Source organism: Lycium barbarum, chromosome 6 (genome assembly GCF_019175385.1).
Source record: "Lycium barbarum isolate Lr01 chromosome 6, ASM1917538v2, whole genome shotgun sequence".
In the NCBI taxonomy this organism is placed as follows: domain Eukaryota; kingdom Viridiplantae; phylum Streptophyta; class Magnoliopsida; order Solanales; family Solanaceae; genus Lycium; species Lycium barbarum.
Window position 1 is genome coordinate 72,795,281 of NC_083342.1, and position 144,179 is coordinate 72,939,459.

The window sequence follows — 144,179 nt, forward strand, 5'->3', positions numbered from 1 at the left end:
ATACCCTACACATACATATTTCATGAATTTCATCCATATCTACATACTGCAACACTCATAAATCATCCATAACACATGAAAGAGAAGTTTAAACCTCACCTTTATCCTTTGACTCCTCTATTCGGCTAGGGCTTACAACTTGCACCACGAATGCTTTGCTTGCCCCAAAAACTACTCCATGTTGTTAGGGACGTTCCACTTGGTTGAAATACTAGAAGAAAATAATTTTTCTTGGTCAATTTCTCTAAGGCTCTTGTTCGGTTGAGCCTTGGCCGAATGGCCTCTTATTTTCTCCTAGTTTTTCTTGAGTTGGAAGATGAATATTTGTCTTGCTTTGTAAGCTCTCATTTATATATATATACATAGCCTATGAAAGGGTGGACACATGCCCCACCTCCTGGCTCAAGGCAATTGGCCAAGCCATGGGTGGGACCCACAGACTTAAGCCACACGGCCAAAGTGGTCCCTTCAAGAACCTTCTTGAATTGTTTGTGAAATTTCCGTTTTGCCCCTAGCCTTCCACAATATTACCATGAATCACCTTGTAAATTTCCCTTTTTACCCTTAGACTTTCTCAATATTTCCATACTAATAAACAACTTGTATATTAAAATAACTTTGGAAAATAGTCTTGCCCTTAACTTACCACGACTATCTTGAAACATCCGAATACACCAAATACGGGATATAACATCCTCCCCCCCTTTAGAACATTCATCCTCGAATGTTCAACTGATTTTATGGGGTTTTATAACACTTCGGGGGGAATCTCTTTTATAGCTATCACATACAGTTCATTCGTCAATCAACATATCCGCTTTAGTAGTTTAGCTTACCTGTAGGCATGGGAAACAAATAGGGATACTTCTTCTTCATCTCATCCTCGACTTCCCAGATCATCTCCTCTCTGGTTCTGTTTCGTCCCAATACTTTAACGGAAGCCGCCCCTTCGGTACGCAATCTTTTCACCCGATGATCTAGTGGGGTTATAGGCTACTCCTTTATCCTCATGTCCGCCTCATGGTACACTTATTGTCAATTCATTTCTACTACTTTCAGGTATCCTTCTGGTGTGCCGATATATTTTGAACTCTGGCCCCGAGCTGACAAATTTTCCTCCTTTGGAGCCCGAAAATGCTGCGATTCCTTTTAAATCTAACATAATATGTTCTCCCCCCCCCCTTTTTAAAGGGCTCCTTATACGCTAATAGTCTTTGAGTGTCCTCGTCTACGGTAATTACCTACCACCCTTCACTTTCTTCTTAAGGCCGGGTTCCATCATCGTATAGTCTGGCCTGTCTATCTTCTTGCTACTTACACTCTCGTGTTTAACTAGAATACTTATAAGGGTATCCAATTCCGATGCCTTCTTTCTCGTCTTTCTTTCCAACTCTTTGCATAACATATCGAAAACTTCTTACCATGAGTTTTTCTTTCATTTTTTTTTGTCTATATCATCACTTTGTCAACATTCCCATACTTTTCCATCCACTATTAATCCTTTCGCCCATTTAGCTCACTTACTCGTAATTCTTCTTAACTACGCGCTTGTATTGCGGTTGTGCATCCATGTTGTCTCGAGCGCCCTGCTACTTTTTCTCTTAGCATAGAATCCTTACAGTCTACACTCTCTCTATCTTCGGTCATCGAACCTTTAACTATATTTATGATGTTGTGACCGAGTGATCTCCCATGCACGTTCCTTGCATTTCGTTCCATTTCCCCCAAGATCAAGTCTCTCATACCTCACATGAATTCCCATTCCATACCATAAATTTCCCAATCAACAGTGTCGACCCACCATCCTTGTTCTCTCTTCGATGCGCAATCGGGTTCCTACCGCTAACTTGTTAAGGTATCCTCCTTACTTCTATAGTTAAAGATTTCCAATTATTTTACTCCCAAACGTTCTCCTCTTTCTTCGACTAACCCGTTAGTATACCTTTCCTACTTTCATTCTTAATCCTTCTTTGGTTTCTTCCTCCTCGAGCATTTTTCTCCCCTTGTTATTTGTAGTATCGGCTCTGAAGTTCATAAAATATTCCTTTAAATGCGCAAATCCGTTCTATTCTTAAGTCATCCTTTCAGCAAAAAGCCCCTTCATGTCCGAGGCAACCACCTTAATTTTACCATACACTTATCCCGTTATGTACCTCTTACTCGATTACTGCCTTTCCATACCATAGCACCGGTTGCTGGGACACACATGCCCACCGATACAATCACATGTGGGATACCATACGCATTCATATATATGTATATATAATTGCTACCATCCCGCCTACAAAATACTTCCAAACGCTATTCAAGCTTATCCTAATTCCAGAGCTGGGATGCACTTTCTGTCTCTTCACCAGTCTAGCCTGCCTCGCCCTACGCGACCTCTTATGGTCTCCAACCATCCCGTATACTCTAGTTTCCCTTAGGCTACTCTAGCTTCTCATTTGTCTCTTATGTCTAAATCTATAGGATTTCTTACACACTTCTCAGGGGGTCACCCATCCCAATATTTCTCTCACCTTAGCACGCTTAACCTTGAAACTTCGATGAAATCCGGTGCATTAGTACTGATATAATCGCATCCACCTCTCCGCAGGACCTTCATTACATGATCTGGAGTAAGTCGAAGTCTTACAGATTCCAAGACATTCTCGTAACACGTCTTTCTCCTTTATAATTACTATTTTACCCTTTTCAATCTCCAATATTCACTTGTGTGTATAGCTACCTTTCGCCCTGGATTTCCAGATTCCTGATGGTAGGGAACACACCTTCGTCGCCGTTACTTATAAATACTCGGTTATCAGCCTGTTTGGATTTCCACTCACCATCCTTATATAATAATCTACAGCAAAACTGATTGTCGACTTTCTCTAAATCCTCTAACAGACCTTGCTCCTACTAAACCTTGAATGTTATCCATCTTAATCCTTCGGACTACTAACCGTCTTTCTCGCAATCGTTCTTCATGCCATGCCAAATCCATAACCCTTCTGAAACAACGCACTTCACTTGTTGTCTATTTACAATATTTCCTTCCCACGCTTCCTCTTGTTGGGCGTACCTAACTAAATGACCTGATTTTGAAAGATTTCTGGCAAAGCGTTCCTTTACAATTCTTACTATTTGGAATCTGCACGCAGCCGATACCAACAATGCCTCACAGGGCATACATATGTATACGACACATTTCAGCCACCCAGAGCTCCCAATATCAGGTATGAAAATATCAGAACTTACCCCTGTGACTTTCCATATCGTCACTCACCTTCATCCGTCGATACTATGCTTCTGTTGAAATCAAAAGTTAGTATAAGGAACCTCATTTTCTTATAACTTGGCTCTATTGCACGATCTAAGACAGAAAAAAGGTCAACAATCCCTAGATGCCCTGCAGCCTCCTGTTGATACCACTTTGTCACACCCTAATCTCGCTAGAGTGTGATGGGCACCCAACCCCATATTCGAAGCCGAGCGAACCCGCTGACTCTTATAACACACATAATCTCTTTGGACTCTTAAATCAAATAAAATGAAATACAAAGTAAGGCTTTCAGAACCATTCTTTTCATCGTGCTCAAGTCAAGTAAAATATGTCATCACATGAAACTTGTAACATGAAACATAATGACACATCGGCTGGTAGAGCCGCTTACAATACTGACATTCTATACCCACGACTTTGTCTACAAAGTCTCTAACATTAATCAAAAATCATAACATATGTGCTCTGACTCGGCAACACTCCGGAAGGAAGTGGAGCTCGCCAACAACGCTGAAACACCTTCTAGCAAAGTCTTCTACTCATCTGGGTGTACCTGCACGGCATGAAACGCAGCCCCCGAAAAAGGGGGGTCAGTACGGAATATGTACTGAGTAAGTAAAGCATGAAATACAGTAAAGCGGATCACAACTGAAACAGAGATTAACCAAAAACAAGTATGACTTTTGAAAACATTAATGCACTAGCCTTTTGAACTGAAAATCATGTATGTCATCATCATATATCATATATACATATAACGTGCCCCGGCCCTCTAGTAAGGGACGCGGTGAATAAAATCATCATATATGCATGTAACGTGCCCCGACCCTCTAGTGAGGGACGCGGTGAATAAATGCATGCATGTCATCACCATATATCATATATTTATAACGTCTCCTGGCCCTCAAGTGCGGGTCTCGGTGAATGGAGTCATCATATGCCGTCCTGGCCGCCATCCCCGTATCATCATATCATCATATACGTATAACGTGTCCCAGCCCGCAAGTGAGGGACTCGATGAACAATGCAGTGGAGTACGCACGAGAACGTGTCCTGGCCCGGGACTCAGTGAAACCTACATTGAGGCATGCACGAGCAGAATAGTGAGAAACTATATGCACATAAATCAATTTTTATGACTCAATAGATAAGTACAAAAAATGACACTTGAAGGATCATAAGCACGTTTCGAGGCAATCCGAGGTGGTATAAGAAAGTTATGGACATTATTCATTTCAGAAACCTTTACGAACGTTTCGAAAGCATCCGAGACCGTCTACGAAAGTTAGGAACATTAATTCTTGTAGAACTCTTTTAAAAACATATCAAAAAGCGAATAAGAATCATAAACAAGCTCGGAATCAAAGAGTAGAGTAACCCCAAGATGCATATCATACCTTATTTGGCTCTAGGACATGCCAAAAGAAAGAAAGGGTAAGCCTTACATACCTGTTCCACGTCCTATTAGCTATGCTTATTCGTCCAAGCTTGCTAGTCTACATTCAAGAGAATTTACACAATCATTAGACTCGTCGTTACACACTTGTCTTAGTCCTTCAAATAAATTCATTTATAATCTGCCGAAATTGCGACTGCATTTCCCCTGTAAATTCAACCAACCCCGAGAATTCAACTCGGCCAAATTATCAACAACAACCCGAGAATTCAACTCGGCCAAATTATCAACAACGATCTGAGAATTCAACTCGGCCAAATTATCGACAACAATACCAACAACCACATTAACAACATCAATAATCAATCCAAAATGCATTCTAGCGTTAGTAACTCCTTTTACATAATTCAACGACATTTCACTGATATTCAATTCAATCACAACAACCCAACTTACAATCTTCCAAACTCAAATCAACACATCTCTCATTTCCAAGTTCATGAATTATGTCTACACTCACACGTTGACAACATTATCTTCACAAACACGAGAACCCATGCTAGTGTCACATTAACTTCTTCAACAATCCCACCACGATTACAAATTCATTTTAAGCCATAAAACCTTCATTTTTTTTATTAGGGAATCCACAACAACAACAACCAAACTACTAATAAAATCAATTCATCCCATCTTACCAACACAACCCTTATTCGGCCATACCCTACACATACATATTTCATGAATTTCATCCATATCTACATACTGCAACACTCGCAAATCATCCATAACACATGAAATAGAAGGTTATACCTCACCTTTATCCTTTGACTCCTCTATTTTGCTAGGGCTTACAACTTGCACCACGAATGCTTTGCTTGCCCCAAAAACTACTCCATGTTGTTAGGGAAAATCCACTTGGTTGGAATACTAGAAGAAAATAATTTTTCTTGATCAATTTCTCTAAGGCTCTTGTTCGGTTGAGCCTTGGTCGAATGGCCTCTTATTTTCTCCAAGTTTTTCTTGAGTTGGAAGATGAATATTTGTCTTGCTTTGTAAGCTCTCATATATATATATATATATATATATATATATATATATATATATATATACATAGCCTATGAAAGGGTGGACACATGCCCCACCTCCTGGCTCAAGGCAATTGGCCAAGCCAATGGGTGGGACCCACACACTTAAGCCACACGGCCAAAGTGGTCCCTGCAAGAACCTTCTTGAAGTTTTTGTGAAATTCCTGTTTTGCCCCTAGCCTTCCATAATATTACCATGAATCACCTTGTGAATTTTCCTTTTTACCCTTAGCCTTTCTCAATATTTCCATACTAATAAACAACTTGTATATTAAAATAACTTTGGAAAATAGTCTTGCCCTTAACTGACCACGACTATCTTGAAACATCCGAATGCACCAAATACGTGATATAACAAACCAACTTTCCAACCAAATGACCAAAATGACCCCAAGACCCTCGGGAACTCAACCAAATCCACAACCAGCCTATATTCACGTTTCGAAATTAATGGAACCGAAAAAATTCCCAATATGTCACAATTACCCCCGATGATGCCTAACGTCAACCCAACACTTAAAGATTCTTTAACTTAGCTATTACACCTTCGGGAATTCATGTTATTCGCATGATGAGTAGACTAACAGAAGTCTAGGGTGTACATGAAGTCCCTATAAGTTAAGAAATGATATTTGATAATTCTAAATAAGATTCCAAAGACATTTTAGGCAAATGAAGTAAATTCGTCGGAGGAAGATAAGGTTGAGTCATGTTTGGGAGAATTTCACATCATTTGAGGTAAGTATTGCTAAGAATCACTTCCAGGAAGAGATATAGAGCCTTTGGATGGTTAACAATGTTTTATACAAGTTCCAAAAAGATTCCATAAGGATTGGAGGTCGAACGAATCAAAAGAACGCATTTTCGCGAAATCGGAAAAAACAGGGCCATATGCGACTGTATACTCAGTATACTGGACTGCATATGGGCAGAAAAATCCCCAAAATGAAATCCCTCACTGGCCATCCTCCTCTCCTTATGGAGGAGGGGAGATGTGGCCGCATCTCCACTATGCAGCGCCGCATCTCCACCGCAAGACAGTGCGGGGGTGCGAAATTGCCACCTTTTTAAATCCCAAATGACCCTAAGTTCATTTATAACTTTACCCATTTCTTTTCCCACCTCCCTAGAGACTTATAAGGAGTTATTTAAGGTTCCCAATCACTCTACCCTTTTCCATATCATCCAAAGAGAGAATCAACATCGAAACCTCAAGGTAAATCCATGGAGAGTGATGGTTCTTGCTTCCTATCAAGGTTGTGGTGAAATTGATCTTGGAAAGAGAGTTGATTAAGGTGAAACTCTAATACTTCAAGGTATGTTCTTCATCCTATCCTTATTTTTAAGTGATATAAAAGCTTAGTAACTCTTCTTAAGGAGGAAATCTAAAGTAGAGAAGCTATAGATGCTGAGGTGAAGAAGATGACTATGGATGAACTTGAAAAGAGGATTTTGGATTAATTTGATATGGAATTGAATATAATTCCTTGATTATGATATTATGGATGTTGTTTTTGTTGGTTGGGAGATGTTTTGTAAAATTGTGAAAGTTAATGAAATAGGGAAAATGCTGCCCAAATTCTGTTAGCACTTAGTTGCTCTAGTTTGGACTTAAGCATGTTTTTAATAACCTAACTTTAGTATGAATTCTCTTGAATGTAGAGTTGCGAGCTTTGGAGGAAAATTTTTAGTAATTAAGAAGACGTGAAGGTATGTAAGGCTAACCCTTTCTTTCAAAAGGCATGATTCCTATGTTATGATCCCATATATGCTATCCATGTTACCCATACTCCTAGAAATGCTAGAGGCCCTTAATTCTCAAGACTCTTATGATGACTCCATGTTTAGTGATACCAAAGCCTAAATTTCTAGATGTAATTCTTGAGTACATGCATGAAAGTTGGCCCCATCTTATGTCATTGTTCCTTCAAAGTGAGACAAGATAGTGATGATGATTGTGATGATGATCTCCATTCTAGAAAAGCCAAAGCTTGAAATTATTAATGTTCTAATGATGGTACTGAGCTTGTCATATGATTAATCATTGTATTCATTGTTGTTGATCCCATCTTATGATAGTTGTTCTTCCAAGGTGGGATATAGCCATGATGATGATTCCATAATAGAAATCGAAGGGTTACCGACCTTACGTCACTCCGATAGAGTAGCAACATATTATTTGGGCTCTCATGCATGCTATTGGCACTATTATAAATATATATATGCATCGGGCTGTACGTTCCTCGGCACTATTATAAGTATATATATGCATCGGGCCGTACGTTCCTTGGCACTAATATATATATATATATATATATATATATATATATATATATATATGGATCGGGTTGTATGTTCTTCGGTACTATTACAAATATATACACATGGATCGGGCTGTACGTTCCACAACAATATACTATAGATATGTATGGGCGATATTTTTAAAAGATAAGTTAAGCAGGCATGATATCCACCTTAAGAGGAAATCAGGTATACAGGTTATCTCTTTATCTCCTGTTTCTTATATCTTCATTATGTTGTTGTTCATGCTTTACATACTTAGTATATTATTCGTACTGATGTCCTTTTTTCTTGTGGACGCTGCGTTCATGCCCGCGGGTAGACAGAGAGACAGATCGGACCTGTAGGAGCTTTATCAGCAGATATTCAGGAGCACTCCACTACTTCGGAGTTGCAGCCTATTGGTATATTTTTTTTGTGTATATATTTTGGGCATGGCGGGGTCCTGTCCCGTCCTTATGATTTCCAGTACTCCAGATAGAGGCTCATAGACATGCGTGGATATTCAAAAGTTTCATGACCTCCCAAGTGTATATTATTTTGTAGCCTTGTGGGCTTGTGCATGTATATACGAGGCGAAGTTGATGATTACTAGGTGAATAGGGTTTCATTTTGAGAATTTGTGTCCGCTCAGTTTATGTAATTGCGGGGTAGACGTATGGTCCACCGAGATGAGCTTAGAAGTATGCTAGGTGGTGCTCAGTAGGCTAGCTCTGGGTACCCGTCATGGCCCTCTGGTTGGGTCGTGACATTAGGAAATTTTCCAACATAAGGTATTTGAACCACCTCAAAAATTATGCCAACCAAGCCCACTACACAATGAACCAAAACAAGCGAAGAGGTGGGTCCATAGGAGAAAAATAGGCAAAAACAAGATAACAACCAAAATGACCTAACGGGTTGTTACACATTGTGTCTAATCTAAAAGTTTTTGTTTTTTTGAGAAATGTTTGTGGGACCTATCGATTGCATTCAGAGGTATGGTTATATCGAATCAGAAAATTCCAGCAAAAGTAGTTCTTATTTTCAAGGATCAGTTGTGAGAGAAATTTGAGTATGGAAATATGGAAACTAGGTCTTTTAGCTAACTTAAAGGATGTTTTGATTGAAAAGGTGAGTGGGCAGTGATTTTTGCATACTTTTTACCGTGGAGTCTTCCGTGTGATTATAATAAAGATTCCTTGGTTAATGTCAGCTTCTGTACTCTCTCTTTCTTCGTTCGAGGATGCACGATTGTTTAATTGGTATTTGATGTAATGACCCATTTGGTCGTTGTTGTACTTTCTACCTATTTACCCTCATTGACCCTTCCTTGATAATTATTAGTACATTTTGACCTGCGGGGATGGATGGTACAATTCCCGAGATTATAGGGCGAGATTTATGATGACTTTTGTGAGATAAAGCCACAAAGTGAAAAATATTTGACCAGTAGTTGCCTTTTGAGTAAATGGACATGTTTCAAAAATTCATTGATTCCGAGAGGTCCGGATGGTCGATTTTGACTTGGTCGTATGTTTTGTTCGGTTCCCAAGGCACTTGGGAGAGCTTTGGGTTATTGGTTGGAAAGTTGGTTTTGGCTATTGGGTGCTAACCCGGTCAAATAGACCTCCGTTGGAAATTCTGAAACTGCGAGTGAATCTGTAGCATGTTTTTATGTATGCTTACATGTCTGTTTTGTACCTGGGAGGTCTCAAGTGATTGTTAGATTTCGGGATTGAGATAGTGAAAAACTAGGATTATTCTAATGTCTAGTGTCCGCTATAGCGGCACCAGATACGTCATAGCTGAACCGCTACGGTGAGTTCTTGGTCAGCTATAGCAGGGCGGTGATGTTTGAGAGGGATCGCCATAGCAAACGATGATTCGCTGTGGCGGATGTGCGAATGCGAGAGTGGGCCGTTGTGGCGGGCCCGCTGTAGCGAAATGATGCGGACCAGAACCTAATAAATGCTAAGTGAAACCCTTTTATTTCCCATTGATTCACTTCTTGTTCCTAAGCACTTTGGAGGCGAATTGAGGAGCTTTTTGGCTGATTCCTCTTAAGGGTAAGTTCCCTAAGCTTGAATTCTTTTTTTTACATTCCTTAAGCATGAATCCATGATAGAAAGTTCATAAAACTTAAGAAGAAAGATGGGTTTTGATGTTTCTTAATTAAATGAGCTCTAATCTTTCTAAATGAGATTTTTTGGTGGATTTGACTGATCTAAATATGGAATTTGATGATTTGTTAACTAATAGGCTTAAATCTTCCATATTATGGATGAAATTGAAGATTGAAAGTTAAGGTTTGTACCCAAATTGGGGGTTTTGTCTTGAACGATAAAATTGACCTATTCTTGAGTTATTTTAGTAATTGGATAGTGGAATTGAACTACTAGAACGTTGGGTTATAGATTTCACTTATGAAATATCCGTTTTACCTTTGTGGGCCTGTTTCCCCATTTTTCCATAGTTGTTTTTGATTAGAAAGATAGCCTAGCAATATGGGTATTGTTCTTCTAAGTTTTTAACTTAAAATTCAATTATGGTTAGAATTTAAGTATCTGGAGGCTCACTGAAAAGGCAATGCAAATGTGTGATTGTTCATGGCTCCCGCTCGGCTCCCAGGTAGGTTACGGCTTACCTTATGGTTAGACTTCGGTTAGCAAAGCATGTGTAGACTTAGTGATTGTTGGATAAATCATGTTACGTCTTCGAGTATGAAGTTAGGATGGATTACTTAGGTTGGTACTGTTGATAGATTGTGGCTTGTTGCCTTGTTGTGATCTATTGGCTTGTTTCTTCGCTTGTGATACTATACTTGACACTTAGTCGTCTTACCGTGATTGTGAAACTTCTATCCCTCACTTATTGGGTATTATCTTGGATAGAGAAAAGAACTTGACTTGTTACTGATATCGAGAGATGTGTCCACGTGTGGCATGATTGATTTGATATGTTGTCATCATTCATTGATATTATGTTGTGTACTCATTCTCATCTTTCATGGTACTCTGATATGAGCGGAGCTTTGTATTATTGTTGATTATGGCTTGTTGCCTTGTTGTGATCTATTAGCTTGTTGCCACATGTGTGATACTAGACTTGATATAAAGTGTCTTATTCATGGTTATGAACCCGTGTCTTACAGTTGTTGGTTATTGACTTGTAAAGAGAAAGGAATAAATATTGATCTTGATATTTGGATATGTGTCCATGTGTGGCACGATTGTCGTTGATATACTCTTGTTGGCATTGATATCATGCATACTCATATATTTGGATCGGGTTGCGCGCCGCAACATATATATATACTTATATTGGACCGGGTTTCACGTTTCGCAATATATATTGGATCGGGTTGCACGTTTCACAACATCTATTGGATTGGGTTTCACGTTTTGCAACATATATTGTACCGGGTTAGACGTTCCGCAACATATCTTTGATGGGGCTATACGCCGCAGCAGCTACATGAACTTCACGGGTCCCTCATGGGTCATAACTGTCGAGGCGTGGAGGTATTCCGCCCGTAGCATGTGTGTATCATTGCATTGCATTGCATCGCTCCTACATTCATATTTCATTCACTCATACATTTGATTCTGGTTAGGGTAATTTATTGTATTGTACGATGCGCGTGGACATTGACTTCCTGGTTGATTACTGATTTGAAATCTCTGCGTGCCTGATTAATACATACTTCGGGATTGATGGACTCGAGGTGTAGTGACTTTCTCCTAGGCTATGGCTTGAGGTTACAGAGTACTATTTTTTGTTGTATTGGTGTTTGTGGTTATTCCGAGGAATCGTGGAAAACTTAGCAGACTTGTGTTTAGGTGCTTCACCATAGGCTATGATTCGGCTATTTAATCTTTATGTACTATTGAGTTGTTATTCTTTGACAGTGTGGTGTTTATGGTGTTTATACTTGATTGTGAGCATGTCTGTTCTTCAGTCTCTTCTTTTATATATGTTAGCTAACTGTTGTAGGCCTATGATGCCTACTCAGTACGTGTTGTTTGTACTAATGCTACCTTGCTACACTTCTTTTCGGGGTGTAAAGTGTATGACAGGTTCTATTTTTGATCCTCGAGAGTATTTCCCAAGACGGTGTTGTTGGAGACTTAGGGTGAGCTATTGCCAGATCTGCAGCCCGAGGTTCCATTCTTCGTATACTTGTAACCTATTTCCAGAAAATATCCCTTTTGATGTTATGAGCCTTGTATGGTAACATTCAGATAGTTCTTGTTATATATTTAAACCTATGTGGTTATTTAGTAGTTCCTGTGCTGATTTAGACCAGATGCCTTGGGTAGAAAATGTATTCCATACTTATTCTTATTTAATTGATTTTGAGATTTATTATTACTTACATTGTACTTCCATATTGATAGATTGCATGTTGCGTAAGGAAAGGGTTCGCCAACTAAGGTGGGATATTGTAGGTGCCCGCACGACTCAACGATTTTAGGTCGTAACAATTTGCCGACACCCAAGTTCAGAAACTTGCTCTATACAATCCTATTTGCAATATAGAATTCCTTCTCCTGAGTTCAACTCTAGATTCATAAATAGTAATCAATTGGTGATCAAGCAATCAAATAATTCAGTGTTGGATTGAATAAATAAACTAATATGATATATCAAGAAACCAAAATCAGGATCCAAACAACAATAGTCATGAAAGAACTAAAACCCTAGAACATGAAGTTTAGGTCTACATAGACATGGAGGAAAAACAACAAATCATTCAAAAGAAATGTAAAAAAAAAAATAGAATGGAGAAGAAAAATATACCCTAATAACTCCGACCTCCACGGCAGCTCCTATAGCTCCCTCTAGGTCAAAATTTATGTAAAACCCGTATGGACTATTTAAATGTGTAGGAAAACGCTCAAATGAAATAACTGAGTCTAAAACAAATTGGGAAGAGTTTAGCTTAAAAAATAGGTTGAATATGTGGCACCTTGCAACGCGACAGATTGGTCGCATCAACCACAGCATCGCGTTCAAGACCGCGTTCACAATTCAATTGGTGAATTCGTTTATTGCAAAGATAACTTTCTCTCACTTTTTTGTCTTGAAATTGGGAGACACAATTAACGCATTTCATGTTCACATCGTTTTATTCCTACACATCCAAATGTAATATTTAGTACAAAGTAATATAATCAATACCAAAAAGATGATTAAAAGTACTAAATTGATGCAAATATATGCATTTTTTTGCCAAACATTAAATGCTGACCTGAAAGATATCGGTGATATGTTAAAGAGTCTTGTAGAGCAAGATGATAAGAAGAACCTGTGACACAAAGTCAAGAGGAAACTAATCGCAACTTGGAAGCTCAAGTGAGTCAACTAGTTGAAGCTTTAAATGCTCAACAAACTAATATTATGGATAGTAGCAGAGCAAAGCATGAATTAGAGGGAGAACTTGATATTCTACCGCAATAGTTTAGAGTAGAACACCAACAACGTGACCAATAAGGATTTGAGGAAGTCGATGTTGAAGAAGTAATACTAGAGTCAACCAAGGACATTGAAGATACAAATTTAGTTGACTCTAGTGTGATTGATGTTGAAGATGTTGAAAGTCTTGATGTTCATGTCTTTGAAGGCATTGGACCTCATTCCGAACACTTCTCAACATTGTCTTCGGAAGTTGAAATGGGAATGGATCCTTTTGAACATAAAAAGGAGTCAATGAGACAGGTAGATGAGCCTTATATTAATTTTTGAGGTCGCCTAAAGAAGGTGACACACCTCGAATGAAATCCAAAAAGTGGATAAGGAATTATTTGATTTTTGGCTCCCAACAATTTGTACCGCGCCAAGAGCACAATCAAAGCTTGGGGTCAAATTCATAAGTTCAACATGGAGGCTAAAAATGATTCAAGTCATGTCTAACATTAAATCAGGCATTTCAACTTTATTATTTTTTTTCTATTGTATTATTTTGTAGTGTTGTAGGAGTATGAGTATGGAAGCAAAGCCATTGAAGGATGTAAATGTAAGCCACATAGTTGTAAATAAGTATGGAGTGCGCACATAAAGGACCATGCCTTGGAGAAGTCTTAGTACCCCATGAGCTGATAATACATGTCAAGGTAGGGGTAAGGTCATCTTACATTCTACCCTTCCTAGACCCCACTTAGTGGGAATGCACTGGGTATGTTGTTGTTGTTGTTGTAAGGAGTAGTAAAAGAGATAGAAGAAAGATGTAATGACCAAATGTCGTTATTGCACTTTTGATCCATTTACCCCTATTGACCCTTCCCCGAGTCCTGTTAGTATGATTTTGACCCGCGAGAATGGGCGACATAGTTCCCGAGGTGATCAGGAAATTTCTAGTAGGATTTGAGGAATCTAGAGTCTAAAAGTAAAAAACCTTAGACCAATAGTTGACTTTTGGGTAAACGTACTCGTAATCAAATTCTGACAATTCCATTAGGTCTGAAATATGATTTATAACTTAGTGAAGTCATTGGTTTTGTTCCCGAAAGATTTGGATATGATTTGAGTCATTGGTGGAGGAACTAGTTAAGTTAAAGAGTTAGAGTTGACCATGGTCAACATCGGGTCAAGATGACCCCGTGTCGATGTTTAGGAAACTTCCAATTCTTTCATTCCTTCGTGCTACTTTATTCAAATTGGTATCTAGTCGATTTCAATTAGTATCTGAATTTCGTTGTCTTAATCACCCACGCAAGGTGGGAACTCATCCTTAAATTCTTATGCAAACGGTTTGTCTATGACGTGTTGTGGCATGGTACGAGATATGTTATCCTAATTCGGATACATGACCAACTCAGTTTCTTGCTATGGCTTGAGGATTCAGTTGTGTGGGGTCGCAGTTAGACTCATTTATTGTGGGGTTTTCTTGATAAATGGGAGAGATGGTACAGAGGGTCACATGATATCCATGTTTTCAGCATTGGGTTGCTTGGATGTCACAAAAGTGCATTTATGGCTTAACAAGAATGATTTGTTCAAGGTATGAGTGGTTTGGGAAAGGTTTCAACACCGTCAAGGTATTATGATGGTTTGCGTGACACAGGTGTACCAATGGCAGGTCAATGATTCATCAATGGCATGGTATTAGATGTCGATATGCGGGAACGAGTATAGGTTCGGTAAGGATCATCGGATTTGGCAAAAGTATAGCGATTGCGTGTAATAACGAAGAGAAGTTGAGAATAAGGACATGAAGGATGATTTTTGTGGGAAGCATGTAGCGAAGTAAGATTTCTTAGGGTATTTTGGTATGAGTACTTTTCGTGTTAATGGGACGTAGATGTATGGAAGAGGATTTTGATAGATCACTCTCCGGTATTAGGAAGGGAACAATTGGTATTTGACGTTCTCGTCAGTATAAGGTTGCAATTAGTACGAGAGTGGATTTCGTATTCGGTTTTGAGAAGTTAAGTTGGGCTTCGACGTGGCTATGTGCTAGCGGTTGTGGGTTCCTCCAGGGAAAAGATTATCAGTTCCAGATTAAAAAGCAATGTTACTTGTGACGAGTGGAGACTTAAGATATTGGGCAGCTGTGGTCCTGGTCCTTTTGTAAAGGGTATGTTCAACAGGTCTTCGTGTTTAGATGAATGATAAGGATATCGTGGAATCAAGGGTTAGTTAATTTGAGAGTTATTGTTATATCCCGTATTTTTGAACGGCGGATTATTTGCTGGGGTGGGGCCCACACACCGAGATTTTTTTTTTGGAACATCTGAAAAGTCATATGATCACATATGTAAAGTTAAACACAACTCATGAAGTACCCTTGGGCCAAATCAAAGTGGAAGCCCTCCAAACGAATATTTTTAAGAAAACGTTTTCGGGTGACCTGACTTTGAGGGGCACAAACGGTATTATAAGTTTGAAATTTGGAAAGATACCATGAAATAGAAGTTGTAGATAATTGAATTAGCTTTCTATCCATAAGTCGTGGGTTCCTAGGTGATGCCGGTACAAGGAGATATGAATGTTTTAAGGTCGAAAGGTCAGTGGGCTAGGCCCAACTCGGGATCAACCGAGTTGACCCAAAACAATAAAATGAAAATTTAGGCCCAATGTTTAAGGGGTGGCCGGACAAGTGAGGCCCAACCCATGGTTTTAATGAATATTTCCATGTGCTAATTAATTATAAATGGTCACTATCTAATAGAAGTTTCAAGAAACAAAGAAAGAAGAGAAAGAAGAAAAACTAAGAGCAAACATAAGAGCCATTTCGGGCTGGCCATAGAAAAATCACCCTCAAAAAAATCTTGACTCTAAAATTATTTTCTTGTTGAATTCCTACTAATTTAAGGTCCCTCTACAACTTGGTGTAGTTGTTTTGGAAGATTGAGCATTAGTTTCATCAATCTCACACTTTGGACAAGTGAAGAAGATTGGAGAAAAAGGTAGGAATTCATACCTTTTTATTATGTTATGAAGGTTTGTTTGTGTTGTAGTATATGGAAATGAGTAGAAACTATGGAAATATGGAAGTTTACAAAGTGTATATATATATATGTAGCCGTGAGTGTATGTATGTTGTATACATATATGAGTTGAATTTTATGTTGTATTCTAGTTGTGGTTATGGTGAAAATTATATTGGGAATGAAAGTTGAATGAATTTTGGTTGAAGTTGGAATGCAGAAGATTATGTCACTTTAGAATGATTTTGTGATACTATGGAAATGAAGTTGTTAAGATGTGAATTATGATTATGGTTGATGAAATTGGAAGATGGAAATATATTATGGATATGTAGGTTGAATATTAGAAGTTTTGGATGAATTATGACTTTGGTGGAAAGTTTGTATATTTTGTATATCTTGTGAATATTTTGTGGAAATGATATGAAATGCTTCCAAATTATATTGTGATAATCTAGATTAATAATGAATATGAAAACATTGAGATTGGTTTGGAAATGGGAAGTCGGAATGAAAGTTCTTGCATTATGTCGGAAAGAAGACTAGTTGTGTTATATTGTGTCCTATATTGATTGTTGTCGTTGTTGGTGTTGTTGTTGGGTTGTTGTTGATTGTTTTGCCGAATTAAATTCTCGGGGATGATATATGTATAGCGGAGATGCTGCCCAAATTTCTGTAGGCAATTATGAATAAAGATTGAATACTTAAAGATTGGAAATTGAGAATTGGTAAATGTGACCAATTGCAGATTTTGGGCGAAACGGGAATTGAATTTGGAAAGGCGTAAAGAGCATATAAGGTATGTAAAGCTATCCCGATTCTTCTTTTGGCATGTCCTAGGTGTACTAGGATCGGATTTGAGCCCCGGAATATATTCTGTCCATCGGAATCCGCGTTTGAAATTGTCACTTTTTCATTCAATAGAATTGAACCTTTTAGGTATGCTTTGTTGGAAGAATTAGGAAAACTTTCACAAATTGTTTAGAAAGTTATGAAATGTCCCTAGTACCTCTATAGGTGACCCCACAAGCTTAAAATACGTAATTTGAGCCCACCGCTTCGTTTGTCCCGAGGTGGGCCCACTATTTCCGATTTTACCCCTTTTGTATTTATGACTTGTCTTCGAGCTGCTTTAAAGGAAATGTCTTAACTACTCCTCTAACTATTATGTAAAGAATTGTTTTAAATACTCCGTTAAGTCTTATAAACTGTTTTGGATCTTGGAAACGATCTTAGCAAGATTATGCCTCCGTAACCCATTATGACATCCGAAGTTTACTTACTATGATTCCGTCCGATTTCATTGTTTTGACTTGTCACTCGATATGCCTCATTGAGTCTCTGGAAGTATACATGGTATTTTATTGCATTTAGTTTCTCACTACTCCATTCGTGGATGCCTCAATGTTTCCCACACTGAGCCCGGGCCAGGATATGTTCTCAAGCGTCTTCCACTGCATTGTTCGTCGTGCCTCGATGTGAAGGGGCAGGTATATATGTACATGGGTTGTGGAGTATGCTGTGCCATGTACACTATTCTGACATGATATGATATGATCTAATATGGCCATTTGATATGTTATGCTATGTTACGAGGTTATTCCCCTTTTCTGATCCTTATGTGTTGTGGCACCAGCGTCGGGGGGTGGCCACGTTCTGTCCCTTGGCAGGGGCTGGATATGATATGGCATATGTTTCCGTACACACTCTTCATGTTTTGAAAATATGCATTTGATACTCTGGATATCACACTCACTTTTCTGTACGTTCTGTTTCGGTTATGATTTTGTCCCGTAGTGGGACCAGGTATGACATACGTTTTCTGCAAATACTATTTATGCTTTATGATCAGCATCTTTGCTAATCTGGATATTCCGTTCATTTTCTGTATCGTCTGCTTCGATTATGACTTTGTTTACTACGTTCCATGCTTTACATACTCAGTACATATTTCGTACTGACCCCCTTTCTTCGGGGGCTGCGTTTTCATGCCGCGCAGGTACAAACTACAGATTTGCTGATCCGCATGTTTAGGACTATATTCTGCCATCTTGGAGTGCTCTATTGTTCGGAGCCTATGTTTGGTACAGTCCTTGCTATGGTACATTTGTATGTTGTTCAGGGGTATGACGGGGCCCTGTCCCGTCTTATGATTCTGATGTGTTCTGTAGAGGTCTGTAGACATGCATGTGGGTTCTGCATATGATTTGGGTTGGTATGATCTGTGACAGCCTGATCGGCTTCCTTGTGCTTTATCCGTTAATCTGTGATAATTAATAACGCCAATTGACTTTTACATTTAAATATTCTGCTTATATGCTGGTTTGGGTTATTGGGTACGTTCAGGTGTCCAGCACGGACACTAGTCGCGGCCTACGGGGTTGGGTCGTGACAAAAGTGGTATCAGAGCGGTTCGTCCTCGGAGTGTCTGTAGACCGTGTCTCGTAGAGTCTTGTTTATCGGTGTGTTGTGCACCACATCTATAAACAGGAGGCTACAGGACATTTAGGATGTTACCTTTCTTTGAATCTTAGATCGTGCGATAGAGCCAGCTGTAGGAAATGAATTCCTTTTTACTAACCTCTGATTTCAGCTGGAGAACGGTATCGACGTAAGACAGTGACTGATGATATTGGAAGCTACACAGTACACAGGTAAGCAATGGTATGAAAGACGTACGCTGGGTAAGGTATTTGAAGCACGATTGAAACATAAAGTTTAAAATCGTAATGAAAAGTAAACAGGAAAGTGCAATAGGTGCAGTTCGAGTTGGACATGTGAAGTAAGCCTCGGCATATTTATACTTTTTATTTGAAATTATCAGCCCTGTGTGGCTATGATGCGATATGATATGATATTTATATACGTATATGTGTTGGCCCTGTGAGGCATGGTTGGTATTTCCTGTGGGCAGGTTTTGGGATAGTAAGAAATACAGAGGAATCTCTGCCCAAATTTTCCTAGAAATACGAAGAGGAAGATGAGATATAAATTCTTAACATGTCTTGAAGGTCGATACCGATAGGGTGAATTCATGATGTTGGATTAAAGTTTGAGAGATACCCTCCGTGTCATTCGTAAGAAGTATTATCCGTATTTGGAAAATTTTATCTCGAGAAAGCATATATGAGTAGCAGATTTGCAATTTATTTAAACGAACCGGAATATGTTCCGACCCCATTTTGCTTTAGGACAGCATATGTGGAAGGGCAAAAAATGTCCAATGATTAAGTTTCCTCTAATTGGAAGAATACAAAGTGTATGACAGGCAGTGGAAATTGAGTGGTCCGTTTACGACTTAAAAATATACATATACACAAATATGGAGGTAATTATGTGAGTTAAGTGCTAAGAGATTCCGCGAAGTTCGTCGGATTCTAGTTTGTAACATTTTATCAGTTCTCATCGACTGGTTGGAGATGGGATCTGTGGAATAAAAACCTAAAACCGTGAGCTGTCTAAAAGTATATATATACACACGCATGGAGGTAAATATTGAGGATTTACAGGGGCGACACGGTAACTATATAGTTAGAAAAGTAAAAGAATCCCCTCTAAATCGGGATGGGACCCGCTACGAGAACGTTTTGAAAGTTGTTAAGACCCCGATTTGCCTTAAATTACGTGACCAAGGTCGCGCGGGGAAGTTGACGTGATTATACCGGCCTTAACGCACCTAAATGTATTAAAGTTTTAAGGTTAAGCGTGCTAGGGCCAGAGAAATTTTGGGATGGGTGACCCCCTGAGAAATGTACCAAAATTTTTGGCAAACATAGATATAAGAGACGAATAGGAAATTCGGGGTAACCTAAAGGGAATTAGGATGTGTGGAATGGTTAGAAACCTTATAGGGGTCACGTGAGCTGAGACGGATTAGATTGGTAAAAAGGAAGCAAAAGCAGCGCAGCTCTGGAATTAGAGTAAAATTTGAACAGGTGATTGAAGATGTATGGTGAAAGAAATGGTAGTGATATATGTACGTATGTGTAGGACCCCCTATTTACGACTATGTCGATCGATTGGTGAACCCTAATAGCCAGTGTTGTAATATATAGAAAGGATTAACTGGGCAGAATTTACGAGGAAAAGGGAAAGGTATGGTACAAATGTAACGAAATAGACCGATACTCATTTTGCTACTGGTTGAGTTTGGAAAATTCTAATACAACGATGTTTGGAAAGAAAAGAGAATAATTGAGTGGGGGGTAAGGAGATCAAATACCAGAAAACGTGAACCGTAAGAAACATAGTTAAGCAGAGTCTTTAAAAGAGTTGACGGGCAAAGCACGAATGTTAATTGCGAAAACGAACTAGAATGAAATAGTGCAGGGCAAAGGAAAACTTATGGCATGAAACGATGAATCATGTGAGTATCAAATAATTCGATTATTGAGGAAACAGAACGACAGATAAGGAATGGGTATGAAGGAAGAATGTGATTACTAAGAGATAAACTTCTACATTAATTATATTACTTGAGTGCTAGCTATCGGATAAGATTTTGTACTATATAATCGTGATTCTGTTAAGGTTTCGTACGAAGATAATCAAGTTATAGGTTAGAAAGAAAAGACATGGATATGGTAGAAGTATAACCCCAAAGAAAGGGAGCAAATGAAAGTAAAGTAAGCATAAATGAAAACAATTGAACATCAGAAGCCAAGTGGACTTCATTACAGGGTTGCCTCGCACTCCGCGGAAGTATGACTCTATTTGGATTATTGTGGATAGGCCGACAAAAAATCATCCCACTTTCTTCCCGTCAGAACCACTTACTCAGCGGAGGATTATGCCAGACTATATATTAAAAAAATAGTGCAACTCCACGGAGTTCCTACATCTATTACCACTGACGGAGGTGCCCATTTTATGGCAAATTTCTGGAGATCTTTTCAGGAAAGATTAGGGACTAAGGTGAGTCTGAGCATAACATTCGATCCCCAGAGCGACGGACAGGCCGAGTGCACTATATAAACGCTAGAAGATATGTTGCGAGCCTGTGTTATTGATTTCAGAGGCAGCTGGGATAGTCATCTGCCGTTGATTGAGTTTGCTTATAATAGCAGCTACCAGTCTAGCATCCAGATGGCTCTGTACGAGGCTTTGTTTGGCAGAGAATGCAGGTCACCGATCGGCTGGTTTGATATTGGCGAAACAGAACTAATAGGCCCAGGTATGATCCAACAGGCGGTTGATAAGATGAAACTTATCCGAGAGGGACTATTAGCAACTCAGAGTCGACAGAAGTCATACGCTGATAAACGACGTCGACTCTTGGAGTTCCAGGTCGGTGATTGTGTATTTTTGAGAGTATCGTCTATAAAAGGCGTGGTGCGATGCGACAAAAAGGGTAAGCTCCGTCTGCAATATATCGGACCTTATCAGATTATTCGAAAGATTGGGAATGTCGCCTATGAGCCAGATCTGCCATCTGATTTGAAAGCGATACATCCGGTATTTCATGTGTCCATGCTCTGCAAATGTGTTGGTGATCCCTCTAGAACATTTCCAGTGAATGATATTCAGGTGATGGAGAAATTTTCTTAAGAAGAGCAACCTGTAGCTATTCTGGATCGTCAGGTGAGGAGCCCGCGTACCGAAGATATACCCTCTGTTAAAGTCTTATGGCGAAACAATAATAAAGAAGGAACGACCTGGGGAGCAGAGGATGAAATGAAGAAAAAGTACCCTCACTTGTTCTCTACACCTACAGGTGATCTAAATCTCTAAACTTGTTATATTAATTGGTAAATAATTCATGTGTGCTACTCATAAGAAGAAACTCCCCCGGAGTGTTTGTAAAACCTATAAGGCTAATTTAACATTCGAGGACGAATGTTCTAAAGGGGGGGAGGATGTTATATCCCGTATTTTTGAACGTCGGATTATTTGCTGGGGTGGGGCCCACACACCGAGATTTTTTTTTTGGAACATCTGAAAAGTCATATGAATCACATATGTAAAGTTAAACACAACTCATGAAGTACCCTTGGGCCAAATCAAAGTGGAAGCCCTCCAAACGAATATTTTTAAGAAAACGTTTTCGGGTGACCTGACTTTAAGGGGCACCAACGGTATTATAAGTTTGAAATTTGGAAAGATACCATGAAATAGAAGTTGTAGATAATTGCATTAGCTTTCTATCCATAAGTCGTGGGTTCCTAGGTGATGTCGGTACAAGGAGATATTAACGTTTTAAGGTCGAAAGGTCAGTGGGCTAGGCCCAACTCGGGATCAACCGAGTTGACCCAAAACAATAAAATGAAAATTTAGGCCCAATGTTTAAGGGGTGGCCGGACAAGTGAGGCCCAACCCATGGTTTTAATGAATATTTCCATGTGCTAATTAATTATAAATGGTCACTATCTAATAGAAGTTTCAAGAAACAAAGAAAGAAGAGAAAGAAGAAAAACCAAGAGCAAACATAAGAGCCATTTCGGGCTGGCCATAGAAAAATCACCCTCAAAAAAATCTTGACTCTAAAATTATTTTCTTGTTGAATTCCTACTAATTCAAGGTCCCTCTACAACTTGGTGTAGTTGTTTTGGAAGATTGAGCATTAGTTTCATCAATCTCACACTTTGGACAAGTGAAGAAGATTGGAGAAAAAGGTAGGAATTCATACCTTTTTATTATGTTATGAAGGTTTGTTTGTGTTGTAGTATATGGAAATGAGTAGAAACTATGGAAATATGGAAGTTTACAAAGTGTATATATATATATGTAGCCGTGAGTGTATGTATGTTGTATACATATATGAGTTGAATTTTATGTTGTATTCTAGTTGTGGTTATGGTGAAAATTATATTGGGAATGAAAGTTGAATGAATTTTGGTTGAAGTTGGAATGTAGAAGATTATGTCACTTTAGAATGATTTTGTGATACTATGGAAATGAAGTTGTTAAGATGTGAATTATGATTATGGTTGATGAAATTGGAAGATGGAAATATATTATGGATATGTAGGTTGAATATTAGAAGTTTTGGATGAATTATGACTTTGGTGGAAAGTTTGTATATTTTGTATATCTTGTGAATATTTTGTGGAAATGATATGAAATGCTTCCAAATTATATTGTGATAATCTAGATTAATAATGAATATGAAAACATTGAGATTGGTTTGGAAATGGGAAGTCGGAATGAAAGTTCTTGCATTATGTCGGAAAGAAGACTAGTTGTGTTATATTGTGTCCTATATTGATTGTTGTCGTTGTTGGTGTTGTTGTTGGGTTGTTGTTGATTGTTTTGCCGAGTTAAATTCTCGGGGATGATATATGTATAGGGGAGATGCTGCCCAAATTTCTGTAGGCAATTATGAATAAAGATTGAATACTTAAAGATTGGAAATTGAGAATTGGTAAATGTGACCAATTGCAGATTTTGGGCGAAACGGGAATTGAATTTGGAAAGGCGTAAAGAGCATATAAGGTATGTAAAGCTATCCCGATTCTTCTTTTGGCATGTCCTAGGTGTACTAGGATCAGATTTGAGCCCCGGAATATATTCTGTCCATCGGAATCCGCGTTTGAAATTGTCATTTTTTCATTCAATAGAATTGAACCTTTTAGGTATGCTTTGCTGGAAGAATTAGGCAAACTTTCACAAATTGTTTAGAAAGTTATGAAATGTCCCTAGTACCTCTATAGGTGACCCCACAAGCTTAAAATACGTAATTTGAGCCCACCGCTTCGTTTGTCCCGAGGTGGGCCCACTATTTCCGATTTTACCCCTTTTGTATTTATGACTTGTCTTCGAGCTGCTTTAAAGGAAATGTCTTAACTACTCCTCTAACTATTATCTAAAGAATTGTTTTAAATACTCCGTTAAGTCTTATAAACTGTTTTGGATCTTGGAAACGATCTCAGCAAGATTATGCCTCCGTAACCCATTATGACATCCGAAGTTTACTTACTATGATTCCGTCCGATTTCATTGTTTTGACTTGTCACTCGATATGCCCCATTGAGTCTCTGGAAGTATACATGGTATTTTATTGCATTTAGTTTCTCACTACTCCATTCGTGGATGCCTCAATGTTTCCCACACTGAGCCCGGGCCAGGATATGTTCTCAAGCGTCTTCCACTGCATTGTTTGTCGTGCCTCGATGTGAGGGGGAAAGTATATATGTACATGGGTTGTGGAGTATACTGTGCCATGTACACTATTCTGACATGATATGATATGATCTGATATGGCCATTTGATATGTTATGCTATGTTACGGGGTTATCCCCCTTTTCTGATCCTTATGTGTTGTGGCACCAGCGTCGGGGGGTGGCCACGTTCTGTCTGCCGAGTCCCTTGGCAGGGGCCGGATATGATATGGCATATGTTTCTGTACACACTCTTCATGTTTTGAAAATATGCATTTGATACTCTGGATATCACACTCACTTTTCTGTACGTTCTGTTTCGGTTATGATTTTGTCCCGTAGTGGGACCAGGTATGACATACGTTTTCTGCAAATACTATTTATGCTTTATGATCAGCATCTTTGCTAATCTGGATATTCCGTTCATTTTCTGTATCGTCTGCTTCGATTATGACTTTGTTTACTACGTTCCATGCTTTACATACTCAGTACATATTTCGTACTGACCCCCTTTCTTCGGGGGCTGCGTTTTCATGCCGCGCAGGTACAGACTGCAGATTTGCTGATCCGCATGTTTAGGACTATATTTTGCCATCTTGGAGTGCTCTATTGTTCGGAGCCTATGTTTGGTACAGTCCTTGCTATGGTACATTTGTATGTTGTTCAGGGGTATGACGGGGCCCTGTCCCGTCTTATGATTCTGATGTGTTCTATAGAGGTCTGTAGACATACATGTGGGTTCTGCATATGATTTGGGTTGGTATGATCTGTGATAGCCTGATCGGCTTCCTTGTGCTTTATCCGTTAATCTGTGATAATTAATAACGCCAATTGACTTTTACATTTAAATATTCTGCTTATATGCTGTTTTGGGTTATTGGGTACGTTCAGGTGTCCAGCACGGACACTAGTCGCGGCCTACGGGGTTGAGTCGTGACAGTTATATTGCGGTCACACATGGTAGAATAGACATAACGGCTCAGTGTTGAGTTGGTATGATTGGTTATGTCGTGGTCCAATCGGAGCCAGTGGTTGACTCGTAAGGATGACTCTAGTGTTGGACAAGTGTCACGACCCAACCGGAGGGCCATGACGGGCACCCGAAGCTAACTTTACAAGCACCTCTTAACATACTCTCACAATCATATCTAGGTGAGCCACATGATTAACTCATAATTAATACGAACAAAAAAGGTACATCTATATAAACATCATTAACTATGCCCATATATACACATGCCAATAAGACTACCAAAAATGATATACAAAATATGAACCGTTAAGGCTATGGGATATCTAGCCATATACATCTGTCTACGAGCCTTTACATGGAGTATGTAATATCATAAAGATGGGACAGGACCCTACCATGCCCAAGTGTGTACACAAAAGAATAACACCAACTATACTGCAGCTCCGGATCAAATGGAGCCCTTCTAGGCAATCACTTATGAAGCGGCCTAGGGGTCTGGTCTGTCTCCCTGTCTACCTACGGGTATGAACGCAGCATCCACAAACAAAAGGACATCAGTACAAACAATGTACTGGGTATGTAAGGCATGAATAGCAACACAAAGAAAGCATGAAGATAATATAAGATAAAAAGAACAATTTATATCTCATAATACCTCTTAAGCCATCAATCATGCATACTTAACCTTACTCTAAGGAAAACATTTCATACATATACATATAATGATACCATACCCGACCATATAAGATCGGTATTGTCCATACCCGGCATAACAAGACTCGGTATTGTCCGTACCCAACCATAACAAGGATCGGTGTATATATAGACACACACCAACTTATGAATCTATTTTTACAAAATATAAACTTATGAGTCAACTTTTACATTTGAAAAATCTGAATGCCTTTTTGGATGATTTGGGATTTCATCTCATAAGATGAAATCTCTTGTCCAAGCGCCTACTAAGCCTCTGCACATATTGAAAAAAAAAAAAAAAAACTCCGCACATTATCTTCAAAAATTGTGATTCTTAAGTTAATAAAACATAACATAGTAACAAAAAACAAAATAAGTACATTAATAGTTTATGAAAATATAAGTACATTAATAGTTTATGAAAATATAAGTACATTAATAGTATGATATTATAAATATAAATAATACAATAGTAGTAAAGATATTATAAGAGGCAAATAAACAATGCAATAGTCAATAGGAAGTAGCCTTCCCAGACTTGAATTTAAAAAAGGCAACAGATTGACTGTTTCACCTATTGAGCATCAGTAAAAAGTGATTTAAATACATGCAGATTGAATTATAATTTTAAAACGTGCTAAACTTTATAACAGAATTGAAAAGACTTCTTACAATTAAGACTGCCCCTCCCCTGTCGATCAAAACATAGAGAACGATCCCAACACCCTCTCTCTATTTGTTATCCTCTTTCTCTTCCACTACGATGTTACTTCTCTGCTTCAAATTCGATTCAATAACCATTGAGGTATTCAAGAACTCCATCAAGGCAGCATCATCTCACATTATTAAGGTAATTTTTATTTTTTGGTACCACTTATTTAAAATGTTAGACTAGTGTTTAGATTTAGGGAGAATGCATTGAAAATGCTCAGTGTGATTAAAGAAAAATAAAAATATGGGTTTCAAAGTAGTTGTTATTCTTGTTATGGGTTTTTAAAAACTTATTAGTAGTGGTGTTGTAGGGTTTCAAATAAATTGAGAACATTGTTGTTATTGTTGTGACGTTCCAAATATGGATCTCTGCTTTGTGGTACATTTGAGTTGTTTTATGTTGTTGTTGATGATGATGTTATGTGGTTTGTCAGAACATGTCACGCTCCAAACCTGGATGAGGCGGACCAGCACCCAGTGCCTGAGCGAACCATGTTGTATTTCTGTCACATACACGGAGCCAAACGCAACGGAAAACTAAAGAGGAACATAACTTCAGCCATAGTTGTTCAAGTGTCGTGGGAATCTCCTTTCTTCTAGCATCGAAATTGTAATCCTAAAAGAATAGTAAAAACCCTAGAGCCTTCTAGCCTATGCCTTTCTCAATTCAGAATGCTGGACTGATGTAGTCACAGGCGTACTTATAAGTAGGCTAGGGACTCTTAGGCAAAATCTTTAACCCTAGGGAGTTCTCCATAAAATATAATTACCCTAGGGACTCCTAATAAAATGTTTCCTCCCATCAAGAAAACTTCCGAATATGCATTTAGAATCATTGTACGTACGTTATTTTAGTTTGGACGTCTGGATTTGTCTTCAGAGATTATATGAGATTGGACATGCCCAACTTATGCTTAAAAGTGTTTAAGTTCATGTTTGGTAAGTTACGGAAGGATTAGAGAATAAGTGAATCAAAGCAGAAGAGTTCGTCAACTGTTGTTTTTGGAAAATATGGTATATGGGTCGTATAAGTGAGATATGGTCCATATTTTAAGATATGGACAGTATTTAAGGATTTTAAATTTTTTCCAGAGAAGGTAGTTTTGGAGGTGGTATCATACGGCCAACTACACGGACCATATAATTTTATACCTCCAGGATGTTGGTCGTATAATGTTATACGGCCAAGGATACAGACCGTATATATATGATGTTACACCTCACAAATTTTCCTGTTGGTTGTGAGGTAAACTAGTGTCACACCCTAATCTTACCAGGGTGTGATGGGCACCCGACCCCATATTCGGAGCCAAGCGAACCCGCTGACTCTTATTACACACATAGTCTCTTTGAACTCTTAAATCAAATGAAATACATAATGAGAGCCTTCAGAAATATTCTTTTTCATGTTCTCAGTTCAAACAAAATCTGTAATCATATGGAACTTATCACATAACACAGAATGACGCATCGACTGATGGAGCCGCTTACAAAACTGACATTCTATACCCACGACTCTGTCTGCAAAGTCTCTAACATCAATCAGAAATTATAGCACATATACTCTGACTCGGCAACACTCCAGGAGCAGATGGAGCTTGCCATTTCCGCTGGAACACCTTCTAGCAAGTCTTCTATTCATCTGGGTGTACCTGCGTGGCATGAAACGTAGCCCCCGAAGAAAGGGGGTCAGTACGGAATATGCACTGAGCATGTAAGGCATGGAATACAGAAAAAAGGATCATAACTGAAATAGAGATTTACCAGAATCAAGTATGACCTTTTAAAACATCAAAGCACTTTCCCTTTTTAAATGAAAATCATGCATATCCACATCATATATCATATATGCGTAACGTGTCCCGACCCTCAAGTGAGGGACTTGGTGGATAAGGTCATGCATGTCAACATCATATATCATGTGTACATGTAACGTGTCCCGACCCTCTATTGAGGGACTCGGTGGATAGAATCATGCATGTTAACATCATGTACCATATATACATAACGTGTCCCGGCTCTCTATTGCGGGTCTCAGTGAATGAAGTCATCATATGCCATCCTGGCCGCCATCCCCGTATAATCATATCATCATATACATATCCATATAACGTGTCCCGGCCCGCAAGTGAGAGGGCCTCGGTGAACAATGCAGTGGAGTACGCACGAGAACGTATCCTGGCCCGGGCTCAGTGAAGGACATATTGAGGCATCCACGAGCAAAGTAGTGAGAAACTATATGCACATAAATCAAGACTCGATAGGTAGGAACGCAAATCGACACTTGAGGATCATAAACACGTTTCGAGTCAATCCGAGTTAGTATGAAAAAGTTATGGACGTTTTAGTACATAACCTTCTACGAATGTTCCAGAAGCCATTTTTGGAAAATCAATGCAACAATCATGTTAGGTACCTTCCGAATATCGTTATGGATCAAATCAAATAGAGCTTTCGGAACCATATGTACGTATCAACATACATCAAAGACTCAATGGAATAATCGAAGGTGCTATCATTTGAAAATCAAGACATTAGTCATATCAATTACCTCTCGAATGCCATTCGGAAACATATCAAATAAATCTTCGGATATCATAGATACGCATCAAAACCATATGAAATAGCTTATGGAAGTCAAGAATATTAGCCATCCTAGTGGCTCTAAGAATAGGAGTTCCTTTTAAATCATACATATTCGTCGTATGTTTGTTCATAAGGATCATGCCAAAAGAAAGAAAGGGCAAGCCTTACATACCTGCTCCACGTCCTATTAGCTACGCTTATTCATCCAAGCTTGCTAGTCTACATTCAAGAAGATTCACATAATCATTAGATTCATCATCATATACTTGTCTTAGTCCTTCAAATGAATTCATTTATAATCTGCCGAAATTTCGGCAGCATTTCCCCTGTAAATACACCATCCTCGAGAATCTAACTCGGCCAACTTATCCACAACAATCCAAGAATTCAACTCGGCCAAATTATCAACAACAATACCAACAATTATACTAACAACTTCAACAATCAATCCAAAATATATTCTAACATTAACAACCCTTGTCACATAATTCAACGGCCTTTCATTTATATCCAATTCAATCACATATAGTCAAGTTAACACCAATGACCCCACATTCAAGTATTAATCCGAAATCATTCTAACATGGTTCAAGAATACTTTAAACAATTCACATAATATTCCAAACAACCCAATCAACATATTACTTCACCCGAAACCTTCCAAATTCAACAAGAACAATGACAACACATTTCCTTCCTTCAATTCATGAACTATACCAATAATTCACACACTAACAACATTATTCTTATAATTACAAGAAACTGTCATGACCCAGCCCCGTGGGCCGCGACTGGCGCCCTACTTGGGCACCCGGACAGACAACATACTAAATCGTCATACTATAGATTATCTCAGATCTCGTATTAATCATTGAAACAGATTTAAAATCAAATATTGTCTTAAGCGGTCACGCTTGCAAAGATATCATATCCAAAGTCAAAAGGAGCGGCGGAATACACATCGCCGATCATATATACACTGATGCAACATATGGGCCAGTTTGGCCACCAAAACAGATGGACCGCATTAAGATGCAAATCGTAAACAAAACAGACACATATAGGACCCTCGACCCACATATATGACTACAGGCCTCTACAACTCCAGAACGAAAACATATGACGGGACAGGGCCCCGCCGTACCCAAATAGTCAGATATACAGAAGTATATGTGCAGCAAAAGACATATATACCAATATGTGGACTCCGGATGAAAAGGAGCACTCCGAAATAGCAGAAAGTGGAGCCTACAGTGGTGGATCACCGGTGTCTGTACCTGCGGGCATGAAACGCAGCCCACCAAGAAAGAGGGTCAGTACGAACGATGTACTGAGTATGTAAAGCATAGAATACAGAAACGTAAACCACAACTGAAACAAACGGGATACAAAAGGGGAATACTGAACAGAATATCAAAATCTACACTGAAAACATATATACATAATGCAATTAAAATCATGCAAAAGCTCAGGAACGTGGTCACCACTCCGACGCTGGTGCCACACACAACATAACGCCAGAAGGTTCAAATCTCCGTACATCCCCAAACACACATATCATAACATATCACCAGCCATATCACAGCATAACTCCAAACGGAACCCGGCCCTATGGCGAGGTCTCGGGAACCGTAACACAGCGTACGACCGAATTTATCATAGCGCGCACGAACCATAACCGGCCCGGGAACCGGTGAACGAAGTCATAATAAGGCACGAGCAGAGTCGTGGGCAAATAATAAAATTTATATATTAAAACACCTTTTGAAACTTGATAAAATCATATGTTAACCCAATAGTCAATACGGGGTTCATTTCACAATAATACTTCCAAAATGGTATTTATAGTTCAAATATAATTTAGAATATCGTGGCAATCAAAACATTATTTTTCGATAGCCAAATTCAGAAACAAAAGTCCTTGCCAACATTATACAAAAATGAGCCTAATAGAACAATTAAAGGAGTCTTGGGGTTAGCGGGCCCACCTCGGGTCAAGTCGAGGTGGCGGACATGAATCACAGACATTTGGGGTCTATGGAATCACACATAGGAGTTTCGAAGTGATTCGATTACATTTACAAAAGTTTCGGACATTTGATCACTTTTCAACAAAATATGAGTTTTATAGTTCAATTCAATTGAATGAATAGTACTCGATTTCCAATTCGGAATTCCATGAACAGAATTGCCTCCGGGGCTCAAAAATCGACCTAGTATACCTAGGACATGCCAAAAGAAGGAATGGGTAGCCTTACATACCTTATAAGCGTCTTACGCCCGTCAAAACTCAAATCTCGTTTCGCTCAGAATCTACAAATGGTCAAAGTTACCAATTAGGAATTTCAAGACTTCAAGAATTCATTTAACTTTATATTTGTCTACCGAAATTTCGGCAGCACTTCCCCTATACATATAACATCCCCGAGGCTTAGCTCGGCTCAATATCTCAACAACAACAACCCAACAATACCAAATGAATCAAGACTCACAACAAAATAGGTTCTAGCATCAATATTCTTCCTTTCTATATAAGGCGACAACTTCCATTCAAACTCCACAATATCAAACTAATATCAACATTATCGTATTCATTTTCTCATTCAAGGTTATTCAAACGTATTCCAATAATATTCCAAGCAATATACATAAATTCAAGCAATCCGCCACTTTCCATATTCTATCCGAAACGTCAACAACTACGACGAACCTACTAACTCACATTGTTTCCTTCCTAATTCATTAACAATATCCATAATTCACATTTAGAATCTTACTTTCACCATTATATAAAAATCATATAAAATCACATAATTTCCCATATCAACATACCACCAACTTCAATGCCAACTCACTTCGTTAAGCCCTTATTTACATCATAAATGCCACAACGACACAACTAGCAAGCTAAATAAAATTTAAGCCATTACTCCTTCACCACAACATGGCTCACGGCCACACACCCACTCACACACACACACGGCCATGCTCAAACACAACACAATTCCATAATCTTCATGCCACTCTAATCACTATAGCATATATATCCATTCCATAACATAAAAACATAGGAATCTTACCCTTTTCTTAAAATTTCAATCCGCCGCAAACGTCGCTCTTGTGCCAAAACAATTATATCACGTCGGAGAGCGTCTCGCATACACTACGAATACAAGAAGAACAAGATCTTTTGATCAAAAGCAAAGGCTAGAATTTTTTTTTCTTTTCCTATAGGGTTCAGACGAGAGCTTTTTTAAGCTCAAAGGTGAGTTCAATTGTTTTGTTTCTTGATCTTTCTATGGATATACATGAATAAATAGCTTGTTGATTAAGTGCTCGCATGAGACTCACATGACCATTAAATGGGGATTGGGCCAAGGCCTCTTGGCCGGCCACCCCTTGGTCTTGGGCCTAAATTTTTCTCTAATTTTTCTTGAGCCCAATTCGTTAAAATCTCGTTTTGTAATTCCCGAAACAAATTTCCGAAATTCCAATTTCGCCCTTGGACTTCCTCCATATTCCCACACCAATATTTTTCATAAAGAACCTAGACATATTAACTAAAATCAAAATATTGCCTTACAACATACAAGTCTTAATTATTTTCAAGATTCCCACATATATGACTACAGGCCTCTACAACTCCAGAAAGAAAATATATGACGGGACAGGGCCCCGCCGTACACAAATAGTCAGATATACAAAAGTATATGTGCAGCAAAAGACATATATACCAATAGGTGGACTCCGGATGAAAGGGAGCACTCCGAAATAGCAGAAATTGGAGCCTACAGTGGTGGATCACCGGTGTCTGTACCTGCGGGCATGAAACGCAGCCCCCGAAGAAAGGGGGTCAGTACGAACGATGTACTGAGTATGTAAAGCATAGAGTACAGAAACGTAAACCACAACTGAAACAAACGGGATACAAAAGGGGAATACTGAACAGAATATCAAAAATTTTCGATAGCCAAATTCATAAACAAAAGTCCTTGCCAACATTATACAAAAATGAGCCTAATAGAACAATTAAAGGAGTCTTGGGGTTAGCGGGCCCACCTCGGGTCAAGTCGAGGTGGCGGACATGAATCACGGACATTTGGGGTCTATGGAATCACACATAGGAGTTTCGAAGTGATTCGATTACATTTACAAAAGTTTCGGACATTTGATCACTTTTCAACAAAATATGAGTTTTATAGTTCAATTCAATTGAATGAATAGTACTCGATTTCCAATTCGGAATTCCATGAACAGAATTCCCTCCGGGGCTCAAAAATCGACCTAGTATACCTAAGACATGCCAAAAGAAGGAATGGGTAGCCTTACATACCTTATAAGCGTCTTACGCCCGTCAAAACTCAAATCCCGTTTCGTTCAGAATCTACAAATGGTCAAAGTTACCAATTAGGAATTTCAAGACTTCAAGAATTCATTTAACTTTATATTTGTCTACCGAAATTTTGGCAGCACTTCCCTTATACATATAACATCCCCGAGGCTTAGCTCGGCTCAATATCTCAACAACAACAACCCAACAATACCAAATGAATCAAGAATCACAACAAAATAGGTTCTAGCATCAATATTATTCCTTTTTATATAAGGCGACAACTTCCATTCAAACTCCACAATATCAAACTAATATCAACATTATCGTATTCATTTTCTCATTCAAGGTTATTCAAACGTATTCCAATAATATTCCAAGAAATATACATAAATTCAAGCAATCCGCCACTTTCCATATTCTATCTGAAACGTTAACAACTACGACGAATACAAGCATACACTACGAATACAAGAAGAACAAGATCTTATGATCAAAAGCAAAGGCTAGAATTTTTTTTTCTTTTCCTATAGGGTTCGGCCGAGAGCTTTTTTAAGCTCAAAGGTGAGTTCAATTGTTTTGTTTCTTGATCTTTCTATGGATATACATAAATAAATAGCTTGTTGATTAAGTGCTCACATGAGACTCTCATGACCATTAAATGGGGATTGGGGCAAGGCCTCTTGGCCGGCCACCCCTTGGTCTTGGGCCTAAATTTTTCTCTAATTTTTCTTGAGCCCAATTCGTTAAAATCTCGTTTTGTAATTCCCGAAACAAATTTCTGAAATTCCAATTTCGCCCTTGGACTTCCTCCATATTCCCACACCAATATTTTTCATAAACAACCTAGACATATTAACTAAAATCAAAATATTGCCTTACAACATACAAGTCTTAATTATTTTCAAGATTTCCAATTATGTGAAGACACGGGACATAACATTCTCCCCCCCTTTAGAACATTCGTTCCCGAATGTTAAATTAGTCTTATAAAGTCTTATGAGCATAACGGGGGAGTCTCTCTTTATAACTAGCACACATAATTCATCCGTCAATTAATACAACAAACTTAAAAGTTTAGATTACCTATGGGCGTAGGAAATAAGTGGGGGTATTTCTTCTTCATTTCTTCCCGGTTGTTGTTGCGCCATAGGACTTTAATAGAAGGCACTTCTTTAGTGCGCAGTCTCCTTACCTGTTGATCCAGAATAGTTATAGGCTGCTCTTTATAAGACAGATCCTCCGTTACCTGAATATCATTCACTGGGAATATTCTGGAAGGATCACCAATATATTTCCGAAGCATGGATACATGGAATACCGGGTGTACTGCCTCCAAATCGGATGGTAAGTCTAGCTCATAGGCGACCTCGCCTATCTTCCGAACGATCTGATATGGCCCGATATACCGCGGGCATAACTTACCCTTTTTACCGAATCTCATAACACTCTTCATAGGCGAAACCTTCAAAAATACCCAGTCGCCAATCTGGAACTCTAATGGTCGACGTCGTCTGTCTGCATATGCTTTCTGTTGACTCTGTGCAGCCAATAATCGCTCCCGAATAAGTTTTACTTTATCCACTGCTTCCTGGATCACATCGGGCCCAATTAATTTAGTTTCACCCACATCGAACCAACCAATAGGAGATCTGCATTTTCTGCCATAAAGGGCTTCATACGGTGCCATCTGAATGCTGGTGTGATAACTGTTATTATAAGAAAATTCAATAAGCGGCAAATGGTCATCCCAGCTGCCTCTGAAATCAATAACGCAGGCCCGCAACATATCTTCCAGCGTCTGAATAGTGCGCTTGGCCTGCCCATCGGACTGAGGATGAAATGTTGTACTAAGGCTCACCTGAGTCCCTAATCCCTCCTGGAATGACCTCCAGAAATTTACCGTAAACTGGGCACCTCGGTCAGTAATAATAGATACAGGGACTCCGTGAAGTCTGACTATCTCTCTGATGTATAATCTAGCATAATCCTCGACCGAATAAGTTGTCCGGACTGGGAGAAAGTGGGCTGAGTTCGTCAATCTGTCAACAATAACCCAAATAGAATCATACCTGCGTGGAGTGCGCGGTAACCCAACAACGAAATCCATATTAATCATCTCCCATTTCCAGGCTGGAATTTCCATCTCCAGTAATAATCCACCGGGCTTCTGATGTTCAATTTTAACTTGTTGACAATTCAGGCACTGGCCAACAAACTCAGCAATATCTTTCTTCATACCGTCCCACCAATACAAACACCTAAGATCATGATACATTTTAGTGGAACCAGGATGAACAGAATACCGTGCATTATGCGCCTCGCCCATGATTTGTCGCCGTAGGCCTGCAACATCCAGTACACAAAATCTGCCTTCATATAATAATACCCTTTCAGGCGAAATTTCAAACGGAGTCTTTTCTTTATTAAGGGCCACATCCCTGTACTGAACCAGAATAGGATCTTCGAACTGACGCTGCTTTACTTCTTCTACAATTATTGATTCAGCAACTGCCCGAACAGAAATCACAGTATCTCCAGAATCTGTCAAACGGACTCCAAGGCTGGCTAACTGATGAATTTCACGAACCAATTCCTTCTTACCAGGTTGTACATCAGCCAAACTGCCCATGAACTTGTGGCTATGTGCATCCGCTACCACATTGGCTTTCCCAGTATGGTACAGAATATCAACGTCATAATCTTTCAATAATTCAAGCCATCTTCTCTGCCGCAAATTTAGTTCTTTCTGTTTAAAAATATACTGGAGACTCTTATGGTCCGTATAAATATCAACGTGGACCCCATATAAGTAATGCCGCCAAATATTCAAAGCATGAATCACCGCGGCCAACTCAAGATCATGAGTGGGATAATTCTTCTCGTGCGGTCTGAGCTGCCGAGAAGCATAGGCTATTACTCGACCGCGCTGCATCAATACGCAACCTATCCCAATACCAGAGGCATCACAATAGACAACATACCCGTCTGATCCTTCTGGAAGAGCTAATACTGGTGCTGAAATTAATTTTTCTTTCAACGTCTGGAAACTGCGCTCGCAGGCGTTAGTCCACTGAAATTTCGTTGCTTTCTGAGTAAGCTTCGTCAGTGGTGCTGCTATAGAAGAAAAGTTCTCCACGAACCTTCGATAATATCCGGCTAACCCCAGAAAACTGCGTACCTCTGTCGGTGTAGTAGGCCTGGGCCAATTCTGTACAGCTTCAATCTTCTGCGTATCGACCCGAATGCCATCCGCTCCGACAATATGCCCCAAAAATGCCACAGAAGTTAACCAAAATTCAGATTTGGAAACTTTAGCATATAATTTTTGTTGCCGAAGAATGCCAAGTACTGTTTTCAAATGATCTGAATGCTCCTCTGCTGATCGTGAATAAATCAAAATATCATCGATAAACACAATCACGAACATATCCAGAAAAGGCCGAAATACTCGATTCATCAGATCCATGAATACCGCTGGAGCATTAGTCAGCCCGAAAGACATCACTCTGAATTCATAATGCCCGTACCGGGTCCTGAAAGAAGTCTTCGGGATATCTGATTCTCGCACTCGCACCTGATGATAACCCGAGCGCAAATCTATCTTTGAAAAATATTTGGAACCCTGCAACTGATCAAACAAATCATCAATCCGGGGGAGGGGATATTTATTCTTTATATTCACCTTATTTAATTGCCGATAATCAATACACATTCGCAGTGACCCATCTTTCTTTCTTACAAATAATACCGGCGCTCCCCAGGGTGATGTGCTGGGTCTGATAAAGCCTTTGTCCAACAGATCTTTCAGCTGCTCTTTCAATTCCTTCAATTCAGCCGGTGCCATTCTGTACGGAGGAATAGATATAGGCTGCGTATCCGGCAACAACTCTATAGTGAAATCTATCTCCCGTTCAGGCGGAAAACCCGAAAGCTCATCTGGGAATTCATTAACAACCGGAACAGACTGAAGAGTAGGTGTCTCGGCTGTAGTATCGTGCACACGAACCAAATGGTAGATATAACCTTTCTGAATCATCTTCTTAGCCTTGAGGTACGAAATAAACTTACCCCTCGGCGATGCTGTAGACCCGAACCACTCTATAACTGGTTCCCCTGGAAACTGAAAACGGACTACCTTTTTCTGGCAGTCAACATTAGCATAACAGGAAGCTAACCAGTCCATGCCCATAATGACATCGAATTCCAGCATATCTAACTCTACCAAATCAGCTTTAGTGCAGCGATCATATATAGTCACAGAACAATCCCTATATACATGCCTCGCTATAATACAGTCCCCAACCGGTGTAGCCACTTCAAATGGCTCTATAGGCTCAGACACTATCCCAATTTTACTAGCAACGAGCGGGGAAATATATGATAAAGTAGAACCAGGATCAATCAGTGCATATACGGATCGGGAGAAAACCAGTAATGTACCTGTGACGACATTCGGCGAAGCCTCCTGATCCTGGCGGCTGGCCAATGCGTATATGCGGTTCGAGGGACCGCTAGAACCCGAAGCACTACCACGGCCTCGACCGCGTCCCGCCGGTGTCGGCATACCTCGCCCCGCAGGGCGTACAACTGATGGAGCAGATGATGAACTAGCGGCTGATCCCGTCGGCTGAGCTACACTACCCGAACCGCTTGCCAACGGATAATCTCGCATAATATGGCCCTGACCGCCGCATGAAAAACAGGCTCCAGTAACTCGATAGCACTCCCCTAGATGTGATTTCCCGCAATGAGAACAACGGGGCCTGGGTGGTCTGGGCTGGCTGGGACCTCTGGCTACCTGTGAACCTGATGCTCTGGAACTCTGAACGGCCCCAGACTGTCCTGCACTGTCAAATCTCCTGCCGGCTGACTGTGTACCCCGACCTGATGGAGGAAGATGTTTGCCTGACTGCTGCTGCTGAGGCTGTCCGCCTCGAGAATCTCCAGAATAGCCAGCAGATCTGGCCCTCTTGGGCGGCCTCCTGTCCCGATCTCTACTGGAATAATCGGCCCTGTGTCGGTCCTCCATACCCAGAGCATAGGCCTGTAGTCGGGCGATATCCATGTCTGTCTGTAATGCCACCGCCATGCAGCCATCAATCAAGTAGCGGTCTAACCCCATCACATATCTGTGCATCCGATCGGCCATATCTGCTACTATGGCAGGTGCGTACCGGGCCAGAGAATCAAACTCCACATTATACTCACGAACACTCCGACCCCTCTGCTGCAAATGCAGAAATCGATCAACCCGCGCCCGCCGTAACTCTGGGGGCAAAAAGTGGCGGGTAAAAGCAGCCACGAACTCATCCCAAGTAGCTGGGGAGGCACCCTCACCCCTGGATAGCTCCCAGGACTCGTACCAGTTAGCAGCAACATCCCGCAATCTGTGCGCGGCCAGCTCGACAGACTCGGTCTCTAAAGCCCTGACCAAATCTAATGAGCGCCGCATCCCCCGAATAAAGTCGTGGGGGTCCTCGTCGGGCTTAGACCCGAAAAACTCTGGGGGGCCACATAATAGAAACTCTCGAACCCTCAGGCTGTCATGCCTGTCATCATCATCATCATCTCTCCGCCCGCGTCTGCGAGCCTGCCCCGCTACCAACGTAGTCAACAACTGCACGGCCTCTCTCAGCGTCCTGTCCTCCGCCCCTGGCTGAGGAGCTGGAGGCTCGGGTGCAGGTACTCGGACCCCTGGAGCTACTGATGGACCTTCTTCGGGCTCTACCGGTGGTGGTGTAGCGGACCCCTCTAAATGGGGCACAACCTCGGGCAAATCATAAACACGAGCCCGGGTAACTCGCTGTGCCTGACTGGTCCCTGCTATCCCTGCCTTGCCCTTCTGGGCCGCCGTTGCCTTCTTCGGAGGCATCACTACAAACATAATAACGAATCAGATCAGAATCATCTTAATAGCACAGCTCTATCGCACGATCTAACATTTTAAAAAAAGGTAACACCCTAAATGCCCTGTAGCCTCCTGTTTATAGGTGTGGTGCACAACACACCGATAAACAAGACTCTACGAGACACGGCCTGTAGACATTCCGAGGAAAAAACCGCTCTGATACCACTTTTGTCACGACCCAGCCCCGTGGGCCACGACTGGCGCCCTACTTGGGCACACGGACAGACAACATACCAAATCGTCATACTATAGATTATCTCAGATCTCGTATTAATCATTGAAACAGATTTAAAATCAAATATTGTCTTAAGCGGTCACGCTTGCAAAGATATCGTATCCAAAGTCAAAAGGAGCGGCGGAATACACATCGCCGATCATATATACACTGATGCAACATATGGGCCAGTTTGACCACCAAAACAGACGGACCGCATTAAGACGCAAATCGTAAACAAAACAGACACATATAGGACCCTCGACCCACATATATGACTACAGGCCTCTACAACTCCAGAACGAAAACATATGACGGGACAGGGCCCCGCCGTACCCAAATAGTCAGATATACAGAAGTATATGTGCAGCAAAAGACATATATACCAATATGTGGACTCCGGATGAAAGGGAGCACTCCGAAATAGCAGAAAGTGGAGCCTACAGTGGTGGATCACCGGTGTCTGTACCTGCGGGCATGAAACGCAGCCCACCAAGAAAGAGGGTCAGTACGAACGATGTACTGAGTATGTAAAGCATAGAATACAGAAACGTAAACCACAACTGAAACAAACGGGATACAAAAGGGGAATACTGAACAGAATATCAAAATCTACACTGAAAACATATATACATAATGCAATTAAGATCATGCAAAAGCTCAGGAACGTGGTCACCACTCCGACGCTGGTGCCACACATAACATAACGCCAGAAGGTTCAAATCTCCGTACATCCCCAAACACACATATCATAACATATCACCAGCCATATCACAGCATAACTCCAAACGGAACCCGGCCCTATGGCGAGGTCTCGGGAACCGTAACACAGCGTACGACCGAATTTATCATAGCGCGCACGAACCATAACCGGCCCGGGAACCGGTGAACGAAGTCATAATAAGGCACGAGCAGAGTCGTGGGCAAATAATAAAATTTATATATTAAAACACCTTTTGAAACTTGATAAAATCATATGTTAACCCAATAGTCAATACGGGGTTCATTTCACAATAATACTTCCAAAATGGTATTTATAGTTCAAATATAATTTAGAATATCGTGGCAATCAAAACATTATTTTTCGATAGCCAAATTCAGAAACAAAAGTCCTTGCCAACATTATACAAAAATGAGCCTAATAGAACAATTAAAGGAGTCTTGGGGTTAGCGGGCCCACCTCGGGTCAAGTCGAGGTGGCGGACATGAATCACAGACATTTGGGGTCTATGGAATCACACATAGGAGTTTCGAAGTGATTCGATTACATTTACAAAAGTTTCGGACATTTGATCACTTTTCAACAAAATATGAGTTTTATAGTTCAATTCAATTGAATGAATAGTACTCGATTTCCAATTCGGAATTCCATGAACAGAATTGCCTCCGGGGCTCAAAAATCGACCTAGTATACCTAGGACATGCCAAAAGAAGGAATGGGTAGCCTTACATACCTTATAAGCATCTTACGCCCGTCAAAACTCAAATCTCGTTTCGCTCAGAATCTACAAATGGTCAAAGTTACCAATTAGGAATTTCAAGACTTCAAGAATTCATTTAACTTTATATTTGTCTACCGAAATTTCGGCAGCACTTCCCCTATACATATAACATCCCCGAGGCTTAGCTCGGCTCAATATCTCAACAACAACAACCCAACAATACCAAATGAATCAAGACTCACAACAAAATAGGTTCTAGCATCAATATTCTTCCTTTCTATATAAGGCGACAACTTCCATTCAAACTCCACAATATCAAACTAATATCAACATTATCGTATTCATTTTCTCATTCAAGGTTATTCAAACGTATTCCAATAATATTCCAAGCAATATACATAAATTCAAGCAATCCGCCACTTTCCATATTCTATCCGAAACGTCAACAACTACGACGAACCTACTAACTCACATTGTTTCCTTCCTAATTCATTAACAATATCCATAATTCACATTTAGAATCTTACTTTCACCATTATATAAAAATCATATAAAATCACATAATTTCCCATATCAACATACCACCAACTTCAATGCCAACTCACTTCGTTAAGCCCTTATTTACATCATAAATGCCACAACGACACAACTAGCAAGCTAAATAAAATTTAAGCCATTACTCCTTCACCACAACATGGCTCACGGCCACACACCCACTCACACACACACACGGCCATGCTCAAACACAACACAATTCCATAATCTTCATGCCACTCTAATCACTACAGCATATATATCCATTCCATAACATAAAAACATAGGAATCTTACCCTTTTCTTAAAATTTCAATCCGCCGCAAACGTCGCTCTTGTGCCAAAACAATTATATCACGTCGGAGAGCGTCTCGCATACACTACGAATACAAGAAGAACAAGATCTTTTGATCAAAAGCAAAGGCTAGAATTTTTTTTTCTTTTCCTATAGGGTTCAGACGAGAGCTTTTTTAAGCTCAAAGGTGAGTTCAATTGTTTTGTTTCTTGATCTTTCTATGGATATACATGAATAAATAGCTTGTTGATTAAGTGCTCGCATGAGACTCACATGACCATTAAATGGGGATTGGGCCAAGGCCTCTTGGCCGGCCACCCCTTGGTCTTGGGCCTAAATTTTTCTCTAATTTTTCTTGAGCCCAATTCGTTAAAATCTCGTTTTGTAATTCCCGAAACAAATTTCCGAAATTCCAATTTCGCCCTTGGACTTCCTCCATATTCCCACACCAATATTTTTCATAAACAACCTAGACATATTAACTAAAATCAAAATATTGCCTTACAACATACAAGTCTTAATTATTTTCAAGATTTCCAATTATGTGAAAACACGGGACATAACAGAAACCATATTAGAATCACATTAATTCCTCCAATAATTTCTCAACGATTACAACTTCATTTCAATTCATCAAACCTTCATTTTCATCATGGAATCCACAACTACAACAATCAAAATACTAAATAAAATCAATTCATCACATCTACACAACACCACCTCTATTCGGCCACAACCATACACATACATATTTCATGAATTTCATCCATTTCTTCACTCTACAACATTCACAAATCATTCATAACACATAAGAGAGGATTGCACCTTACCTTCTTCCATCCATCCTCTTGCTTGGCTAGGGTTGAAGTTGTACAAATAAATGGTTTGCTTGCTTCAACAACCACCCCATGTTAATTAGGGCCTTCAAATTAGTTGAAATACTAGAAGAAAATAATTTTTCTTGATCAATTTTCCATGGCTCAATTTTGGGAGCCATGGCCGAATGGCTTCTCTTTCTTTTTCTTTCTTTCTCTTCTTCTCCAAGCTTCTTAATTCAAAGATGAATATGTCTTGCTTGACCACTTATGTATATATATATATATATATATATATATATATATATATATATATATATATATAAGGCTCCTATAAAAATATGGACACATGGCCATGGGTGGGACCCATACACCACACGGCCATGGTGGTTCATTCTTGAACCTTATTGAATTTTTTTCTTGTGAAATGTCCTTCTTACCCCTAGCCTTCCTTAATATTACCATGAACCACTTTGTGAATTTCCATTTTTACCCTTAGCCTTTCTCAACATTTCCATACTAATAAACAACTTATACATTAAAATAATTTTGGAAAGTAGTCTTGCCCTTAACTTACCACGACCACCTTGAAATATCCGAATGTATAAAATACTGGATATAACAACTAGCGTAAGCCGGAGAGACCATGGAACCTTTATAAGGTTAAGGAAGACTTTTAACAATTGTTAAGCAAGTATCTTGAGGTTCCGGGATGAAGTGAATCGAAGAAAATAAGTTTGTCAAAACTTTGGGAAAACTTGGCAGAATTTTGGACAGGATTTTTGGTCCAACTTGAGGGAGGTATATCTCTTAGCATATAAGGAGTTACGGAATCCATAACCTATGTAAATTCAAGTTCGGAGAGTCTTCTTTCCAATGCAACTGACAAATTGCAAATCTGGGATACGGGGCCAAAGATACGGCCTGTATAATATTATACGACCGAGTTATACGAACTGTATTTTTATACGACCAACTTATACGAACCACATAATACAAAGTCGGTGGAAATTTCCAGAATTTAAGAATGATGGCCCCTCTTCATTTTAATCATTTTAGACATAACCCCATGTCCTAGAGACCTCTCCAAACACATCCAAACATATTTCTAAGCCTAAATCAAACATCAAGGTGAAAATTAAAGTGTTTAGGGTTTCCAAGTAAGCTTTACACTTGCCTCCTCTTCTTGAAGATGCTTCGGTGAGTATTTTTTAAGGTGGAGTAACCTTGGAATTGAAGTGTTATTGAATTTTGAGGTAAGATTTCATCTTAGTTCAATGCTTATGAGTTTGTTTGGTAATTATGTTAAGATTTGAGGAGAAGAAATTGGAGGGAAAGTTCAAATATGAAATTGATGATATTTTGAGTTGTGAATTAACTTGAGCTATAATTATTAGCATGTTTTGAGCATAATCTTGTTATAAGGGATAATAATGATGTTAAAGAAGTGTCGTGTACAAGTGCATAAGGGTTGTGTTGAAGTTTTTGTTATGGATTGATTATAAAAAGAAGTTTTGGGATTGAATTAAGTACAATTTGAATGTAATCTTTTGATTATGGAATTGTTGAGGTTTTATTGTGGTTTGGGAGTTGTTTTGAGTTGGAGGAAATAGAAGATATAAGGGGAAATGCTGCCCAATTTTTGTTAGCTAATTTATTAATTTAGTTTGATCACATAAGCGTTTCAATGACTTACCCGAAGTGCAAATCATCTTAAATGTCGATTTACGAGCCCGGGAGGATAGGCGTTGAGTAGTTAAGGAGACGACGAGGTATGTTAAGGCTAACCCTTTCTTTCTTAAGGCATGATTCCTTTGTTGTGAACCTATGCATGATATCCTCAATATCCCTATTCCTAAAAATGCTAGAAGCTCATGATTCTCAAGGTTCTTATGATATTGTTTTTTTTTTTTGGGTAAACAGTTTCATTCTATTCAACCAAAAAGTGTTCGTTACAATGCAAGCAGAAGCTAACCTTCCGCACGCAAAATACATAACTAAAGCCTATACACACTACACTGTCTATACAAGTACAACATTATAAAAAAATACAATAGAGCTCATCAGTCCTAGGGATAAGAATTAAGTTGACTAAGAGTCCCTTGCCAGTTGGAGATAGTATTTCCTCTGATGTGTATATGATGAGCCATTTCCCTGCACAATTTGTCTGCTGAAGTAGTCCCTCTCTGAAATTTGATTGCATTCCTATCTCTCCATACCAGATCTATCAACATGCCAAATGTGTAGTTAACAATTGCCGAGTAACCAGATTTCCTCCCAACTGTTGTATTAATCCAGATCACCTCAGATGCCCAGGTTCCAACAAGCCTATGCTGTCCTAACCAAGCTAGCATCCTAGTCCACAGAGTCTCGACATAAGGACAATCAAAGAACAAGTGCTCAAACACTTCATCAGCCAACCCACAAAACACACAAGTCTGAGGCACTTGCATACGAAATTTCATCAACCTGTCTACAGTAGCTAGCCTCTTGTTTGCAGTAAGCCAAAGGATGAACTTAAATCTGGGGTGTAGCTGAGGTTGAAGTACCATATATTTCCAGAGAACTCTTGGGTATTGTGGCATCATCAGAAGATACAATTTCTTGATGTTGAACCTCTCCCCTTGCTGTAGCTGGGATAGCCTTTGTGTGACGTTGCCCGATATGCTTTGTAGGCCAAGTAGTATGTCCCTTGTTCCTAATATTTTCCTAACAACCCAAGCTGCAGTCTTAGGTATTTGAAGTTGTGCCAAATCATTTTGTTTAATGTAGAAGCTATGTATCCATTTAATCCAAAGGCAGTCTTTTTTCATAGAAATTGCCCATAGTTGTTTTGTGACTGCTGCCTTGTTCCACATACAAAGGTTTGTGACATTCAGGCCACCTGCTGCCTGTGGCATACATGCTCTCTCCCATGCAACTAGTGCTTTTTTGGAGATAGAAGAAGTCCCAGTCTATAAGAATGATCTGCATAGGGATTCAATCATCTTCATCACCTTTTTTGGCAGCAGGTAGATCTGTGACAAATATGACTGAACTCCAAATAAGACTGATTTTATCAACTGCAGCCTGCCAGCATACGAAAGCAGCTTAGATGACCAGCAGTTGATTTTTTAAGTAATCTTCTCCACCAAAGGCCAGCACTGAATAATGGACAATTTTTTTGTTGCCAGGGGAACACCAAGGTATCTGAAGGGTAGAGCACCTTCAGGAAAACCCAAAGTCTGAATAATATCTCTCTTCAGATCATTTGATATACCAATAGATAGAGCTCTTTTCTGCACTTTCCTGGAGGCCTGAGGCAAGAGAAAATTTGGTGAAAGTCTCTAATAAGAGCTTTACAGATATCAAGTCAGGCCTGCAAAACATTAAAAGATCATCAGCAAAGCATATGTGTATAATTGCCAGCCTTTTGCATCTTGGATGGAAGGAAAAGGTCCTGTTCAGTGCTAGTTGAGCAAATTCCCTCTGCAAGTATTCCATAGCAATCACAAATAGGTAAGGAGACATGGGGTCTCCTTGCCTAATGCCCCTCTTTCCTTGGAATGGTTTGGTCAGTCCTCCATTTAATGTCAAGGAGAAAGATACTGTGGATATGCACTCCATGATCCACATAACAAATATATGTGGGAAGCCCAAATCAATCAACATTCTTTGAAGAAAATCCCAGTCCAAGGTGTCATAAGCTTTCCTCAAGTCCACTTTGAGCACACATCTAGCAGATACACCCTTTCTAGTATAGCCTTTGAACATCTCATGGGTGAATAAAATGTTGTCAGTGATGCATCTCCCTTCCACAAAAGCAGATTGAGATCTTTGTAGTGATCTTGTAGAAAGTAGTGCAGCATGCTATAGGTGGAAAATCCTTCACATGAGTTGGGACAGATACTTTTGGTACCAAGGTAACTGCTGTACAGTTCCATGCTTTCAACATTATACCAGTTCTGAAAAAGCTACGTACTGCCTCAAATACATCCTCTTGCACCACATGCCATTGCCTTGTAAAGAACTCTATGGGAAAACCATAAACCCCTGGAGCTTTGTCCTTGGGAAGTTCCTTTATAGCAGTTAACACCTCCTCCCTTGTGACCTCTCTGATAAGGTAATTCTTTTGTTCACTTGTCAAGCACTTTCCTTTTTTTTTTTATAATATCTGAGTTAGGACAAGGATGAGTTGCCCCAGACTCTCCCATAAGCTTTGTAAAGAATTTTATGAACTCATTCTCCACCTGACTTAGATCAGTGAGTTTAGTGCCATTCTCATTATATATGGAGGTGATAGAGTTCCTACAGGCTCCCATCTTCCATTGAGCATAAAAGTATCTGGAATTTGAATCACCATAGTTTACCCAACTTGCCCTTGATTTTTGTCTAAGTGCCTTCTCCTCTACCAAGCTCCAGTGTTCAATTTCCAACAGTGTAGCCTTTTCTTGGTCAATAAGGTGTTGGCAAAGAGGTTGTGCAGATATACCTGATTGAATCACTTCTAGTCTCAGCCTTGCTTGATAGAGTCTCTGCTTGTATGAAGCCACATAATCATTAAACCCTTTCAGCTTTGCTTTCAGCAGTCTAAGCTTGTACGAAATCCTATACATAGTTGTTCCTCTAATGTCTTACCTCCAGACATCTTGAACTATCCTCCCAAAGTCAAGAGGATCCATCACATTATGGAACAGTTTAAAAGGTTTTGGGTGCAGGTTTTGGTTGTGTGTGCCCTTACTACATTGTATAAGGATTGGAGAGTGGTCTGACACTCCAGGATTTAGATAATCAGCTTCAATATGGACAGTTGCTGTAACCACTCAAAATTCCCAAAAGCCCAATCTATCTTACTATATACTCTACTATCATCCTGGTGTTTGTTACACCAAGTATACTGCCATCCAGTGCTCTTCAAGGGGGTGAGCTGTATATTTTCCAACAAGTCTCTGAATCCTTGCGTTTCTATCTGAGTAACTGGGCTCCAATTCTATCATTTGCATAGAGAACATTGTTGAAATCACCACTAATAAGCCAAACAGACTGTATATGTGAGCCTATTTGGGTCAGCTTGTCCCATAGTTGTTGCCTCTGTCCTGCCTCATTACTTGCATACACCACTGTGAACAACATTTTGAATTGTAGAACATTATCACGAACCTCACAATGGATGAATTGAGGATCAGTAACTAGTATCTGCACATCTAAGTGAGGTCTCCAAAGTAACCAAATTCTGCCATTTAGAGTATCAGCAGAATAGTTATAGTAAGCATTCCAGTCCTTGGTCACATTTTGTGTAATCTTTTTTGCTTTGTTCTCCTTCACCTTTGTCTCAATTCACCCTATAATACCTACCTTATACTTCTTCAGAAAGAGTAGCAACTCTTTCTGTTTAAAGGTCCTGTTGAGCCCTCTAATATTCCAAGTGCATGTATTCATGGTGGGTTAAATTGGTTTCTTCCCCCAGAATCATGGTGCAGGACTTGCAATGGTCATAACTATTGTAGGTTCTCTAGAAGCTGGCCTCTTTCCCTTTGGGATTGATGCAGTCCCAATTAGACTAAGCTGGATTTTCTCCTCAGGCCTTTCCAATGCAACATCCTGGTCCTTGGGTAGTCATGTTTGTGTAATAACTTTCCTCCTCCTTGTAGTCCTCTTTTTTTTCTTTGGCTGTTCTTTGGGTTCTTCTGGTGGTTTAGTTCGCTTGTTCTCCCAACAGTCAGTTAATTCATACCCGAACCTCTTACACTCAGCACAGTATTTTGGCTTCCACTCATAAGCTATGTGTTGGTGAATAACCCCAGTTGGAGTGTGAATTTCAATCTTCTCTGGGAGTGGGTGAGATATATCAGCTTAAACTAGCACTCGAGCAAAGGAAATTATGTCCATTTCAGCAGTAAATCTATTTATATACATAGGCTTCCCCACAACACTAGCTAGTTTACTCAAGGCCTCTATGGACCAGTATCCCAATGGCAAACATGGAAACTTCACCCATAGTAGAATAACATTCAAGCAGTCGGGGTCAAAATCAAAATCCATCAACCAATTCTTCAAAATAAATGGCTTGTTATGATAAGAATACGACCCAGAGTGGAGTACCAAATCCCTTTCCATCGTTGTTTTGAATTGGAACACAAAATATCCCTCAATATGATATAGAATCTTAGGTTTAGGGACAAAATACATTTGTTACATAATTATCCATGGACTTCTCATAAGGGATATCCCCAAGAACATACCCTATTAATGCAGTACTGCAGTACTCTTCTTGCTCGCGTATGTCCTCTTCCACTATTTCCACCACAAAAGTAACATTGCGAATAGAGGGAGGAATATAGGTCAGAGAATTACCCATTTGAGACGATGGCATTCGTGGTTCCACCTTTTTCCCAGCTGGAGATCCTAGTTGAGCTATGTTAGGGCTTGATTCATCCTCCAATGTGTTCATCGTTGGTGGAGAAATCACAATTTCCTTAAGGGTTTGAGTCGCCGTTGCAGTAACTCCAGAGAATTGAAATCAGCGTGGTTGTGCCGTCTCCTTCCTCATGTCGGGTCGACACTTCCTTTCATGATTTTGTGCCAACTGCATCTCGTTTTCCCCTTCCGGTTCCTCAAGAATGTGTTGAAATCGCTGCGGGATGAAGCTTCCAAATGTGAGAGGATGTAATGGTATCTTGATGTTCTTATGATATTATTGAGCTTGTTTCATGATTATTAATGTTATTCATTGATGTTGATCTCATCTTATGATTTTGTTCTTTCAAGGTGAGATATGTTCATGATGATAGTTCTATAATGATAATTGGAGGTTTACCGACCTTACGTCACTCCGATAGGGTTATAGCCTTTATTTGGGCTCTCATGCATGCTTTATATATATGCATGTATTTTCTCACACCGAGTTACGCTATAGTCGGCCGAGTACGACACGTAGATGTACACACCACTACAGTGGGTACGTTATGATGATACCCCGAACACGGGATGATATGATATATAGATCGGGCTGCACGTTCCACAGCACTAACATTTATGGATCGGGCTGCACGTTCCGCAACACTAACACTTATATATGTATGTATGAAAATGTTTTTCTTTTTAAAAGCTAAGCATACATGACTTCCGCCTTAAGAGGCATTCAGATGTACAGATTATCTCTCTTATCTCATGTTACTTTCTATATCTTTTTATTATGTTGTTATTTATGCCTTACATACTCAGTACATTATTCGTATCGACGTCCTTTTGTTTATGGATGCTGCGTTCATGCCCGCAAGTAGACAGGGTGACCATTCGGACTCATAGGCTGTTTTCTCAGCATTGTATAGGAGCACTCCACTTGTGTCAGAGCTGCAAATCAGTTGGTATGGTTCCTTGTGTACATATAGGTATGGCGGGGTCCTGTCCCATCCTTATTATGTTATGTGTTCCATGTAGAGGCTTGTAGACAGATGTGCACAGTTAGATGTCTTTTGACCTCCTTAGTCCATATTTTGTTATAACATTTTGACAGCCCTGTCGGCTTGTATAGAAGGGCCCAGTTTGATGATGTATATATATATATATATATATATGTGTGTGTGTGTGTGTGTGTGTGTGTGTGTGTCTCTGTGTGTGTGTGTGTGTATAGTTCTTTCGGGCTTGTGTCCCTATAGATTATGAGATATATTAGCTAGCACAATGGCCCACCCAGGTATGGATATGAGATATATGTATATTTTGTGGTGCTCGGTAGGTTATCTCTGGGTGCCTGTTTTTGACACCTAATTTTCACCCCGTAATGTTAGTATTTTAATTATTGAGATTCCCGAGCCAAACGGAGTAAGAATGCTTTTTTTGAAATTTGAAAATACGAAAAATTGTGGAATTTGACATTTTAAGATTGACGATTAATTGTTAACAAATATGAGGAATTACTGGCTATTTTACTTTAATATGAGGAAAATTAGAGTAATATTCGCATTCAGCTCCATCTAATTCGGGAAATTCAAAAATTAAAAAAATGTACGAATTACGGTTCATTTTGACCGCGTTTTTGAATATGTTTAAATATTATCCAGAAGTATGTCAATATAGGGCTCGTATTTTAAAACGACGTATTCCAATTTTTTTTTTATAAATGACCGGTTAAATATGGTTTATAAGCGATTACGTAGTTACGTATAATTGTGTATTTCTATTTAATTATATACAGAGGGCCTTATTAAAGTACGTTCTAAACTACAGGGGCTTTTTAAAACTTTTCGAAAAAGTTTTGGGGGAGGGCTATATAAACAAAAAGGGACTAAAGTTGTCACAAGACAACTTCAGCCCCATTGTTATTATTCTTGCTCGTCTTGTTTCTCTCCTAGACTGAACTCGTCAATGGCGATTTGTATTAGGGTTTTTGCTGCGTTCTCTCGCAAGGAGATTCTTCTGGTAGTTTTGTGCGCTTTTTGGGGGTTTTGTTCCCCTTGATTTACTGAGGTCAATTACAGGTTTTAATTTCTATTTTAATCATTTAATCCTAACCCTAAGTGGGAAGTTCTCTTAAATAATCCTCGTATTATGGTCGCCATGGACTGGGTTCTTTAAATCCGCTGTTATCTTGGCACCATAATACACATTGAGATAATTTAAAGGGGGAACTCCTAATATGAAAATTATTAAGATATTTGTTGGGGGATTATATCTTTTTTGGTACTATTATGAACGTTATTTGTACTATTTTGGCTGTTTGCATGGCTCATCGTACTGTTCCTAGAATTTAGGGATTGTGTGTGCACATATATCTTACTATATGTGATTTTTTTATTTTATTGGCTGGAATTGGTTAAATATAGTACCGTTGGTACAATTCAGGTAGAATTTGGTTTTGTTTTAACCTGATTTTTGAATTTTAAGATGGAATTTGTGGATTTTTGGGGCGAATTTCTATTTTGGATAATTGTTTCATTCCCAATTTGTCCCGAGACCCTAATTCTTCCTATAAATAGAAGGCATATATGCCATTCTTAAGGGTCTGATTTTGGTCTCACTTTTCTTTGAATATCCTAAGTGCTACGCTATACACTTCATATGTGTACACCCTCTATATGATATATACTACAGAAATCAGCCTATATTACTAATATACTACTAAATATACACTATTATCTTCTAAATATATACATATTATATAAAGAATTCAAGAAGAAAGGGCTATTTCTAAGGTTATCAAGTGTTGGTGTTTGAAAGTTGACTCAATACTCTCCATTTTGATCTTTAGGTTGCCCCACAAAAAGGTAATAATCTATTTTAACCCTTGTTCATAATATTCTTTACTTTGTTTCAATGTAGTCTTTGTATTATGCCTATTGTTGAAACTGTGATAGTATTAAGTCAAAAAATGATAGTGTTTACTGTTTCATTGAAATGATGAGCTTGTATTTTCCTAAATAAAGTGTAAATGGGACTCTGTTGCTTAAGAACTAAGTTAAAATGCAGGGTTTAAAACTAGTTTAATTACCTTTAAAGCTTTTAGGAAGAAAAAGAGTTAAACGAGTAGTTTAAACTTAAAATCTGAAGTTTTCTGTAAATTATTTGTCTTAAACTAGTCCATGTGTGCTGTTTTGATCAAGGAAAGAAAGTTTAAAAAGTTTGAAGAGTGTTAAGTATTGTTTTACTAAAACAGGTTTTAAAAAGTTATCTCTAAGGGGCAGTTTGATTTTCTGTTTCCTTCCATGTATAGTGCAGTCATCTTGTAGTGTCTTTAGTTTGGAATTTCAACATGTTTAGTGTAGTTGAGTGCTCTTGCTTACTGTTTCTTATGCTTAAGCTGGACAATCCTTTAAATTGTTTGTAAATTATGTGAACTTCAGCTTCTTTTAAGTAGATAAAGAAGTAGATGATGTTTAAAAAGGTGTAAGATGTGGTGTGATTTTAAAACTTGTCCTCTTGTATGTCTTGACAGCATAGCTGTAAAACCTATCTTTCTTGTGTGTTCATAGTTGTAAAAGGATGACCACTTAGCTTATCTCATAAGCTTTATCCATGTGTCTTATTTTTATTTTGTCCACCATTTACCTATGTATATACACTTAAGCCCCTCGACTTTCCTCAATATTACCATTTACCATTTTGCAATTTCTCTTTTTTGCCCTTAACCTTTCTCAATATTTCCATACTACCAATGTTCATAAATAATATTTATAACCAACTTGTGCATTAAAATAATTTTCGAAAATGGTCTCGCCCTTAACTTTCCACGACGACTTTGGAATTTCCAAACGTACAATATACGGGCTATAACAAAAGGGACATTTCACGAACTTCAGAGCCAATACTACAAATAACAAGAGAAGAAAGGTACTCGAGGAGGAATAGACCCAAGGAAGGTTAAGGATGAAAGTAAGAAAGGTATACTAATGGGTTGGTCGAAGGAAGAGGAGAGCATTTAGAAGTGGAGTAACTGGAAATATCTAACCATGGGAGTGAGAAGGATACTTTAACTAAATGACGGTAGGAAACCGATTACTCATCGAGGAAAGAACGAGGATGGTGAGTTGACACAATTGATTAGGAAATTAGTGATATGAGGCAAGAACTTCCGTAAATATTGAGAGGTTCGATTATAAAGGAAATAGAATGAAATGTAAGAAACGTGCATGGAAGAGAAGACAAACTTGGCCGTGGCATCAAAAGGATAAATAAAGGATTGATTGGGATGGATAAATACAAGGGAAATGCGACGAGTCTATTAGTAAAACGAAGTAACAGCGTGACGGGGACAGGGGCATAGCATACTAAGGTTTGTAATGAATGTGAATAACTTGGTAAGACAACTTATGTGGTAAGTGTAATAGGGTCAATTAGAAAGAGTTACCGATTAAGTAAGCTTACTCCAAAAGCCTTATTCTGTTTTATAAGCAGTGTTACGAATGAGATCAAGAAATGGTACTCTATAGAGTTGATTATGATTGGGATATAATGAGAACGTAGCAAGAACTACAATACAAAGTAAGGTATAGCAAGGACACGACTACGAGAGGTGACATGCTTTATGTGAATAGAGAGTGAATGCAAGTGTGAAACCAATAAGCGAGCCACGAAGCAGTGAATAAGAAAGCTTATAAGACCTTGTTAAGGAAAGTTCGGCATAGAGGTTTTTGCAATAACAGGACTAATAAAGCAAGGATGTGCTAAAGGAAAAGTGGACTTGAATTTACTTCATGTATATCATTAAACCGACATGGGAAGGAGGCATGACAAGATAATAGAGGTTTATAAAATCAAGGAAATAAATTTTGTCAATACAATATGTCATGTTTCGGGCTATAGTTCGAATCCCTCACACCAGAGAAAAATATTGTGTTACCAGTAAATATGTAGCAGATGTACCCCAAAAGGCAACAAAGGAAGTGAGAAGGCCTACGAGCGATCAAGGATAAGTATTAAGGACAGACGAGACTACTAAGGAAAAATCGCAGCTCTGGAAGAGATGAGAGTTGAAAATATCTCTACGTCGGGAAATTATAAGTCACTGCTTGTATTAAATCACGAGAGTATGTGTCACAGGACCATATGAATAGTTGTCCTGATGAAGTGGCTAGTAAAATGGTGTAGGACAACAACAAATATTTAAAAAGAATGAAAGTTAGTTAAGTTGCAATTAACCACTGGTATAGGAGAGCCAAGGACTTGAAGAGAGAAGTACACTTGTATTAAAAGGAAGATATGATTAAGTAAGATTTTATTTGAGTCCCCGGCTTATGAGTTATCTTGTAATGATGTCCAAATCGGACGGAAAAAAAAGGAAGAAGGATACAAATAAGGATTTGAAAATATTTTGAATGGTGGATTAGTATGTTGTAAATATACTCTTGTGATAGGGGATAACAACGGTGATAAGAAAATGTTGTACACAAAAATATAAGGAATGGCGCTGAGGATTGTTGTATGAGTCGAATGGAGTCCCATATGAATATAGATCCGTTTGCTATGGTATTTTTTGTGCCTTGGATGAGTAATCCGAGGTAAAGTAATTAAAGAGAATAATAAAACGTTGACAAGAATTGCCATTAGATAGCCAAGGCCCAGAAATCCAATTGGAGGAAAGAGAAATCAAACGAGATGTTTCGGTGTTAAACTAGTCGAAAGACAAAGTACCGCAAAGATTGATTCGACTGCTACAGAAAGCAGATGATGCCAAATGTGATTAGCCTTGAGGTTATCCTTAAGGAAGTAAGAATAAGAATAATTCAACTTTAAGAAGATAAAGGCTTGGGTCATCTAGGAAACGTAAGGAAGACACGTGGAGATTGAAGGGAACAAAAAGAAGATGAAACAGAAGGATTGGATAAAATTATGTGGTAAATACAACATGAAAGGGCATGCAAGAATGTAAACAACGAAAGCTGAAGAGGCAATGAGAACGATAAAGTATAAACCGTTAGTAGACAGACATATAATGTGAAAAGGGACGATTTTGAGTACAGGCATAAATTTTGGCCACAAAAGAAGAAAAGTAGACTGCATAATTTGGATAAATTCGGTTTCAAATGAGAAAGTAAGTAAAGTAATTACTAACAAGTATAAGTAAGAACATGGACATCTACCTCAACATTCGAGGACGAATGTTTTTAAAGGGAGGGAGGATGTTATACCCCGCATTTTCAGAGCCTGAGCATGACACGTGCTTCCTCAATTTTTATTTTTTTTGACAATTATGTTGTTGCTACGTAATTTAAACTCACGTTGATAGTGTTGCATCCCTTATTTTAGTACGTCGGATTATTTGTAAGCTGAGGTGGGGCCCACACGTCGAGATTTTTTTTGGACATGTGACAAATTATATGAAGCACATATGTGAAGTTAAACACAACTCAAGAAGGACCCTTGAGCCAAATCGAAGTGGAAGTCCTCCAAACAAATATTTTTAAGTAATGTTTTCGGGTGATCTGACTTCGAGGGGCAAAAACGGTATTATAGGTTTGGCATTTTTGAAAAATACCAAGAAATAGAAGTTGTAGATAATTGAATTATATTTACAACCATAGGTCGTGGGTCCACAGGTGACGTCGGGACAAGGGTATATGGACGTTTTAAGGCAGAAAGGTCTGTGGCCAAGGCCCAATCCGAGCCCAACCGGGTTGGGCCCATGACCCATGTTTATTTAAGTGCAACTTCGGCCCTTTTCTCCTCAATTTTCATACCAAAACACCAGAAAATTCTGGAAAAAGAGAAAGAGGAGCCTTGGAGAGGAGAAAAACCAATTTTGACCAAAATCTGAGCCCCGAATCCCGAAGCCCATGAAGCGAAAAGTGTTGTACGCTGCGTTGTCTTCAATATGAGCTAAAATTCAATCAAGAAAAAGAGGATGGACGTGATGGCTGCACACTTGGGGTAAGATTACGATCCCTTATCATTGTTAACAAGTTTATTTAAAGTTTTAACGGAGAAAATATCGATATAAATTCGTTTGTTGATGTTGTTGAATTATGGTTTGAGGTTGAGAAGAACTTTGGATAAAATATATATATATTTCTTGTTGGATGTTGTTATTAATGTTATTGGTATTGATTTCAGCTTCTCTACGGAAATAAAATTACTAAATAGTTATACTGCAAATTGGTTGGTTGAGAAATTTAGAAAATAGTGTGTGGGTTGTTCTATGGCATACATTGGTATTGGAAATGATGTTAATACTATTGGTATTGTTGTTGATGTTGTTGGTTTCTGAATTGGAAATTCGGGCTAGGCATATAAACAGGAGAGATACTGCCTGATTTTTGGCAGGATATAAAATAGTATGATTTGAAACATGGTACAAATGTGCGATGAAAAGGCTAACATTAGCATAAATCCCTTCAAATGTAGATTTACGAGCTCGGAAAAATAAGCGTAGCTAATAGGAGGTTGAACAGGTATGTAAGGCTTACCTTTTCTTTCTTTTGGCATGATCCTTATGAAATAAACAGACGATGTGTATATGACTCCAAAGAAATTCCTATTCTTAGAGCCAATAGGATGGCTAATGTTCTTGATTTCCATAAGCTGTTTCATATGGTTTTGATGCGTATCTATGATTTCCGAAGTTCTGTTTGATATGTTTCCTAATGACATTCGAAAGATAATTGATATGACTAAAGTTTTGATCTTCAAATGCTAGCACGTTCGAGTATTCCATTGAGTCTTTGATATATTTTGATATGTACATATGGTTCCAAAAGCTATATTTGATTTGATCCATAACGATATCCGAAAGGTGATTGATATTATTGTTGCCTTGATTTTCCAAAAATGGCTTCTGAAACGTTTGTAGAAGGTTTTGTACTAAAACGTCCATAACTTTTTCATACTAACTCGGATTGACTTGAAACGTGTTTATGACCCTCAAGTGTCGATTTATGTACGTACTTATCGAGTCTTGAATTTTTTTTTATATACATATGGTTTCTCACTACTCTGCTCGTGCATGCCTCAATATGTCTTTCACCGTGTCCCGGGCCGGGTATGTTATCGTGCGCACTCCACTGCATTGTTCACCGAGTCCCTCATTAGAGGGCCGGGTACGGTATATGTATATGATGATATGATGAGATGATGGTGTGTTATGGCGGCCAGGAGGGCATATGATGATTTGATTCACCGAGTCCCTCACTAAAGGGCCGGGTACGGTATGTATATGATATATGATGTTCACATGCATGATTTTATCGACCGAGTCCCTGAATGGGCCGGGTACGATATGATTTCATTCGCCGAGTCCCTCACTAGAGGGCCGGGTACGGTATATATATATATATATATATATATATATGTATATGCATATGCATGTATGATGATATGAAAGTATGATGACATGATTTTATCCACCGAGTCCCATAACGGGCCGGGTACGCTATGTGATAATGATATGCATGATCAATGCTTTAAAGGCAAGAGTTTTGGTATTCTGGACATTGTATATGTTTCTGTACCCCTTATATCAGTTATGATTCTTTTACTGTGATTCTTGCCTTACATGCTCAGTACATTTTCCATACTGACCCCCTTTCTTCGGGGGCTACGTTTTATGCCACGCAGGTACACCCAGATGAGTGGAAGGTATTATTAGAAGACTTGCTAGAAGGTGTTCCAGCGGAAATGGCTAGCTCCATTTGCTCCTGGAGTGTTGCCGAGTCAGAGTATATATGCTATGATTTCTGATTGATGTTAGAGACTTTGCAGACTGAGTCGTGGGTATAGAATGTCAGTTTTGAAAGCGGCTTCATCAGCCGATGTGTCATTTTATGTTATGTTACAAATTTCGTATGATTACATATTTGACTTGTTTCTGAAAGTTTCCAAAAGCATTTATTATGTTTGTCATTTTTATTGATTAAGAGTTCAAAGGATTATGTATGTAATAAGAGTCAGAGGGTTCCCTCAGCCCTAAGGAAGGGTCGGGTGCCCATCACACCCTAGTGAGATTAGGGTGTGACATCGGTGGATAAGGTCATCATATGCCATCCTGGCCGCCATCCCCATATCATCGTATCATCATGTCATCATATCATCATATACATATACATATAACGTGTCCCGGCCCTCTAGTGAGGGACTCGGTGAATAATGCAGTGGATCTGTGCATGAAAACATGTCCTGGCCCGGGACTCAGTGAAAGATGTAACAGTAAGCACGAGCAGAGTAATAAGTAACCATATGTACCCAGATCATCTTTTGAGACTCAATAGATAAGTAGACTAATTAATTCTTGAATGTCAGGATGATAGCCATATTAAGTTCTCTCTAGATGTCATTACGACTACATAAAGGAAAGTCTCAGGGATCATAGACATGTATCAAATCAACACGGGACAACTTATGAAAGTTAAGGACATTATTCATTACAGAATCCTTTAGGATAGGAACCTTTATGCATCATTTACTATTCAATCATGTAAAAGACTCGAGGGCAATAGCTCGACTATCCTGAGAGTTCTAACATCAAGAAGTGAATAAGAATCATAAATCATACTCGGAACTTGTGAATAGAATTACCCCAAAGCTCATATCACATCTTACTTACGTCTAGGACATGCCAAAAGAAAGAAGGGATAGGCTTTACATACCTTTAGCGTTTACTCGCAACACAACCCGTATACGCTGCCCTATGGTGTCTCAACCTACAGTAAGACGCCAAGAACTACGATTAAACTATGAAGAGATTCAAAACATATTCTAAAGTTGGTAACTTCTTTCTAAATAGTTTGGCGACTCCTTCCTTACATTCAAATCAACCACATACGATCAAGCCAACACCAATGATCACACGCTCAAGTGTTAACCCGAGTCCATTCAAATACGACTCGAGGACACTTCTGACAACCCGCACAATATTCAAAACAGCCCAATCAATATACCAAACAACCCACAATCTCTACACTTGACAAGAACAACAACAACACATTCTTTCTTCCAATTCACAAATCCTACCAATAACCACATGTTTAACAACATCATTTATACAAATATAAGAAACTATATTAGCATCATATTAGCTCCTACAACAGCCCACAAACAATTACAACTTCAACTTGAACCATTAAACTTCATCCTCACCATAACGTCTATAACAACAGCAACCAAAACATCAAATAAATCAATTCACCAATTTGTCCTAAATCAGCCCCTACACGGCCTCAACATAATCACACACAACTTCATGAATTTCATTCATTTCTACACACTACAACACGTTCAAATCATCCTCAATACATGTACAAGAAAGTTAAATCTTACCTTGAATACTTGGCTTTTTAACTTGGCTACAATTTGTGCCTTGAGTTTAACACTTGTTCTTGCCACTCCAATGAATGCTCCATGTTATTATACACCTTTCAAGGAGTTGAATTGCTTGAGAAATTTATTTTTGTTGCCCACAACTACAAGCTCACTCTCGGCTAGCCATGGCCGAGAGCTTCTCTCTCCCTCTCTAAGTTTCTAGGTTTGAGAAGATTAAAATATCTAGGTTAGTTGATGAATGAATCATCATTTGGCTATATATAGGAAGTCCATGGGTTGGACATGTGTCCCACCCAATGTTTAAGCCAATTACATTTGGCCAAATCACGGGTGGGCCCCACACGACCACTTATGGCTTAATTAGTGAATAATTAAACTTTTAATCCCACTTAATAATCTAATCATAGTTAATTAATCCCTAATCTCCAATAATATTTCTATACCAAATAAAATTTATAGGCAACTTGTGCATTGAAACAAAATCGGAAGTTAAAAGTCTCTACCTCGTACCCTAAAATAGTCTTGTCTTTAACTTGTCGCGTTTAGCTTAAAATATCCCAATGTACAAAAATACGGGATATAACACTGCTGGTGCCATCTATAAGGTGGGATAGAGATAGAACGAGTCCCTGGGTCTAAGTCAATCCTTAAGTCAATGTCACGATTCGGTGGCATACCAGGTAAGTCCGCAGGGAACACATCTGCAAACTCCCGTACCACTGGAACTGAATCGATGGATGGAGTATCTACATAGGTATCATGTATATGTGCCAGATAAGCTAAACAACCCTTCTCTACTAGCTTCCTAGCACAAATAAAGGATATTACTTTCATTGGGAGGGGACTAAGGTTACCCTTCCACTCGAGTCTAGGTGCCCCAGGCATGGCTAGTGTAACAGTCTTAGAATGATAATCAAGTATAGCATAATCCGGGGACAACCAACTCATACCAAAATAACATCAAAGTCCACCATGTCTAAGATCATCAAATCTGCCCAAGTACTATACGCCATAAAAAATTCGCATACGAAGGGTAGACGCTATCCACTACCACAGAATCCCCAATAGGAGTAGACACAAAAATAGGGGTACCAAGAGTATCACATATCATATCCAGAGCCACATCAAAAAATAGGTAGATACATAGGAAAAAGTAGAACCCGGATCAAACAAAACAGAAGCCATACGGTAAAAAATGTAGATAGTACCTGTGATAATTGCATTGGTGGTCTCAGCCTCGGGTCTACCTAGGAAGGCGTACAAATGACCGTTCCCCCTCTGTCGCTTGTGAACCACCGCGATTTCCATTACTAGTCTGAGCCCTACCCCTGCCGGGCTGCTGTCCGCCTCTACCTGCCTGAGGACCCCTTCGGTTAAGCTGGGCACCACCCCTACCCGTGGTGTGTCCGCCTCGCCCTGCCGATGCGCGATCCTTACCCCCTCGATCTGGTGCAAATGGAGCTCGGGGAGTCTGATACTGAGTTTCCTGGCCACTATGTCTAAGTTTGGGGCAATACCTCTTAATATGTCCTATCTCACCATACTCAAAGCAAGCACGGTCTAGTGTTGGCTACTGAACAGAAGATGATGAAGCAGTGTAGCCTTCATGTTGACCAGAAGCCTGGTAATTTGCTCCTGATGGGCCCCCAGTTGATACCTGCATCACCGGTTGAACTGGACGCCCTGAATATACATGCGAGCTCTGATCCCTCGAGAAGGAGTTACTGAACATCCCACCCTTATGAGCCTTCTTCTCAACTTGCCTTGTATAACTCTCATGCCTAATCCCCTTAACGATATGGACATGCTCCATTATCTCTTGAAATGAAGCCCCAATGGCTACAAGCTGAAGAGCCGATAATTGTAGTCCGGTGTTTAACCCCTTCACGAATCGCCGTATCCTTTCCCCTTCAGTGGGCAGCAACGGAAGAGCATAACGAGAAAAGAAGTGGAAACGGGACTCATACACAATAACATACGAGTTCCCCTGACTAATAGTAGCGAACTTATCCTTCCTTCGGTCCCTCAGAGTACGCGAAACATACTTGTCCAGAAACACAGAGTAAAACTGAACCCAAGTCAACGGATGAGACCCAGCTGGCCTACTATCACGACCTAAGCCGACGAATCATGAAGAGTGCCTGACCTCTAATGACTAGACACCCATATACATGCTTAATTATCACATAACAATAGGGTGGCCCAAATCTGATTCATATCCAATTGTATATATATGCAAAATACCGAAATAATAGTGCAAGCCGACTAAGCTGCTATATAGATACTATACACAAAAGAATGAGAGCCGACAAGGCTACATCATGTACCAACTACATACCACTGTCTACAGACCTCTAATGGAACAAAAAGCTGTAGAAAAGATGGGACAGGGCCCCGCCATACCCATATACATGTATATACATCTCAAAACAGTATACCAAAATGGACCGCAGCTCCGGATCAAGTGGAGCGCACCAACTACGGCTGAGGGGAAGTCCTACTGAGCTGGATCGTCTCCCTGTCTATAGGTACTTACGGGCATGAACGCAGCCCCCCGAACAATAGGGGAGTCAGTACGGATAATGTACCGAGTATGTAAGGCATAAGAATAACATTTGTAAATAAGAATCATGAAAGGGATCTGAAACTCATAACAAACTGACTGTCTGAATGCATCTGTATGACTGAAGATACCTATGCGGTATATGATATGTATGCACTCTACAAAATTAATATAACTGATAGGGCTGTGGAACGTACAACATGGTTCATATATCGTTAAGCAGCCCACATTAGCGGTGACATGTCCGGCCATCCAGGCACGGTATAATCATAAGCGGCCCGCATTAGCGGTGACATGTCCGACCATCTAGGCACGGTATAATCATAAGCAGCCCGCATTAGCGGTGACATGTCCGGCCATCCAGGCATGGTATAATCTTGAAAGACATACTCAAGATTACCCTAGATACAAAGAACTAATAGATGTCAAGAACATAGATATAAGGAATCAAGGGTATGATGAATCCTATACCATCTAAGAGTAGGGTCTTTGGAACTCGCTCGCTTACTTGTTCGTTCGAATAATAAGGATCATGCCAAAAGAATAAAAAGGGACAGCCTTAACATACCTTGGAGTCTACCTAATGTCCGATGCGTACTTCCCGAGCTTGCAACACTACAACCAAGATAGCACAAATTACAATTAGGCCATATACATCCCTTACTGCCCATTTTCAAGTACGAATGAAACTTAACGAAATTCGGGCAGCATTTCCCCTATAATTCTTACTCCTATCCAACTCCCAAACGGTGCACAACACCCAAAACATCATCAATAACAACAACAACAATATACAACAACATAAACAAGTAGAAATCTCTCCAAAATTCCAATCGAAACAGCCTTCAAGGCAATCACATCAACAAGCTAGTTTAGGTCCTTCATATCATGTTTTCCTTTACTTTTAAACTAAGGAATTCCTTCACAAACAACTTATGTCAATAATTTCATATCACAACATAACCAAATCCATGCTAAAACATCTCCCAAAATAGCCCCAAATCTTAGTTTGATTCAAATAACTCACCGCTTCCATAACTATATTTCCTTTACTTTAAATCACTAAAACTCTTGGTAATCAACTTAATAGCAAATATTAGAATAGTATACATAACTTAAAGGGGATAGAATTCAAATAACCAACTCCAAATCCAACTCCTAAACTCAACAACTTCAAATAGAAACCCTAGGATCAACATCCCTTTCACTAGCTCGGGTTTTTGGGGCTCAGATCTTATTTGGATGATAAAGAAAGGCTTGGAGAGGATAGATGAATATTAGAGAGAGTTTAGGGTCTGTTGGTGTGGGTTGGAATGAACTACAATACAAAGTAAGGTATAGCAAGGACACGACTACGAGAGGTGACATGCTTTATGTGAATAGAGAGTGAATGCAAGTGTGAAACCAATAAGCGAGCCACGAAGCAGTGAATAAGAAAGCTTATAAGACCTTGTTAAGGAAAGTTCGGCATAGAGGTTTTTGCAATAACAGGACTAATAAAGCAAGGATGTGCTAAAGGAAAAGTGGACTTGAATTTACTTCATGTATATCATTAAACCGACATGGGAAGGAGGCATGACAAGATAATAGAGGTTTATAAAATCAAGGAAATAAATTTTTTCAATACAATATGTCATGTTTCGGGCTATAGTTCGAATCCCTCACACCAGAGAAAAATATTGTGTTACCAGTAAATATGTAGCAGATGTACCCCAAAAGGCAACAAAGGAAGTGAGAAGGCCTACGAGCGATCAAGGATAAGTATTAAGGACAGACGAGACTACTAAGGAAAAATCGCAGCTCTGGAAGAGATGAGAGTTGAAAATATCTCTACGTCGGGAAATTATAAGTCACTGCTTGTATTAAATCACGAGAGTATGTGTCACAGGACCATATGAATAGTTGTCCTGATGAAGTGGCTAGTAAAATGGTGTAGGACAACAACAAATATTTAAAAAGAATGAAAGTTAGTTAAGTTGCAATTAACCACTGGTATAGGAGAGCCAAGGACTTGAAGAGAGAAGTACACTTGTATTAAAAGGAAGATATGATTAAGTAAGATTTTATTTGAGTCCCCGGCTTATGAGTTATCTTGTAATGATGTCCAAATCGGACGGAAAAAAAAAGGAAGAAGGATACAAATAAGGATTTGAAAATATTTTGAATGGTGGATTAGTATGTTGTAAATATACTCTTGTGATAGGGGATAACAACGGTGATAAGAAAATGTTGTACACAAAAATATAAGGAATGGCGCTGAGGATTGTTGTATGAGTCGAATGGAGTCCCATATGAATATAGATCCGTTTGCTATGGTATTTTTTGTGCCTTGGATGAGTAATCCGAGGTAAAGTAATTAAAGAGAATAATAAAACGTTGACAAGAATTGCCATTAGATAGCCAAGGCCCAGAAATCCAATTGGAGGAAAGAGAAATCAAACGAGATGTTTCGGTGTTAAACTAGTCGAAAGACAAAGTACCGCAAAGATTGATTCGACTGCTACAGAAAGCAGATGATGCCAAATGTGATTAGCCTTGAGGTTATCCTTAAGGAAGTAAGAATAAGAATAATTCAACTTTAAGAAGATAAAGGCTTGGGTCATCTAGGAAACGTAAGGAAGACACGTGGAGATTGAAGGGAACAAAAAGAAGATGAAACAGAAGGATTGGATAAAATTATGTGGTAAATACAACATGAAAGGGCATGCAAGAATGTAAACAACGAAAGCTGAAGAGGCAATGAGAACGATAAAGTATAAACCGTTAGTAGACAGACATATAATGTGAAAAGGGACGATTTTGAGTACAGGCATAAATTTTGGCCACAAAAGAAGAAAAGTAGACTGCATAATTTGGATAAATTCGGTTTCAAATGAGAAAGTAAGTAAAGTAATTACTAACAAGTATAAGTAAGAACATGGACATCTACCTCAACATTCGAGGACGAATGTTTTTAAAGGGAGGGAGGATGTTATACCCCGCATTTTCAGAGCCTGAGCATGACACGTGCTTCCTCAATTTTTATTTTTTTTGACAATTATGTTGTTGCTACGTAATTTAAACTCACGTTGATAGTGTTGCATCCCTTATTTTAGTACGTCGGATTATTTGTAAGCTGAGGTGGGGCCCACACGTCGAGATTTTTTTTGGACATGTGACAAATTATATGAAGCACATATGTGAAGTTAAACACAACTCAAGAAGGACCCTTGAGCCAAATCGAAGTGGAAGTCCTCCAAACAAATATTTTTAAGTAATGTTTTCGGGTGATCTGACTTCGAGGGGCAAAAACGGTATTATAGGTTTGGCATTTTTGAAAAATACCAAGAAATAGAAGTTGTAGATAATTGAATTATATTTACAACCATAGGTCGTGGGTCCACAGGTGACGTCGGGACAAGGGTATATGGACGTTTTAAGGCAGAAAGGTCTGTGGCCAAGGCCCAATCCGAGCCCAACCGGGTTGGGCCCATGACCCATGTTTATTTAAGTGCAACTTCGGCCCTTTTCTCCTCAATTTTCATACCAAAACACCAGAAAATTCTGGAAAAAGAGAAAGAGGAGCCTTGGAGAGGAGAAAAACCAATTTTGACCAAAATCTGAGCCCCGAATCCCGAAGCCCATGAAGCGAAAAGTGTTGTACGCTGCGTTGTCTTCAATATGAGCTAAAATTCAATCAAGAAAAAGAGGATGGACGTGATGGCTGCACACTTGGGGTAAGATTACGATCCCTTATCATTGTTAACAAGTTTATTTAAAGTTTTAACGGAGAAAATATCGATATAAATTCGTTTGTTGATGTTGTTGAATTATGGTTTGAGGTTGAGAAGAACTTTGGATAAAATATATATATATTTCTTGTTGGATGTTGTTATTAATGTTATTGGTATTGATTTCAGCTTCTCTACGGAAATAAAATTACTAAATAGTTATACTGCAAATTGGTTGGTTGAGAAATTTAGAAAATAGTGTGTGGGTTGTTCTATGGCATACATTGGTATTGGAAATGATGTTAATACTATTGGTATTGTTGTTGATGTTGTTGGTTTCTGAATTGGAAATTCGGGCTAGGCATATAAACAGGAGAGATACTGCCTGATTTTTGGCAGGATATAAAATAGTATGATTTGAAACATGGTACAAATGTGCGATGAAAAGGCTAACATTAGCATAAATCCCTTCAAATGTAGATTTACGAGCTCGGAAAAATAAGCGTAGCTAATAGGAGGTTGAACAGGTATGTAAGGCTTACCTTTTCTTTCTTTTGGCATGATCCTTATGAAATAAACAGACGATGTGTATATGACTCCAAAGAAATTCCTATTCTTAGAGCCAATAGGATGGCTAATGTTCTTGATTTCCATAAGCTGTTTCATATGGTTTTGATGCGTATCTATGATTTCCGAAGTTCTGTTTGATATGTTTCCTAATGACATTCGAAAGATAATTGATATGACTAAAGTTTTGATCTTCAAATGCTAGCACGTTCGAGTATTCCATTGAGTCTTTGATATATTTTGATATGTACATATGGTTCCAAAAGCTATATTTGATTTGATCCATAACGATATCCGAAAGGTGATTGATATTATTGTTGCCTTGATTTTCCAAAAATGGCTTCTGAAACGTTTGTAGAAGGTTTTGTACTAAAACGTCCATAACTTTTTCATACTAACTCGGATTGACTTGAAACGTGTTTATGACCCTCAAGTGTCGATTTATGTACGTACTTATCGAGTCTTGAATTTTTTTTTATATACATATGGTTTCTCACTACTCTGCTCGTGCATGCCTCAATATGTCTTTCACCGTGTCCCGGGCCGGGTATGTTATCGTGCGCACTCCACTGCATTGTTCACCGAGTCCCTCATTAGAGGGCCGGGTACGGTATATGTATATGATGATATGATGAGATGATGGTGTGTTATGGCGGCCAGGAGGGCATATGATGATTTGATTCACCGAGTCCCTCACTAAAGGGCCGGGTACGGTATGTATATGATATATGATGTTCACATGCATGATTTTATCGACCGAGTCCCTGAATGGGCCGGGTACGATATGATTTCATTCGCCGAGTCCCTCACTAGAGGGCCGGGTACGGTATATATATATATATATATATATATATGTATATGCATCTGCATGTATGATGATATGAAAGTATGATGACATGATTTTATCCACCGAGTCCCATAACGGGCCGGGTACGCTATGTGATAATGATATGCATGATCAATGCTTTAAAGGCAAGAGTTTTGGTATTCTGGACATTGTATATGTTTCTGTACCCCTTATATCAGTTATGATTCTTTTACTGTGATTCTTGCCTTACATGCTCAGTACATTTTCCATACTGACCCCCTTTCTTCGGGGGCTACGTTTTATGCCACGCAGGTACACCCAGATGAGTGGAAGGTATTATTAGAAGACTTGCTAGAAGGTGTTCCAGCGGAAATGGCTAGCTCCATTTGCTCCTGGAGTGTTGCCGAGTCAGAGTATATATGCTATGATTTCTGATTGATGTTAGAGACTTTGCAGACTGAGTCGTGGGTATAGAATGTCAGTTTTGAAAGCGGCTTCATCAGCCGATGTGTCATTTTATGTTATGTTACAAATTTCGTATGATTACATATTTGACTTGTTTCTGAAAGTTTCCAAAAGCATTTATTATGTTTGTCATTTTTATTGATTAAGAGTTCAAAGGATTATGTATGTAATAAGAGTCAGAGGGTTCCCTCAGCCCTAAGGAAGGGTCGGGTGCCCATCACACCCTAGTGAGATTAGGGTGTGACATCGGTGGATAAGGTCATCATATGCCATCCTGGCCGCCATCCCCATATCATCGTATCATCATGTCATCATATCATCATATACATATACATATAACGTGTCCCGGCCCTCTAGTGAGGGACTCGGTGAATAATGCAGTGGATCTGTGCATGAAAACATGTCCTGGCCCGGGACTCAGTGAAAGATGTAACAGTAAGCACGAGCAGAGTAATAAGTAACCATATGTACCCAGATCATCTTTTGAGACTCAATAGATAAGTAGACTAATTAATTCTTGAATGTCAGGATGATAGCCATATTAAGTTCTCTCTAGATGTCATTACGACTACATAAAGGAAAGTCTCAGGGATCATAGACATGTATCAAATCAACACGGGACAACTTATGAAAGTTAAGGACATTATTCATTACAGAATCCTTTAGGATAGGAACCTTTATGCATCATTTACTATTCAATCATGTAAAAGACTCGAGGGCAATAGCTCGACTATCCTGAGAGTTCTAACATCAAGAAGTGAATAAGAATCATAAATCATACTCGGAACTTGTGAATAGAATTACCCCAAAGCTCATATCACATCTTACTTACGTCTAGGACATGCCAAAAGAAAGAAGGGATAGGCTTTACATACCTTTAGCGTTTACTCGCAACACAACCCGTATACGCTGCCCTATGGTGTCTCAACCTACAGTAAGACGCCAAGAACTACGATTAAACTATGAAGAGATTCAAAACATATTCTAAAGTTGGTAACTTCTTTCTAAATAGTTTGGCGACTCCTTCCTTACATTCAAATCAACCACATACGATCAAGCCAACACCAATGATCACACGCTCAAGTGTTAACCCGAGTCCATTCAAATACGACTCGAGGACACTTCTGACAACCCGCACAATATTCAAAACAGCCCAATCAATATACCAAACAACCCACAATCTCTACACTTGACAAGAACAACAACAACACATTCTTTCTTCCAATTCACAAATCCTACCAATAACCACATGTTTAACAACATCATTTATACAAATATAAGAAACTATATTAGCATCATATTAGCTCCTACAACAGCCCACAAACAATTACAACTTCAACTTGAACCATTAAACTTCATCCTCACCATAACGTCTATAACAACAGCAACCAAAACATCAAATAAATCAATTCACCAATTTGTCCTAAATCAGCCCCTACACGGCCTCAACATAATCACACACAACTTCATGAATTTCATTCATTTCTACACACTACAACACGTTCAAATCATCCTCAATACATGTACAAGAAAGTTAAATCTTACCTTGAATACTTGGCTTTTTAACTTGGCTACAATTTGTGCCTTGAGTTTAACACTTGTTCTTGCCACTCCAATGAATGCTCCATGTTATTATACACCTTTCAAGGAGTTGAATTGCTTGAGAAATTTATTTTTGTTGCCCACAACTACAAGCTCACTCTCGGCTAGCCATGGCCGAGAGCTTCTCTCTCCCTCTCTAAGTTTCTAGGTTTGAGAAGATTAAAATATCTAGGTTAGTTGATGAATGAATCATCATTTGGCTATATATAGGAAGTCCATGGGTTGGACATGTGTCCCACCCAATGTTTAAGCCAATTACATTTGGCCAAATCACGGGTGGGCCCCACACGACCACTTATGGCTTAATTAGTGAATAATTAAACTTTTAATCCCACTTAATAATCTAATCATAGTTAATTAATCCCTAATCTCCAATAATATTTCTATACCAAATAAAATTTATAGGCAACTTGTGCATTGAAACAAAATCGGAAGTTAAAAGTCTCTACCTCGTACCCTAAAATAGTCTTGTCTTTAACTTGTCGCGTTTAGCTTAAAATATCCCAATGTACAAAAATACGGGATATAACACTGCTGGTGCCATCTATAAGGTGGGATAGAGATAGAACGAGTCCCTGGGTCTAAGTCAATCCTTAAGTCAATGTCACGATTCGGTGGCATACCAGGTAAGTCCGCAGGGAACACATCTGCAAACTCCCGTACCACTGGAACTGAATCGATGGATGGAGTATCTACATAGGTATCATGTATATGTGCCAGATAAGCTAAACAACCCTTCTCTACTAGCTTCCTAGCACAAATAAAGGATATTACTTTCATTGGGAGGGGACTAAGGTTACCCTTCCACTCGAGTCTAGGTGCCCCAGGCATGGCTAGTGTAACAGTCTTAGAATGATAATCAAGTATAGCATAATCCGGGGACAACCAACTCATACCAAAATAACATCAAAGTCCACCATGTCTAAGATCATCAAATCTGCCCAAGTACTATACGCCATAAAAAATTCGCATACGAAGGGTAGACGCTATCCACTACCACAGAATCCCCAATAGGAGTAGACACAAAAATAGGGGTACCAAGAGTATCACATATCATATCCAGAGCCACATCAAAAAATAGGTAGATACATAGGAAAAAGTAGAACCCGGATCAAACAAAACAGAAGCCATACGGTAAAAAATGTAGATAGTACCTGTGATAATTGCATTGGTGGTCTCAGCCTCGGGTCTACCTAGGAAGGCGTACAAATGACCGTTCCCCCTCTGTCGCTTGTGAACCACCGCGATTTCCATTACTAGTCTGAGCCCTACCCCTGCCGGGCTGCTGTCCGCCTCTACCTGCCTGAGGACCCCTTCGGTTAAGCTGGGCACCACCCCTACCCGTGGTGTGTCCGCCTCGCCCTGCCGATGCGCGATCCTTACCCCCTCGATCTGGTGCAAATGGAGCTCGGGGAGTCTGATACTGAGTTTCCTGGCCACTATGTCTAAGTTTGGGGCAATACCTCTTAATATGTCCTATCTCACCATACTCAAAGCAAGCACGGTCTAGTGTTGGCTACTGAACAGAAGATGATGAAGCAGTGTAGCCTTCATGTTGACCAGAAGCCTGGTAATTTGCTCCTGATGGGCCCCCAGTTGATACCTGCATCACCGGTTGAACTGGACGCCCTGAATATACATGCGAGCTCTGATCCCTCGAGAAGGAGTTACTGAACATCCCACCCTTATGAGCCTTCTTCTCAACTTGCCTTGTATAACTCTCATGCCTAATCCCCTTAACGATATGGACATGCTCCATTATCTCTTGAAATGAAGCCCCAATGGCTACAAGCTGAAGAGCCGATAATTGTAGTCCGGTGTTTAACCCCTTCACGAATCGCCGTATCCTTTCCCCTTCAGTGGGCAGCAACGGAAGAGCATAACGAGAAAAGAAGTGGAAACGGGACTCATACACAATAACATACGAGTTCCCCTGACTAATAGTAGCGAACTTATCCTTCCTTCGGTCCCTCAGAGTACGCGAAACATACTTGTCCAGAAACACAGAGTAAAACTGAACCCAAGTCAACGGATGAGACCCAGCTGGCCTACTATCACGACCTAAGCCGACGAATCATGAAGAGTGCCTGACCTCTAATGACTAGACACCCATATACATGCTTAATTATCACATAACAATAGGGTGGCCCAAATCTGATTCATATCCAATTGTATATATATGCAAAATACCGAAATAATAGTGCAAGCCGACTAAGCTGCTATATAGATACTATACACAAAAGAATGAGAGCCGACAAGGCTACATCATGTACCAACTACATACCACTGTCTACAGACCTCTAATGGAACAAAAAGCTGTAGAAAAGATGGGACAGGGCCCCGCCATACCCATATACATGTATATACATCTCAAAACAGTATACCAAAATGGACCGCAGCTCCGGATCAAGTGGAGCGCACCAACTACGGCTGAGGGGAAGTCCTACTGAGCTGGATCGTCTCCCTGTCTATAGGTACTTACGGGCATGAACGCAGCCCCCCGAACAATAGGGGAGTCAGTACGGATAATGTACCGAGTATGTAAGGCATAAGAATAACATTTGTAAATAAGAATCATGAAAGGGATCTGAAACTCATAACAAACTGACTGTCTGAATGCATCTGTATGACTGAAGATACCTATGCGGTATATGATATGTATGCACTCTACAAAATTAATATAACTGATAGGGCTGTGGAACGTACAACATGGTTCATATATCGTTAAGCAGCCCACATTAGCGGTGACATGTCCGGCCATCCAGGCACGGTATAATCATAAGCGGCCCGCATTAGCGGTGACATGTCCGACCATCTAGGCACGGTATAATCATAAGCAGCCCGCATTAGCGGTGACATGTCCGGCCATCCAGGCATGGTATAATCTTGAAAGACATACTCAAGATTACCCTAGATACAAAGAACTAATAGATGTCAAGAACATAGATATAAGGAATCAAGGGTATGATGAATCCTATACCATCTAAGAGTAGGGTCTTTGGAACTCGCTCGCTTACTTGTTCGTTCGAATAATAAGGATCATGCCAAAAGAATAAAAAGGGACAGCCTTAACATACCTTGGAGTCTACCTAATGTCCGATGCGTACTTCCCGAGCTTGCAACACTACAACCAAGATAGCACAAATTACAATTAGGCCATATACATCCCTTACTGCCCATTTTCAAGTACGAATGAAACTTAACGAAATTCGGGCAGCATTTCCCCTATAATTCTTACTCCTATCCAACTCCCAAACGGTGCACAACACCCAAAACATCATCAATAACAACAACAACAATATACAACAACATAAACAAGTAGAAATCTCTCCAAAATTCCAATCGAAACAGCCTTCAAGGCAATCACATCAACAAGCTAGTTTAGGTCCTTCATATCATGTTTTCCTTTACTTTTAAACTAAGGAATTCCTTCACAAACAACTTATGTCAATAATTTCATATCACAACATAACCAAATCCATGCTAAAACATCTCCCAAAATAGCCCCAAATCTTAGTTTGATTCAAATAACTCACCGCTTCCATAACTATATTTCCTTTACTTTAAATCACTAAAACTCTTGGTAATCAACTTAATAGCAAATATTAGAATAGTATACATAACTTAAAGGGGATAGAATTCAAATAACCAACTCCAAATCCAACTCCTAAACTCAACAACTTCAAATAGAAACCCTAGGATCAACATCCCTTTCACTAGCTCGGGTTTTTGGGGCTCAGATCTTATTTGGATGATAAAGAAAGGCTTGGAGAGGATAGATGAATATTAGAGAGAGTTTAGGGTCTGTTGGTGTGGGTTGGAATGAAAAAAATCACGAAATGGGTGCATAAATACATCAGCTACACCGCCTGAAAATTGACGGGACGTCGATGCGCATCGACGGATCGTCGACACTTCGACTGCCCATAACTCCCAGCGGCGATATGCGAATTCAGATCTGTCAGTTGTGTTAGAAATTAGACTCGCTGAACTTATGAATGCATAGTTATGGGTTCAGTAACACCTCATATTCTAGGAGATATGGTCCTCACAACATGACCCAAAATTTCTGTTCGGAATTCTGCCAATTTTCCCAAAGTTTCAACAAACTTAATTTCTTCGATCCGCTTAACATTCAACCTTCCCGATACTTACTAAACATGATGCCAAGCTCTCATGTATGAAGAATGAGCATGAATAATTACTTATGACCTTGACGACAACCTCGCCTTCTAAGTCTTCATCAGCTAACTCACGACGAAACTTTACATATAACAGTACGGGGTGTAACACCTACACTCCACATAAGTGTCACGACCCAACCCCGTAGGCCGTGACTAGTGCCCGAGCTGGACACTCGTATACACCTGTTAACTATAATCATTCACAACTAGCATAATAAGGGACTTATATATACAATAAATGGCAGGACATCGCCTCAAAACCATCGCATGTATATACATATATGTGCCATAGCAACCTGTCTCCTGAGTAGTTACAACTGTCAGCAGATAATATCGTACATAAGCCGGCAAGGCTATCACAATGTAGGGGGAACGACCCAGCCATACACGAGCCAACAAGGCTACCATACACACGACTTCCAAAACACATACGTATATATATATCTACGCAAGCCAACCAGGCTGCCGCTACACACAACATCCCAAAACATATATATACGCAAGCTGGCAAGGCTGCCACTACGAATGGGTACACCCCAAACATAATTCATATATACATAACTGAACAACAACGATATACAGACCCACACATGTGTCTACAGACCTCTAAGAGTAATGCCAGTATCATATGACGGGATAGGGCCCCGCCGTACCCTGAACAACACATATATTCAACAAAGAGGATCTGTACTACAACGCTAGGCTCCGGAACAAGGGAGCACTCTAAGATAGCTGAATAGATATCCTAAGCTGGCGGATCACCAAAATGAGTGTCTGTACCTGCGGGCATGAAACGCATCCCCCCGAGGAAAGGGGGTCAGTACGGAATATGTACTGAGCATGTAAAGCATGAAATCTGGTAAACAGGATCATACTGAAACAAGGAGTGTAGAAAACTAGCACAATAACCAGAAAACCACAAGGCTTACCTTTTAACATAAATCATACTTGTCAATATCATACCCAGCCCGTTATAGGACTTAGTGACATAACTAGATAATCATCTTGTACATATGCATATATAACGTGTCCCGGCCCTCTAGTGAGGGACTCGGTAAGTAAAATCATATCATCATCATGTATATATATAACGTGTCCCGGCCCTCTAATGAGGGACTCGGTGACTAAGATTATCATATGCCATCCTGGCCGCCATCCCCATGTCATCATATCATCATGTCATCATATCATCAGATACATATATATAACATGTCCCAGCCCTCTAGTGCCTTTCACGGATGGAATGTGATGCTATGCCTAGTCATTTTATCTTGTTTATATGGCATCTACAAAGTGGACACATGTCCACTTTCATGACATGTGTCCATTTTGTTCCAAGCCAATGAATTCTTGCCACGTGTGGTGGGGCCCACAACAATAATTAAGTTAATTAATTTAGTTAATCACTAATCCCTACATAATAATCTAATCACAATTTTGTTAATTCCTAATCTCCAATATTAATATTTTAATACTAAATAAAATTTATATACCATTTATGTGATAATTAAACTCGGAAAATAAATATTCCTATTTTGCGTCCGAAAATAATTCCGCCTTTAACTTGATTCAATTTTTCTTGTGGATAATTCGACGTTCGAAAACACGGGGTATAACATCCTTCCCCCCTTTAGAACATTCGTCCTCAAATGTTGAATTGATCCTGCACTCCCAATACTTTCTCAAGTGGGATCTTAGTTAATTGTGCCCTTCACATACCTCTTCCGTTTGTCAACTCGCTTTAGTTCGTTATAACGCATTCCAGGTCTTTACACAGTCATTCCTATAAGATCTCCTCCTTCTGTTGCTTCTCGAGGTAATTATTCCACACCGTTGTTTTTGCCCTTCTCGTTGTTTCACAGTTGGTTATCAGCTGCATTTCGAGCTGCTCTGCTGAAGTGTTACTGTCTCTCTTGTCTGCATACTGTTAGTGGTACAGTCATCGATTGACTCAGGTTTTTACTCACGGTACACGTAGTCATGACTTGACTCTTTCTTCTCTTTATAGTTACTCCCTTAGGGTTTCGTTTCATTTATCTTACTTCCCCATCTTTAAATATGATTTTTATCACGCGTAGACATCTCTCGTTGGTCCATTAGACTTCAGTATCACTGGAGTATCGCATGCCTCTGGTAACCCGTGGGCTCTTCGCGAGTTCTACGAGTAAAACGAACTTTCCCAGAGGGTAACATTTTTGTACTCCAATACCCTTGTTTTACTCTGCTGTGATAGTCTGGATTCCGGACTCCTTAGCGTCACATGTCACTTTCTGACTTTCTTTTAAAGGTCTTTAACTATCATTTTCTTTTGCTTCTTGATCTCGATCTTTATGGTTGGCTATCACTTAGTGCTAGGGTCCCCTCATATTATAACTTTACTGTCATCCAGTAACCAGTAACCCACTTGTTCTAATTGTCTTGGTTAGATCATTTCGTAATTTCCTTTACCCTAACTAGTAATACCTTAGGCATATTATCTCGTGTCGTTTCTCAATTTTGACTCAAACTCTTCTATTGCCTCTTTACCCAAATTTTCTCTTAGTTCTCCTATCACATATCCTATTGAAATCTTTACGCAAGTATGTGTGGGTGCTCAATCCTAGGAAATACTTTAGCGCTGCTGCGTTAGTCTTTATACAGACCCTATATGCTCCTCTTATCTTTTTCAGTTGATGTCAAGGCTTAACTATGGTTTTTATTCTCAGTACTAGTTCCATCTCTGTAGTTTTTCTTCAAACCTTATTACACCTTTCTTTGGTGTACTCAAATTATTGCAATTGCATTATTGTCACCGAGTTCTTACCCTTCTTATCAAGTTCTTACTTGGTTGCATTTGTAGCATACAAATAGTCGTAGGTTGCTTAACTATTCTTGTACGATTCGTACAAAGTAAATCTAATCTCAGTCAAAGTCTTTCCTTTCCCTGGTTTATTTTGCCCTGCATGTCTTATTGTATATTACTCACTTGTCGTCTATTTCGCCATACTCTCTCCCCTGCTTCTATTTTCCATTGGGTTTTCTCATACCTAATATAGGAGAGATTCCCTATTCTTCCTCCTTTGCTATTTATGTGTCGTATCATCGTTAGCCAATAACTCCGTTGTCAACATCTTGAACTCTAATCTCATATAGCCTTGCTATTCTTGATCATGCCCTTTTACGTTACTCGTTACCATTTTCTGGTCATATTCTTTTTTATTTTTTATAAGCACCCATCTTCTGATGTCATATTGTCCCAGGTCCTTACCAATAATTTTCGGCACTGCCCCAAATACTATCTTGACTACTGTTCGTCTATTGCTGGCTCAGATTTTTCCAACCCATTTCAGCATGAGATTTCATTTGAGGTTTGAGTATCCTTATGGGGTATATCATAACGTCAATTATTTCCATCAGTATTTACTTTACCTTCTCCTGCTTCCCCCCTTTGGGGTTGTACTTATATCATTATCTATTTATATTTCGTTCTATGCCGTCATTTCCCACTTTGGAATTCCTATGATTGCTTGTCCAATATATTTAGTATACTGCACCATATCCATGTCTTCCTTTATGTCATTTATAACCTAGATTACCTGTGTATGAAACCCAACACAATCACGGGGCGATGAGAATCGTTCGATGTATGGTACAAAATTTCCTTTGATGGTTGGTACTTGAGTAATGTAATTAATATAGCAATTTGTCCGAAGCCACATTCCATTCATCCCAATCCGTAATTGGGTAGTGCTTATCATCGTTTCAAATTCTCCATTTAGTAGCGCTTATGGTCTAATGATAAGTATCTCAAGCTTTCTCATAGCACTATCTTTATCCCAACGGATATCGTCTGTTTCTTCTAATAAATTTACGATACATCCGTTATTTTGCAAATCCACAATCCTTGTCCTTTAAGGATTTCACTGTTTCCAAGGTGAGGTCACCTACACGTAGTACTTCTTTATGGCTCATGCTCTTTCATGCTTGTCGTATACTCAGCGCTAACTTCTAACTTGCTCGAAATCATATTAAATTTGCCTTAGTAACGGTCTTGTCTTATCACCTTTTCGTCTTACTATATCTTACGTCCATAGCTATATATTTCCGTTTTATCCTATACTCGTACTCAATTAGTTACGTCTGGCTTGAGTGCTTCCTTCAGTATTCCTTTCATCCGTCCAATCTGTTCCCATCTTATATTCTGTGCATGAAGAATCTCATGCTACCTCTGTATCCTTCTGAAAACACTACTTTTACATAATCCCTCTCTTTCGTTTTCAAGACCTATTCTGTTTATTTCTATTTGTCCTTACCATACCAGTCATTTCTGGCATCCATCTTTGTCTCGTTGCTCATCTTTCTTTAGGTGGGTCTTTTAGAGTTCTACCACTTGTATTACTCATTTTCCAAGTTGTATATGTCATAACGTATCACTATACTGTAATGCTACTCGCTTTCTCCCTATCTCCCTCTTCCTTTCAAGTCCTCTTCTTCCTGTACTCGGTTTCGCTTTCGTTACCATTTGACTTTGACTCTAGACTTTCCCTACAGGACTTTGTAAGTATTTCTTATTCGTTCTACATTTGCTTTTCTGTTTCACAATAATCATGTCGTATCCTTTCCCTTGCTAGGCTTTACTCATTTTTATAGCAATCCCTATGGTATTCACATTACATCCTGTTCGTAATCCATCTTATAACGTAACACTTCTTAATCTTATTCGCGATTCTTACTATGTTTTAATCACACTCTGCGGATTAGGCGTACTTAACCTTTCACCCTTTCTGATCGATCTTTCCCTTAGTATCTCACCAGCTGTCTTACTACTATCTTCATAGCTTGTCATAATTCTTCTTTCTTTGTACTTCTATCTCAATCATACCATTACTTCCTTTAACTGTAAACTCGTCGTAAGTTATCCCTTAGGATCGCAAGCTCTTCTGAGTCGTCCTAGCATTTCATCAACAACACGTGGAACACATGATTCATGGCAGCTCATAAGTTGAGTTTTCCCTTCACGAATTTCATCTCCGATTACTCGACTAAGAACTAATAAAATGTCACCATGAAGCATTTTCCAGCCCCCGTCCAAAGAAGACTAGAATCTACCGAGCACCACGGGACTTCTAGTGCTTAGCTCACATAGTTTACCCTCAAAATTTCTTCTTTTTTTTTTGGGCCATGAACGAACTATTTAGTTTACAACTACTTGTTGTATGCTTTGTACTCTTCCAATAAAGTGAAACTTGATTGCTGGACATTTTCGCCCTTCAACGTGATCCTTTTTCTAAGGCAAAAATATCAAATGAATTCCAAACTCTGCTGCTCATATACGCTTCTTCAAAACAAGGTCTCCCAAATAAGAATGATGTCTCTTATGGATGACGTGGGGGTATTTCTTAAGGCTTTAGTCCTACATTAGAAATTTACCTTGTCGGTATCAACCCTCCAAACATATTATGAATTTATCTCATTCCTTTCTTTTTCCTATTTCTGGGAAAATTTGGGCAGAGTTTCCTCTGTACTCCTTACTATCCCAGAACCTGCACGCAGGAAATACCAACAATGCCTCATAGGGCCAATATATATACACATATATCATATCGTAGCGTAGCGACACAGGGCTCCCAATTCCAAATAAGAAGTATAAAGGTGTCGGGACTTACCTGTCATATCGCATCTTAGGACGTACCTGATCCTTTAACGACCCGTCCTGTTATATCTTCGTATCTACCTTCTCTTTCATCCTTCAACTTTATATTTCGATTGTATTCCATTATTCTTACCTTATCCGACATACCTCCTTCGCACCATTGCTTACCTGCGTGCTGTATAGCTTCGAATATCATCGGTCGCTTTCATCTGTTGATGTCGTTCTTCAGCTGAAATCAAATGTTAGTATAAGGAATTTCATTTCCTATGTCTGGGATATATCGCACGATCTAGAGTAAGAAGGAAAGATGACATCCTAAATGTCCTGTAGTTTCTTGTTTATAAACGTGGTGCACAACACATCGATAAACAAGACTCTACTAGACATGGTCTGTAGACACTCCGAGGATGAACCGCTCTGACACCACTTTTGTCACGACCCAACCCCGTAGACCGTTGTCACGACCCAACCCCGTAGGCCGTGACTAGTGTCCGAATTGGACACTCATATCACCTGTTAACTATAATCTTTTATAACCAGCATATTATGAACTTATTTGTATAAAAAAACAGGACGTTATTATAAAGATGTCACAATTCTGTATGTCGTAGGCACCTGTCTCCTGAGGAGTTACGATCTTTAACAACAACATATATATATATATATTTACGCAAGCCGACAAGGCTGCCACTACACGCAACATCCCAAACATATATATATATGCAAGCCGACAAGGCTTCCATTACGAATGGGTACGCCCCAAACATAAGTCATATTCATACAACGTAACAACAACGATATACAGACCCACACATGTGTGCACAAACCTCTAAGAGTAATGACAGTATCATATGACGGGACAGGGCCCCGCCGTACCCCAAATAACCACATACATATACAACAAAAGGGAGTTATACCACAAGTTAGGCTCCGGAACAAAGGAGCACTCCAAAGTAGCCGAATAGATATCCTAGGCTGGCGGATCTCCGAAACGAGCGTCTGTACCTGCGGGCATGAACGCAGCCCCCCGAAGAAAAGGAGGTCAGTACGGAATATGTACTGAGCATGTAAAGCATGAAATATAGTAATAGACTCATACTGAGACAAGGTGTGTAGGACCCAATGCAACAAACAGAATTTCATAAAACATGCCTTTGAACATATTTCATCTGTATCGTTCTCATATCAATATCAATATAGAGTTTTGTAACCAAGGCTGAATAATCATTCTGTATATAACATATATAACGTGTCTCGGCCCTTTAGTGAGGGACTCGGTAATTATAATCATAGCATCATAACATAAACATATACGTGTCCCGGCCCTCTAGTGAGGGACTCGGTAATAAGGAATATATGCCCTCCTGGCCGCCATCTCCATATCATCATGTCATCATATCATCATATCATCAACATATCATCATATCATCATATATATATAACGTGTCCCGGCCCTCTAGCAGGGGGCTCGGTGAGTAATATAGTAAATATGCGCACGAAAACGTGTCCTGGCCCGGGACTCAGTGAAGGATATAGCGGTAAGCACGAGCAGAATAATAAGCAACCACATATATGCAATTCATCTTTTGAGACTCAATGGATAAGTAACTAACCAGCTCTAAAGTGTCAGGATAATAATCATATTCAGTTCTTTTTAAATCTCATTACAAGTTATAGCAAGGAACGTTTCAGATTTCATGTACATGTATCAATTTGACAAGGTGTAACTTTTGATAGTCAAGTATGCCTTTAATTATGAAATTCTTTAAAAGTAGGAACTTCTATACATCATTCATTAGTCAATCATATAGTAGGCTCGTGACCATAACATTACGGAATGAATAGAATCATAAGTCAAGCTTGGAACTAGAGAGTAGAATTTACCCCAAGGTTCATATCATTTCTTACTTACGTCTAGGACATGCCAAATGAAAGAAGGAATAGGCTTTACATACCTTTAGCGTTTAGTCGTATTATAACTTGTACTTGCTGCCCAATAGCACTTATCCTATATCAAGATATCAAGAGCTACAATTAGTCTACGAGGGAATTCAATACGTATTTTAACGTTAATAATCCCTTTCTAACATTTAGACGACGTTTCGTTCGCATTCAAACCAACTAGTGCTACAAGCTAATATTGTTAGTCATTCTTTCATGTATCAATCCGAACTTGTTTAAACATGACTTAAGGGAACTTTGGACAGCTTGTACATCATTCAAAACTGTCCCATACTCACGGTCAAACAGCACACACCACACACCACACTACCATTTCTATTTCGCAGTTTTCCAACTTCAACTACAACGACAACAACACGTTTACAACATTACTTATACGATTATTGGAACTGTTTTAGCATCATATTACTCTTACAACATCCCACAAACCATTTCAATTTCAACTTGAATCATTAAACTTCACTTTCACTATGCGTTGATAACAATAATCAACATTCAACACACACTAATTCACTCCTAACATTAAAACAGTCCACGGTTTGGACTGTTTTCCCCCTTCAACATGATTCATTTCTTTAACACCTCAATTCACATATTCATAATGCATACAATACACCACAATGTCCATAACAACAACAATCAAAACATGACACAAAACAGTCCATAAATTCCTCTAAAGCAGTCCCCTACACGGCTTCAACACAACTACGACAACTTCATGATTTTCATCCAATTATCCATACTACAACACGTTCAATACATTCCCAATACATGTACAAGGAGATTAAGCATCATTTCACCTAAGTCTACATCACACGGCCCACTTTAACTTCATGAAAAACAGTCCAATGCCAACATGCACCATCATAAACATTCAATTCACCACTAGACATATGAAAAGGGATCAACTTCTTACCTTATCACCCAATGCTTCAATCGGCTAAGCCTTCAAATCCATTTCTTGAAATTTAACACTTGTTATTGCTATACCAATGAATTCTACACGTTATTATACCTCTATAAGGGAGTTAAATTGCTTGAAAAACTGATTTTTGGATCAACTTTGGGGCACCTCTCTCTCGGCCAGCTCTAGCCGAGAGACCCTCTCTCTCTATCTCTATATTTCTTGCTTTGTGAATGTTGAAATGAGTTGCTTAGTGATGTATGAATCATAATTTTGCCTTATATATTCCTTCCATGAATTGGACATGTGTCCCACTCAAATATTTGGGTCAAAAACCATTGACCACATCACTAACCTACACGTCCAACTATGGCTTATAATAATGGACTGATTTTTTGTTTCCCAATCCCACTTAATAATCCAATCATGGTTAATTAAATCCCAATTTTCCATTAATGCTTCTATACCAAACGAAATTTGTAGATAACTTGTGACTTGAAGCGAAACCGGAAGTTAAAGTCTCTACTTCGTATCTTAAAATAGTCTTGTCTTTAACTTGTCACGTTTAGTTTAAAACATCCCAATGTATGAAAATATGGGGTATAACAGCCGTGACTAGTTGTCACACCCTAATATCCCTAGGGTGTGAGGGGCACCCGACCCCACGTCTGGAGCCGAGCGAACCCACAGACTCTTAATACATACATAATCTGTTCGGACTCTGAAATCAAATAAAAGTAAAACACATAGTAAGCTTTCAAATCTTTCTTTTATCTTTATCGAATCAGGCCAGATTTGTAATCTTATGGAATCCATAACATAATACATAAAGACACATCGGCTGATGGAGCTGCTTACAAAACGGACATCTTACACCCACGACTCTGTCTGCAAAGTCTCTTGTCTCGATCAAACATCACAACACATCTACTCTGACTCGGCAACATTCCAGGAATAAATGGAGTTGCCAATCCAGCTGAAGCATCTTCTAACAGTGTCCTGTACTCATCTGGGTGTACCTGCGTGGCATGAAACGCAGCCCCCGAAGAAAGGGGGTCAGTACGAAAAATGTATTGAGCATGTAAGGCATGAAATATAGGAAACAGAATCATGACTCAAATAGAGAATTACCAAAATCAAGTATGGCATTTTAGAACATCAAGGTACTTGCCTTTTTAAAAAAAAATCATGCACATCCATGTCATATATCATATGTACAAATAACGTGTCCCGACCCTCTATTGAGGGACTCGGTGGATATAATCATACATGTCCATATCATATGTCATATATGCGTAACGTGTCCCGGCCCTCAAGTGAGGGACTCGGTGGGTAAAATCATGCATGGCAATATCATATATCATGTATACATATAACATGTCCTGGCGCTCTATTAAGGGACTCGGTAGATACATATAACGTGTCTCGGCCCTCTTTTGCGGGTCTCGGTGAATAAAATCATCATATGCCATCCTGGCCACCATCCCCATATCATCATAACATCATATACATATAACGTGTCCCGGCCCGCAAGTGAGAGGGACGCGGTGAATAATGCAGTGGAATACGCACGAGAACATGTCCTGGCCCGGGCTCAGTGAAATCCAAACTGAGGCTTGCACGAACAGAATAATGCGAAACCATATGCACATAAATCAAGACTCGATAGACAAGTTGTTGTATCCCGTATTTTTGAACGTCAGATTATTTGCTGAGATGGGACCCACACATCGAGATTTTTTTTGGGACATCTGAAAATTCATATGAATCACATATGAGAATTTAAACACAACTCAAGAAGGACCCTTGGGCCAAATCAAAGTGGAAGTCCTCCAAACGAATATTTTAAGAAAACGTTTTCGGGTGATCTGACTTCAAGGGGCAAACACGGTATTATAAGTTTGGAATTTGGAAAAGTACCAAGAACTAGAAGTTGTAGATAATTGAATTAGCTTTCCAACCATAGGTCGTGGGTGCCCAGGTGACGTCGTTACAAGGAGATATGAACGTTTTAAGGTCGAAAGGTCAGTGGGCTAGGCCCAACTCGGGACCAAACCGAGTTGGCCCAAAAAAATCAAAAAAATAATAAGGCCCAAATTTGTGAGGCCCAACCGGCCATGGTTATGGACCAAGCCCATATTACATAAAATTTGGTCAATAAATAAGATGACTAAGTCATCTTTATCACACAACCTCTAGAATATTCAAGAAGTTGAAGAACAAGAAAGAGAAGGAGAAAAGTTGAAGGCTATTTCGGCCAAGATCAAATTTCCAAGGAAAAATTGATAAAAATTCTTCAAAAATAATTTTCCACCAAGTAAAGGGTGATTAACAAGGTGGAGTTGTTGTTGGAGCAAGAAAAATTCAAAATCATACATGTTGTCAAGTTGTAGTCAAGTGAGAAGTTGAAGAAGAAAGGTGAGTTTTGATCTTGTTTTATGTGTTATATATGGTTTATATGTGTTGTAGTATGCTAAAATGGATGAAATTCATGAAGGAGAGAAATATAGTATATGGCCGTGTATATATATATGTGTGTGGGAGTCATGCTTCAATTATTTTAATTAGTGTTTAGTTGTTATTGTTGTGAATGATATGTGGAAAATGGAAGTTGAATGAGTTTGGAGAGATTGTAGTGGTGTATACATGTTGGAGCCGTGTGAGTGTGCATGGTATGTGTGGCCGTGTATACTTGATGTATAGTCGTGTATATTGGTGAGTTGTGAAAGAATAATGAGCGAGTTGTAATTAATATCTTAATCGTTGTGTTGTAGATGTTATATCGCAAATAAAGACTTGACAAGTTTGGTGAAGTATTGGCAATTGGAAGTTTGTGTAAATTGAAAATAATGTTTTTGTATGGAAGACATGTAATGGTATTACTATGATGTTGTTGGAATATATGTATTATAAGGTTATTGTTGTTTCATTGGAATTGGAGAGTATTGAAGGAGGTAGAATGTTAATTGAAGTGTTGGAATGCATCTTGAATGGAATATGTGAATTTTTAGTGTGATTGTTGAATTATGTTAATAGTTTGGCCGGGTTTGAATTCCCGGATTGTGATTGATGAGAATTTTGCTATGTTGAATGTTGAGGATGGTATATTTACAGAGGAAGTGCTGCCGAAATTTCGGTAGCCAAGTGGTTCCTTAAGATTCTAACTCTAAGTACCCTAATGAAAGTTTGGGTAAATGTGACCAATTTGCAGATTTTGACGAGATTGCAACGTGAATTCGGAATAGCAAAAGAAGCGGAAAGAGGTATGTAAGGCTTCACCCTTCTTTCTATGGCATGTCTTAGTTGAAATAAGTTGGGTACGAGCCTCGGGGACAACTCGGTTCCCCGGAATCCGCACCTAAAGTTTTCCACTTTTTGTTCAATAGAATTGAACTAGAAAGTGTGCCAATTGTTGGAAAAACCTCCTACACCCTTAGAACTTGTATAAATGGGACCCGATTACCCTAAGACCCTCACAAGTAACACTATGACACGTAACATACGTAAATCGTATACGCTACCTCATCCGGCCCGAGGTGGGCCCGCTACTCTCGGATTTTTCCTTACAGTCTTGCTTGACTTACTTGAAGTGAATCCAAAGGGAACCTTTGATCCCGATTTCAATACCAAATGATAAATACTATGACTCCTCTAACGAGGGCACTTCCATGACGATAATGATAACAATGATGTTAGATAAGAGAATATGCCTATGATACGTACTACCGGAACGACTCTATGACTAAGATGACTAAGCTAAGTATCTTATGTAAACATGAAAATGATAAACTAATTTTTGAATCTTATTTATATTTCCTAGCTATGACTTTATTTTCTAAAAGATTTCAAAGTCTATGAACCGTCATCTATGATGCCCCGATTTAATTCTACGTTTACTTTAATATTATTCCCCGTTGGTAGTCTCACCTTAAAATACTCGTTCCTTCAAGGTGAGACAAAGCGATCACGAGTATTCTATAATATAATTGGAGGTCACCGACCTTACGTCACTCCGATGACTACATGATTCTTCTTTGGGCTTTCCTGCGTGCCTATGAGACATATGTATATAGGATACGTAAATGCATATAAGACATGTAAATGTATGTAAGATATGTGTATATATTTTTAAAACATGCACATGACGAAAGAGCTAGAGCGCTATAGACGCTGATGTACCTACACGACACACGTATATGTATATGATAAAAGAGCTAGAGCGCTATAGACGCTGATATATGTACATGATATATGCATGTGTATACGGGGAAAATGGAGGTAAGGGCAGAGCGTTATGAACGCATATCCACCTGATCAGTTGGCATTACATGATATGATATCGTCCCGGACGCGGGATGCCCGGACGCGGGATGTGTATATTTATGGTTAAATGGATCGGCTGCCGACGCCTCGGCAATATGAGATGTCCTATTTTATATGTATATGTATATGAACAAGGAAAGATTCTTAAAGGAAAGCTAAGTACGCATAGCACCTGCCAAGGGTATATATATATATACAGGTTATGTTTCTATCCCAGGACATGTGTTGTAACTCTCTTATGTCATTATACATGATTCATATTTTCTGTATATTACTATTCATGCCTTACATACTCGGTACACTATTCGTACTGACGTCCCTTCTTGTGGACGCTGCGTTTCATGCCGCGCAGGTCAGCAGACAGGCGGATTTGATCCTTTGAAGCTCTACCAGCAGTGTTGACAGTGCTCCAGTTATTCCGGAGCCTCACTTCCTTGGTACTATTTTGTGTATATATATTCGGGCATGGCAGTACTCAGCCCTTTCTATGTATAAGTGTACTACGTCTAGAGGCTCATAGACAGATATGTACAGTCAGTTAAGTATAGTTAGGTATATGGTGTTTTGGCATGCTAATGTTGATGTATAAGTGATAACGAAGTTTATTAGTCTATGTTTAGAATGACGCCGCTAATGTTAATGTTAAAAAAAAATGGCTCTGTTTACATGGCTTGCTAAGAGGTAAAGGTAAAACGATAGACAAGGGGTGTTCGGTACAAGTATCGGGTACTCGTCACGGCCCCTAGACGGGTCATGACACAAGTATACTTACCGACTCCTAAAGGCTCGGAAACAAGTTTCGGGTCAATCCGACTTAGTATGAGAAAGTTATGGACATCTGAAGTACAGAACCTTCTACGAGCATTTCAGAAGCCATTTTTTTGGAAGATCGAAGCAATAATCATATCAAATATCTTTCAGATATCGTATAGATCAAATCAAATATAACTTTTGGAATCATATGTACATGTCAAAGTATATCAAAGACTCGATGGAATAGTCGAATGTGTTAGCATTTGAAAAATCAAGACTTTAGTCATATCGATTACCTTTCGATTATCACTCGGAAACATATCACATAGACCTTCGGACATCATAAATACGTATCAAAATCGTATGAAGTAGCTTATGGAAATCAAGAACGTTAGCCATCCTAGTGTCTCTAAGAGCAGGAATTTCTCGGAAATCATACATATACGTTCTTTTGCTCGTTACACAAAGATCATGCCAAAAGAAAGAACGGTAAGCCTTACATACCTGTCCCACGACCAATTAGTCATGCTTATTTGTCCAAACTTGCTATTCTACATTCAAGAAGATTTTGCATAATCATTAGATTCATCGACATATACTTGTCTTAATCTTCCAAATAAAATCACTTATAATCTGCCGAAATTTCGGTAGCATTTCCCCTGTAAACACAACATCCCCAAGAATCTAACTCGGCCAACAGCTTCAACGATCAATCTAAAGTACATTCTAATATTAACAACTCTTGTCACAAAATTCAATGGCATTTCATTTATATTCAATTCCATCACATATAGTCAAGCCAACATCAATGCTTACACATTAAATACTTTCCCAAGACCTTACAAACACAATTCAAGAATACTTCAAACAAGGCATACAATATTTAAAACAATCTAGCCAATATGCCATTTCACCCGCAACCTTCCAAATGCAACAAAAACCATAACAACACACTTCCTTCTTTCAAATTCAATTACAACAACCCACCTTAGAATCTTCCAACACATGTCTCACTTCCAAATTCATGAATTATGTCAACAACCCATACATTAACAAATTTATTCTTACAAATATAAGAAACCACACTAATGTCACACTAACTTCTTTAATAATGCAAAACAATTTCAAATTCATTTCAAGCCATTAAATCTTCATTTAACATCATAAAATCCACAACACAACAACAATCAAAATGCTGCATAAAATCAATTCATCACATCTCACAACACCACCCTATTTTCGGCCACCACTTCCACACACATATTTTCATAAATTTCATCCATTTCTTTATCCTACAACATATACAAACCATCCACAACATACAAAAGAAGATGAAACCTTACCTTCTTCCACTTGTCTTCTTACTTGGCTAGGGTTATGAACTTGCAAGAATGAATGGTTTTCTTGCTCCAACAATCGTTCCATGTGAAAGAGGACCTTCCAATTGCTTGGAACACTAGAAGAAATAATTTTTTTGATAAGTTTTCCATGGGGCCAAATTTGGCCATTCATGGCCGAATGTCTTCAACTTTCTTTCTTCTTATCTTTTTTTTTTCTCCAAGTTTCTAGAGTTTTTGTATGAGAAATATGACTAGCAAGTCATATATATAAGCCTAATTAATTAGCCATGTGGGCCAAGCCCACCCTTTGCTTGGACGGCTACCATGGTTCATTCAAGAACCTTCTTGAATTATTTGTGAAATTCCCATTTTGCCCCTAGCCTTCCACAATATTACCATGAGCCACTTTGCGAATTTCCCTTTTTTCCCTTAGCCTTTCCTAATATTTCCTTACTAATAATATTCATAAATGATATTCATAACAACTTGTACATTAAAATAATTTTTGAAAATGGTCTTTCCCTTAACTTACCACGACCATCTCGAAATATCCGAACGCACAAAATACGGGCTATAACATCCTCCCCCCCTTTAGAACATTTGTCCTCAAATGTTCAACTGACCTCATGGGGTGTCATAATACTTCGGGAGGGTCCTTTGCCATAGTCATTCTTTTCTTTATGCCCATTCCTTATCTTTTACCTTACTTTCTTTATAGTCGAACCTCTTAGTCTTTACATGAGTCTTCATTCCGTGTCATGGGTTTTCCAATCCATTGCGCCCATTCATTATCCTTGTCCTTCCCAGGTCATCTCTCATCTGTTACTGTTTCGTTATAATACCTTAATACGAATCACGTGTTGGTACGTAACCCTTTTATCTGTCGATCCAATATGGCCACAGGCCGTTCCTTGCTTTCATTTGATCTACAGTATTGCAGTCTCGCTTATCATGCTATAAATATTTGTCTGCCTTTGGTGTTCTCCTTTCATCGCTCCCTGTTTCTTTATACCTTTGTCACTATCTCTTCTTAATCTTTCATTCTAAATGTTCATCCAAAATCATATGTACGACATGTTTCATCGCTTACTATCCTTCGTAATCCAGTTATCCTTATGGTAGCTTATGATCCGAGTTCACTTAACTTCTTAGTTCGCAACATCTCTAAGTTCTTATTACAACTTTTTCTTTGCTTCTTTCCCTCACATTTCTCGACACAAATATACTTACCCTTAGTGCCTTTGTATTGGCGCAAATTTCATCCATCGTTATTTCTTGTTGGCTCTCTGGTGCGGATCCCTTACAAATATGATCGCGCATCGCCTCACCTCGATGGTTCATGTGATTTCATAGCGTACATCTTCATGTTCTATATAATTAAAGGTTCATGAGTCATTTTCTAGTATCCAGGAACCTCTTTCATTTCACTCACAGGCACCGCATTCTTTCTTTCCTTCAAAAATTTCTAGATTACCAATTGTTGATACTTTCGTCATAATTGCCGTTGCTGTCCGAAATATCTTTTGAATCTTATCCTTTGTGCACTTAGTTTGTAGACCTTTCTCGCTTTCTTTGTTACCCTTTAAAACATATTACTGCTTACTTAGGTACGACGCCAGTTTGCCCGATAGGAGGGATTCAAATCATGACATAAGCATGTCATAATTCATGTTGGCAAGAAGCATTTTCTTAAGGTATCTTTCATTCTTTCCTTTTATGTCGGCCTCACGGTACACTCATTGTCAATTCGTTTCTACTTCTTTCATGTATTCTCTTGAGCTCCGGCCTCGAGCTAATAGATTCCCTTTCTTGGCGCTTGAAAATGCTGTGATTCCTTTTTAGCCCTAATAGAATATGGTCTCCCCCCTTTTAAAGGGGGCTCCTGGTATGCCAACAATCATTTGTGAAGTTTTCGTTTATATCTTACCCCTCGTCTTTCTTGCCAACTCTGCGCACCTCATACCGAAACTTTTTATCCTAAGTTTTCCTTTTACTTTCTGCTTATATCATCATTTTGTCCATATTTCCATACTCTTTCATCCACTATTAATCCTTCTGCCCGTTTAATTTACCTACTCGTAAGCCTTCTTAACTGTGCGTTAGTGTTATCGTTATGCGTTCGTGTTGTCTCGAGCGTCCTGCCATCTTTGCTCTTAGCATAGAATCCTTACTGCTTACGCTCTTTTTATCCTTGTTCGTCGAACAATTAACTGTATTTATGATGCCATGACTTAGCGGCTTCCCATGTACGTTCCTTATATTTCATTCCATTTCCTTTAAGATCAAACCTTTCAGACCTCACATGAAGTTTTGCTCCACACCTTTAAATTCCAACTCAACAATGTCGACCCATTATCCTTATTCTTTCCTTGGTGCGTAACCGGGTTCCTATCGCTAATTCGTTAAGGTATCTTCCTTACTTCTATGGTTAGAGGTTTCCAATTATTTTGCTCTCAAATGTTCTCCTCTTCCTTCGATCAACCACATTAGTATACTATCTCTACTTTCATCCTTAACCTTTCTTGGATTTGTTCCTACTCGAGCACCTTCCTTTTCCTTTTTCCATTTGTGGTATCGGCCTTGAAGTTCGTGAAATATTTTATTTTAAGCGCGCAAATCCGTTTTATTCTCAAGTCATCCTTGCAGGAAAACATTTCCATATTAGAGGCAACCACATTAATATAGCTGCACATTTTATTCCTTCATATACCTTTGAAGGACCTAAATCTCCCAGCATCGTCACAAGACCTAATCATTCTTTCTCTTACCTCACCTCCCTCGTCATAGTCACTATTCCTTTAGCCCCACTTATTGAAATTGGTTCTCGAGCCTCACACATTCCTCTCTTGTCCCATATTACCACACTTTATCCTTTTCACATGCCTATTTTGAGTTCTTGCCCAAATAGTCTCGTGCTTTGTTGGTAGTTTCTCTCGGGGCTTCACTTACTGAGGTTTCTTACTTTTCAGTTTTCCCGACCTTTTGATCTCCTTGTCTTCCATTAACTCACTCTCTTTCTTTTCCAAATATCGTTGTATTGGAGTTTGCCCATCTTAATTTGTAGTGAAAATAGCGGCTTATCTTATAACACTCGCACCATTTATTTTTACTATCACTCGGGCTTCGGTATCCTTTACTCGATTGAGGCCTTTTTACCGTAGCGCCGGTTACTGGGATTCACATGTCCACTGATACAATCACAGATGAGATATCATACGCATTCATATATATATATATATATATATATATATATATAATTATGACCAACTAGCCCACAAAATACTTCCAAACGCTATTCTAGCCTATCCAAATTCCATAGTTGTGATGCACTACTCTCTGTCTCTTCACCAGTCTAGTCTGCCTCATCCTGCGCGGCCTCTTATGGTCTCCAACCACCCCGTATACTCTATTTTCACTCAGACTATTCTGGCTTTTCTTTTATCTCTTATGTCTAAATCTTTAGGATTTCTTACATACTTCCCAGGGGGTCACCCATCCTAAAATTGCTCCCACCTTAGCACGCTTAACCTCGAAACTTTGGTGGAATCCAGTGCCTTAATACTGATATAATCGCGTCCTCTTCCTCGCATGACCTTTATTACATGATTTGGAGCGAGTCGAGGTCTCACAGATTCCGAGACATTCTCGTAACACGTCTTTTCCTTTACAATTACTATTTTACCCTTTTCACTCCTCAATATTCACCTTTCACTTTCACATATAACTACCTTTCGTCCTAGATTCCCAAATTCCCTATGGCAACGAACATGCCTTCGTCGCTGTTACTTATGCATACTCGATTACTAGTCAGTTCGGACTTCCACTCACCATCCTTACATAATAATCTACAACATAGCCGATTGTCGACTTTCTGAATCTTTCAACAGATCTTGCTCCTGTTAAGCCTCGAATGTTATCCATTTTAATCCTTTGGACCGTCAATCATCTTTCTCACAGTCGTTCTTCACATCATGCCCAAATCTGTAGCTTCTCTAAAATGTCACATCCCACTTATCGTCTGTTTACGATGTTTCCTTTCCACTCTTTCTTCCTGTTAAGCATACCCAACAATTCTGGCAGAATCTTCTTTACCATTCTTACTATTCAAAATCTGTACGCAGCAAATACCAGAAATGCCTTACAGAGCATACGGCTATATATCACATTCTAGCAATCCAGAACTTCCAATTTCAGATAACAGAACAAGTATTTCAAAGCTCACTTTTTTAGCTTTCCATATAATCACTTACCTCCTTCCATCGTATGTAAGGCTTATGTAAGGAATTTCATTTTCCTATGACTTGGCTCTATCGCACGATCTAAGACAGAAAGAAGGTCAACAATCCCTAGATGCCCCGTAGCCTCCTGTTTATAAATGTGGCGCGCTTCACACCATAAACAGGACTCTACTGGACACGACTTTGCAGACAACCCCTAGGACAAACCCCCTCTAATACCACTTTGTCACACCCTAATCTCCCTAGGGTGTGATGGGCACCCGACCCCACGTCCGGATCCAAGCGAACCCACAGACTCTTAATACATACATAATCTGTTCGGACTCTGAAATCAAATAAAAGTAAAATACATAGTAAGCTTTCAAATCTTTCTTTTATCTTTCTCGAATCAGGCCAGATTTGTAATCTTATGGAATCCATAACATAATACATAAAGACACATCGGCTGATGGAGCCGCTTAAAAAACTGACATCCTACACCCACGACTCTATCTGCAAATTCTCTAGTCTCGATCAAACATCACAGCACATCTACTCTGACTCGGCAACACTCCAGGAACAAATGGAGTTGTCAATCCAGTTGAAGCATCTTCTAACAGTGTCCTGTACTCATCTGGGTGTACCTGCGTGGCATGAAACGCAGCCCCCGAAGAAAGGCGGTTAGTACGGAAAATGTACTGAGCATGTAAGGCATGAAATATAGGAAACAGAATCATGACTCAAACAGAGAATTACCAAAATCAAGTATGGCCTTTTAGAACATCAAGGTACTTGCCTTTTAAAAAAAAAATCATGCACATCCATGTCATATATCATATGTACAAATAACGTGTCCCGGCCCTCTATTGAGGGACTCGATGGATAAAATCATACATGTCCATATCATATGTCATATATGCGTAACGTGTCCCGGCCCTCAAGTAAGGGACTCGGTGGGTAGAATCATGCATGTCAACATCATATATCATGTATACATATAACATGTCCTGGCCCTCTATTGAGGGACTCGGTAGATACATATAACGTGTCCCGGCCCTCTTTTGCGGGTCTCGGTGAATAAAATCATCATATGCCATCCTGGCCACCATCCCCATATCATCATAACATCTTATACATATAACGTGTCCCGGCCCGCAAGTGAGAGGGACTCGGTGAATAATGCAGTGGAATACGCACGAGAACATGTCCTGGCCCGGGCTCAGTGAAATCCAAACTGAGGCTTGCACGAACAGAATAATGCGAAACCATATCCAAATTATCGACAACAATACCAACAATCATACCAACAGCTTCAACGATCAATCTAAAGTACATTCTAATATTAACAACTCTTGTCACAAAATTCAACGACATTTCATTTATATTCAATTCCATCATATATAGTCAAGCCTAAATCAATGCTTACACATTAAATACTTTCCCAAGACCTTACAAACACAATTCAAGAATACTTCAAACAAGTCATACAATATTTAAAACAATCTAGCCAATATGCCATTTCACCCGCAACCTTCCAAATGCAACAAAAACCATAACAACACACTTCCTTCTTTCAAATTCAATTACAACAACCCACCTTAGTGTCACGACCCAACCCCGTAGGCTGTGACTAGTGCCCGAACTGGGCACCCGAACACACTCATCAAATCCGAATCACATACAGATAGCTTATACGGGCACAAATATCACACGCTGCCTCAAATTATATCAAACTATCTCAGACACATTTCAAACACAACCATATATTTACATATATATCAGAAGCCGACAAGGCTATCAAATGGCGCAACGACCCAAAACATATACAAACGCACGCCGACAAGGCTGCCATGGCAAGTGGGATCATACAAACACACCCGTACAGAAGTAAGCACAAAACCCACATACAGACCTCTAAACAGACAGACCGAATCATATGGCGGGACAGGGCCCCGCCGTACCCCTGAACAATTACATACATATGCAACGAACGAAGATATATACCAAAATGTAGGCTCCGGAATAAGAGGAGCACTCCAAACAGCAGAAGAGGGTATCCTAAACGGCTGGATCACCAAACTGTGCGTCTGCACCTGCGGGCATGAAACGCAGCCCCCCGAAGAAAGGGGGTCAGTACGAAATATGTACTGAGTATGCAAAGCATAAGATACAGAAAACAAATCTGAGGCATAAACGAAATAGAAGTACAGAACATAAGTGCAAACCCAAAATATCAAAATGTTTACTCTCAAAATATAAGTCATGCATAGGGCACAGAGAATATGGTCGCCCGCCCTTCGATGGCGCCATAACACCAGAAGGTTCAAATCTCCGTATCCCCGTCACACATCATAACACAGCATAACGCCAAATATAAGTGGAACCCGGCCCTCTAGCGAGTGGCTCGGTGAACCATCAACACAGCATAACACCGGAATATATCAAAGTGCCCACGACAACAGAACCGGCCCGGGAACCGGTGAAAGATATAACAGAACGCACGAGCAGAGTCATGAGTAACCATATGCATAAAATCATTATCATGGACTCAATTATAAGTAAAATGACCGTACTTTGAAAATCGAGATAATAGTCATACTACATTCTTTCAAAAGTCCTCCGAATTACATAAAGGAAAGTCGCGGGACCCACGGACGGGTATCGACCCTAGCCGGGCCCGCCTATGGGAAAACACACTTATCATACGCCATGCAAACTCCTACGAAGATATCGAAGCAATCCGAGCCTTTCTGTGAAAGTTACGGCGTTCATAGTTACAGAATTCTTTAAGACAAAACTTTTAGTGCAACATTGGAAATCAATTATTTCGAAAACATAAGGGTTCATATTTTATCACATCAAACATATGAATGCCAAGGAATATATATAGAGATCATAACATACTCGGATTGCGGATTTAGAATTTCCTCGAGGCTCGTGACATAGCCTATTTATAACTAAGACATGCCAAAAGAAAGAAGGTTGAGCTTTACATACCTCGTACGCATTCCAAGCTAACTCAACTCAAGCTAATCCAACCTACGCCTCGGGCTCCCCAAGGTCTACAAATACGTCAACGAGTATTACACATTAGCCATCGGCACTAGGCAATTTATTCCAAACTAACACTTAATTCTACAGTAATTTGGGCAGCATTTCCCCTGTAAATAGGCCAACCCCGAGAATTTAACTCGGCCAGAATCAACAACAACAACAACAACAACAACAATAATCAACCTAGCAACCCCAATGACCAATCTGAAAGATAATATAACATTAACAACTGTCTTTCACATCATTCGACAACATTCATAATATTCAATTCGACGGCTTACATTCAAGCCATATTATCGCTCATCCATTCAATTTCCAACCCGAACCCTTACCAACGATATTCAAGGACATGTTAAACAATTTACATAATATTTCCAACAACCCAACAATTGTTCCAATTTACCCGAAAACAGTTCCCAAACCCGAGAACCTCACTATAACACACTCCTCATTTTCAAATCATGATTTGTATCAACAATCCACACTATAACGATAGCATTCTCATAAATGTACAACTTACATCAAACGTACAATAACCTCAAACCAGCCCATACAATTTCAACATCAATCTTGAGTCATTAAACGCTCATTTCCAAACTAGAATTCATAACGACAACAACTAAAACACCAAGCGATATTAATTCATCCTTTGCCACACATGGGAGGCTACACACGGCCACATACACATTTAAATGGTTCTCATTTATTTCTTCACCCTACAACAATCAAACATGGTACATAGAATTAATTCATCACCTCAACACCACACAACATACACACACCTCATACGGCTAACACACCAAGCACACAACCCACTTCCAACATACCCTATCTCATGATTTTCATTCATTTTAGCATACTACAACATGCATACAACATTCACAACACATAAACAAGACCAAATCTTACCTTTCTTCTCCAATTCCACAAATAGGCTAGGGTTTGCGATCTACTAAACGGAGGGCTTGATCGCTCCAACAACGCTTCCATGCTACTTAGGGACCTCCAATTAGCGGATTTGCACCAAGGAAATAATTTTGGGGTGGCTAGAATTGGACTTGGTTTTCTATGGTTCTTGGCCGAGAGTTTGTAGTTGTTGTTCTTCAACTTCTTGTTTTATATTCTAAGTGTAAAATGAGAGAAGATGACTTAGAAGTCATCTTTTAAGTTCCCATACTAACTCTCCAAGTGTACATGGCCCACACAAGTGTTGGACCATTTAAAATTGGCCACAAAGTGTGGGACTTCTTGCATGATTTTCAACTTCCAAATTAGTGACTTTTGGTCCCAACTTTTCCTAATTGTTCCATGTCAACAATTTCATGTACATCTTATGTCTCCAAATAGAATCGAAGGTCAAGAATCCCGACTTCAAGTCCCGGAATGGTCTTGGCCCTAACTTATCATAGTTAATCCGGGTTGTCCCAATGTATAAAAATATGGGACAAAACACTTAGAATCTTCCAACACATGTCTCACTTCCAAATTCATGAATTATGTCAACAACCCATACATTAACAAATTTATTCTTACAAATATAAGAAACCACACTAATGTCACACTAACTTCTTTAATAATGCAAAACAATTTCAAATTCATTTCAAACAATTAAATCTTCATTTAACATCATAAAATCCACAACACAACAACAATCAAAATGCTGCATAAAATCAATTCATCACATCTCACAACACCACCCTATTTTCGGCCACCACTTCCACACACATATTTTCATAAATTTCATCCATTTCTTTATCCTACAACATATACAAACCATCCACAACATACAAAAGAAGATGAAACCTTACCTTCTTCCACTTGTCTTCTTACTTGGCTAGGGTTATGAACTTGCAAGAATGAATGGTTTTCTTGCTCCAACAATCGTTCCATGTGAAAGAGGACCTTCCAATTGCTTGGAACACTAGAAGAAATAATTTTTTTGATAAGTTTTCCATGGGGCCAAATTTGGCCATTCATGGCCGAATGTCTTCAACTTTCTTTCTTCTTATCTTTTTTTTTTCTCCAAGTTTCTAGAGTTTTTGTATGAGAAATATGACTAGCAAGTCATATATATAAGCCTAATTAATTAGCCATGTGGGCCAAGCCCACCCTTTGCTTGGACGGCTACCATGGTTCATTCAAGAACCTTCTTGAATTATTTGTGAAATTCCCATTTTGCCCCTAGCCTTCCACAATATTACCATGAGCCACTTTGCGAATTTCCCTTTTTGCCCTTAGCCTTTCCTAATATTTCCTTACTAATAATATTCATAAATGATATTCATAACAACTTGTACATTAAAATAATTTTTGAAAATGGTCTTGCCCTTAACATACCACGACCATCTCGAAATATCCGAACGCACAAAATACGGGCTCTAACACTAGTGCCCGAGCTGGACACTCGTATACCCCTGTTAACTATAATCATTCACAACTAGCATAATAAGGGACTTATATATACAATAAATTGCAAGACGTCGCCTCAAAACCATCGCATGTATATACATATATGTGCCATAGCAACCTGTCTCCTGAGGAGTTACAACTGTCAGCAGACAATATCGTACATAAGCCGGCAAGGCTATCACAATGTAGGGGGGAACACCCCAGCCCTACACGAGCCAACAAGGCTACCATACACACGGCTTCCAAAACACATACGTATATACATATCTACGCAAGCCGAGTAGGCTGCCGCTACACACAACATCCCAAAACATATATATACGCAAGCTGGCAAGGCTGCCACTACGAATGGGTACACCCCAAACATAAGTCATATATACATAACTGAACAACAACTATATACAGACCAACACATGTGTCTACAGATCTCTAAGAGTAACGCCAGTATCATATGACGGGACAGGGCCCCGCCGTACCCTGAACAACACATATATACAACAAAGAGGATCTGTACCACAACGCTATGCTCCGGAACAAGGGAGCACTCCAAGATAGCTGAATAGATATCCTAAGCTGGCGGATCACCAAAACGAGCATCTGTACCTGCGGGCATGCAACGCAGCCCCCCGAGGAAAGGGGGTCAGTACGGAATATGTACTGAGCATGTAAAGCATGAAATCTGGTAAACAGGATCATACTGAAACAAGGAGTGTAGAAAACTAGTACAATAACAAGAAAACCACAAGGCTTACCTTTTAACATAAATCATACGTGTCAATATCATACCCAGCCCGTTATAGGACTTAGTGACATAACTAGATAATCATCTTGTACATATGCATATATAACGTGTCCCGGCCCTCTAGTGAGGGACTCGGTAAGTAAAATCATATCATCATCATGTATATATATAACGTGTCCCAGCCCTCTAGTGAGGGACTCGGTGAATAAGATCATCATATGCCATCCTGGCCGCCATCCCCATGTCATCATATCATCATGTCATCATATCATCAGATACATATATATAACATGTCCCGGCCCTCTAGTGCCTTTCACGGATGGAATGTGATGCTATGCCTAGTCAATTTATCTTGTTTATATGGCATCTACAAAGTGGACACATGTCCACTTTCATTACATGTGTCCATTTTGTTCCAAGCCAATGAAGTCTTGCCACGTGTGGTGGGGCCCACAACAATAATGAAGTTAATTCATTTAGTTAATCACTAATCCCTACTTAATAATCTAATCACAATTTTATTAATTCCTAATCTCCAATATTAATATTTTAATACTAAATAAAATTTATATACCATTTATGTGATAATTAAACTCGGAAAATAAATATTCCTATTTTGCGTCCGAAAATAGTTCCGCCTTTAACTTGATTCGATTTTTCTTGCGGATAATTCGACGTGCGAAAAAACGGGGTATAACAATAAGCCTCCACCAAAGCTTGGCATCACCCAAGAACTGGAAGGTCACAAACTCTACCCCGTACTTATCCACGACCCCCATCTTATGGAGCATCTCATGACAGTCGATGATGACCTCATGAGCGTCCTCCGACTCAGTATCATAAAACACAGGAGGCTTCATTTTAGTGAACCTCCAAAACAGATCATGTTCTTCACCAATCATCACTGGCCCTGCAACTGGCCCTGGGAAGGCCTCAAAACACAGAACCTCATCCAAGCGAGGTGCCACCGCTGCTGCATGCTGAACCCCTAGAGCTTGTGCTCTGTCCGGATCTGGGGCCGCTACCCCTGCGCCCTCACCTGCTGGAGCCGTTGGTATAGCTTCGGCCTGTGCTAGCCCATGCAACCAATTCAGCACCTGCGCCACCACGTCTGGTATACCCTGAGCAGCTGTAGCTCCTGGTGGAACTGGTACTGCTACTGGCTGGGCTGGTGCGACTACATCTCCTGCTGCCTCGTTAAGAACCACTGGAGGCACGGGGTCAACCATTGGGACGCCGCCCCTAGCTGGGGCCGCCCTTTTTCCTTATCCTCTGCCTCCACCTCTACCTCTATCTGTTGCCGCGCGTGTTCTCTCCATCTACGAGAGAATGAAGGATAGCAAGATACCAATTTGAATCAGCAGATATTAATTGGAATCAAGTAGCATGAAAGAAAGAAAGAAAAGGGAGTTTTCCTTGTATCCGGCAGCCTCTCGAAGATAATTACAGACGTCTCAGTACCGATCTACAAGACTCTACTAGACATATCCTTATACGATGAGATCGACGAACCTAAAGTTCTGATACCAACTTTGTCACGACCTAACCCGCCATGACTGGCACCCTTGGAATTCTAGTGGGCGAACCAACATACAAGACACCTATCCATTCAATTTGGTTTTATATTAACCAAACTAAACAATTATTACTCATTTAACAACAAAAGAACAAGGTAAATCATGCCATAAATGCTGAAATAAGTACGGAAGTTCTTACTATTACAATCCCCAAAATCCGAAAGTCATCGTACAGGACTCTAAGCCAAAAACATGTCTAAGAATCTGAAGTCTAATAGGTAAGTAATCCATAATGTCCAAAGTACGAAAAGACATCATAGCAAGAAGATCTTCAGGCGGCCTGGCATGGGAAGAAGCTCACCCAAAAATCTATCAACAAATATCCTCCATGCTAGATGTGAGGACGAGCAACGGTCTCTACATTACAATCTGCACTCAAAGAATGTAGTAAGGTAGTATCAATACAAACACTATGTACCGGTAGATAGCATAGGCCGACTAAGATTAGTATCATGCATATTTCATTAAATCAATAGAATAAAACTAGCCATTCAACAATCATGAATATCAATAAATCATAGCAAGTCAACAAAGAACAATCACAATCAAATCACCAAGATGTCAAGCATCACAATCACGTAAGTCAACAACATAATTAAATTTACCATAATAACCTCACGCATTGTACATACATGTTAGATGGTGTCTTAGCTCAGTAGCAATGACCTGCAAGGGACCCATGGTGACCATGTACTACTCGTTCCAGAATACCCCTCAGACCCGAGCACAAACCCCACCCCGGAACGAACCTCGATCGTGGGACATATTAAGTATCTCTCATTTTCAGAACTATCCTTGGACCATGAGCTCATGATCTAGCTCACATAAGTGCCTTTCCATACCTTTTACAGAACAGTGTTTTTTACCTTTCCAATATCAAGAATCAACTCATCATTTCATATCAAAATACCCTTGAAAAGATTATATTAGCTTCTCATCACAACACCTCCACTGTAGATTTAATGCCACAAGAATAATGGCACGGAGCCTCCACAATCAATCAATCAATCACATTCACATAGGAATTAACTACACAATACCATGCATGAAAACTATACATGCATTCTCCTAAGGAGATCACCAAACATACAATCAACTAACCAAAGTCTAACTTAAGTAAATCGTAACCTACCTCAAAGCAGAGCTGGAACACGCAGGTTACTCTGCTACACTCTTTCCTTTCCTCAAAGCCTCAATACGTTCACGGTCTAAAAATAGAATACTCAATGAGTCACATTGCTCAATTCACAAACACCAAAGTAAGAATACCCTTCCCTTCCCCCATTCTAAGGGTGGATGATTTTCTAGGTGATAAACAACCTATGAAGGCCCCCAGTATTCATTTACTATCAATTTATACAACATTCTATCTAACTGTCACGACCAACTCGATGAGCCGTGACGGGAGTCTGACCTCTAGCAACCAAACACCCTTAAACGCTTATCTGAAACATGCTGAACATCAATAGCCCATAAATGGCACAAACTAATCTCATAAAGAGGAAACATCTGATCTCTGTACAACCTGCATATATATATACACAACATGCAGAAGAACAGAGCAAGCCGGTTAGGCTGCTATATATATAGTACACTAAAGAATATAAGCCGACAAGGCTATAACGTCTTACTACTACATACAACTGTCTACAGACCTCTACTGGAATGGAAGCTGCAGAAAGGACGGGACAGGGCCCCGTCGTACCCATCTATATACATCTCAAAAGAATGGCCTACCAAAATAGACTGCAACTCCGGATCGAATGGAGTGCACTGATCGCTGCTGGATAAGGGTCCTACTAAGCTGGACCACCTCCCTGTCTACCTGTACCTGCGGGCATGAACGCAGCCCCCCGAGAAACGGGAGTCAGTACGAATAATGTACTGAATATGTAAAGCATTAAAACAACATGTATATATATGTATAGAAATCATGAATAAGATCTGATCTCATAAGCTGAAATGACTATCTGCATAATTCTGTATGAACTAGTATCTGTCTGCATCTGACTGAATTTGTATGTCGGGGAGCATGGACATGCATATATATATATATATATATATATATATATATATATATAGTAGGTACACACCTCATTGTCACATCACGGGCCACACCTTCACCCCCTGTCAAGTGTGTCTTTCTCATGTATGTACTCCAACATCATAGGCCACTCATGGACCACTCATAAGCCACACCTTCATCCCCTGTCAAGTGTGCCTTTCTCACATAGAACGTAATATCATAGGTCACACCTTTACCCCCTTTCAAGTGTGCCTTTCACTCATATCTGTAGACTTTTCCAATTCGGTTCAGATCGCATCGATTCGATTCATTCAACTTCTAACCCCGTAGTTCACTAGGAATTCCTACTGGTACCATTGCACACGGGGTAGGACACTTTCTATCTCCAAAACTCGGGCTCGGGTCTCAATTCCCAAGGCATACCCAACTAGGAAATCATAAGTTCTACCACTACGAGGACGAGAGGTGTAACATTCTTTCCCTCTTAGGAACATTCGTCCTCGAATGTTCAAACAATCCTGGGTTATAAAAATTTCGGCATAATTTCCCCTGTACTTATATCAATCCATTCTGTACGCAACAACCCAAAATAATGCCTCACAGGGACACACACTATAACATACAATACTATGGCCCCACAAGACCAATCACAATAACTGAAATGAAATAATACCTAAGAAAAGTGATGCCTCTGGCTGCACCTCCTGTACTGCTGGGAACAAATGCAGGTACTTAATCTTCATCGGTTCTTCCGCTTCCCAAGTCATTTCTTCAACATTCTTATTCCTCCAAAAGATTTTAACGGAGGCTATATCCTTGGTTCGCAACCGACGGACCTATCTGTCCAATATAGCCATTGGACTCTCTTCGTACGATAACTGCTCAGTCACCTGGATATCATTCACTGGCACAACTCTTGATGGGTCTCTGACACACTTACGAAGCATAGATACATGAAATACTAGATGCACAAACTCTAACTCCGAAGGCAATTATACGAATAATCTTATATGGTCCAATATATCGAGGGCTCAACTTACCCTTCTTATTAAGCCTTATCACTCCCTTCATAGGCGAAACTTTCACGAACACCCAGTCGCCCATCTTGAACTCTAGCTTACGTCGCCGATTATTCGCATAAGATTTCTGTCGACTCTGAGCTGTTAGCAATCTCTCTCTAATCACCTTCACCTTATCAACCGCTTGCTGAATTAATTCTGGGCTACTAGCTGATTCTCCCCAACATCAAACCATCCTATGGGAGATTGTCACGACCCGACTCGGGGCCGCGACGAGCACCCGGTGCTAACCCACCCGAGCACCCTCTTATCTTACTCTTATACTTATATCTAGGTGAGCCACATAATTATACATACATTTCCATTCATTCGTCAACTAGTCCCATTTGGACAACGGTACATTTATATCACCATAGGCATCTAGGCCACATCAATGTACTTGGGCCAACGTGGCCGACAAAATGATATACAAAACATAGGCCGACAAGGCCGCACATGTCTAACCATATACACATGACTACGAGCCTCTAAGAAGAGTATAACACATCACATGAGCGGGACAGGACCCCGCTATGCCCATAATTATACACAAAAGAATAAGTACCCAAAAGCTATGGCTCCGAAGGAAATAGAGCTCCGCTATGTAATCTCTGAATAAACAGCTATGGATCAAGTATGTCTCCCTGTGCACCTGCGGGCATGACGCAGCGTCCATAAACAAAAGGACGTCAGTACGAAGAATGTACTGAGTATGTAAAACATGATCAACATCAATGTAGAAGCATCATAGACAATAAATGAAGTGGCATAGGAGAGAAGACAATAATATCATCATCATGGCACTTACCTGCCTTTCATAGGAACTTTCCATTTCTCATGCGTATTTCATAATAGGGCTCGTATTCGTATACATAGTCTTTTCACATTCATATTCATATTATATACATAGCCATACACTTATATACATACATAGCGTACCCGACCATAAGGTTCGGTGTTTCATACGTACTTGGCCAACCAAGGCTCAATGTTATTTCTACCTGGCCCTACCAAGGCTTCAGGGTTATCCGTACCATTTGCAGATGTATGTGCGCATTACGTAATAATATACATACATATATATATATATACATCCATATACATATATTCTACCCGGCATTATAAGTTCGGGGTGTCATTATAGCCCTTCATAGGCACATGTGAATATAATAGCCCGTAGGCACCTTTAGCATCATTATTATCATCATCGTCATCACTATCATCATCATTTTCGCTACATCTCTATCTTATGCTTACTCGTCAATGGGGTGCGTAGTACATTCGTAGCACGTATCGAGGGTCATGAGCTTATGAGCCCGGAGTGTCAGTCACTTGAATACAACATACTCATATAGAGGATTTAAGAGTTTGGCCAAGGAACCATGCCTTATGAAAGAAGGGTTATCCTTACATACCTTTTCGTCGGACTATTCTACACTTGCACGCTTCCTTCCAATGCTAGCGTCTATACCTTCATTAATATCATAACAATGGCCATTAGTCATTCACGTTATCCACATTATTTAGATCCCTTAATTTTCCTCTAATTCACCCATATTCATGGTCATAACATCCAACTTCGTCCATTCGTCTAAAGTGTCTAGTTCATGATCTTAATACCATTTATAATGCATTCATATCAATACACAACAACATTCATGATTCAATTCAAACTATTCCTCAAAATGCCACTATTCATCATTCATGACCTACTTGACCATATTTTCTACAATCCATGTATTTCAACTCTTCAATACCTTAAACATCATGTAAAAATCATGAATCTTACCTTAGAAGTTGTAGGAACAAGCTTTGATTAATAATACTTCACTTTGAGCAAAACCCTAGTTTTTTTCATTTGCATTTCTTGACTTGAATATTATTTAATGGCTTGCTTACACTTGATTCACTTGTTTATGTTGTTGGTGACTTATAATCCTTGAAAACTTATGAAATAAATGTAGAGAGATGATTCTAGAGAGAAGTGGTGTAATGTAGAAACGAAATAAACCAAGTCTTGGTCCTCATATTTAATGAATTGAAAATCTGTGCTGAGGTGAACAGTGGTCGTCCATGGAGGTTTACGGTTCGTATTCCAGTTTACGGACCGTCCCTCGTGGTCGTCTTTAACCTTAAGCAGAACCAGAAACTTTGGCTGCATGCATGGTGATTTACGACCATGGTTTACGGGCCGTAAATCACTTTACGGTCCGTCCACCAGGTCGTATTTTACCACTTCTCAACTAGGCAGAAAGTTGAAGCCTTGAATGGCAGTTTACGACCGCCAGTTTACGGACTGTATTCCATTTTACGATCCGTATTTTGCACTTCACGACCACTGGGCAGTTTTGCCAACTTTCAACTTTTCACATTTCTCGACTTTTAATTCTAATCATTCTCGTCCATTTACGCACATTGCTCATGAAACATTATACACTCGCACTCCTCGCACACATCACTAGTTCATTTACTTGCGTACCAACGGGAAATTTTTCTGAGGTGTAACAGAGATCTACACCTCCGCCCATATAAGGCTTTATAAGGAGCCATTTGAATACTGGAATGATAACTATTGTTATATGCGAACTCGATAAGAGACAAATGATCCTCCCAATTGCCCTGAAAGTCAAGCACACAAGCTCTAAGCATATCCTCAAGGGTCTGTATAGTACGCTCTGCTTGCCCATCTGTCTGCGGGTGGAATGCGGTGCTAAGACTCACTTGAGTCCCCAATCCCTGCTGGAAAGACTTCCAGAATCTGGCTGTGAACTGTGCTCCCCTATCTGAAATAATGGTGGAAGGAATACCATGGAGTCGTACAATCTCCCTAAGATAAAGCCTCGCATAATCCTCAACTGCATAAATAGTCTTGACAGGCAGAAAATGAGCTGACTTTGTAAGCCTATCAACTATGACCCATATTGAATCACACTTTCGCTGAGTACGGGGTAACCCTGTAATAAAGTCCATATTAATTACCTCCCACTTCCATGTCAAAATCTCCATAACCTGCAATAGACCAGGATTCTGGTGCTCTATTTTGACTTGCTGACAATTTGGACACAGAGCGACAAATTCCGCTCTATCTCTTTTCATACAATCCCACCAATAAACTTCCTTGAGATCATAGTACATCTTTGTTGAGCCTGGATGAATAGAATAGCGGGAGTAATGTGCCTCTCCCATAATCTGCTGACGGAGTCCTGCAACACTAAGGACACACAATCTACCTCGATATCTGAGTACCCCATCACCTGTGGTCACAAAGGTTGTCTTTTCTTTTTGAGGTGTTGTATCCCGGTAATGAACTAGAACAGGGTCTTCATACTGACGCTCCTTTATCTCAACTACCAAGGATGATACTGCTGTGTCTTGAACAGTAACTCCTGCATCACCTGAGTCTAGCAATTGAACTCTGAGGCTAGCCAATCGATGAACCTCACGGACCATTTCTCTTCTCTCTGGCGATACGTGAGACAAGCTACCCATAGATATACGACTGAGAGCATCGGCTACCACATTAGCCTTCTCGGGACTATACAGAATATCCACATCATAATATCTTAACCTCTCTAACCATCGTCTCTAACGCAAGTTCAAATCCTTCTGCGGAAAGATGTACTGGAGGCTTTTATGATCAGTATAGATATCAACATGGACACCGTACAAGTAGTGCCTCCATAACTTCAAGGCATTAATCACTGCTGCCAACTTAAGATCATGGGTTGGATAATTCTTCTCATGCTTCTTCAACTGCCTAGAAGCATAGGCGACAACCTTACAGTCTTGCATCAATACACGACCCAATCCAACACCTGAAGCATCGCAATATACCACATAGCCATCTGCTCCTTCTGGAAGAGTCAAAACTAGTGCTGAAGTTAGCTTATCCTTCAACGTCTGAAAGCTCTGCTCACAAGCGTCTGTCCATTGGAACTTAACTGATTTCTAAGTCAATTTGGTCAATGGGGTTGAAAGAGAGGAAAATCCTTCTACAAACCTTCTATAGTAACCTGCCAAGCCCAAGAAACTACGTATCTCCGTTGGTGTCGTGGGCCTTGGCCAATTCTTCACAGCCTCAATCTTCTGGGCATCCACTCCAATGCCTTCTTTTGAAATAATGTGACCCAGAAAAGCCATAGAGTTCAACCAGAACTCACACATAGAAAACTTAGCATACCACTCTTTAACTCGAAGAATCCCAAGCACTGTCCGCAGATGTTCTGCATGGTCGGCCTCTAACGGTGAATAAACCAGAATATCATCTATGAACACAATCACGAACAAATCTAGAAAGGGCCTGAATACACGATTCATCAAATCCATGAATACGACTGGGGCATTAGTTAGCCCGAACGACCTAACACGGAACTCATAGTGGCCATATTTAGTCCGCAATGCCGTCTTCGGGATGTCTTCTTCCTTGACCCTAACCTGGTGATATCCTGATCTCAAGTCTATCTGCGAGAAATATTTGGCGCCTTGCAACTGATCAAATAAATCATCAATCGTCGAGAGCGGGTACTTATTCTTTACAGTCACTTTATTCAATTGCCTATAATCAATACACATTCGCAAAGAGCCATCCTTATTTCTCACAAATAACACCAGTGGTCCCCATGGTGACGTACTAGGCCTGATAAAGCCCTTCTTAAACAAATCTTTCAACTATTCCTTTAACTCCTTCAACTCCGCAGGTGACATCCTATAAGGAGGAATAGATATTGGCTGAGTGCCTGGCAATAAGTCAATAGTAAAGTCAATCTCCCTCTCTGGGGAATTCCTGGAAGCTCATCTAGAAACACTTCGGGGAACTCATTAACCACAAGGACAGACTGAAGAGTCAGCGACTCTGCTTGCACACCTTGAACTCGAACTAGGTGAAAAATATACCCTTTTCTGATCATCTTCTCTGACTTAAGGTAGGAAATAAACCTACCTCTAGGCGAAGCAGTATTACCCTTCCACTCTAGGATTGGCTCGCCGGGAAACTGAAACCGAACCATCTTTGCTCTACAATCAACATTAGCATAACAGGAAGCTAACCAGTCCATGCCCATAATAACATCAAAATCAATCATATCTAACTCAATCAAATCCGCTATGGTGTGGTGGTCACAAACGATAACGACAAACCCCTATATACTCGCCTAGCTATGACCAGATCGCCAATTGGCGTAGAAACCTGAAATGGTTTAATTGATTCGGGCTCTATCCCAAACTTACTAGCGAAAAATGGAGTAACATACGATAAAATAGATACTAGATCAATCAATGCATACACATCATAGGAGGAAACTAATAATATACTTGTGACAAAATCAGGAGACGACTCACGATCCTGCCTACCAGCTAATGCATATACGCGGTGCTGAGGACCGCTCGACCTGGACGCTCCACTCCTCCCACTACCTCGTCCTGTCGGTGGCTGAAAATCTTGCCCCGAAGGGCGCACTGCAGAAGAAGAAGAACCAGCTATAGACCCTGTAGGCGGAATAGGGCCCATACCACCTCCCCTAACGGCAATTCTTCATCATATGACCTGGTCGGCCACAAGAATAACAGGCATTCGATCCTAATCGGCACTACCGATATGTAACTTACCACACTGGGCACATCGTGGTAAGGGTGGCCTCATCTATCCTGACTTTGGTCTGTACTGGGAGCCTGATGCTCTAGAACTCTGGGCCACTCCAGAATAAGAAGACCGATCAAACCTCGGGCCTGAAAATCGCGGAGGTGCACTCCCTACCGAAAGATATCAATACTGGGAATGCTGCTACCTCTGTCCTCCCCTGGACTCACTTCCAATGTCGAAAGATCTAGCCCTCTTACCATGGCCTCAGTCACGATCACGCTCTATGTTACACGTCAGAAATTTCCCCGTGAACGTACAGTGAAAAGTTACAGGTTTGCACTTTGACCCAGTTGGTCGTAAAGTGGAATACGGCCCGTAAACTGCTATCGTCCTCCAACCTTTCAAAAATTTCAACTTTCTGCCAAATGTCTAAATGGTTAAATACGACCCAGAATACGGACCATAAATCAAAATACGGCCCGTAAACTGTGACCGTAAACCACCATGACTCTAGCAAACCTTTCCGGTTCTATTATGTTTAAATACGGTCGCGAAAGACGGACCGTAAACCATAATACGGCCTGTAAAGTGGGTTTACGACCACTGTACATCTCAGTCACTGTTCATTCCGAATTAGATTTTGAGTTATTAAAAAGAGACCTAAGCTCATTCAATTCATTTCATTCCACGATATTTCTCTCAGGAAGCCTATAGAATACTCTCTACACTTCATCACAAGAAACCAAAGGAAATTAGTGATCAACTACATGAAACCCACGAAATCAAGTGTAAGAATCACACTAAAGTTTATCTTTCTCAAGAAAACCCAAAAGAAGTGAAGTAGGGTTTTGGTGCTAGAGGAGGAACTCCACTCAAAGCTTGTTCAACCATCATCCAAGGTAAGGTTCACGACCATCTCATGTTGTTTAAGGTGTTGAGAGGTTAAGATACCCGAATTGTAGAAAAGTCTAGCAAATGGGTCATAAATGAGTGAATAGTGCCATGGTTGAATGGTAGTTGAATGGAATCATGAATATTGATGTGTTGAAATCATGAATACATTATAAATGATGCTTAGACCATGAAATAAGTATTACACATGAGAAAACGCGAGAGTAAGCTATAACTATGAATGTGGAGAAATTGAAAAGGAATGGTGGATTGTGGTCAATGTATACAAACGATGATTGTTGATTGCGATATTGTGAATTTTTTGCGAGAGTTTTGGAGTTGATATAGAACACGGGAAAAGTAGTATAAATAAGGGAAGTGCTGCCCAATTTCCTATAGAAATGGTAGCACGTTTTTATAGTCGATTAACTAACGTTAGTACGAATTCCCTCTTGAAGGTAGAGACGTGACATCAAAGGAGAACAAGTGAATGATAGCTTGGTTAAACATCAAAGGTATGTGAGGCTAGTCCTTTCTTTCTAATGGCATGAATCCTGTGGTGTACTTTCTTTCTTATCCATGAACTTCTTAAGTCCCGAAAGATATGAGCCTATGTCCATAATTAGCTACACAAGGCAATGAGTTAAAGTTTAATGATTCTAGTGATGTTATTTATTGCTTACACTCACCTTATATGCTAATCCCTTCAAGGTGAGGCAGAATGTTAATGATTGCTCCATAATGCAATCGGGGGATCACGACCTTACGTCACCCCGATAAAATATGGTTGATATTGAGCCTTATGCATGTATTATGATAAGTTAAGCATATTGTGATGATATTACTATTACACCGCGCCTATTTGGCCGGGCAGTCACCGCCAAGGTGGGCAGCAATGTGATACACCATGGCCAGATGGCATGGGCAGACACCACTAGTGGGTGGCATGAGATTTTACCCCGGACGCGGGAGGCCTGGACGCAGGCTCATGTTATGATTATCACACCGATCCGATATGGACGGGCAGTCTATACATGATGCATATATGATATGATGATGAGCATAAGTAAGATAGCATGACTTTTTTCTTTATACTTGACAGTCAGATTCGGATGTGCTATACTGATATCTTCTTTACATCATTGTCTTATTTCGTTGTTTATGTCTCTCATACTCAGTACAATGTTCGTACTGACGTCCGTTTTCTTTGGACGCTGTGTTCATGCCCACAGGTAGACAGGGAGTAAAGCTTGATCCAGATCCGTAGTAGCTGTCAGCTGATGGAAGCCCTCCGTTGTCCCGGAGGTGCTTATGATTATTATCTTGTGTATATATGTATAGCTATGTATATGTATTTTTGGGCACGACGGAGTCTTATCCCATCCCTATATTCAGCACTCCAGTAGAGGCTCGTAGATACGCAGTGCGGGTTAGATGGTCTCACAAGATGATATTATACGTATATATTGTTTTGATGAGGCAAATGTATTTAAAGAGTAATTATGTTTCCATATAAAATATGATTTTCCTATAATTTGAGTATAAAATTGACAAAAGACCATTAAATGAGCAAGATAAGTAGTAGCACGAGTGGTGCTCGGTGGCTAGCCCCGGGTACCCATCGCGGCCCGTAGCTGGGTCGTGACAAAAGTTGTATCAGAGCGGTTCAGTCCTAGGAAGTGTGTCTACGAGCTGTGTCTAGTAGAGTCTTGTTTATGGTGTGTAGCGCGCCACATCAATAAACAAGAGGCTACAGGGAATTTAGGAAAAATGACCATCCTTCTTCTCATGAGATCGTGCGATAGAGCCATGTTTAAGATTTTATCCTCCCTAATAGTGTGTTATGATTTCAGAATACCGCCAAAGGGAAAGGCTACAGCCACCCAGAGGGGCAAGGCTACGACAAAGAGGCGGGTAGAAAGAGAGCCTCCGATGAACATAGAAGAGGGCAAATCGTATAATGAGGCCCTGTCTAATACCTCTTCTACCCCGCCTAATGTGAAAAAGCAAGGAGGGGCCCCAGCTCCAATTCCTCCGCCGATTGCTTCGGGTCAACAAATGACCGAGGTCATTCAGCTATTGACACAATTGGTTGCCACACAGGCACAACGACAAAAGGTGGGTTCAAGTGACCGGGCAGCAAGTACCAAGGCCCGTGATTTTATAAGCCTAAATCCTCCGGAGTTCTTCGGGTCAAAGCAGGAGGAAGACTTCAAGGTTTCATTGATGAAATATTAAGGACATTGAAGATTGTCCATGCCTCCGAAACCAAATCCGTGGAGTCGGCATCTTATAGACTCTGGGATGTGGCGGTGTTATGGTACAACAACTGGTATTATCAAGAGAAGAGAATGTGCCTCCTTCAGTTTGGCAAGAGTTCGTAGATGCCTTTATTCATCACTACCTGCCAACCGAGGTCCGTCGAGCTAGAGCGGACAGGTTTCTAAATCTGAGGCAAGGAAATATGAGTACTCGAGAGTATAGCATGCAATTTAATTCCTTGGCAAGGTATGCCCCGGCTATGGTGGCCGACATGGGAGACCGGGTGCATAGATTTATAAGTGGCCTAGGGCCACATTTGTTTAGAGATTGTTTGACGGCTTCCTTGCAAGACGGGATGGATATTTCCCGAATACAAGCCCATGCTCAGAATTTGGAGGGGCGACAACAACAACAAAGAGGCGACCGTGATATTGATAGAAGGCAAGGAAAGAGGGCCAGATCCATAGGAGCTAGCAGTTATCACATAGGGGGATCAAGGCAGACATATTCTGGGTACTCAGGCAAGTCAGTGATGAGTGAACCTCCTCAATTCGCAGGTAGGAGATTCGATCGCTCCTTCCGTTAAGGACAGGGCTAGAGTTCGAGGGCTTCAGATTCCCAGTTCAGGGAAGATTATAGTCAGAGGAGACCCCCAGTCCCGCGATGCAATCAATGCGGTAGATTACATGCAGGACAGTGTCGTCAGGTTTCGGATGCCTGTTATACTTGTGGTCAGGTGGGGCATATGATGAGAGATTGCCCGTCGATGAGTGGCAGAGTGGGAGTTCAGCCTACAGGTTCAAGAGCTGGTTCTTCATCAGTACACCCGGTAGGGCAGACTTCCCAGATGACAGCAGGCCGAGGGAGAGGCCGAGGGGCAGCATCTACTTCAGGTGCCACTCAGCCCCGCGTATATGCTTTAGCCAGACGATAGGATCTCGAGTCCTCTCCGAATGTAGTTACAGGTATATTGTCTATATTCTCTCGTGATGTGTATGCATTGATAGATCTGGGCTCTACATTCTCTTATATTACTCCATATGTTGCTGGTTGTATTGGGGTGAAACTCGAGTCAATTAGACCCTTTGAGGTACTCACTCCGGTTGGTGATCCCGTGATAGCAAGGCAAGTGTACAAAAATTATGTCATTCTGATATGTGATCGTCAGACCGAAGCTGATTTGATTGAGCTGGAGATGATAGATTTCGATGTAATTATGGGTATGGATTAGTTGGCCTCGTGTTATGCAAATGTTGATTGCCGCACGAAAGTGGTTCGATTCCAATTTCCGGGAGAGCCCGTGCTTGAATGGAAGGGTAATGCAGCATCTCCGAAGGGTAGGTTTATTTCCTACCTTAAAGCGAGAAAGATGATAGCCAAGGGCTATATTTATCATTTGGTTCGGGTTCATGACACCGAGGCAAAGCCGCCAACTTTCAGTCAGTTCCGATAGTGAATTAATTCCCAGATGTGTTCCCAGATGAACTTCCAGGACTTCCTCCAGAAAGGGAAATTGATTTCGCCATTGATGTGTTGCCGGACACCGAGCCCATTTCTATTCCTCCTTATCGAATGGCTCCGGCCGAACTGAAAGAGCTAAAGTCACAACTGAAAGACTTGCTTGACAAGGGATTTATTAGGCTCAGTTCATCGCCATGGGGAAAACCAGTCTTGTTCGTGAGAAAGAAAGACGGATCTCTACGAATGTGTATCGACTACAGGCAATTGAACAAAGTGACGATAAAGAACAAATATCCTCTTCCAAGGATTGATGATTTGTTCGATCAACTACAAGGTACCAAGTGGTTTTCCAAGATAGATTTGAGGTCGGGCTATCATCAAGTGAGGGTTAGAGCAGCGGATATTCCCAAGACACCCTTCAGAACGAGATATGGCCACTATGAATTTCGGGTGATGTCATTCGGGTTGACTAACGCTCCGGCCGTGTTTATGAACCTGATGAACAATGTATTCAGGCCACTCTTGGATTTATTGGTGATAGTGTTTATCGATGATATTCTGGTGTATTCTCGTACAGAATCAGAACATGCTGATCACTTGCGAATTGTTCTTGGCATTCTCCGAGCCCGAGAATTGTATGCAAAGTTTTTAAAGTGCATGTTATGGCTAAATTCTATGAAATTTCTGGGCCATGTTATTTCAAATGATGGCATTCGAGTCGACACTCAGAAAATTGAAGCGGTGAAGACTTGGCCAAGGCCCACGACGCCTACAGAAGTTCATAGTTTTCTGGGTTTGTCAGGTTATTATCGATGATTCGTAAAGGGCTTTTCGTCTATTTCGGCCCCATTGACGAAGCTAACCTAAAAGTCAGCAAAGTTTCAATGGAGCGATGCTTGTGAGCGCAACTTCTAGGAGTTGAAAGGCAGATTGACCTCAGCTCCAATCTTAACACTTCCAGAAGGGCCAGATGGCTACGTGGTGTATTGTGACGCTTTCGGTGTCGGATTGGGATGCATATTGATACAACATGGTAAGGTTATGGCATATGCTTTGAGACAATTACGGAAACATGAGAAGAATTATCCAACTCATGATCTCGAATTAGCTGCGGTTATTCATGCCCTAAATATATTGATGCATTATTTGTATGGTGTGCATGTTGATATCTATACGGATCACAAGAGCCTCCAATACATTTTCAAGCAAAAGGAGTTGAACCTGCGGCAGAGGCGGTGGTTAGAATTGTTAAAAGATTATGATGTGAACATTTTGTACCACCCCGGAAAAGCGAATGTAGTAGCTGATGCGCTTAGCCACCGGTCAATGGGCAGTTTATGTGAAGTCCCTCCGGAAAAGAAAAAGATAGTTCATGAGTTCCACCAATTAGCTAATCTTGGAGTACGTGTAATCGATTCGGGTAATGTGGGGATTAGTATCAATGATCCCACAATTTCATCCTTGGACATGGAAGTGAAAGAACGACAATATGAAGATCCTCAATTATGTCGTTATAGAGACACATCCTATGGAAAAGAGAAATCTTCATTTGAGGTCCCTATGGATGGAATTCTTAGATACCGAGGCAGGCTATGCGTGCCAAATGTGGCAGAATTGCGCCGACGAATTCTAGAAGAAGCACATTGTTCTCGGTATTCCATACACCCAGGTGCAACCAAAATGTATCATGATCTCAAGTTAGTATATTGGTGGGATGGCATGAAGAGGGACATAGCAGAATTTGTAGCATAGTGCCCAAATTGTCAACAAATAAAAGTTGAACATCAAAAGCCAGGAGGCTTGTTGCAAGCCATAGAAATACCTACTTGGAAGTGGGAAGTGATCAACATGGATTTTATCATGGGATTACCTTATTCCCGTGGCAAGTATGATTCGATATGAGTGGTCGTGGATATATTGACGAAAGCAACCCATTTTATCCCTGTCAAAACTATATACTCAGCTGAAGATTATGCAAAGTTGTATCTCAAAGAAATTGTGTGCCTTCATGGTATTCCATTATCTATTATCACAGACAGAGGAGCATAGTTTACCGCTATGTTCTGGATGTCCTTCCAAGAAGGTTTAGGCACTGAAGTGAAGCTTAGCACAGCATTCCACCCACAGACCGATGGGCAAGCCGAGCGTATCATTCAGACTTTGGAAGATATGCTACGAGTATGCGTGCTGGAATTTGGTGGAAGTTGGGATGACCATTTGCCGCTAATCGAATTCGCATACAATAATAGCTACCATTCCAATATTCAAATGGCTCCGTATGAAGCTTTATATGGAAGGAAATGTAGATCTCCAATCGGATGCTTCGAAATAGGAGAAGCACAATTAGTGGGCCCTGAATTGATCCAACAAGCGATAGAAAAAGTCAAGGTGATCCAAGATCGGTTGTTGACAGCCCAAATTCGCCAAAAGTCCTATGCGGACGACCGCCGACGAGATTTGGAATTTCAAGTCGGTGATTGGGTGTTCTTGAAAGTGTCTCCAATGAAAGGGGTGATGAGATTTGGTAAGAAAGGGAAGCTAAGTCCCAGATACATTGGACCCTACAAAATCATCCGCAAGGTGGGTCAGGTAGCCTATGAATTGGATCTACCTTCGGAGCTTGAATCAGTCCACCCAGGTTTCCACGTTTCGATGCTCCGCAAGTGTATAGGAGATCCTACAAAGATTGTCCCGATAGATGATGTGCAAGTAACAGAAAGGCTAACCTATGAAGAGGTGCCTATTTCCACCCTAGATAGGCAAGTGCGAAAGCTTCAAAATAAAGAAGTAGCGTTAGTCAAAGTATTGTGGCGAAACAACAATCGGGAAGAAATGACTTGGAAAGCAAAAGAGAATATGGAATCTAAGTACCCACACTTATTCCAACCCCCAGGAGAGATCCAAGATGAAACACCAACAATATAAGGTATGTATGCTTTATCTTTATGCTCTTGGTCGTGTGTGGCCATAAATATGTTGATATTGTGAAGTAGCCCTGTGAGGCGATGACATTAAGGGTTGTTGTGACAGGTTGGTAGTGCCAAATTACAAGGGAAACTCTTGCGAAATTTTCGTAGAATCCCGACTGTTTAACATTCGAGGACGAATGTTCCAAAAGGGGGGAAGAGTGTTACACCTCGGAAATTTCCCCGTGAACGTACAGTGAAAAGTTGCAGGTTTGCACTTTGACCAGTTGGTCATAAAGTGGAATACGGCCCGTAAAGTGATTTACGGACTTTAAACTGCTATCGGCCTCCAACCTTTCAAAAATTTCAACTTTCGGCCAAATGTCTAAATGGTTAAATACGACCCAGAATACGGACCGTAAATCGAAATACGGCCCGTAAACTGTGATCGTAAACCACCATGACTCTATCAAACCTTTCTGGTTCTGTTATGTTTAAATACGGTCCCGAAGGACGGACCGTAAACCAGAATACGGCCCGTAAAGTGGGTTTACGACCACTGTACACCTCAGTCACTGTTCATTCCGGATTAGATTTTGAGTTATTAAAAAAAGACCTAAGCTCATTCAATTCAATTCATTCCACAATATTTCACTCAAGAAGACTCTAGAATACTCTCTACTCTTCATCACAAGAAACCAAAGGAAGTTAGTGATCAACTACATGAAACCCACGAAATCAAGTGTAAGAATCACATTAAAGTTTATCTTTCTCAAGAAAACCCAAAAGAAGTGAAGTAGGGTTTTGGTGCTAGAGGAGGAACTCCACTCAAGGCTTGTTCAACCATCATCCAAGGTAAGTTTCATGACCATCTCATGTTGTTTAAGGTGTTGAGAGGTTAAGATACCCGAATTGTAGAAAAGTCTAGCAAATGGGTCATAAATGAGTGAATAGTGCCATGGTTGAATGGTAGTTGAATGGAATCATGAATGTTGATGTGTTGAAATCATGAATATGTTATAAATGACGCTTAGACCACGAAATAATTATTACACATGAGAAAACGCGATAGTAAGCTATAACTATGAATGTGGAGAAATTGAAAAGGAATGGTGGATTGTGGTCAATGTATACAAACGATGATTGTTGATTGCGATATTGTGAATATTTTTGCGAGCGTTTGGGAGTTGATATAGAACACGGGAAAAGTAGTATAAATAAGGGAAGTGCTGCCCAATTTCCTCTAGAAATGGTAGCACGTTTTTATGGTCGATTAACTAACGTTAGTACGAATTCCCTCTTGAAGGTAGAGACGTGATATCAAAGGAGAACAAGCGAACGATAGCTTGGTTAAACATCTAAGGTATGTGAGGCTAGTCCTTTCTTTCTAATGGCATGAATCCTGTGGTGTACTTTCTTTCTTATCCATGAACTTCTTAAGTCCCGAAAGATATGAGCCTATGTCCATAATTAGCTACACAAGGTAATGAGTTAAAGTTTAATGATTCTAATGATGTTATTTATTGCTTACACTCACCTTATATGCTAATCCCTTCAAGGTGAGGCAGAATGTCAATGATTGCTCCATAATGCAATCGGGGGATCCCGACCTTACGTCACCCCGATAAAAAATGATTGATCTTGAGCCTTATGCATGTATTATGATAAGTTAAGCATATTGTGAGGATATTACTATTACACCGTGCCTATTTGGCCGGGCAGTCACCGCCATGGCAGGCAGCTATGTGATACACCATGGCCAGATAGCATGGGCAGACACCACTAGTGGGCAGCATGAGATGTTACCCCGGACGCGGGAGGCATGGACGCAGGCTCATATTATAATTATCACACCAATCCGATATGGACGGGCAGTCTATACATGATGCGTATATGATATGACGATGAGCATAAGTAAGACAGCATGACTTGTTTTCTTTATACTTGACAGTCAGATTCAGATGTGCTATACTGATATCTTCTTTACATCATTGTCTTATTTCGTTGTTTATGCCCCTCGTACTCAGTACAATGTTCGTACTGATGTCCGTTTTCTTTGGACGCTGTGTTCATGCCCACAGGTAGACAGGGAGGAGAGCTCGATCCAGATCCATAGTAGCTGTCAGGTGATTGGAATCCCTCCATTGTCCTGGCGGTGCTTATGATTTTTATCTTGTGTATATATGTATAGATATGTATATGTATTTTTGGGCACGACGGGGTATGGTCCCGTCCCTATGTTCAGCACTCCAGTAGAGGCTCTTAGATGCGCAATGCGGGTTAGATGGTCTCACGAGATGCTATTAAAAGTATATAATGTTTTGATGAGGCAAATGTATTTAAAGAGTAATTATGTTTCCATATAAAATATGATTTTCCTACAATTTGAGTATAAAACTATCGAAAGACCATTAAATGAGCAAGATAAGTAGTAGCACGAGTGGTGCTCGGTGGCTAGCCCCGGGTACCCGTCGCGGCCCCTAGCTGGGTCGTGACACTCTGCCCCCTCTGATGCTTGCTATCTTCCAAACTCTGTGCATATGCCTGTATACGGGAGATATCCATGCCTGGCTATAAGGCAGCAGTCGTACAAGCATCTATCAAATGTGGCCCTAAACCAGCCACAAAGCGGTAAACTCTGTCCTCCATCTCAGCCACCATGGTTGGGGCATATCTAGCCATAGAATCAAAATACACACAATACTCTTGGACACTCATGCTGCCCTGCTCAATATGTAGAAATTTTCCTGCTCGGGCTTGCCTGACCTTAGGAGGTAAATAATGGCGGATAAAAGCATCTGCGAACTCTCGCCAAATAGCTGGAGGAGCATTCTCTCCCCTAGATAACGAAGTCTGGTACCACTATACTACAATATCACGAAGTCTATACGAAGCTAACTCCACCGGCTCAACCTCGCTTGCATGCATAACCCTCAAATTCCACTGCATACCATCAATGAAATCTTGGGGATCCATATTCTGCATTATCACTGAAAATTCTAGAGGATCAAACTCAAGGAAAGTCTTAACCCTCGAACTACCAGCTCCCTGCCGCTGAGCCTGAGCGGCTACTAATCTGGTCAATAAATGTACAGTATCCCGCACATCTTGGCCTGGTGCATCTGGTTGAGGATGTCACGACCCGACTAGGGGCCGCAACGGGTACCCGGGGCTAACCGCCGAGCACCGCTCGTTCTATTACTCATCATACTCAATTAATGCTCTCTTATCGCATTTATACTTAAATCATAAGAAAATCATATCTCATTTGGAAATATAAATACTTTTATATACATTGGCCTTTCGGCTATCCAAATCATATACATCTATATATACCTAATAGCAACATCGTGAGACCATATAACCCACACTGCGTATCTACGAGCCTCTACTAGAGTACTAGACATATAGACGGGACAGGACCCTGGCGTGCCCAAGGTATACATGTACACAAAAGAATAATCATAAGCACCTCCGGAACAATGGAGTGCTATCAAATCAGCTACTGGCTCCTACGAGTTTGGATCAGGATCACCTCCCTGTCTACCTGTGGGCATTCTGCTATTCTGGAGAGCTCTTTTGTCCAGAGCCTATACCTTGGTACAGTCTGCTGCTGTTGTATATATGTATGCTATTCAGGGGTATGACGGGGCCCTGTCCCGCCTTATGATTCTGTCATGTTCTGTAGAGGTCTGTAGACATACTTGTGTGGGTTCTGTATATGTTTTGGGTTGATATGATTTGTGATAGCCTTATCGGCTTCCTTGTGCTATAACTGTTCATCTGTGACAACTAGCAGTGCCAATTGATCATTGTATTGATATATTCTGTTAATATTTTGGTTTGGGTTATTGGGTACGTATGGGTGTCCAGCACGGACACTAGTCGCGGCCTACGGGGTTGGGTCGTGACAAAAGTGGTATCAGAGCGGTTCGTCCTCGGAATGTCTACAGGCCGTGTCTAGTAGAGTCTTGTTTATCGGTGTGTTGTGCACCACATCTATAAACAGGAGGCTACAGGACATTTAGGGTGTTACCTTTTTTTGAATCTTAGATCGTGCGATAGAGCCAGCTGTAGGAAATGAATTCCTTTTTACTAACTTCTGATTTCAGCTGGAGAACGGTATCGACGTAAGACAGTGACTGATGACATGGGCAGTTACACAGTACACAGGTAAGCAATGGTATGAAAAACGTATGTTGGGTAAGGTATTTGAAGTACGATTGAAACGTAAAGTTGAAAATTGAAAGGGAAAGTGTAACAGGTGCAGTTTGAGTTGGACATGTGAGGTAAGCCTCGGCATCTTTATGTTTTTTTTGAAATTGTCAGCTCTGTATGGCTATGATGCGATATGATGTGATATATATATATATACGTATGTGTGTTGGCCCTGTGAGGCGTGGTTGGTATTTCCTGTGTGCAGGTTTTGGGATAGTAAGAAATACAGAGGAACCTCTGCCCAAATTTTTCTGGAAATATGAAGAGGAAGATGAGATATAAATTCTTAACATGTCTTGAAGGTCGATACCGATAGGGTAAATCCATCATGTTGGATTAAAAGTTAAGAGATACCCTCCATGTCCTTCGTAAGAAGCATTATCCTCATTTGGAAAATTTTATTTCGAGAAAGCATATATGAGTAGCAGATTTGCAATTTATTTAAACGGACCAGAATATGTTCCGACCCCATTTTGCTTTAGGACAGCATATGTGGAAGGGCAAAAATGTCCAACGATTAAGTTTCCTGTAATTGGAAGAATACAAAGTGTATGACAGGCAGTTGGGAATCGAGTGGTCCGTTTACGACTCAAAAATATATATACACAAATATGGAGGTAATTATGTGAATTAAGTGCTAAAAGATCCCGCGAAGTTCGTCGGATTCTAGTTTTCTTTTGTTGGTGGTCGAAAGATGCCTCACAGTAACATTTTATCAGTTTTCATCGACTGATTGGAGATGGGATCTGTGGAATAAAAACTTAAACCCGTGAGCTGTCTAGAATTATATAGATACACACATGGAGGTAAATATTGAGGATTTACAGGGGTGACACGGTAACTATATAGTCAGAAGAGTAAAAGAATCCCCCCCTAAATCGGGGTGGGACCCGCTACGAGAACGTTTTGAAAGTTGTTAAGACCCCGATTTGAATTAAATTAAGTGACAAAGGTTGCGCGGGGCAGTTGACGTGATTATATCGGCCTTAACGCACCTAAATGCATTAAAGTTTTAAGGTTAAGCGTGCTAGGGCCAGAGCAATTTCGGGATGGGTGACCCCCTGGGAAATGTACCAAAATTCTTGCAAACATAGATATAAGAGACGAATAGGAAATTCGGGGTAACCTAAAGGGAATTAGGATATGTGGAATGGTTAGAAACTTTATAGGGGTCACGTGAGCTGAGACGGATTGGATTGGTAAAAAGAAAGAAAAAGCAGGGCAGCTCTGAAATTAGAGTAAATTTGAGCAAGTGATTGAAAATGTATTATAAAAGAAGTGGCGGTGATATATGTACGTATGTGTAGGACCCCCCATCTATGACTATATCGATCGATTGGTGAACCCTAATAGCCAGTGTTGTAACATGTGGAAAACATTAACTGGACAGGATTTACGAGAAAAAGGGAAAGGAACGGTACAGATGTTACGAAATAAACTGATATTCATTTTGCTACCGGTTGAGAATAGAAAATTTTAATACAATGATGTTTGGAAAGAAAATAGAATAATTGAGTGGATCATAAGAAACGTAATTGAGCAGAGTCTTTAAAAGAGTCGACGGGCAAAGCATGAAGTTAATTGCGAAAAACGAACTAAAATGAAATAGTGCAGGGCAAAGGAAAACTTATGGCATGAAATGATGAATTATGTGAATATCAAATAATTCGATTATTGAGGAAACAGAACGACAGATAAGGCATGGGTATGAAGGAAGAATGTGATTACTAAGAGATAAACTGCTACACTAGCTATATTACTTGAGTGTCTGCTATCGGATAAGACTTTGTACTACATAATCGCGATTCTGTTAAGGTCTCGTACGAAGATAATCAAGCTATGGGTTAGAAAGAAAAGACATGGATATGGTATAAGTATAACCCCAAAGGGGGGGAGCGAATGAAAGTAAAATAAAGTGAGTATAAATGGAAACAATTGACCTACAAAAGATTGAAGCGATAAAGAATTGGACTAGGCCTCCGACATCGACTGAAATACGTAGTTCTCTGAGATTGGCCGGATATTAAAGTAGATTTTTGGAGAACTTTATTTCCACTACGGCACTATTAATGAAGCTAACTCAGAAAGCAGTGAAACCTCAGTGAACCGGTACTTGTGAATGTAGGTTCCAGTTGTTAAAGGAAAAATTAATTACAGCTCCAGTCCTAGTTCTTCCTAAAGGGGCAGACGGGCAAGTTATTTCTTATGATGCTTTCGGTATTGGGACAGGTTTTGCATTAGTACAGCATGGTCGGATTATAGCCTATGTTCCCCGGCAGCTCAGACCGCACGAGAGAAATTATTTTGCTTATGATCTGGAATTAGCTGCAATGATCCATGTTTTAGAGATATGGCGGCATTACTTGCATGGGGTCCACGTTGATATTAATATGGACCTTATTACAGGTTTACCTTGCACTCCACGGAAGTATGATTCCATTTGGGTTATTGTTGATAGGCTGACAAAATCAGCCCATTTTGCTCCCTGTCAGAACCACTTATTCAACTGAGGAATATGCCAGGCTGTATATTAAGGAAATAGTGAGACTTCACGGAGTTCCTATATCTATTATCACTGACAGAGGTGCCCAGTTTACAGCAAATTTCTGGAGATCATTTCAGGAAGGATTAGGGACCCAGGTGAGTCTCAGCACAGCATTCCATCCTCAGACTGACGGGCAGGCCGAGCGCACTATACAGACGCTGGAAGATATGTTGCGGGCCTGTATTATTGATTTCAGAGGCAGCTGGGATGATCATTTGCCGCTGATTGAATTTTCTTATAATAACAGCTACCATTCTAGTGTCCAGATGGCTCCGTACGAGGCTCTGTATGGCAGAAAGTGCAGGTCTCCGATTGGCTGGTTCGATGTTGGCGAAACTGACTTAATAGGCCCGGATATGGTCCAGCAGGCGGTTGATAAGGTAAAACTTATTCGGGAGCGGTTGCTAGCAGCTCAGAGTCGACAGAAATCATATGCCGATAAACGACGTCGACTTTTGGAGTTCCAAGTTAGTGATTGGGTATTCCTGAAGGTATCGCCTATGAAAGGCGTCATGAGATTTGGCAAAAAGGGGAAGCTCAGTCCGAGATATATCGGTCCTTATCAAATCATCCGCAAGGTAGGCAAAGTTGCCTATGAATTGGACCTGCCATCGGACTTAGAAGCAGTGCATCCGGTATTTCATGTATCCATGCTCCGCAAATGTGTTGGCGATCCTTCCAGAATATTTCCAGTGAATGATATTCAGGTGACAAAAGAGTTATCTTACGAGGAGCAGCCTGTAGCCGTTCTGGATCGCTAGGTGAGGAGATTGCGCAATAAGGATGTAGCCTCGGTTAAAATACTGTGGCGAAATAAGAACAGGGAGGAGATGACTTGGGAGGCTGAAGAAGAAATGAAGAAGAAGTACCCTCACCTGTTTCCTCCGTCTACAGGTAATTTAAATTCTGTAACGGATTATTTTGATTGATAAATAAGTTATGTATGCTGCCCATATAAGGAACCTTCCCCAAAATGCTTACAAGACCTTATAAGATTAATCTAACATTCGAGGACGAATGTTCTAAAGGGGAGGGGGGAGGATGTTATATCCCGTATTTTTGAACCTCGGATTATCTCCTGGGGTGGGACCCACACACCGAGATTTTTTTGGAACATCTGAAAAGTCATATGAATCACATATGTAAAGTTAAACACAACTCATGAAGTGCCCTTGGGCCAAATCAAAGTGGAAGCCCTCCAAACGAATATGTTTAAGAAAACGTTTTCGGGTGACCTGACTTTGAGGGGCAAAAACGGTATTATAGGTTTGTAATTTGGAAAAATACCAAGAAGTTGAAGTTGTAGATAATTGAATTAGCTTCCCATCCATAGTTCGTGGGTTCCCAGGGGACGTCGGTACAAGGAGATATGAACGTTTTAAGGTCGAAAGGTCAGTGGGCTAGGCCCAACGCGGGACCAAACGAGTTGGCCCAAAAAAATGAAAAGAAAAAAATTAGGCCCAATGTTTAAGGGGTGGCCGGCCAAGTGAGGCCCAACCCATGGTTTAATTATATTTCTCATGTGCCTAATTAATTATATAAGGCCTTATCTATTAGAATTTTCAAGAAACAAAGAGAGCATAGAAGAAGAAAACCAAGAGCAACAACATAAGGACCATTTCGAGTTTGGCCATAGAAAAACCATCCTTCAAAATCTTTCCTCTAAAATTATTTTCTTGTTGAATTCCTACTAATTCAAGGTCCCTCTACAACTTGGTGTAGTTGTTTTGGAAGATTGAGCATTAGTTTCATCAATCTCACACTTTGGACAAGTGAAGAAGATTGGAGAAAAAGGTAAGAATTCATACCTTTTCATTATGTTATGAAGGTTTGTTTGTGTTGTAGTATATGGAAATGAGTAGAAACTATGGAAATATGGAAGTTTACAAAGTGTATATATATATATATATGTAGTCGTGAGTGTATATATGTTGTATACATATATGAGTTGAATTTTATGTTGTATTCTAGTTGTGGTTATGGTGAAAATTATATTGGGAATGAAAGTTGAATGAATTTTGGTTGAAGTTGGAATGTAGAAGATTATGTCACTTTAGAATGATTTTGTGATATTATGGAAATGAAGTTGTTAAGATGTGAATTATGATTATGGTTGATGAAATTGGAAGATGGAAATATGTTATGGATATGTAGGTTGAATATTAGAAGTTTTGGATGAATTATGACTTTGGTGGAAAGTTTGTATATTTTGTATATCTTGTGAATATTTTGTGGAAATGATATGAAATGCTTCCCAATTATATTGTGATAATCTAGATTAATAATGAATATGAAAACATTGAGATTGGTTTGGAAATGGGAAGTCGGAATGAAAGTTCTGGCATTATGTCGGAAAGAGACTAGTTGTGTTATATTGTGTCCTATATTGATTGTTGTTGGTGTTGGTGTTGTTGTTGGGTTGTTGTTGATTGTTTTGGCCGAGTTAAATTCTCGGGGATGCTATATGTATAGGGGAGATGCTGCCCAAATTTCTGTAGGCAATTATGAATAAAGATTGAATACTTAAAGATTGGAAATTGAGAATTGGTAAATGTGACCAATTGCAGATTTTGGGTGAAACGGGAATTGAATTTGGAAAGGCGTAAAGAGCATACAAGGTATGTAAAGCTATCCCGATTCTTCTTTTGGCATGCCCTAGGTGTACTAGGATCGGATTTGAGCCTCGGAAAGCGTTCTGCTCATCGGAATCCGCATTTGAAAATACCCTTTTTTTCATTCAATGGAATTGAACCCTATAAGTATGCTTTATTGAAAGAATTGTGCAAACTTCCGCAAATTGCCTAGAAAATCATGGAATGTCCCCAGAACCTCCGTAGGTGACTTTATAAGCTTAAAATACGTAATTTGAGCCCACCGCTTCGTTTGTCCCGAGGTGGGCCCACTATTTCCGATTTTACCCTTTTGTGTTTATGACTTGTCTACGAGCGGCTTTAAAGGAAATTTCTTAACTACTCCTCTAGCTATTAATTAAAAATTGTTTTAAATGTTCCGTTAAGTCTTGTAAATTGTTTTGGAACTTGGAAATGATTTTCAGAAAAATTATGCCTCCGTAATCCATTATGACATCCGAAATACACTTACTATAATTCTGTCCGGTTTTATCATTTCGACTTGCCATTCGATATGTGTCATTGAGTCTCTGGAATTAGATGGTATTTTTATTGCAATTAGTTTTTCACTATTCTGTTCGTGGATGCCTCAATGTTTTCCCCCACTGAGCCCGGGCCAGGATATGTTCTCAAGCGTATTCCTCTGCATTGTTCGCCGTGCCTCGATGTGAGGGGGCAGGTATACATGTACATGGGTTGTGGAGTATGCTGTGCCATGTACACACATTATGATATGATATGATCCGATATGGACATCTGATATGATATGTTATGTTACGGGGTTATTCCCCCTTTTCTGATCCTTATGTGTTGTGGCACCAGCGTCGGGGGGTGACCACGTTCTGTCTGCCGAGTCCCTTGGCAGGGGCCGGATATGATATGGCATATGTTTCTGTACTCACTCTTTATGTTTTGAAAATATGCATTTAATACTCTGGACATCACACTCACTTTTCTGTACGTTCTGTTCCGGTTGTGATTTTGTTCCGTAATGGAACCAGGTATGACAAACGTTTTCCGCAAGTACTACTTATGCTTTATGATCAGCATTTTGCTAATCTGGATATTCCGTTCATTTTCTGTATCTTCTGCTTTGATTATGACTTTGTTTATTACGTTCCTTGCTTTACATACTCAGTACATATTTCGTACTGACCCCCTTTCTTCGGGCGCTGCGTTTTCATGCCGCGCAGGTACTGACAATAGATTTGCTGACCTGCCTGTCTAGGACATCTATTCTTCTATTCTGGAGAGCTCTTTTGTCCAGAGCCTATACGTTGGTACAGTCTGCTGCTGTTGTATATATGTATGCTATTCAGGGGTATGACGGGGCCCTGTCCCGCCTTATGATTCTGTCATGTTCTGTAGAGGTCTGTAGACATACTTGTGTGGGTTCTGTATATGTTTTGGGTTGATATGATCTGTGATAGCTTTATCGGCTTCCTTGTGCTATAATTGTTCATCTGTGACAACTAGCAGTGCCAATTGATCATTGTATTGATATATTCTGTTAATATGTTGGTTTGGGTTATTGGGTACGTATGGGTGTCCAGCACGGACACTAGTCGCGGCCTACGGGGTTGGGTCGTGACAAAGGATGAACCGAAAATGGATGTACCCGAGAATGGGATTATGGACAGAGTACGAGCTTAGTTTAAACATTCGAGGACGAATGTTCCAAAGGGGGGAAGGATGTTATACCTCGCATTTTCAGAGCCTGAGCGTGACACGTGCTTCCTCAAACATTTACAATCACGTTGTTACTACATAATTTAAACTCACGTTGATAGTATTATATTTCGTATTTTTTTTTGTACGTCGGATTATTCGTAAGCGGAGGTGGGGCCCACACATCGAGATTTTTTTAGGAACACGTGACAAGTTATATGAATCACATATGTGAAGTTAAACACAACTCAAGAAGGACCCTTGAGCCAAATCAAAGTGGAAGTCCTCCAAACAAATATTTTTAAGTAACGTTTTCGGGTGATCTGACTTCGAGGGGAAAACACGGTATTATAAGTTTGGAATTTGGAAAAATACCAAGAAATAAAAGTTGTAGATAATTGAATTATCTTTCCAACCATAGGTCGTGCGTCCACAGGCGACGTCGGGATAAGGAGATATGGACGTTTTAAGGAAGAAAGGTCAGTGGGCTAGGCTCAATTCGGGCCCAACCGGGTTAGGCCCATTTGTCCATGATATATCAGCCTTTTCTCCTCATTTTTCAGAACAAAACACCCAGAAAATTCTGGAGAAAAAGAGAGAAGAGAGCTTAGAGAGAAAAGATCAATTTTGACCAAAATCTGAGCCCCGAATCCCGAAACCCGTGAAGAGAAAAGTGTTCTATGTTGCGTTGCCTCCAATTTGAGCTAAAAATCAACCAAAAAGAAGGGGGTGGACGTGGTGGATGCACACTTGAGGTAAGATTAAGGTTCCTTTTCATTGCTAATAAGTTTATTTAGAGTTCTACCAAACTAGAACGGAGAAAATAGTGTGATCAATTCGTTTGTTGGCGTTGTGAATTATGGAATGAGATTTGAAGAGAATTTTGAATGAAAATAAATGTATTCAACTTGTAGAATGTGGAGGATGTCGTTATTGATGTTATTAGTATTAATTTCGACTCCCTTACGGAAATAAAATTATTAAATACTTATATCGCAAATTTGGTTGGTTGAGGAAATTAGAAAATAATGTGTGGGCTATTTTATGGCATACGTTGGTATTGGAAATATTATGATTGATGTTGGTATTGTTGTTGTTGTTGTTGGTTGCTGAATTGACAATTCGGGCTAGGCATATAAACAGGGGAGATGCTGCCCGATTTTCGGCAGAATATAAAATAGTATGATTTGAAATATGGTACAAATGTGCGACGAAAAGGCTAACATTAGCATAAATTCCTTTTAAATGTAGACTTACAAGCTTGGACGAATAAGCGTAGATTATAAGCGGTCGAACAGGTATGTAAGGCTTACCCTTTCCTTCTTTTGGCATGTCCTAGAGCCAAGTAAGGTATGATATGCACTTTGAGGTAACTCTACTCTTTGATTCCGAGTTTGTTTATGATTCTTATGCACTTCTTGATATGAGTACATTCAATATGATCGAGTGTATTACATGGTTGGACAACGAGATGAGCATGAAGAGTTTTGTTCCTAAAAGAGTCCTGTATGTGTTAATGTCTGAAGCTCTATTTGATAAGTTTCCGAGTTTGTCTACGATTCTTATTGGCCTATTGATATGAGTATACTTAGTACGGGTAAGATTATTGCATAATTGGATAATGAGCCAAGTATAAGAGTTCATATCCTTAAAATGGTTCTGTAAGTATTAATGTTTCTAACTTTTGCATACAGTCTTGGATCGGGCCGAACGTTCCTCGGCAGTAATATACTATATTTATGGATCGGGCTGCACGTTCCGCAACAATATATTTACGGATCGGGCAGCACGTTCCGCAACAATTCACTGTATGATGTTCTATGAGTATGCATGCATGAATCTGTTATATGCATATATGATATATGATGTCGGCATATTGATTTGATTCATAACGATATTCGAAAGGTACCTAATATGACTGTTGCTTCGATTTTCCAAAAATGGCTTCTGAAACGTTCGTAGAAGGTTCTGTACTTAAAACGCCCATAACTTTCTTGTACTAAGTCGGATTGACCCGAAACTTATTTTTGAGCCTTCAGGTGTCAGTAAGTATACTTGTCTATCGAGTCTTGATTAATATGCACATGGTTTCTCACGACTCTGCTCATGCATGCCATAATGTATCCTCCACTGAGTCCCGAGCCAGGATATATTCTCGTGCGTACTCCTCTGCATTGTTTACCGCGTCCCTCTCACTTCCGGGCCGGGACACGTTATATATATGATATGATGACATGATGATATGATGACGGGGTGGTGGCCAGGATGGCATATGATGACTCTATTCACCGCGTCCAGCAAAAGAGGGCCGGGGCACGTTACATGCATATATGATACATGATATATGATTTACCGCGTCCCTCATTGAGGGCCGGGGCACGTTATATGCATACATGATATATGATTCACCGCGTCCCTCACTGGAGGGCCGGGGTACGTTACATGCATATATGATATATGACATTGGTATACATGATTTCATTTACCGCGTCCCTCACTAGAGGGCCGGGGCACGTTATATGATATATGATATATGATATATGATATATGATGATGACATACATGATTTTCATTTCAAAGGGCAAGTGCTCTGATGTTTTAAAGGTTCATACTTGATTCTGGTAAATCTCTGTTTCAGCTATGGTTCTATTTTCTGTATTCCATGCCTTACATGCTCAGTACATATTCCGTACTGACCCCCTTTTCTTTGGGGGCTGCGTTTCATGCCGCGCAGGTACACCCAGATGAGTAGAAGCCAATATGAAAGATGTTCCAACGGCCTTGGCAAGCTCCACTTGCTCCTGGAGTGCTGCCGAGTCAGAGTATATGTGTTATGGTTTCTGATTAATGTTAGAGACTTTGCAGACAGAGTCGTGGGTATTGGAAGTCAGTCTGTAAGCGGCTCCATCAGCCGGTGTGTCATTTTGTGTTATGTTATAAAGTCCATGTGGTTACAGATTTTATTTGATTAAAGAAAGATGAAAAGAATATTATGAAAGCATTTACTATGAATTTCATTTGCATTTGATTTAAGAGTCCAAAGAGATTATATGTGTAATAACTGTCTGCGGGTTCACTCGGCCTTAAATAAAGGTCGGGTGCCCATCATACCCTGATCATGCCTATTTATCGGCGGCTAAGCGCATCGGCTACTACATTTGCTTTTCCGGGGTGGTATAAAATATTCACATCGTAATCCTTCAATAACTCTAACCACCGCCTCTGCCGCAGATTCAACTCCTTCTATTTGAAAATGTACTGAAGACTCTTGTGATCTGTATAGATATCAACATGCACACCATACAAGTAATGTCTCCACATTTTTAATGTATGAATTACTGCAGCCAATTCGAGATCGTGAGTTGGATAGTTCTTTTCAAGTTTTCGCAGCTGTCTCGAAGCATATGCAATAACTCTACCGTGCTGCATTAACACGCATCCTAACCCAACGCCGGAAGCATCACAGTACACAACGTAACCATCTGGCCCTTCTAGAAGTGTTAAGACTGGGGCTGAGGTTAATCTGTCCTTCAACTCTTGGAAGCTGCATTCACAAGCATCATTCCACTAAAATTTAACTAACTTCTGGGTTAGCTTCGTCAATGGGGCTGAAATAGACGAAAACCCTTCTACAACCCTTCTGTAGTATCCTGCCGATCCGAGGAAACTACGGAATTCTGTAGGCGTCGTAGGCCTTGGCCAAGTCTTTACAGCTTCAATTTTCTGGGTGTCGACTCGAATGCCATTATCTGAAATAACATGGCCCAGAAATGTTACAGAATTTAGCCAAAACTCGCACTTTGAAAATTTTGCATATAATTCTCGGGCTCGAAGAATTCCAAGAACGATATGTAAATGATCTGCATGTTCTGATTCTGTGCGAGAATACACTAGAATATCATCAACGAATACTATCACGAATAAGTCCAAGAGTGGCTTGAACACATTATTCATCAAATTCATAAACACGGCCGGACCATTGGTCAACCCAAACGACATCACTCGGAACTCATAGTGGTCATATCTCGTTCTGAAAGATGTTTTAGGAATATCTTCTTCTCTAATTCTCACTTGATGATAGCCCGACCTCAAGTCTATTTTAGAAAACCACTTGGCACCCTGTAGTTGATCAAACAAATCATCAATCCTTTGTTCTTTATTGTCACCTTTTTCAACTGCCTATAATCGATGCACATTCGTAGGGAACCGTTTTTCTTTCTCACGAACAAGACTGGTGCTCCCCACGGTGATGAACTGGGTCTAATAAACCCCTTCTCAAGCAAATCTTGTAACTGTGCCTTTAACTCTTTCAATTCTACTGGAGCCATTCGATAAGGAGGAATAGAAATGGGCTTGGTGTCTGGAAACACATCAACGGCGAAATCAATCTCTCTTTCTGGAGGAAGGCCTGAAAGTTCATCTGGAAATACATCCGGAAATTCATTCACTACCGGAACAGATTGGAAAGTTGGCGACTTTGCTTCGGTATCATGAACTCGAACTAAGTGATAAATATAGCCCTTAGCTATCATCTTCCTTGCCTTAAGGTAAGAAATAAACCTACCTTTCGGAGATGCTGTATTACCCTTCCATTCAAGCACAGGCTCTCCCAGAAATTGGAATCGAACTATTTTCATCCAACAATCAACATTAGCATAACATAAAGCCAACCAATCCATACCCATAATCACATCGAAATCTAACATTTCCAGCTCGATTAAATCAGCTTTGGTCTGGCGATTACACACCACAAGTACACAATTTTTATACACTTGTCTAGCTATCACGGGATCACTAACTGGAGTAGATACCTCAAAAGGTTTGATTGGCTCAGGTTTCACCCCAATACAACCAGCAACATACAGAGTAATATAAGAGAGTGTAGAACCCGGATCTATCAATGCATATACATCATGGGAAAATATGGACAATGTACCTGTAACCACATCCGGGGAGGACTCAAAATCATGTCGTCCGGGTAAAGCGTACACACGGGGCTTAGTGGCACCTGAAGTAGATGCTACCTGTCACGACCCAACCCCGTAGGCCGTGGCTAGTGCCCGATCTGGGCACTCAAACGCATTCTAGTATATGGCAGAAGCCGACAAACCTTTATTTCGAATTTAGATAATTTCCAGAAATATTTCGGCAGAGTTTCCTTTGTTTTACGGACTATCCCATATACCCTGCACGCAGAAAATGCAAACAAAGGCCACACAGGGCCAACAAAGCAACATTTAAATAAATGCGGACCGGCCGCCGAGGCGAATGGGATCGCCCAAACACAACATAAGCACACATCTGTACAGAAAGACCCCAACCCACAAACATGTCTACAGACCTCTAAACAGACCGACAGAATCATATGACGGGACAGGGCCCCGCCGTACCCATGAACGGGAATATACATATATAGAAATGACAGACTGTACCAAAAGATGGCTCTGAATAAAAGAGCGCTCCAAAATAGCAGAATAAGATCCTAAGCGGGCGGATCAGCAAACCGGTCGTCGGTACCTGCGCGGCATGAAAACGCAGCCCCCGAAGAAAGGGGGTCAGTACGAAATATGTACTGAATATGTAAAGCCTGAATTACAGAAACAAAATCATAACTGGTACAGAACGTACAGAAAGCGAGCAGAAAATCCAAAGTATCAAATACATATTTTCAAAACATGCAGAGTGTGTACAGAAACATATGTCATATCAAATCCGGCCCCTGCCAAGGGACTCGGCAGACAGAACGTGGCCACCCTCCCGACGCTGGTGCCACAACACAGAAGAATCAGAATGGGGGCATAACCCCGTCACATAATATATCATATCAGATGGCCATAGCAAATCATATCAGAACAAGCGTACATGGCACAGCATACTCCACAAACCCATGTACGCGTATACCTGCCCCCTCACATCGAGGCACAGCGAACAATGCAAGGGATCACGCTTGACAACATATCCTGGCCCGGGCTCAGTGTGGGAAACATTGGGGCATCCACGAGTGGAGTAGTGAGAGACTAATGCAATTAAAATATCATAAATGTTTAATAGACTCGATGAGTCATATCAAAGACAAACCAATCCAATGAACTCGAACGGGAACATAATAAACGAGTTTCAGATATCATAATGAATTACATAAGTATAACCTTTCTGAAATCGTTCCGAGTGTGAAAACAATTTATCGGACTCAATGGAATATTTAAAACAATGTTTGTTAGGTCATTAGAATAGTAGTCAAAACGTTTCTTTTAAGAACTGCGGGAAAAGAAGATACCTTCAGAAATACCCAATCACCAACCTGGAATTCCAAAGGACGACGCCGTTTATCAGCGTATGATTTCTGTCGACTCTGGGCTGCCAATAGCCGCTCCCGAATAAGTTTCACCTTATCAACGGCCTGCTGGATCATATCTGGGCCGATTAATTCTGTCTCGCCAATATCGAACCAGCCGATAGGTGACCTGCATTTCCTGCCATACAGAGCCTCGTACGGAGCCATCTGGATGCTGGAATGGTAGCTATTATTATAAGAAAATTCAATCAATGGGAAGTGATCCTCCCAGCTACCTTTGAAATCAATAAGACAGGCCCGCAACATATCTTCAAGCGTCTGGATAGTGTGCTCGGCCTGTCCGTCACTCTGAGGATGAAAAGTTGTGCTCAGGCTCACCTGAGTCCCTAATCCTTCCTGAAAAGATCTCCAGAAGTTCGCTGTGAACTGAGCACCTCTGTCAGTGATAATAGATATAGGAACTCCATGAAGCTTCACTATTTCTTTAATATAAAGCCTGGCATAATCCTCGGCGGAATAAGTAGTTCTGACGGGGAGAAAATGGGCTGATTTCGTCAGCCTATCAACAATAACCCAGATGGAATCATACTTCCATGGAGTGCGAGGCAAACCTGTAATGAAGTCCATATTAATGATCTCCCACTTCCACGTCAGAATTTCCATTTCTTGCAACAGTCCACCCGGTTTCTGATATTCAATCTTGACCTGCTGACAATTGGGACACTGGGCGACGAACTCTGCGATATCCCGTTTCATGCCATCCCACCAGTATAGGCATCTAAGATCATGGTACATCTTCGTAGACCCAGGATGAACAGAATAGCGAGCATAATGTGCCTCGCCCATAACCTGCTGCCGTAGCCCTGCAATATCAGGTACACACAACCTGCCTCTATATAGTAAGGTTCCGTCTGGTGTAAACTCGAACGGAGTCTTCTCCTTTTCATGGGAAGTGTCTTTGTATCGAGCTAAAACAGGATCTTCATATTGATGTCGTTTGATATCTTCCTTAATAGATGATTCAGAAACCCCTCGGACAGAAATCCGTGTACCGCCAGAATCGGCCAGACGAACCCCAAGATTAGCCAACTGGTGAATATCACGTACTAGCTCCTTCCGGTCTGGCTGTAAATCTGCCAAGCTGCCCATAGATTTCCGGCTAAGCGCATCTGCAACAACATTATCCTTGCCCGGATGATACAGAATATCCACATCATAGTCTTTTAGGAGCTCCATCCACCTCCGCTGCCGCAAATTAAGCTCTTTCTGCTTGAAAATATACTGGAGACTCTTATGATCTGTATAGATATGAACATGAACGCCATATAAATAATGTCTCCATATCTTCAGGCCATGGATCACCGCTGCAAGCTCCAGATCGTGAGTAGGATAATTCTTTTCATGCTTTTTCAATTGCCGAGAAGCATAAGCTATAACCCTGCCGTGCTGCATCAATACACAGCCCAATCCCACACCAGAAGCGTCACAATAAATAACATACCCATCGGGTCCATCTGGAAGAGTCAGAACTGGAGCTGAAGTCAACTTCTCTTTCAGCAACTGGAAGCTTCGTTCACATGTATCGGTCCACTGGAACTTAGCTCCCTTCTGAGTTAGCCTTGTCAAAGGCGCTGAAATCGAAGAAAACTTTTCCACAAATCTCCTGTAATAGCCTGCTAACCCCAGAAAACTCCGTACGTCCGTGGGCGTCGTGGGTCTGGGCCAATTCTTTACGGCCTCAATCTTCTGTGTGTCTACCCGGACACCATCAGCTGCAATAATATGTCCCAAGAATGCCACTGAAGCCAACCAGAATTCACATTTAGAAAATTTTGCATATAATTTCTGATGCCGAAGTACCCCAAGTACCGCTCTCAGATGATCTGCGTGGTCTGCCTCGGACCGAGAATAAACCAGAATATCATCGATAAATACAATTACGAACATGTCTAAGAACGGCCTGAATACCCGATTCATTAAATCCATGAATACCGCAGGAGCATTAGTCAGCCCAAAAGACATAACTCTGAATTCATAATGCCCATATCTGGTCCGGAACGCTATCTTAGGAATATCAGCCTCTCGTACCCGTACATGATGATAGCCCGACCGAAGATCTATCTTCAAAACATATTTGGCGCCCTGCAACTGATCAAACAAATCGTCAATTCTGGGGAGGGGCTATTTATTCTTTATGGTTATCTTATTCAGCTGCCGATAATCAATACACATACGCAGCGACCCGTCATTCTTACGCACAAATAATACCGGGGCTCCCCAAGGCGAAGTACTGGGTCTGATGAAGCCCTTTTCTAACAGATCTTTTAGCTGCTCTTTCAATTCTTTTAATTTTGCCGGTGCCATTCTATACGGGGGAATGGATATAGGCTGAGTATCTGGAAGCAAATCAATAGTAAAATCTATCTCCCGCTCTGGAGAAAGACCTGGAAGCTCATCCGGGAATACATCTGGAAATTCATTAACCACGGGAACTGACTGAAGAGTCGGCGTTTCTGCTGTCAAGTCTTGTACCCGAACCAGATGATAAATATAACCTTTTCTGATCATTTTCTTCGCCTTAAGGTATGAAATAAACTTACCTTTCGGCGATGCTGTATTACCGGCCCACTCTATAACTGGCTCCCCAGGAAACTGGAAACGAACTACCTTATTTTGGCAGTTAACATTAGCATAACAGGAGGCTAGCCAGTCCATTCCCATAATAACATCAAATTCAATCATATCTAATTCCACCAGATCTGCCTTAGTGTCTCGACCACATATAGTTACAGAACAGTCTTTATATACCTGTTTCGCTACAATAAAGTCCCCAATCGGTGTGGCTACCTCAAATGGATCTATAGGTTCAGACGTTATACCAATTTTTCCAGCAACAAGAGGCGAAATATATGACAAAGTCGAACCTGGATCAATTAATGTATACACAGACCGAAAGAAAACCAATAATGTACCTGTAACGACATTAGGTGATGCCTCCTGATCCTGGCGGCTGGCCAAAGCATAAATGCGGTTCGAAGGACCGCTAGTACCAGAAGCTCCACCACGGCCCCTGCCGTGACCCGCCGGTGCTGATGTACCCGGCCCTGTAGGGCGCATAGCCACTGACGAAGATGATGACCCGGCAGCTGATCCGGTAGGCTGCGCTGCAGCACCCGAACTACCCTTATACGGGCAATCTCTCACAGAATGGCCCTGACGGCCACAAGAAAAACATGCACCGGTGGCTCTATAGCACTCTCCCGGATGATATCTGCCACAATAAGAACACTGAGGCCTAGGTGGCCTCGTCTGACCAGAACCCCTATCCGTCCGCGAACCTGAAGCCCTGGAGCTCTGGCCTGCTCCTGAATAACCTGGGCCATTAAATCTGCGACCTGTAGGCTGTGGAGGTGCGCTCTGTGCCGACTGGGATGGATATTTGCTAGGCTGCTGCGGCTGCTGAGGCTGTCTGCCCCGGAAATCTCCAGAATACCCGGATGATCTGGCCCTCTTGGGCTGTCTCCGATCCTGACTCCTATCGGGCTGATGACCCCTGTGCCGGTCCTCCATGTCCTGGGCGTGCGCTTGAATCCGGGCAATATCCTTATCGGGTTGAGCGGCCAATACCAAGCAACTGTCGACAAAATACCGGTCCAGCCCCATAATATACCTGTGCATCCTGTCAGCCATAGTAGATACCACAGCAGGTGCATATCGGGCCAATGAGTCGAACTCCATACTGTACTCTCGAACACTGCGGCCCCTCTGTCTCAGCAATAAGAATCTGTCAGCCTTGGCCCGCCGTAACTCTGGAGGCAGAAAATGGCTAAGAAAGGCCTGAGAAAAATAATCCCAAACTGCTGGGGGAGCGCCGTCGCCTCTGGATAACTCCCATGACTCGTACCAATTTGCCGCTACATCATACAACCGGTACGAAGCCAATGTGACTGACTCTGTCGCGGAAGCATTAATCAAATGTAAGGTGCGCCGCATCTTCCTAATAAACTTCTCAGGATCCTCCTCGAGCTTTGTCCCGAAGAACTCTGGAGGGCCATAAGTAAAGAACTCACGAGCTCTCGAACTGTCACGCCTATATGCTCGGTCACCTCCCAATCCGTGCCCCTGAACCTGTCCCGCCACAAGTCTGGTCAATAGCTGGACTGCCTCTCTCATAGTCTGATCCTCAGTCCCTGGCCGTGGAGCTGGAGGCTCAGGTACTGGAATCTCGGGAGCTGGCGGTGGAGCCGCCCCTCGACCTGCAGCTGCTGTTGCTCCAATCTCCTCTACATGTGGCGGTGTGGAAGAGCCCTCTGCCGGGGGCAAAATATCAGGAGCAATATGTGCATGGGCCCTGGTAACCCTCTGGGCCCGACTAGTCTCTCCCACAGCTGCTGCCTTGGCCTTTTGGGCCGCTATCGCCTTTTTTGGAGGCATAACTGCAAATGTAACAATTCGTTAGGGGGGAGTCATCCTGATAACACAGCTCTATCGCACGATCTAAGACAGAAAAAAAAGGGTAGTATCCTAAATGCCCTGTAGCCTCCTGTTTATAGGTGTGGTGCACAACACACCGATAAACAAGACTCTACTAGACACGGTCTGTAGACATTCCGAGGACGAACCGCTCTGATACCACTTTTGTCACGACCCAACCCCGTAGGCCGTGGCTAGTGCTCGATCTGGGCACTCAAACGCATTCTAGTATATGGCAGAAGCCGACAAGGCTTTATTTCGAATTTGGATAATTTCCAGAAAAATTTCGGCAGAGTTTCCTTTGTTTTACGGACTATCCCATATACCCTGCACGCAGAAAATACCAACAAAGGCCACACAGGGCCAACAAAGCAACATTTAAATATATGCGGACCGGCCGCCGCGGCGAATGGGATCGCCCAAACACAACATAAGCACACATCTATACAGAAAGACCCCAACCCACAAACATGTCTACAGACCTCTAAACAGACCGACAGAATCATATGACGGGACAGGGCCCCGCCGTACCCATGAATGGGAATATACATATATAGAAATGACAGACTGTACCAAAAGATGGCTCTGAATAAAAGAGCGCTCCAAAATAGCAGAATAAGATCCTAAGCGGGCGGATCAGCAAACCTGTCGTCGGTACATGCGCGGCATGAAAACGCAGCCCCCGAAGAAAGGGGGTCAGTACGAAATATGTACTGAATATGTAAAGCCTGAATTACAGAAACAAAATCATAACTGGTACAGAACGTACAGAAAGCGAGCAGAAAATCCAAAGTATCAAATACATATTTTCAAAACATGCAGAGTGTGTACAGAAACATATGTCATATCAAATCCGGCCCCTGCCAAGGGACTCGGCAGACAGACCGTGGCCACCCTCCCGACGCTGGTGCCACAACACAGAAGAATCATAATGGGGGCATAACCCCGTCACATAATATATCATATCAGATGGCCATAGCAAATCATATCAGAACAAGAATACATGGCACAACATACTCCACAAACCCATGTACGCGTATACCTGCCCCCTCACATCGAGGCACGGCGAACAATGCAAGGGATCACGCTTGACAACATATCCTGGCCCGGGCTCATTGTGGGAAACATTGGGGCATCCACGAGTGGAGTAGTGAGAGACTAATGCAATTAAAATATCATAAATGTTTAATAGACTCGATGAGGCATATCAAAGACAAACCGATCCAATGAAGTCGAACGGGAACATAATAAACGAGTTTCGGATATCATAATGAATTACAGAAGTATAACCTTTCTGAAATCGTTCCGAGTGTCAAAACAATTTATCGGACTCAATGGAATATTTAAAACAGTGTTTGTTAGGTCATTAGAATAGTAGTCAAAATGTTTCTTTTAAGAACTGCTCGAAAAGAAGACTTAAGTACATTAAGGGAGAAACCGGGAATAGCGGGCCCACCTCGGGACAAACAAGGCGGCGGGCTCAAATTATGCCCTTTTAAGCTTATGGGGTCACCTAAAAAGGTTCTACGGACATTCTATAGTTTTCCAAGTAATTTAGAGAAAGTTTGCATAATTTCAGGGAAAGCACACCAAATGGGCTCAATCTTACTGAAGGAAAAAGCGAGATTTTCAATTGCGGATTCCGAGGGGCAGAAAGTCTTCCGAGGCCCGAATCCGATTCTACTACACTTAGGCATGCCAAAAGAAGGATCGGGGTAGCTTTACATACCTCTTGAGCTTTTTAAGCCTACCCAAGCTCACTCTCCGTTTCGTCGAAAATCTGCAAATGGTCACATTTACCAATTGTAAGCTATAGATGCTACGAATTCAATTCAACTCATATTTGTCTACCGAAATTTCAGCAGCACTTCCCCTATACATATAGCATCCCCGAGAATTCAACTCGGCTCAAAACCATCAACAACAACCCAAACAACAACATCATCATCAACAACAAACATTAGAAACACAATATGGCACAACTAGTTCTACTTGCCGACATAATGCCATAACCTTCATTTCAACTTCAATTTCCAAACCAATCTCAATGATTTCACATTCATTATCAAACTAGATTATCACAACATAATTTAGAAGCATTTCATATCGTTTCCTCAAATTATACACACGGTATACATAATATACAAACTTTCCGCCAAAGTCATAATTCATTCAAAGCTTCTGATCTTTGGCATACATATTCATAACATGTTTCCAACTTCCAAATCTATTAATGATCATCATAATTTATACCCTAACAACTTCATTTTCATAATGTCGTAAAATCGCACTAAAGCGACATAAGTTTCTCCATTCCATTGCAATGCAAACTTATATCATTTTATCTTCATTTACATTGCAAGAATCACAATAACACACTAGCACACCAAACAACTGAATCCATTTTCATTCACACAATTCCATACCACACGGCCAAACACCACATTACTAACCTCAACTAAATTCATTTAACTTTCATTTCCAATGTGAATACCATCATCCACACAATTAGAATATAACATAAAATTCAACTCATATATGTATACCACACATATACCTCACGGCTACACACCACATTCCAAACCCACTTTGAAATCTTCCATTTTTTCCATACAATCAACTCATTCCCACATACTACAACACAAACAAAACATCATATCACAATAAAAAGAGATGAATTCTTACCTTATTCTCTAATCTTTTTCACTTGAGTAAGTGGTCAAATTGAGGCACCAAGTGTTCCTTCTTCCAAAACAACTACACCAAGTTGAAGAGGATACTCAATTTAGTAGGAAAACCACAAGATACAATTTTTTTGAACAAGATTTTTGAGGGTCAAATTCTCATGGCCAAACCCGAACCCCTCTTCTTTTTTTGCTCTTATTTTTGCTTCTTTCTTGCTTAGTTTTCTTGAATGTTCTAATGCATATAATGAAGACTTAGGCCTCTTATATCAATTTGTCACATGACCATGCACATGACTAATTAATTGGACTTGGGCCAAGGCCATGTTGGCCGGCCATGCCCCTTGATTTGGGCCTCAATTCCATTAATTTTTTTGAGCCCAATTTGTTACAAATATTATTTTGTAATTCCCGAAACTAATTTCCAAAATTCCAAATTTACCCTTAGCCTTATCCCACACTTTCACAACAATATTCTTTCATGCACAACTCCTATGTCAAATAAAAATTAATTATGACCTTATTTCTTACAAGCCAAGAATGTTTCCAAATTTTTTCCAACGTGTTAAAACACGGGATATAACACTACCCCTCTGCCTCTACCTCGATCTGCTGATATCTGGGGAGTCTGCCCTACCGGGCGCACTGAAGATGAACCAGCCAGTGATCCTGTGGGCTGAACCCTAACTCTACCACTCATCGACGACTAATCTCGCATCATATGCCCAACCCGGCTGCAGGCATAGCTGTCACGACCCAGCCCCGTGGGCCGCGACTGGTGCCCTACTTGGGCACCCAAACGGACAATCATACCAAATCATCATATAATAGCTTAGGTCAATTTTCAAATTCATCATTATAAACAGATCTGAAAATCATTATCATCTGAAGCGGTCACGTGTACAGAGATATCATATCAGAACAAAAAGGGGCGGCAGAATACACATCGCCGAATATATACACACAGATACGAACATACAGGCCATTTAGGCCGCATCAAAATCTGATAGATTGGCGGAATGTACATCGCCGGGCACAAATATCACGCTGCCTCAAATTGTATCAAACTGTCTCAGACACATTTCAAACACAACCATATATATACATATATATCAGAAGCCGACAAGGCTATCAAATGGCGCAACGGCCCAAAACATATACAAATGCGCGCCGACAAGGCGGCCATGGCGAGTGGGATCATACAAACACACCTGTACAGAAGTAGGCACAACCCACATATACGTCTATAGACCTCTAGACAGACCAACCGAATCATATGGCGGGATAGGGCCCCGCCGTACCCCTGAACAAATACATACATATGTAGCGAACGAAGATATATACCAAAATGTAGGATCCGGAATAAGAGGAGCACTCCAAATAGCAAAAGAGGGTGTCCTAAACTGGTGGATCACCAAACTGTGCGTCTGTACCTGCGGGCATGAAACGCAGCCCCCCCCCCCCCCCCCCCCCCCCGAAGAAAGGGGGTCAGTACGAAATATATACTGAGTATGCAAAGCAGAAGATACAGAATACAAACCTGAGGCATAAACGAAATAGAAGTACAGAACATAAGTGCAAACCCAAAATATCAAAATGTTTACTCTCAAAATATAAGTCATGCATAGGGCACAGAGAATATGGTCGCCCGCCCATCGATGGCGCTATAACACCAGAAGGTTTCAAATCTCTGTTTCCCCGTCACACATCATCACAACATATCATAAGCCATATCACAGCATAACTCCATAAACGGAACCCGGCCCTATGGCGAGGTCTCTGGAACCGTAACACAGCATACTGCCGAATATATCATAGTGCGCACGATCACAAAACCGGCCCGGGAACCGGCGAACGATATCATAATAATGGGCACGAGCAGAGTAGTGCGGAAACTAATGCAATATACATATCAAAACATTTATGAAACTGGACATAATCATATGACAACCCGTTAGGCAAACTAGTCCGGACAACTGATCAATACAGAGTTTATCTCACAAAAGTACTTCTGAAATCGTATTCATAGTTCAAAATGTAAATCAGAATATCATGGAGTAATCAAAATATTATTCTTTAATAGCTAAAGTCATAAGCAAAAGTCTCTTTCGATATCAAACAATGTTAAGTCAATTAGGGCAACGAAGGAGACTCGGGGCTAGAGGGCCCACCTTGGTCCAAGTCGAGGCGGCGTACAAATTTTACAGACATTTGACCTTATGGAATCAACCATGAAAGCTTAGGGGTGATTCGATCATGTTTACTGTCACGACCCAACCCCGTGGGCCACGACTGGTACCCTAACTGGGTACCCGTACATACCTACCTGACAGAATTTCGTATCATACGGATTTTTTTTTTCAAACAGATGCTTACAGAATCAAGCCGATACAGAATACGGCGCGCGCGAACATATACATATCCGAACATACAGAAACTTACAGATAAGCCGATGAGGCTAACATACAGACAGATTCGCAAAATCGTACGTATCTACCAAAACAGAAGTAACCCGTAACCCACACTTCTATCTAAAGGCCTCTAACAGACATACAGAGTCATATGACGGGACAGGGCCTCGCCGTATCCGGAGTTGCCATACATACAGAATATACAGAAGGCAGAAGATATATATACCAAAAGTACACGCTCCGGACCAAAGGAGCTCTTCAAAATAGCAGAATCTGAGCCCTAGACTGGCGGCGTGTCTCCAAGTACGTCTGTACCTGCGGGCATGTAGCGCAGCCCCCGATGAACCGGGGGTCAGTACGAAAAATGTACCGAGTATGTAAAGCAGAAACATAACAAACATAATCATAGCATGAACCGGAAGCACAGAAATATAACGGACAGAACCATAAATCAAACGGACGGACAGAAT